The sequence below is a fragment of the Schistocerca gregaria genome, chromosome 4, assembly GCF_023897955.1.
Source record: "Schistocerca gregaria isolate iqSchGreg1 chromosome 4, iqSchGreg1.2, whole genome shotgun sequence".
Classification (NCBI taxonomy): domain Eukaryota; kingdom Metazoa; phylum Arthropoda; class Insecta; order Orthoptera; family Acrididae; genus Schistocerca; species Schistocerca gregaria.
The window spans coordinates 559,657,803-559,801,981 of NC_064923.1; the positions used below are offsets into that span (position 1 = coordinate 559,657,803).

At 42.5% G+C, this 144,179-nt stretch overlaps 1 protein-coding gene and 1 non-coding gene across 2 annotated transcripts; one reads left to right on the forward strand and one right to left on the reverse strand.

The window, feature by feature from the left end:
• Nucleotides 1-19,177: 19,177 nt before the first annotated feature.
• On the reverse strand, nucleotides 19,178-94,836 carry LOC126267813 (glycosyltransferase 25 family member-like). The gene is made up of 4 exons (XM_049973119.1): nucleotides 94,795-94,836; nucleotides 86,744-86,871; nucleotides 27,496-27,699; nucleotides 19,178-19,352 (listed from the first exon to the last, which is right to left on the reverse strand). The coding sequence occupies exons 1-4, from the start codon at nucleotides 94,834-94,836 to the stop codon at nucleotides 19,178-19,180; spliced, it is 549 nt and encodes a 182-aa protein (XP_049829076.1).
• Trnat-ugu (transfer RNA threonine (anticodon UGU)) lies at nucleotides 78,423-78,496 on the forward strand. The gene has a single exon. It is a non-coding gene; the product is annotated as a tRNA-Thr (tRNA).
• Nucleotides 94,837-144,179: the final 49,343 nt, after the last annotated feature.

Below are 144,179 nucleotides of genomic sequence, written 5' to 3' on the forward strand. Positions count from 1 at the left end.
GAAGCGTTGCTGTCCCATGCGGCCATACCACAAACGTATCATCTACATATCTCAAAAAACATTTGGGTTTCAAAACCGCCGTCTGAAGTACTTTGTCCTCGAAATCTTCCATAAAAAGATTTGCTACTATGGGAGACAGAGGACTACCATAGCAACACCATCAGTCTGCTCAAAATACTGGTCAATAAATAAAAAGTAAGTCGAGGTAAGCACATGTTTGAAAAAGGTGTAAGATGTAATCTTCCAGCTTAGCTCCTATGAGTTGTAATGGGTCCATCAGAGGCACCCGTGTGAAAAAAGAAATCACATGGAACTGACTAGTAAGTCAGTAGATTCAAGATACAGTTTCTTCAGTTGCCGTGTAAAATCTTCTGAGTTTCGAATATGGTGTTCACATTTCCCCACAATGGGACTCAGAAGACAAGCCAGATGTATAACTAGGTGGTATATTGGGGCACCTACATTTCTGACGATAGGGTGAAGCTGAACTTTCTCCTTACGTATCTTTGGCAGGCCATAAAGTCGTGGCGGAACTGGTGCTCATTCTCTTAAACTCTTCTTCAGATGGTCAGGAAGTTGGCTGCATTTGAGGAGAGCAGATGTCATCCATTGTACGGCATCCATCGGATCTTTCTGGAGACGACAATACGCTGTATCCTGTAGTAGGTCCATCATCTTGCCAAAATAAGATGTAGCAGGCAGAAGAACAGTGCTGTTACCCTTGTCAGCTGGTAAAATTACTATATCATTGTCTTCTTTTAAGGAACTGAGCGTTTTCTTCAATAGTGACATTCTGCTTGGGTGCAGATATCCTGGTTATTGATCTGCAAGCCTCTTGCCTTATTTCTTCAGCTGCATCATTCGAAAGTCTTAAAACACCTTGTTTTAAGGAATTTTGTGAAAAATCTATTTTTTTCATAATTTTCATGTAGTACTGATGGTTTCTTGTTTGCAACATACATTCTAATAATAGAAGAGCTATATTAGGTCCAAACATGTATTTTCCATATATATACTTATACACCCATGTGACAAGATTGGATTTCATTTCTAACTTCCAGAGCATCCAGAATACTTTCTGCCTGAAAAAATCCCACATGATTTTTACCTTCAACAAATAGGTAGCTATACAAGCATATCAAAGAAGGGCACTTGGTGAGCTACTTTGTAACATTAAGATAAGGAGGCAGTGGGATGGAGAGCTAGATCATAGAAAGGGGTGAGCAGGTAACCGGTTCCCCTCATGTGGGCCTGTTGCTCCTTAACAAGACTGAAGGATAGGTGGGATGCCCTATGTTGTGGTTGGCAGGAGAGCCAACACCGTGTTACTAGAGGAGGCCGAAAGGCACGTGATTTAGCTCACGCGAGCTTGCGTGAGGTCTGGAACAGGACAAGGAAATTAGAATCTAGAAAAACGGATGTAGCTGGTGGAATACTTAACTTTAATCCACTAACAATGAACGTCGGTCTGGACAGTACATGATTCACAATATCAATAGTAACTGAATATGGTGCCTTGCTAGGTCGTAGCAAATGACGTAGCGAAAGGCTATGCTAAACTATCGTCTCGCCAAATGAGAGCGTATTTTGTCAGTGAACCATCACTAGCAAAGTCAGTTGTACAACTGGGGCGAGTGCTAGGAAGTCTCTCTAGACCTGCCATGTGGCGGCGCTCGGTCTGCAATCACTGATAGTGGCGACACGTGGGTCCGACGTACAGTAACGGACCAAGGCTGATTTAAAGACTACCACTTAGCAAGTGTGGTGGCTGGCGGTGACACCACACCCTACTATCCTCCACCTTCATTTTCCCTTCAAGCTCTTCAATTCAGATCTTTCCACCAAAGTGAATGGATGTCAATGTACTGTGGGCCAGTTTTTGTGTTATTGTTTCAACATGAGTGGAAATGTTTGTTTAACATGTCAAGTTGATGTTGATGAAGATGAATTGATATTTGTCAGATAAGAAGGAGATATGGTTAGAGGCAAGTAGAAAAGAAATAATGCTGACCACACTTGTTTGACAGAAAGAGTTGAGAGGTACCTGCTCATATTGCATGTCAAAACATTACAGTAACCCAAACTGATTGATGTTTATGTTCACCGTGGATATAAAGAACCTGCACTATCAACTGTAGCAGGAGGAGTTCATGGTAATAGTTGTACCTTCAATTTTGGAGAACACTGTTTTTTATGTGGCAAGGGACTCAGAAAAATTCAAAGAGTGTCAGAAACGGAGACCAAATGACAAGATATAACAAATTCACAAGGTCATAAAACTTGAAGTCAGACAGAGCACAATGAATGCAGCTATTTCTTGTGGGGATCAAGACATAGTAGGTCATCTGAATGATGAGTGATTGTACTTGGTTCCAGGTGACTCATGGTATCACTTTGCATGTAAGAACAAACTTTACTGGAAGCCTTCATCCGATGGTCAGCAGGGAGCAGGATGTAAACCTCTGGCCAAAATTGACGGGGCAGTGGAAAAAATAGTCTTGTACCTTCAAAAACACTCAGATGAATGCCAGTTTGCTGTTGACAAGTTAATGAATCAGGTGGAAGAGGAAAATCACCCAAATATAAGGACAGTGTTAAGTGTGTCTGTTGAAACAGTGATGATTTGCTATATGTTGAATGAGCTCAAAAGTCACCATTGATTTGTTTCCAGAATGTTGCGCACAAAATCCTCACTGATGCTTTCTATGACAAGAAAAACGAAAACACAGAAAAAGAATGAAACAGAATTGTGAAAGCATCAGCAGAAATAGTTCTGGAATATACCCACTTTGTTGTACATGACTTAGGGGAATAGTCACCTCCTGGCAACAATTTCCTGTCCAAAGCTGAGTCTGCAATACCAAGCACTTTGAAACTCTTCATTGAAACAGTAGTCACAAAACACAATAAAGGCAAGATGGGAAAGTGGAGAAAAAAGACATCTTTCATGATGTACCTACACAATTGCCCCCACACTGAATGTTGAAATGGTATAGAGACTAACAGTGTTTTTGTATGTGCATAACTTATTACATTTGTCGATAGGGGTTGATGCCCCTTATTTGTTGGCTTCTTTTCTATTTAATTGAGTGTATATGTCAGCTTATCCTATTTATGTTAAGAGTTCTACAAGAAATTAATAGATTATACACATAATATGACAGTTCATTACATATTTGAATTTAGCACCCTGACAATAATGTTCAGTATGCTTTAGCTTCATTGCCAGGTTTTGCACCTGTGCACTAGTATGTTTGGCGGCTAAGCACAAGCTGCTAACACTCAACATCCTAGTTGCTACCATTGTACATGTGGGCATTCCTTTCTTGGTGTTAATTTCACACTGAGTGTCACACTTTCACCCAAGTATTACATATTAAAGGATTGCCATGGTGTTTGTCTTCATTCAGTATGTGTGTGCTTGTTGTTCGTAATACAATGCTGTGGCAGATGATCTCCATTCTTATGGCCCAGGTGTCATTATTACCCATTGTACTTGCATTTTCAGTGGAGAGAACCTTGGCCAACAGCATCTGTTGATGAGGTAAGTACTGGTTCGAACAACTATAGTTCACTTATTAATGTATCAGGTATTGTGATAGTGACTGATGATCACAGTAAACTTTGCTATTATTACCCCACAAAAATATTCAAACTTTTTAAATACCCATATTACAGGTAAATTTTCCAATTCTGACACAGAGTAAGATCTTTCTGCTTCTGATAATGTTCGACTAGCAAAACTGATGACATTGGGTATTTCTTTACCTCCTTCATCTTGCATCTGGAACAAGCATATCCCCAGCCCCTGAGATGAGGCATCTGTGCATAGACAAAAATCCTTGTACATGTCTGGTTGGCTAAGAATGTTTGTGTTGACTAATGTCTGCTTAATGTTATAAAAGTTATCTATAACTCCGGTTGGTAATTGCTCATGTGTTGGAGCTGTGAGTATGTTTACATTTTGCATGCTGCAACTGTCACTAGTACCAGATGTAGGACTCATGTGGTTTATTCACTGTAGCCTGTGTATTATTTATGTGCATATTTCGAGATCCGGTAATATTTTCTTCTAAAAGATTGCAGACCCTACCTTCCATTGCTTGTAGGTTAACATTTACCTTGTTCACTATTTCATTTTCTTTTTTCTGAATAGGTTTTCCTACTACATATGTGTATCACAATCAGTTACTAACTTCTCTGCAATGGTATTACTCTTATCTAATGTACCTGCTTCAGCTTGACTAATGATATCACTTAGATTTTCATTGATCTTCTCTCTCTCTCCCTCTTAGCACATGCTGAGTCAACTTCTAATGCTGCTACCATTAAAGTAAGCTCTCCTACAGCTAGAGGTACACCTTCATAGTCTTTGTTTAGTTTGTTAATGATGGTAGTTAACTGTTTTACTGTCGAACACAACTGGTTCTTTGTGGGTGCAATGTATGTGTTCATGTCTTTATCTGTTGCTCTATAGATGATGATGGTCATTAAAAGGATCTATCTTTTGTTTTAAATTCATAATGTTACTGTTTGCTTCAGAAAGTACTTCATGCTTTACTTGTTTCTTCATATCATTCAATTTTTTGTTGATTTCAGTGTGAAAATTTTTGGCTGAGTCATTGAACTTTTGTGAGACTGTGTCTTCCAAACCCTTGAATACTTGCTTTGTTCTTTTTTTTCTTTTGTTTCATTGTATTTAGATCTTGTGTAACAGTGTTTTGTTGCCATTTTAACATGTTGATATTTTGTGTAACGGTGTTCAGATTCTGTGTCAAATTATCAATTTTGGTATTCATATCTTGCTTCATATCACTTAAATTGGTGTTCATATTGTTATTATTTTTATTATTATTATTTGTCCAGTCTTAGAGTGTTGTTCGCCTGTATGTGACCCTTACCTGTCAGGTCTGATTCAAGAGATTGAGAAGGTGCAAAGAAGAGCAGCATGATTCATGACTGGTACATTTAGCCATTGCAAGAGCATTACAAATCTCAAAGAAAGTTTGAAGTGGGACACAACTGCAGATAGATAACACGCCAAATGGAAGGGGCCACTCACTAAATTCCAAAATCTGATCTTCACCGAGGATATAGAGCATACATTATTATCACCAACTTTCATATCACACATTGATCACCATTCAAAGAGAAGGGAAATTAGAGCTCGTACTGAGGTGTTCAGACAGCCGTTTTTCCCTTGCATGATCCGCGAGTGGAATAGGGGAAGAAAATGTGACTTTGGAGCAAATATTGCCCTCCGCTACACACCACTTGGTGGCTAGCAGAGTGTACATGTAGGTGTAGATGTAGATGTAGATCTAATTTTGTGTTTATGTTAGATAATAACTGCTATAGCAGTGTGTCAGTTGCATTGCTGTGATTTCTGTCAGCTGTATTTTTCAAGTCAATGTTTGTGTTGTAAACAAGTAGTGTGTTGTCAAGTTTCATATTTTCACCTCTCTCCAATGTTTCATTAATGAATGGTATATCACTGTGGGAGGTGCATGACATTGTCTCATCAATTATAAACATTGTGTCATCAAAGTTATTCTGCTGTGCAGCATCGCGGTCATCTGCTGCACCTGCAACACTCATCTCTGACCTACTCAAACTTTCTACAGTAGGCATCCATGGCACCTGAACTTCAACTGTTCAACCATGGAATTCTATGCCACCTTCCCTGATTATGTTTTCACTCTTGTTATCAACAATGGACACACATTTTTCTGCCATGTTGTATGAATAAGCAAAAAATTAAAATTTCACAACAAATGGAAAAATTTCATATGCTAATTATTACACTTGACAATTGTAATTTATTCAACATCAAAGCCTGTTTTATGTCTGCTATGACACACAAGCTATTGTGTTGTAATTCTTTATGTTTTACTGCCAACACGTATCACACTGAAAAATACCTGTAAATTTTCCATAATAACATTCAAGGAAGGGAATAATGAGGACAGGTTTCTATCTACATCAAAAGAGGTGCTACCAAGCGTAACCATGCAAGAAACTTGCGTAGCTGCCCTGCCTTTGCTCTGCCAAACAAAACAGCTTACTATCGAAAATTTTACGTAGCCTGGGACCAACTCTTATTTCTTTCCAAAATTTCTTCTCAGTTTTTGCCTTTTTGTTTTACTTGCTCATCATTGTGATTCATGCAAACAGAAAATACAAACAGTTGGTTTCTATGACTAACAACAATATCATAGAAATTTCTTACAATAACAATAGTTAACAAACCCTATTTACAACTGGTGTCCTGAAGTCCTGTCACTTAGGTTGCCAGTTGTATTATAATAAAATAAAATAATTAAAGGAAAGAATGAAAAGAAGAAACGAAGGAAATTGATTCATAATTATCTTTTTACTTGAAATGAAAAGAGAATATTAGTTCAATTGCATTATTATGAAATTTTCTGCATGTACAAAATTGTGTTATTGTTTATTCACTTTATCTTGTGTCATTTCTTTTTATATGTCCATCACTATACATATGTTTATTATATTTCTTGTCTTCTGAAAGTTTCTCCTTCTTTTAATTTTACGAAATATGACTCCTTTTCCTCAACTTCAATCGTAGATGCAGGCAGCTGACTCCAGGGAACACCAGTGCCTCTCAAGATCATATAAAATATGAAGCAATTCTTCTTAACTTGGTTTTACTTCACTTTAATAAAAATATTTAATACTGTTATCAAGTCGTCTCCTATTCAGAAACACGTATGATACAGACAACTTGTACCCTATCATGCTCCAAACAGTACAGTGTAACAAAACTTCTATTTATCAGAGAGTGAAACAAAATCATGTACAAAAAAAGTGAATGATTTTTTATGGTCATTTGTCAGCACTTTGCTGTGCATTCATAATTAATGAAAATTCCAGGATGAATGTAACAATATTATGAGAAGGAAAGTTCCTACTCACCATTTAGTGGAGATGCTGAGTTGCATATAAGCACAACAAAAAGATCTTCACACTTAAAGCTTTCAGCCAGAGGCCTCTGTCAACAATAGACTTAATATGCACACACACACTCACGCAAATGCAACTCACACACATGACTGCAGTCTCAGGCAACTGAAACCACACTGCAAGCAGCAGCACCAGTGCATGATGGTGGTGGTGACTGGGTGGGGGAAAGGAGGAGGCTGGAGTGGGGTGGGGAGGGGGAGGGATAGTATGGTGGGGATAGTGGACAATGAAGTGCTGCAGGTTGGGTGGTGGGCAGGGAAGAGGTAGGGAGGGGCAGGGGGAGAAGTGGAAAAGGAGAGAAATAGAGAGAAATAAATTTAAAAAAGTAAAAAAAATAAAAAGACTGGATGTGGTGGTGGAATGACAGATGTGTAGTTCTGCAATGGGAGCAGGGAAGAGGCTGATGGATGAGGACAGTGACTAATGAAGGTTAAGGCAAACAAACAAACAAATGTGTGTGAAATCTTATGGGACTTAACTGCTAAGGTCATCAGTCCCTAAGCTTACACTCTACTGAACCTAAATTATCCTAAGGGCAAACTCACATACCCATGCCCGAGGGAGGACTCGAACCTCCGCCGGGACCAGCCGCACAGTCCATGACTGCAGTGCCTTAGACCGCTCAGCTAGTCCTGCATGGCAAAGGTTGAGGCGAGGAGGCTTATGGGAACGTATGATGTATCACAGGGAAAGTTCCCACCTGCGCAGTTCAGAAAAGCTGATGTTGGTGAGAAGCATCCATATGGCACAGGCTGTGAAGCAATCATTGAAATGAAGGATATCATGTTTGGCAAAGTGTTCTGCAACAGGGTCTTGTTTCTTGGCCACAATTTGTCAGTAGCCATTCATGCAGACAGACAGCTTGTTGGTTGTCATGTCAACATAGAATGCAGCACAGTGATTGCAGCTTAGCTTGTAGACCACATAACTGGTTTCACAGGCAGCCCTGCCTTTGATGGGATAGGTGATGTTAGTGACCAGACTGGAGTAGGTGGTGGTGGAAGGATGTGTGGGACAGGTCTTGCATCTACATCTACTACAGGAGTATGAGCCATGAGGCAAGGGATTCAGAGCAGGAGTTGTGTAAGGATGGGCGAGTATATTGCGTAGATTCAGTGGATGGCACAATACCACTGTGGGAGGTGTGGGAAGGATAGTGGGCAAGACTTTCTCATTTCAGTTCACAATGAGAGGTAATCAAAACCCTGGCATCCCTGCTATATGCTTCATAACTAATGTCTTTACCAACACTTATAGTTGGTCTTTGATTATATCGTTATCGCTGTTTCATTTTTTAATAAATTTTAACTTTACCATATCCAGGGGTCTTTCACCATGCATGTACCTACACAATGTTTTCGAACGATTATAGCAGGGAGTTGGTTGAAGGATTTGCTGTCAGTCATCTATGCTAGAAACAATGTTGACAAAATGCTAACTGGCCATGCCTTCAGGCGGGCAGTCAGAGCACACATCCTCATCCACATACAATGGCATCGCTGACATAAGACATGGTTAAGCTGAATGACGAGGAGAGAGTTGAAATGGAAAGGCTGTTGGGAGGAGTTCAATCATTGATCTTTGATCAGAAAAATGTGGTACTGTCAGTCGTTAACAAATTTCAAATCACCTACGGATCCCTTCAGCAAAGAGGGCCTACTTCAACATTGTGGGTTATGTATTTCAAGATAGTCACCCCGGTGAAACAGTTCAGAGGGAAAGAATGAATGTGTAACTGGAGTCTACTCCTGGTCACTACTTTAAAAAAAGTGTTGCTCTTCTGTCATGAAGCTGGGCACTTGCTGCATGCGAAAAGTGATCATCTTTATACAAGACAGTATGACCTTCAACCATTATGTGAAAAATTTCGGTGGAGTCCAGCAAAGTTAAGGTGGGGGGGGGGGGGGGTAGAGGCTTCAGTGAAAGTGTTCTTGCCAAGTGGACACAAGGGAATGTCAATCTGCAAAATGTGTCTGCTGTCATAGAAACCTACTGCCAGGTGGCTGCTGTTTCGTCTGAGGAGCACATTCATGCAAGTCAGACCAGAGTGGCTTGAGACAATGTTGACTCTTGCAAACTGAAGGCATGGTTTCACCAGCATCCCCCCCCCCCCCCATTTCCAGAGACAGACATACTCATGTCAGTATGCAGTGGAGTAGTTGGTGGGGAGCAGGTGAATTGTCAGTACTGCAGTATAAATATTCCAGAATTATCTCCAACAAGAATCATGGGAGACAATGTATAATACAGAAAATATTTCTGATAAGTTTCAGAAATTCATGAATATTTTTAAATATTATTTTAATCTTGCTTTTCCATTGAAAGCAAAAACAAAGCAAACCACTAAAAGCAACAAGTGGATTACCAGTGGTATAAGGAAATCTTGTGTTAGAAAATGGTACCTGCACAATATTGCAAGAAGCTATAACACTACTCAGGAGTTTGATAGTTACCTTACAAAATATAAATCTATAACACTACTCAGGAGTTTGATAGTTACCTTACAAAATATAAATCTATCTTAAATAAAATAATAAAGGAAGCAAAGAAACGAGACAATGACAAATACATAGAAGATGCTTCAAACAGAACCAAAGCAATCTGGCAAGTTGCAAAGAAAAGTAGAGTTAATAATACAGTATTAAAGGCGGGCTTGGAAAACATTAATAACCCACAGGAAGTAGCTAATATGTTTAATAACTATTTTATAAATGTAACAGAGAAAGTACTACAACAGACTTCTAATAGAAAACAGCATACAGAAACAGGGAACAAAGTCTCAAGCAGATCAATGTTTCTGTACCCAACAAATGTAGAAGTAGTTCAGGTTACAATAAAAAGTCTCAAAATGAAACACTCTGCAGGTATAAATGATATACCTGATTTCATTATAAAGAAGTGTGGGGACTTGATTTCTGAGCCCTTAACCCACCTATGTAACCTATCTTTTGCTACAGGAACTTTTCCCTCATGTTTGAAAATAGCAAAAGTAAAGCTATTATACAAGAAAGGAAACAAAGATGATGTTTCCAACTACAGACCCCTGGAACTTCTTTCTGTTTTCTCAAAAATATTAGGAAGACTTTTCAAAAAGAGGCTATCAGACATCTTAGAGGTAAATAGCACTCTGTCAGACTCTCAACATGGATTTAGAGCAAACCGCTCAACCGAATCTGCAGTTCACTCCTTTCTATTAGAGGCACTGATTGCTTTAGACAACAAAAAACTTACCATGGGCATATTTTTAGATTTGTCAAAGGCATTTGACGCCATAAATCATGACAAATTGCTACACAAGCTAGAAAATCTTGGCATTATGGGAACAGCTAACAACTGGCTCAGCTCTTACCTTAAAAACAGGGAACAGTATGTGGAAATAGATCAAGAAAGGGACAATGTCATTAGGAAATATAATTCCAAGCTACTGACTGTTAAATATGGAGTGCCACAAGGATCAGTAATGGGTCCTGTTCTGTTCTTACTCTATGTAAATGACCTAAACATAAGCAATGACAGCAGTAAAATATTTCAATTTGCTGATGATACAAGTGTTCTAATTACAGGAAACTCAGAAGAAACTCTTGTAAAAAACATAAAAAGAAACCACTGACAGGCTACCATGTTACTTTGATGACAATGACTTAATAACAAACACAGAAAAACTGTAGCTATGGATATACACTCAGCACAAACAAAAAATCTGATATCACCCAATCTAGAGCTATATGGACAGACAATTGCCAAAACAGCCTGTACCAAATTTCTTGGACTTCATCTACAAGGTAACTTAAAATGGAAAGCACGTATTGAGCAAATGAACAAAAAATTAAGTACTTCTTGTTTTGTGCTGTGTACATTATAAAATTGTACCAGCTACAACACCTTTCAGTGTGTATATTATGCAGTTGTACACCCTCACCTCCGGTATGGGATTATGTTCTGGGGAATTCTGGAGCTGGCCAGTGTGGCCGAGCGGTTCTAGGCACTTCAGTCTGGAACCGCGCGACCGCTACGGTCGCAGGTTCGAATCCTGCCTTGAGCATGGACATGTGTGATGTCCTTAGGTTAGTTAGGTTTAAGTAGTTCTAAGTTCTAGGGGACTGATGACCTCAGATGTTAAGTCCCATAGTGCTCAGAGCCATTTGAACCATTTGAAATTCTGGAGATGGCATCAAAACATTCAAAATTCAAAAAAAAAAAAAAAATTATAAGAATAATGGAAGGGGTCGATAATCGCAAATCATGTAGACCATTGTTTCAAAAAATGATGATCCTGCCACTTCCTTGCATATATATACTTGAAAATATAATGTATTTAAAGCAAAACTTACATACAAAAAGACCACTCATCAGTCAAAATCACACAATACACAAGTATGATATGAGACAAAAAGTATATGTACATCTTCAAAGCACCAACACAAAGTTATTTCAAAACAGCCTTATCCATCCTAGTATCAAACTATACAATGCCTTACCAGATACAATTAAACACATACAAAACATTGGTCACTTCAAATCTAAACTGAAGTTGTACTTGGTTGATCACTGCTTTTACATAGTAAATGAATACCTACAAAACTAAATTTTTGAGTGTTTACCCACTGTAGTCTCATTCAGAAGAACATTTGTATTTTATCTCTCTGTATATAGCGTAACAACATTTATTTAAGTATTCATCGTTAATTGATATATTAATGTGTGTTATTATGTACTATGGTGTATTATATGTAAAACTGTTTAATATTAACAAAAAAATTGAAATATCTATTGCACATTGTGCAGCTGTAGATGAAATGGATCAATAAGTCAATCAATAAATCAATCAGCCCAAGAAATAGGCAACGGATGTTTGATAAAGATGATTGGCCAAAACTTCCACAGCCTTAAGTTCAAATGCACGGATAAAGTTGTCACACTCACCCAGACCACACAAACCTTAAAAGTTGGCTCCCAAATGCTGACTGCTGTGGACCCTACAATGTTGTTTCAATGAACCTACATAGTGAAACACTCTGATGAAGATCTGAAGCACTTTTTCACCCATGAAATGGCACCATATTCATTATCTTTGTTTAATGAAGATGGAATATGAAAGGGAACCAAATCTCTATTGTACAAGGCTTTCAAGCCAGCAGCTGTTCCCATAGGATTACAAAATAAAATTGTTGTTGTGGATGGAGGCTTCCTTTTTCACAAAGTTATGTGGAACAAGCATGAATCTTTTGGTGCATCTGCAAAATGTTTGTCAGCTGGCACTACAGATCTACAGTGACTGTTGTGTTTGGAGGGCACTCAGGACAGGCAAATCAGTGAGGCACTAAAAGCTCATAAAGAGCTCGGCATTCGAACTGAAGACTACAGTAAATAGAAAGTTTGATGAGAGTACACTACTGGCTCTTTCCCAGGAGAAGTCTTTGGAAATGAAATGAATAAGATCCACCTCATTCAAATGTTGAGAAAACATTTGGAAGAATCTTCCATTTGAGTACTGGAAGCAGCAGAGAATGCTGATTTACTGATTGTGAGAACAACTTGTTCTTAGTCACCCAGATTCGATACTGTGCTTGTGCTCAGTGAGTCATCCTGTGTGGGGCTCCCAGCAATGCCACCTACAGCAACATCTACCTACTGAAGCCAGGAAAGAAGGGGCAAGCTGACACATACTATACCATCTCATAGTACCAGTTTGAGAAGAAACACCTCCTTCTCTTGGATGCCTTCCCTGGGTGTGACACGACCTCTGAGGCAATCGGGCGTGGGAAAATCAAACTGTCAATATCATCAACAGTACCCCAGCATTGAGGGCAACAACTATGGTGTTCTACAAGGCATCTGCAACTCAACCAGAGATCAGCGGAGCTGAGGAGAGGATCCTGATAGCAATGTATGACACCGGAACAACGACCACCCACAGCATCAATAAGCTGAGATATCATATGTTTGTGGAGAAGTTAACAAAGGTGAAGTTCATGTTGCCCAACTTCCTCCAACACTCGACACTGCAGACCTCCACAGTTACAGAGCATTCCTCCAGGTTTAGTGATGGATGGGAAACACGCTAGACTCACTTGAATGGCGTTATAAGCAGGACAGCCTCGGACTCACTCCCATTCCTGTAATGAAAGAACATGCTCCCCAAGAGATTCTGAAACTGGTGTTCTGCAGCTGCAGAAAAGGGATGCATCAGTGTACACATTTGCTGCAGATCAGGCCTCAAGTACCTCACTGTGTGCAAGAACTGTGTGGGGACTTTTCCCATATGTGGAACTCAATGTAGAGTTGGAGCCCTCTCACTGGGGATTTTTATAAGTATTTACTTAATATCTCTTTCCCAGCAACTTTTGTATGATATGTTCATGCAAATAAATAAAACACCTAACATATTTAGAAAAGTCTTCAGTCATTAAATACATATTTAGGAAACAAGAAACCAGCTGTACATGTCAAAATCACGAAAAATATAGATTTTAAATTTTAGGAACAGGTTAAAGTAATGAAGAATTTAAATTTTAAAATTTTCACTGAATTCATTAAAACTAATTTAAAAAGCATTCAGATGGCATAATATAGCCACAGAATTAAGCTAAAATTGTTTCTCATAATTGCGGACATAAAAATTTGCGGAAAGACAACAGTGTGAATTTAAGGCTTTCCTCAAATTTTCTTTATGAGTCGAAAAAATTTCAAAATCGGACTAATTTCGAAACATTGGTGCATTTGGAACTAATGGATTGATGCTCTACCACTTTTGGGCAGAGGGGCATTGATAAAAGTCACAGTGTGACACAGCAAGCTGGGATATTTTTACTTTCACTCTTGTTTTGCCATCTGCGTACTTAAATTTTGTGTGTGTGTGTGTGTGTGTGTGTGTGTGTGTGTGTGTGTGTGTGTCTGACTAATTATTTTTTAACATAAGTGAGTATAATCTGCATTTTCATAAAAGAGGAAGGTTGGCTCTCAGTTTTAAATAATATAGCACCAGGTCTAATTTTGTGGTTAGTCTTACGTATGTAATTTATTTTATAATTTATTTTGACTATGACTAGTTAGTATCTTCTCTTATAGAGTGAAATCAGTAATTTTTTTGTAATATAAATTCCATTGTTGACTATTGAACAAATATAAATTCTGTACATTTGGAGGACCAACTAATATTTTTCTTAAACGATCTATTTGGCTCTATTTGAAAACATGTTAGCAAAGGCAGCCCTTCAGTACTTCTCAAGTAATTTCCTATTTTGCCAAAAGTATTGTTTGCGTAACTATATTTGTTAATTTAATTGTTTAAACGAAAAATTTGGTTTAACCCTTGTAGTAGAAGAAACTGTTCAAAAGAAGCAATTTTTCGACATATTCAGTTAATTTAATGAGTTAAGTTTTTAAATGTAATTTCTGTATATTAAACATCAAACAATGTGTAATTTCAGTGCCTATTATTGTGAGGATATATGAGGGGTGTTTAAAAAGTCCATGCAAAGTCCGAGAGATGGCACCACCGGCGCGTATCGGGGTCATGTTTAGTTAGTAGCATGTTTGGAAAGAACACACACCAAGTTTCAGCCATATTGGTCTATTCCTTTGTGTTTGGCATTCGTTTGAATCAAGGTAGTTGAGTGATTGTCAAAAAATGGACGTAAAAGAATTTCATGTGGTGATTTAAACATTACTTTATGAAAGACAAAATGCCTCAGAACACTTAAGAGAAGCTTGATAAACATTACGTTGACTCTGCACCTTCGATTAGAACAGTTTATAAGTGGTTTCAAAATTTTCGGAGTGGCCACATGGGCACAAGTGGTGTTGAACTTTCTGGATACCCTGTGGAGTTTACAACTCCAGAAATCATTGATAATATCCATGATGTGGTGATGGATGACAGAAGAGTTAAGGTACTTGAGGTTGCCAGTGCTGTGGGCATCTCGAATGAATGGGTACATCATATTTTGCATTAATATTTGGACATGAGAAAGCTATCTGCAAGATGGGTTCTGCGATTGCTCATGCTTGACCAAAAACAAAATTGTGTGGAGTGTTGCTAGGATGGTTTGCAGCTGTTCAGGAAGAATCTGCAGGACTTTAAGCATCATTTTACCTCATTTCATCACTGTGGATGAAACACGGGTACATTAGTATACTCCTGAGACCAAACAACAATCTAAACAATGGGTTACCAAGGGAGAATCTGCACCAAAAGAGGCGAAGACCATTACTTCAGCTGGAAAGGTTATGGTGACTGTCTTTTGGGATTCGCAAGGGAGAGTTCTCATCGACTATCTGGAAAAGGGTAAAACTATTACAGGTGCATATTATTCATCATCATTGGACCCTCTGAAACCGAGCAGCAAGATAAACACTGGTGACTGGACTGGAAAAAAAGTCCTTTTCCATCACAACAATGCACCAGCACACACCTCAGCAGTTGTGGTTCACAAAATTAATGAAAATAGGATTCCAACTCGTTTCACATCCCCCCTATTCTCCAGACTTGGTTCCCTCGGACTACTATTTCTTCCCCAATTTGAAGAAATGGGTGGCGGGACAAAGATTTTATTCAAACAAGGAGGTGATTGCAGCAACTAATAGCTATTTTGCAGACTTGGACAATTCCTATTATTCAGAAGGGTTCAACAAATTACAACAGTGTCAGATGAAGTGTATAAGTCTAAAAGGAGACTATTTTGAAAAATAGAAAAGGTTTACCTCAAACACGTGAGTAGTTCTTATTTTGCACAGTCTTTTCAAATGCCCCTCATATAAGGGCCCGATTTTTGGTTCTGAGGCAGTCATTCCATGATCGAATTTAAGTCGAGACCCCCATAATGGTTGGATCAACAACAATACATCAACTTAACTGTGAAATAAGTGTAGCACAATTAGGCTGTGTTGTAAAACAATGACAGTGTCTTTTCCATATGTACCTTTTCATTCTTCAAGAATTATGAAATGTGTGAATAGGCTTTTACTGCTCATAGATGTTCATCTACATCTACATTTATACTCCGCAAGCCACCCAACAGTGTGTTCAACAGAAAACTATTGTAGCAGTACGTGGATGTTTGCCTGCTAACTATTAATGAGGCTTATCGAAAGCTAAACAATAGTGCACTGGCCATATAACTGCATATCATTGATGGGGGTTGGGGGGGGGGGGGGGGGGTGAACAGTGAAAGTAAATAACGGTGAAACACAAACACAAATGTGCACCTGTCGGCTACATCATTTAAAGTAGTCAGTGTTTGTCTTCCACCCCTGATTTTTCAGCCTGTATAGTTATGCAGTACATCGCCACTGCGGTCCATCAACGAGGAAATAAAGCAGGTGAATGTCACAACAGCACATTTAAAAAGGGTAAAAAACAGTGTTAAGCCAATGTTGGAAAAATTTGCTTTTATTTGGATCCCCATAAAAATTGAATTACTACAGCAGTTTTCAATTTTTTTACTTTTAATTGGCACAGCAGTTTGTCTTCTTTATTTTACTATAGAAAAGTTATTTCCAGAATATGGACTGGTGTCAGGTTATAAGCAAAACACTGGAAAAAGTCCAAAAATCTTGATGTCCCACCCCTCCCCCTCCTCCCATCTTTGAGGTCAAAAATTTAGATTTTACATACCCTCACCATCATACAATCCTAGGAAAAAATTTTTTTTGCCACAGTTAATGTAAGCTGAAACCCCCTACATACTGCGCAAAAAAGGAAGATCGGAGCTAAATGACATGCCAGTAAGAAAGTTGTTTGAGATGGATCACAGTCTCAGATTGTGCAAAGCTAGAAAAAGCAAATACTTATAACTGTCCCAGTATTTCTCCTCAATAAATTTAGAGAAACAATGGAAACACTAAAGGCAGATGGCCAGATAGGAATGTAAACTATGCTTTCCAAGTAACAGGAAGAATACACTGCGCTCAACCAAATTTATTCCTCTTAAGCACTAAGGGGCTAAGATTAGACACATTTTTTCAAGAAAATAATCATTGATGTTCATTTACTGAGTCTGAAATTGTAATGAATGAATTGACATATTCACAAAATAGTGGAATCATGCTTAGGAATTTCCTTATCTCTGTTCAGCCATTTCATTATGGTCTCCAACAGTTACTATGAATCCCCTCAAGTGAAAGTCAAAGTCATCGCTTTAACAACGATACTCTTGAGACCTTCCCTATCCTCGTCCAACTGAATTAGTTCCCTATTGCTAAGGACATTCACAGACTTTAAGAAAACAACCAACCACAAGTTGCCTTGAAAAATTTTACTTAATTACTACTTTTAATTAGCTTCCCATTCATCTTTAGGTTATCCACTTAAGGTGATTTATGAATGTTTACTATGAATTTATGACAAACAGTTTGAACAGCCAAAAAAAAAAAAAAATATTAAAACAGAGCATAAATCACTATTATTTGAGTTACAACAAAGGACACATTCAGGGCACTGTAGGGTAGTTCAAAACTTGCAATAGAGTATATAGCCAACAAAAAAAACACTTTTTACTATTAAATAACTTTATTTTTCAAAAAATATTCCATCAAATACAAAACATAAAACATACACATGTAAAATGATGGCACTAAAATTAACAGTGACATTGCCACTTACGCACAATGAACAATGCATAAAATATTTAACAATATATAAAATATTTATGAATGGCAGTTAAAATTACAAAATAAAATAAAAGCTACAAAATATGGCACCATCAAGATTGAAGCGTTATGTTAGGTAACTGTTATAACATTCATTCACTCATGGCTGTATAATTTTCACTAAAGAGATTACTATGACTTCACAGAAATATGCTTCACTGTTTTGACCTAATGGTGTGAGCTGTCATTCTATCAACACCATTTCACTTTACCTCCCTGCTAGACAACTGCAAAATCAATGTAGTCATGCACTAATTCCAACTGAAGTCTACTTCTCTATAAATCTCAAAAATAAGCAAAAGAATATCATAAGAAACACTGTTCTTTGGGGACACCATAACATTAAGCATTATGACAAATCTTTTACAACAAAGACATACAAGAAAACTTTAGCACAAATAAATAACACATCATCATAATCAGGTCCATAAATCAGATATGAAAGAAATGTATGCAAACAAATGTTTGTTAAATGTAGATTGCATAGCCTTAGAAGCAATATAGACAGAGTAATTGTACAGCAGTAGCACAGGGTATACAAAAAATCCAGTTTTATCATCACATTATCACTACCAACTAAACATTCATGGGTAGCAGTAAAAAAAAAATCTGTATAAGAAAATGATATGTCCTACTTAAAAAGCTCAGTCTTGGAGATAATAGTATAAAAATTCTTCTTATTACAGTACCAAGCACTTCCAAAGCTGTAACAGCATTTGGAGTGAAGTCTATGGTGTCATTAAATTTTCACTTATAATACGCAACATCTGTTCACTGAAAGAACTTTAATTTTGTCAGCTTATTAATGACAGACTAACAGTAAGAATTTCAGCCACATTGAGTCACAAAACTTTTGTATTATATCTGGTGGCAATATTATATATTTCACTTTGCACATATGAAGATCAACATGACCTTTCCAAGTTTTTATGAATACCCAGTCTTTACGCATGCCATTTTAATTGTAAAGTTTCTTAATCTGAAAGTCCCCAATGTAACCATTATTAATAATATTAAAACACAGTTCTGTAAACATTACTTTTATAGTTTCAGTCTCCCTCTTTTCTTCTCATGCAGTAATAACGTTAAACTCCCTGCTAAGAGACCGATCATGTTTAATAATTCTGAACTTTATGTTTCACTGAGCTGACCAACTACAATTTTGAAATGTGTTGTATAGAAATGAAATGAAGCAAGGTTTGACAGCAAAAAAATGTGAATTTTTTAATATCTCTTACAGTTCAGTATATTTGATTAGAATTAGTGAAAGGAGAGTGGTGACACAAAAGTTTTTCAACAGATCTAAGCATTAATTTTATGATAAAAAACTGTAACCTGTGATATATATATATATATCTCCCTTTTATAGTAAAATCATTCACTACAGTGTCATGATGACATACAAACCATACATTTTTGTAAACAACCGTGTAGCTGGTCAGTAGTGATGTAATGAAAATTTTATTCCTTACATAAATGTTGAAGTATGACTATATGAAAACTGTAAAATGATAGGATACTATCTTTCTATAATGGAACTTGTTTACAGCTCTTCTCCTGTTACATGATAATGCTTCTCTGGTTCCTTCACTACTGCAGAATCCTCTGTGTCACTAATATAGCCTTCTTCGCCAGTGTAGTGTGTTGGGTAGACAAGCAGAGGCTCAGCTGAAAATGCTATCAGGTTTCGATTTGAAAAGTATTCCTTCCATGTATCACTGAAAAATGGAGAACATCAGTTGTTAAAGTTATGACTCTGGCTTAAATATCATCTATAAAATGAATTTCTTCTTAAGTAAAATGTATAATTCTAGAGATATTTTTAACATGGTAAATCAGAGTAACTGATGTTAAACAATTCAAGAGCCTTTCAGCTATATTATATTATAAAAGAATCTCATATGCCAAATCATACTACATTTTGTCATTAATAAACAAATTTATAGCAGAAAAATCTTAAGATATTCTATGTAAAGAAACATTAAAGCATATTCACACTGTAACTAAATGCGTCAGGGATCCCGTATTACACATGATACTGCTGACTATTCTACAGAGACACAAATGAAAGTGTTACACCAAACTGATGCTTCAAAGAAACATCCTGGTAGTAGGGCTTGACTCTGGGACCTTTGCCTTTCATGGGCATGAGCTCTACTGATTGAGCTGTCCAGCTTGACTCATGACCCACCCTCAAAGCTTTATTTACACCAGTAACTCTTCTTCTACCAACAAAAATTCACAAATCTTATGAGAAAGGATATTGCAGAGAAATGGTTTAGCCACAGTCTAGGGCCATGCAGAGAGAACATTCATTCTGATACCTCAGTATATCGAAGCCTGTGGAATATATTGCTTAAAATCCATCCTCACACAAGCTTGTTTTCTGTATTTTGATAATACAAAAATCCAATTCTATATGATGACTATTTAGTGTGTGTATCATTACTGTAACTTTTTAGGTAGGCACAACAATACAGCACACCCAGAGTGCTGTGTCTCAACTACCCACTCTACTGAATTTAAGCCTGGTGCTCAGTGGTGGGAAGCCAGGTCATTTCTAGTGAGTTCTGTGGGCCAGACACTGACCGCAGTAGCAGTTCATTAAGTCTCACTTACAAACCATTGCACCTGCAGGATTTTTGACACCAGTTATCCTTCTGGAAACTGCTGCTATGTGGAACAGCCAAATCTGTCATCAGAGCCCACAAAGATATGGCTTATTCTGCAGTGTGGGCTTGTGGACACACTAATATTGAGCTGTCACAATGTTGTGCTTTTAAACTCTTGTTTCCGACTAATTCAATGACAGTGACTTTAACTCTGGTTATTCAGATTTGGAGCTTATTTTGATTAAATGTATATTGTCTCTGTTTGCAGACACCAAGATTAAATAGTGAAATTATAATTGTTCTATTAACTTTAAAACATTTATAGTGAATCCAGAACTTGAACTTTCTGTTTTTCAGTTTTGGCAATCTTCCAGTTAATCACTGATTGCCATTCTTGTTAGGACTTGAGCTAGTAAGGAAATTTTGATTTGCATGTAAATCAAACTCCCGAAAGGGGATTTGAGTTTTGGTCCAGTGCATATTATTGCCTCCAAACTGAGAAGTGTACTTTTCATGTGTTTATGAATAATCCAATGAAATTATGTTGGATTGTTTATATGAATATCTGTGCACCATCAGTGACATAAGATATATCACAGAGGAAGTGCACATACAAGTCATTGCCATCATTACAGTTTCAAGAAGGTTGAATCATTGGCACAAGAGACATAGAAGCAACACACCGACAGACTGCACAGACAATGGGCTGTAGTGTAGCAACTGCAAAAGAGTCGTTTACTGCTAACATCACACCACAGAGAATAGACTTGCACGGTGTGGATCAAAAGTTGACTGGGGTATCAAGTGGCATTATGTGGTCCTCAGTAATGAGTCTTGCTTTAACTTCGGGTGGTCAGATTAATGCTGATGTGTCCATAAATGATGTGGTGAAGGTCACAGGAAAGCGCAATTCTTGAGATCAATGTCTCCAACCACTGGGATCATTGTAAATAGTCATTTGTTATGACAACAGGAACAGTCTGGTAATTGCTGAAAGGAATCTGAATGCTTGCCAGTATTTTGCAAGAATGAGAAACCATTTTGTCACACCCGTCATTACCAGGGCACCAAATGGTATATTCCAACAGTGTAATGGAAGATCCCACACTACAATCCACATCGCAGATGCCTTGAGAGATGTACTGACCACTAACCGGTATTCCTATTTCCCTGATTTCCCATCTATAGAGCATTTCTGGGATGCAATGGGAAACACGTGTTTTCTTATGAGCCTCCAACCAGCATTCTTCATGTGTTTCAGGCATTGTAAGAAATTCTGTAAGATGACATTCAGTAGTTGTGTGCTTCCATGCCACAACGAACAGAAGAGAGCACTTATGCCCATGGAGGTTATGCCTCAAAATAATATTCAAAATGGGCATCAATTCTGAATGGAACGAAAGTTAAACCATTTAACATCTATAATGTGGCGAATATCTTTAAACTTTGATAAATATTGATTTGTGTTTCGTGGTGTAACACAGTTTCTGTCAGTTTAGTATAAATTAATCACCCCTAACATACATACATCTACATGTGAGTAGGCTACCCCGTAACATACTTCTGATTCCAGTCGCCTGTCTACTGGTGCCTTGACACTTGATGGGTTGTATCATTACACATTCATTACTAAAATTCTCAATAAAAGTGGGTAGGTGACACCAAGGATTTTGTCGAACTGGGAAGTCTTATTTTTATTCACGCACGAGTCAATGTTACAATCTTCCAGGATCACGCCACTGGAGGACGTGAAACAAGAGGGCAGAGAAGGGATAAGCACCATTTGCTGATTCGGATCACGTTCCAATTTCTTCGAATCGTTTTTAAAGGTCCCTAGTGGTTTCAACTGTGCACGAGAGTAAACATTGCGGTCGCGCTGGATTCCAAAGAGGTCGATCACCTGTAATGGAGATGCAACCCCATTATGTCCTTAGAGAAGGACTGAAAAGTCCGAGGGTATCAGCAGTGCCAAAGGTTGTCAAGAACGTCTTCCCGTTGCTAATCGCACTGCGAAGAATCGTTTTCGATCGCGAAATGTGTGGGAATCAACACTCAAGGGAAAGGGGTGGTCAGATTACCAACCTTTATGCGACCCCCTGAGGCCTTTTCTTGCCAGTTCTGAACGATGGTGGGTCTGCAATGCTTTTCTCGGCCACTCACAAGAAAACCTCGCGATTTCAAAAGCTGGACATCGAGGTTGTGATCTTCATCACAGAGGCTTCAAAAAAAAGGGGTGAAATGTGGGTAAAAGGCGCTGTGCCTGCCTTCCCATCGTGTGACACATTCTCGATAGCACTGGGCAGAATTATCGTGAAATTTGGTGCCAATGTGACATCATTAACCCATATTATGGGGGTTCGAAAAGTGGTCCTTTAATTCTGTTGAATTCTCTCATTCCTATGTGTTTTGGTTTATAGAAAGCCTGGCTTACCATATGACAAACAATTTATAGGAAGCCTTCCAACACAGATAAACATATAGACATCACTTCACAGCATCAACCAGTCGAGAAGCAAGTAATCTAAACACTCTGTCTTGTCATGACTTCCTCATAGCTTGGGATTGGAGCAGGGCATATTACGAGAAATGTTGATGATCAACATACACTATGTGATCAAAAGTATCCGGGCACCGCCAAAACAAACGTTTTTCATGTTAGGTGCATTGTGCTGCCAGCTACTGCCAGCTACTCCATATCAGCGACCTCAGTGGTTATTAGACATTGTGAGGGAACAGAATAGGGCGCTCTGCGGAACTCACGGACTTCGAACGTGGTCAGGTGATTGAGTGTCACTTGTGTCATACGTCTGTACGCGAGATTTCCACACTCCTAAACATCCCTAGGTCCACTGTTTCAGATGTGACATTTTAGTGGAAACATGAAGGGACACGTACAGCACAAAAGCGAACAGAGTGACCTCGTCTGTTGACTGACAAAGACCGACGACAGTTGAAGAGGGTCGTAAAGTGTAATAGGCAGCCATTTATCAAGACCATCACACAGGAATTCCAAACTACATCTGGATCCACTGCAAGTACCATGGCAGTTAGGCGGGAGGTGAGAAAACTTGGAATTCATGGTCGAGCGGCTGCTCATAAGCCACACATCATGGCGGTAAATGCCAAACGATTTCTCGCTTGGTGTAAGGATCGCAAACATTGGACGACAGAACAGTGGAGAAACGTTGTGTGGAGTGACGAATCACGGCACACAATGTGACGATCCGATGGCAGGGTGTGGGTTTGGCGAATGCCTGATGAACGTCATCTGCCAGCGTGTGTACTGCCAACAGTGGTGTTATGGCGTGGTCGTGTTTTACACGGAGGGGGCTTGCACCCCTTGTTGTTTTGCGTGGCACTATCACAGCACAGGCCTACGTTGATGTTTTAAGCACCTTCTTGCTTCCCACTGTTTAAGACCAATCTGGGGATGCCGGTTGCATCTTTCAACACGACCGAGCACCTGTTCATAATGCATGACCTGTGACGGATCTGTAATGGACTGGCTTGTACAGACTGACCTGAACCCTATAGAACACCTTTGGTAATTTTTTGAACGCCGACTGTGTGTCAGCCTTCACCGTCCGACATCGATACTTCTGCTAAGTGTAGTACTCCGCGAAGAATGGGCTGCCATTCCCCAAGACGCCTTCCAGCACCTGACTGAACGTATGCCCGCGAGAGTGAAAGCTCTCATCAAGGCTAAGGGAGGGCCAACACCATTTTGAATTCTTGCATTACCGATAGAGGGCGCCACGGACTTTTAAGTCATTTTCAGCCAGGTGTCCAGACACTTTTGATCACATAGTGTAGACAGAGCCTCCAGAAAAAATTTGTGTTTACAATACAGACAAGAAGATACGGAAACCACCTCCTTATTTTGTATGGTCACATCACGGTAGTATCGTAACTGAAAGCACAAGTAAAAATCCTGTGGAAAATTGATTAAAAAAACTTCATTTTCAGGCGCAAGACTCTTGGCGGCTTACAACTGACGTACTTAATCACAACCAAACTAAAGTGTATATGAAGTGACGTACAGCAGTGCGACGTCACTGATGGTTACTATGTATGTGTTTATAAAATGTCTGTATCTTCAAAACACAATATCCTTCAATATGCATGCATGTCTGATGGAATGTACACTGTCTATGACAATTACAGCCGTGGTAAACATTACGAAATAGTTTCTCAGGAATGCACGTCTGAAGGAAAAGACTATCACTGCTGATTACTGTTGTGGTAAACACAGCTTAATAATTTTAGATTCTGCGATTATGCACTAATGTCAGCTGTTTGCGGCATATAAAAATTTGTGCCGGATCGGGACATGAACCCTAATTTCCCGCTTATCGGGTGCCGTCGCCTTAATTACTTCGTCCATCAAAGCATACCTCTATGACCGATCCAAACTACCACGTGCGACGTGGTAACAACCCTTATGCTCGCAAAATTCCCTCTGCCGGAAACACGAATTGCACGAGCATAAGGGTTGTGACTGGGTGACATATGGAAGTTTGGATCGGTCCTGGGGGCGTGCTCTGATATCCGAAGTAATTAAGGCGACCGCTCGCGATAAGCGGGCAATCCGGGTTCAAGTCCTGGTCCGGCACAAATTTTCTTATGTCACAAACAGCTGGCGCCAATGCATGGTCGCAGAATTCGGAAACTATTTCGTAATGGTAGTGGGAAAGTGTATACAGGATGGTCCACTGATCGTGACTGGGCCAAATATCTCACGAAATAAACGTCAAACGAAAAAAACTGCAAAGAACAAAACTTGTCTGGCTTGAAGCGGGAAACGAGATGGCACTATGGTTGGCGCGCTAGATGGCGCTGCCACAGGTCAAAGGGATATCAACTAGCTTTATTATTTTTTTTTAATAGAAACCCCCTTTTTTATTCCATAGTCGTGTAGTACATTACGAAAAATGAATGTTTTAGTTGGATCACATTTTTCGCTTTGTGACAGATGGCGCTGTAACAGTCACAAACACATGGCTCACAATTTTAGACGAACAGTTGGTAACAGGTAGGTTTTTTAAATTAGAATACAGAACGTAGGTGCGTTTGAACATTTTATTTCGGTTGTTCCAATGTGATACATGTTCTTTTGTGAACGTAACATTTCTGAGAACGCATGCTGTTACAGCGTGTTTACCTGTAAATACCACATTAATGCAATAAATGCTCAAAATGATGTCCGTCAACCTCAACGCAATTGGCAATACGTTTAACGACATTCTTCTCATCAGCGAGTAGTACGCCTTTCGTAATGTTCGCACATGCATTGACAATGTGCTGATGCATGTTGTCAGGTGTTGTAGGTGGATCACGATAGCAAATATCCTTCAACTTTCCCCACAGAAAGAAATCCGGGGACGTCATATCCGGTGAACGTGCGGGCCATGGTATGGTGCTTCGACAACCAATCCACCTGTCATGAAATATGCTATTCAATACCGTTTCAACAGCACGCGAGCTATGTGCCGGACATCCATCATGTTGGAAGTACATAGCCATTCTGCCATGCAGTGAAACAGCTTGCAGTAACATCGGTAGAACATTACGTACGAAATCAGCATACATTGCACCATTTAGATTGCCATCGATAAAATGGGGGTCAATTATCCTTCCTCCCATAATGTCGCACCATATATTAACCCGCCAAGGTCGCTGATGTTCCACTTGTCGCAGCTATCGTGGATTTTCCGTTGCCCAATAGTGCATATTATGCCGGTTTACGTTCCCGCTGTTGGTGAATGACACTTCGTCGCTATATAGAACGGGTGCAAAACATCTGTCATCGTCCCGTAATTTCTCTTGTGCCCAGTGGCAGAACTGTACACGACATTCAAAGTTGTTGCCATGCAATCCCTGGTGCATAGGAATATGGTACGGGTGCAATCGATGTTGATGTAAAATTCTCAACATCGAAGTTTTTGAGATGCCCGATTCTCCGCAATTTGTCTGCTACTGATGTGCGGATTAGCCGCGACAGCAACAAAACATCTACTTGGGCATCATCATTTGTTGCAGGTCGTAGTTGACGTTTCACATGTGGCTGAACACTTCCTGTTTCCTTAAATAACGTAACTATCCGGCGAACGGTCCGGACACTTGGATGATGTCGTCCAGGATACCGAGTAGCATACATAGCACACGCCCGTTGGGCATTTTGATCACAACAGCCATACATCAACACGATATCGACCTTTTCCGTAACTGGTAAACGATCCATTTTAACATGGGTAATGTATCACGAAGCAAATACCGCCCGCACAGGCGGAATGTTACGTGATACCACGTACTTATACGTTTGTGACTATTACTGCGCCATCTATCACAAAGCGAAAAAAGTGGTGCAATTAAAACATTCATATTTGTTACGTACTACACGAATATGTAATAAAAAATGGGGGTTCCTATTTTAAAAAAACGCAGTTGATATCCGTTTGACCTATGGCAGCGCCATCTAGCAGGCCAACCATAGCGTCATCTGGTTTCCCCATTCAAGCTAGACGAGTTTCGTTCTTTGTAGTTTTTTCGTTTAATGCTTATTTCGTGAGATATTTGGGCTGGTCACTATGAATGAACCACCCTGTATAGTCGAAACCGGGGGGGGGGGGGGGGGGGGGGGGGACAATAAAAAGTCGCCTTAAACTGATCACCAATGCCATACAAAGAGTAGCGGAATACCAGAGAAACAGTTGCTAGCCAGAAAACACATTTTAACAACACACAAGGCCTAGGTAAAGAAAGAGATTCTGGAAGTTGAGATCTCTAAGGGTGAGCGTCAATTTAGTAGGAATGACGGCTATCAAGTTTACATGGCTTGCAGACATCAAAGAAGTAACTACCCAGCCATATAGGAACTAGAAGAATATAAACAATAATTAGGAAACCAGTACGATAGCACGGAGACAACAATAATTTGCTACTACACCCTATCTATTTTATTACATCTATCCGATGATGACGATCCACCAGTGAGAGGTTCAGAACATTATTTTACAGCGCCATCTCTTCGGAAAAATGCGAGAAAATATTTTTATAAACGAACGCGACGCAGATTTTCGATACCGTTCCGTCAGCCGGGTATAACAAACGACTCCTGAAGAAGATCTCAGCAGAAAGCTCGGAACATCGACTTTTGGGAGAAGTTTGAAGAGGACTTGGCATCAACGCCCATAAGATCATATTTTTATTTCTCGGTCTATTTAGTACGGAAATGGCAGAAGAAACTCACTTGGGGTGCTTGTCGAACATGACGGGCAGGTACTCGTCCACGGGCATGAGCTTGTCGAGCGGCTTGGCGTCCACCAGCTTCCGGGCGCCCTGCCGGCTCAGCAGGTACCCCAGCGTCCAGTAGGAGTAGCTGGCCTTCACCAGGTTGTCACTGCCCTCCACAAACGGCTCCTCGGCTTCCTGCATCCTCTTGCGTCCCAGGTATCTGCGCACAAAAACAAATCGGCGTCACCGGCACTTAGCAGCAGACCTTCGTGAGAAATGTAGTTGCTAGGTCGCACTAGTATAAGTACGACATTTTCGAATGTGTACTTGCTAAACCCCCGACACAACTACAATTTGTATCCCGTCCTTCACTTCGCCTTCACACTGACACTACATATGTCAATCGGAGAGCAAGATACAAATGTTGAGTACAGCTATATAGCTCAGGTAACGAATGGGATACTATTAGCGCCCAAGGCAACAAAAAAATGTACCCCATACTGACGTACGGGATACAAATTGTACACGTGTCGTCTTCTTGTCTCCGTGCAGTTCAATTGAAGTACAGATTGCAAATATAACGTACCTCTATTTCCACCTTTTTGTTACCAGTGTACATATAGAGGTCAACGGAAGTCTGGTATACATATGTTACATACGTAGTTCCTTCTGTCATCAGTAGTACTGATATGTACGTAAGAAAAGACTATTAGTAATAGTGGAGACGAAATAAACAACACATCTACAATTTGTATCCCTTGATCCATTTAGGGTGTACTGAAGAGAAGGATACATCGTTGAAGTGAAGAACACGACAATAATGCTAGTGAAAGCGAAGAAATCGACTTACGGCAAACTCGTATTCCGTACTGTACTTAGGCAACACACTTCGAATGAGCTTTTAATTTGTATCGGGTGTTTAATTTACGGTTTAGTGAGGCAGGCGATACATAGTTCAAGTGAACAACGGGACAGCAATGTTAGCCAAAACTAAGAAATCGACGTACGCTAAACTTGTATCCCGTACTGCACTTAAGCAATACAGTTCGAAAGAGTTTCGAGATACAACTGACATACACGTAACGTGATGTATTATTTGCTAGTAATATATTTCATTCATTTCTTTCTATTGTATTGTGCGAAGAAATACTAAGGTACAAACACGCTATATCGTTAACGTGAAAATACTACTGGCCGTTATGTATGGGAAGTACAGTTTTCTCCCTCGCATTCCTTTGTTTCTGAATATTCTTCTCAGTTCTTTCATCTTTGTAATACATGCTCTCTGGCCAATTCTGACGTCATTGGACAAAGTCGACGGGTTGTATCCCCTGATAAACCTGACCCCCGGCTTCATTAGACCCGAATTATTTCATTTCGCATTACACAGGGAGCGGTACGACGGGTCACTGCATATGTTTCAACCAGTACACTGAGCGAGCAGTAAAAACCAAGAAGAAATTTGGAAACGGAATTAACATTCAACATTGAACAATAACACTTTAGAAAATGAATTTTAATCATCAGTTGTTTTATTTATTGATTTCAGTTATAGGCTATCATCGTTCAATGTCTGTCAACATCGAATTTGAAAAAAATTTTTTTTTAAAGAATGCAATGTACACGAAAATGACATAACTCACCAAAATTATGGATCAAATTTACATAAGTACACTTACATGGTAAAACAGATCAGTTATAAACATGTCCCGATTTCCTTAGAAGCTGATACGAGATCTTCGAGATTGTCGCAGTGAAACCACCCAAACAACTCCTTGAAATATCAACGCAAACTCTTCACAGATAGCACACTCCACACTTTTTTCTAGTTCACTCACTCTCTCCCCCTCTTCCACTCCCACTACATCGGCGCTATGTCATTCATCCTCCCTCCACATCAGTCCTCCCTCTACTGCCAGTCGATGAATCGCGCGGTGTTTGTGTGGAACGATAGGTTTAGGAAGGGTTGGGGAGGTGAGGGGCGAGGGGAAGGCAGCGTCAGCTGCTTCCTGCAGTGCTGACATCGTTACCCGTAACTATTTGTGCAGTCTACGAGTAGCCTACCGTTGGCAGCGCTTGCAGACAAATGAATATTTAACATACATAGGAAGAGACTGGCTGTGTGAGCATGCGCAGCCAACATGAAAATAAGAGGTTTGTTAATAACACTGAAAGAAGGATTTTACCTGTAATCGTACCAATGACTACCGGTGACAGTTTACGTGCTGAATCTGGAGGGTTATTATTCTCAACAAAAATAAAATCTACAGGAAAACTTCTGAATAATTACTTAACGTAGGTATATAGACTTTGTGACAGTGGTAAACATACTCATTCTATTTTGGATTAAATTTTAAAAGGAACATAAAATTGAACTGCATTTCGTTGGTAGCCCTAGTTTTCAGTCCATGAATACAACAAATAATGTTTAATTTGGCAGATAAAGAATTTTTTGGGCGCAGCAAGATTAAATGTAATATCTTCTTTATATGTGACAGGCTTCTCTGTTTATCTTTTCTTTCTCCCCTTCGACCATGCTCTATTTAACTCAGACGCTGTAAGAGCGTATAACGTTGCGTGCGCGTTACCGCATAGTTCGGCCACCTGTTGGTAACATTATGAAGTATTGCGAAGCTTTATTGTACGAGCGAGGCGAAGCGAGCGCAGCCACGGCTGAGCGGCGAACGGGGCAACTTCGTCAGGCTTCCGTACTTCACGAATGAACTGCTTAATTTGAACGCTTCACGGCAGTGAAATGAATGAAGTAGTTCACGGGAATGAACGAGTTCGACCCATCTCTGTGACAATGGCGGTACAGCGGTACAGAAAAACCTCGAGGAGGGGGGGGGGGTCTAAATATAAGGGCGAGTTTCCAATGATGGCGTCATCCAACAATGTGTGTGTGTGTGTGTGTGTAGCTTTTATTGTCCATTCCGTTCCTTTCTAGTGCTTTCGATAGATGGCGCATATCGCAACAATGCGTTTTTAGGAGATACACGCATCAGCCGGAGATATACGCATCAGTAGTTTCCCATACCTAATCCGTATTACATGTTAGGTATGAGAAACTGCTATTATATTATTAGTAAAAATATGTAATTGCTATGAATTACTATTGTTAATACTTCACAATGAACTGATCACTCTCACTCTTGACTAATCTACACACTTGCACTTGCTACAACTAGTACTGTTTACTTATTCATTCTTCAGTCTTAATATTTCTGCTTCTGAATGAAACTAGCTTCCTATTCGGCGAATAGTCCGTATTTATAACGCTACGTATCGAAAGTTCTCTGTACAAGAAAACAGAATATTCGCGACTTTTCTCGAACAAATGCCACAGAGAATAACGTATCGAAATCACTAGAATGGCCGCGACTTTTCTCGTAGGTATGCGTTAGCTATCTAAGTGCCAGACAGAACCGTATAAAATACGATGACACGGACGCGCGTGCTACATAGGAAAGAGGAAAGTACAACTACTCGATAACTTGATTCAGTCGAGTCGACTGACGAAGCACGCGAGTGGCAATGGCAATGGCAATGAAGTCGGCTCCGCAGGGGGGGGGGGGGGGGGGGGGCGACCCGCGCCCCCCACATGCATCCGCCAGTGCACTGTCACGACCTTGATTTTGTGCCAGCTTAAAAGGAAAATTGGATATGTTTTTAACTGCTCTGTTTTACCTTGTAGTATACATATTTTTGATTAGTTATGTCATCTTCATGTACACTCGATTTCTTAAAAAAATTCTTCAAATTCGATGTCGACATACATCCATCACCGAAACCGGTAGATGATATATAAGTTCAATGAAACAGCTGCCGGTTAAATGCATTTTCTAAAATACTAAACAGCTGTTGGTTTCTTGTCTGATGGAAACATTACAAAATACTTTAAGGTTTGTCTGCTGCATTTGTAATCATGTCAGAGGTGGCAATGGACTCTCAAGATAAACAGATCCGTATGAATAGTGTCTTGAAAAGATGTTATGAGTGAACAGAAGTAAAATAAGGAGAATGTGATGTAGACGAGTTACAGCAGACGATACTGAGGGATTCAAAATAGGAAACGAGATAGTAACAGTAATAGATGAGTTTTTGCTATTTGGGTAGCAAAATAAATAAGTATAGCCGGGGTAGAGTGGATATAAAATACAGCACGGCAATAGCAACTAAAGTATTTCTGAGAAAAAGTATTTCTTAATACCCAATATAAATGTGGTAGAAGACATGTCTGGGATGTAGCTTTATACGGAAGTGAAACAAGGGCAATAGACAGAATTGGCAAGAGTGCAAGGAACTCCAACATACTGAGGTAAGAAGTATCCATTACATTCTTCTCACAGAATAAAAACGGCTGATACAGCTACGTTGCGCCATTGCACAAAAAAACATTCACCTTGGCCGAATATCTTTATGAGCCACAATTTCTTGAGGATGTACAGTGTCCCACGTTTCAGGCTGTGGCAATCAATCTTTCCATATAAATGGAAGGTTGCTTCGTCGCAGAATATCATCTTGGAGGTGAAATGTTCATCCTCAAGTGCTTCCTGCATTGTGATGCAAATCTGAAGGTGCCGAACACAATCTTATTTATTCGTTGCACAAGCTGCTGAGGATACTGTTCGCAAAATTTTCCACAAAGTTTGTTGCGGTACCGTATCCCAAGTTCGAGGTTTGCACAGGCCGTCGATTTTTTTTCGACTGCATGCTGAACTTTTTCTCACTCTCTCGATGGTTTTCATCTAGCACACTTGATCGACCGGTACTTTTCTATTCACAAAGACAACCAGTGTCCCTTAGTTCTTGAAATCAACACAGAATGCTCTGTTTACATAGCAGTTCTTTCCCACGATTCCATCTGAATGCACGCTGCACTACTGTAACACATAAGCATCTCGCATATTCCAACATACAAAACTCTTTTCTTGCTTTGTTAGGATTTTGTGAAGACGCTCGTAACGCCAACTGGTGGGCACAATGCAAACTCGGGGAGTTTACTGTTTTTTTCCTGCAGCAGTCGTACCCGTACATTACATTTCTAGTAGTCCCGTATTATGCCTCTCCTCCCTGTTTCTCGAGAGTAAACACGATGATGCTACCATCCTGGCCAAGTCTTCAGTTCGCTTGGCTAGCTAGTAACTACAGCTATTATTATTATTACTATTATTATTATTATTATTATTATTATTATTATTAGTATTAACTAGCTCTTCCTGGCTACACACTGATGTGGCTCAGTCTGGTTAAACAGAAAAGAAAGAAAAGAGAAAGCACACGTTCTTAACACGTATTGGAATTGTATGTATTGGACATAGGTCCTAATCTCCTTCTCCCCCCCCCCCCCCCCCCCCCCCCACCCTGTGTCTGTCCATCTCCTCCACATCTTCTCTTTCTCCGTCTCCCTCACTCTGTTCATGACCTTCTCTTCTCTCTCTCTCTCTCTCTCTCTCTCTCTCTCTCTCTCTCTCTCCCCTCTCTCTCACACTCACTCACTCTCCATCTCCTCCTCCCTCCCCTTTTACAGTCTATCTCCTCTTTCCTTGTCTCTCTCCACCTACTGTCCCCCCTTTCTCCCCACTCTCTGACAATCACTTCTTCCCCTTTTCTATATCCATCTATTCACCCCCCTCTCTGTCCATCTCTGCTTGTTCTCTCCGCCCTCTCCCCCTTTCTGCTTTCTGTGACCATTTCTTCCCACCCCTCTGTCTACCGACACCCTCTCTCTTACCTTGGGCCTTGTTTATTGTTATTGCAAATTCAAATTATGTAGTAGTATTCAAACCATAAGCTCGTAAGCGGTAAATACAATTTTCCCGTTTGCTAACAACGTCTCACTATTACATTATATATTAAAAATTTATAGTCTTTATGTGTGCAAACGTTTATGAAAGTAACGTTTAAAATTTGAAATAAATCGGTCGAGCAGGTTATGAGGTTTTTGGTAACAATTCCCCTGTATATGTTATACATATATTTAAATATTATACAAATTAAAAATACATGGCGTGTGTCCATCTGAATGTTCATTAGAGTATTGAGTAAAAATATGAAGTAAATGGGTAAAGAAATTTTCGAGGGCTTTGGTAATAACGTTTCCTCTTTATAAAATAAAGATTTATTTATATATTATTATTATTAGTCGCAAAGCTACCAGAGTGGAAGACACTATGTAAAGATGGTTCATTTTCCGTTCTTATTTTTCTTCTGGTTCTTCTGGCAGGTACTAACAAATGTGATTATTACCGAAGCCGACCTCGGAGAAGATCAGTTCGGCTCCAGTAGAAATGTAGTAACACGTGAGGCAATACTAACCATACGACTTATCTTAAACGTAAGTTAAAAAGAGGCACACCTATGTTTACAGATTCTGTAGATTTAGAGAAAGCTTTTGATAATACTGAGTGGGATACATCCTTTGAAATTCTAAAGCTAACACCTATAAAGTACAGGAAACGAACGGTCATTTACAACTTGTACAATAACCAGACTGCAGTTATAAGAGCCGGGACATGAAATGAAAGCAGTATTTCAGGAGGGAAAGAGGTAGGGATGTAGCCTATTCCTGGAGTTATGTAAGCTGTACACCGAGAGAGCAGAAACGAAAGCAAAATGAAATTTGGAGAGTGAATTAAAGTTCGCGGAAAAGAAATTCAAACGCCGAGGTTTTCTGATGACATTGTAACTCTGTCAGAAACAGCTAAGGACGTTGAACATTTGAACAAACAAGGGTAATGAAATGTAATCGAATCAAATCATATGATGCTGAAGGAACTGATTCTTCTGTCGGTTCCTGGTGAAAGAACATTATAATAAATAAAAGCATTATATAGCTTCTGTTCTACAGGATTAATTTAACGAGTGGCTTCCAAGTCCATCATCAGGACTAACTGACTGTTGTCGCCAAAGATGTTACAATGTTTGTAAACAACACTAGAAAAGATGGGTAACATCTAGATCGAGGCACACAGTAAATGACATCTTTGACACTGTAGTGGTTATGCAATTTAAAAGGTAAAAAGCTCAACAATAAATAAATATAAACGGAGGAAAGATGAAAAACATTAGCACTAAATCCGAAAACCGTGCCTCCATAACAGTTGACATTAAAAAAGCAAACCCAATAAAATAAAGTAAAATTAGTACTTGATAAGGCTACTACAAGAGGTATTAAATATGGTAAGTGTTACAGAAACCAATTAAAGGAATGAATTAACAATTGTAACAACGGAATACAAAGGCACTCTCAATAAAATAAATCAATAAATAAAAGAAAATGGAGGGATATGAAGGAACACACAGTGTGGAAAGAAAGAGAAAACTGAGAGATTTGCGTGAAGTTTAGAGGGGAAGTACCAACTGTGTTCGGTCATATAAGATTACATCAGGGGTGTGGGTAAGATGTTTGTTAGTTTCCAGGGCTTCAAACGGACTAAGTTTTTGGCCCTTGTTTGCTAAGTGAAGGACATGGGACTGTGGCTGGTAGTTGTAGCCCTCACTCAGTACATGCTCAGCAAATGCGAAGTCGTAATACTGGAACCTCCAGTGACGTTCATGTTCATCTTTGTTGCTATGCCGGTGCCTGATTGAACAATATAAAACTTACACAGTCAGAACACGTAATTTCACCTCCTCCTCGCCCCGAATACTGCCCCTGACCCTTCCAGCGTCTGCAAGAAGTGATGTACAGTACCATACCTGGAGAGGTATCACAGATTGTGGCAAAACTACTGAAATCCTGCAACTATAGAATTATTTCCTAATATGTGAACAACACCACAACTCAGCGTATTTCAGCAGCACACATACGACCTAATTACTAGCAAACAGCGGGGTATACAAAATTACTTTTTCTGATTGTGGTAAGTTTTATACTGATCAATCAGGCACAGACGTAGCATCTAGGCTTGCTGAGCATTAAAGCAACTGGATGTTGCAGAATATTGACTCTACATTTGCCGACCTTGTACTGAATGAGGGCCACAACCACTAGTCACAGACTTACATCCTTCACTTAGCAAACAAAAGCCAAAAACCCAATATGTTGGAAGCCCTGAAAATCAACTAACATCTAGCCCGCAGTCCTAATCTAATCTCAAAAGACTAAACACAGCATAATACTTCCCCTCTTCTAAACATCACATAATTCTCTCGGTTTTCCATTACTTCCCACACTGTGTTTTCCTTTTTTTTAAAATTGTATCTTGCTTTTAGAGTGAGTCCCGGCACTGAAGAAACACAGCTGCCCACCACACAATGCTGCTTCTCTTCAGGCTGGCGCATTCCTTACCTGCTGGGACGACACTGTTCCTAGCTGGAGACGCCTACTGTCGCTGCCACAAGAGTTCCGTTTGATGAACGATAATCCGATCTGCAGGCACGAATGCTGCATTATGCTCTGAATTCACACGGCTGAACAGGATTCATGTACAGTGGAACATTATTTATCCGGCCCTCGTTAAGCCTGATCGCCGGTGCAACTCGATCGATCACTTAGCCTTTTTTTTTTTTTTGTTTCCTACCGTGGACGAAGACGAAATAGCGGCATCAGTTTACGACGAGAAGTATTATTTTTTTAATCTAGCACATATCCTGGCAAGGTGTCAGTGGGCATGTTAACACTGAGCTGAACAATACTGTATTGCCCATATTTGTTGCGAGTGTAAAATAACATCGCAAAGAAAGAAGGTGGTAGCGTTCACGGGCAAAAATATTTATAGGCCGTGCAAAACAGATCAAAGAAAATTGTTGAAGGACACTGCTGCTGAGCAGACGACCTTGTGTGAATACCCGCAGCTGCCGCTATCCATTTTACTCACAACGCTTGCAGACCTTATTACCTACGGACTCGACTCCACGGCGACGCCTTTGCAGCTGGTTCGTCGCACAGGCCACTACGGAGCTGGGACTTAACGTCACCGATTCCTTTCCCAGAGGAGGCCTACCTTTATGAGGGACGATATATAATGAGTAGACAAAAGTCATGGGATACCGACATGCACATATAGAAATGGCGGTAGTATCGCGTAAACAAGGTATAAAAAGTGCGATGCATTGGTGGAGATGTCTTTTGTAGTCAGGTGATTCAAGTAAAAAGGTGTCCGACATGATTGCGGTAGCACGATGGAAATCAGTAGACTTTTAACGGCGAATGGCAGTTGACGCTAGACGCATGGGACATTCCATTCAGGAAGTCGTAAGAAAATTCAGTATTTCGAGATCCACAGTGTCACGAGTGTGCCGAGAATACTAAATTTCAAGCATTACGTCTCACCACGGACAACGCAGTGGCTGACAGCCTTCACTAAACAGTCGAGAGCAGCAGCGTTTGTGTAAAGCTGTCAGTGCTAACACACAAACAACACTGCGTGAATTAACTGGAGAAATCAACGTGGGACGTACGATGAACGTTTCCCTTAGGAGACTGCCGCTCAATTTGGCGTTAAAAGGCTACGGCAGCAGACGGCCGACGCGAGTGCCTTTGCTGACAGCACGGCATCCTGGTCTCGCGATCTTGTCGGTTGTACCCTAGACGACTGGAAAACCATGGCCCGGTCAGACGAGTCTCGATTTCAGTTAGCGGGAGCTCACCCACGAAGCCATTGATCCAAGTCGTCAACAAGGCACTGATCGATGACGATAATGATGTTTAGTTTGTGGGACGCTCAACTGTGCACTCATCAGCACCTGTACAAAAGTCCCAATGTTTTTACAGTCCATTTTTTTACACAGTCCACTGTCAGGAATGACGATGATGATGATGATGATGATGATGGAATGATGAGGAAAACACAAACACCCAGTTCCCAGGCAGGGAAAATCCCCAACCCGGCTGGGAATCGAACCCGGTACCCTGGGACTCAGAGACAGTAACACTAGCCACTAGACTACGAGCTGTGGACGAACTGAGCGAGCGGGTGGTGGCTCGATAATAGTGTGGGCTGTGTTTACGTGGAACGGGCTGGGTCCTTTGCTCCAAATGAACCGATCATTCATGGACTTCATGTTCCCAAACAACGATGCGCCGTGTCACTGGGCTATTGTTTGCAATTGGTTTGAAGAACATACTGGGCAGTTTGAGTGAATGATTTGGTCACACAGATTACCCGACATGAATCCCATCGAGCATTTATTGGACATAAACGAGAGGTACAGGGTGTTTCAAAAATGACCGGTATATTTGAAACGGCAATAAAAACTAAACGAGCAGCGATAGAAATACACCGTTTGTTGCAATATGCTTGGGACAACAGTACATTTTCAGGCGGACAAACTTTAGAAATTACAGTAGTTACAATTTTCAACAACAGATGGCGCTGCAAGTGATGTGAAAGATACAGAAGACAACGCAGTCTGTGGGTGCGCCATTCTGTATGTCGTCTTTCTGCTGTAAGCGTGTGCTGTTCACAACGTGCAAGTGTGCTGTGGACAACATGGTTTATTCCTTAGAACAGAGGATTTTTCTGGTGTTGGAATTCCACCGCCTAGAACACAGTGTTGTTGCAACAAGACGAAGTTTTCAACGGAGGTTTAATGTAACCAAAGGACCGAAAAGCGATACAATAAAGGATCTGTTTGAAAAATTTCAACGGACTGGGAACGTGACAGATGAACGTGCTGGAAAGGTAGGGCGACCGCGTACGGCAACCACAGAGGGCAACGCGCAGCTAGTGCAGCAGGTGATCCAACAGCGGCCTCGGGTTTTCGTTCGCCGTGTTGCAGCTGCGGTCCAAATGACGCCAACGTCCACGTATCGTTTCATGCGCTAGAGTTTACACCTCTATCCATACAAAATTCAAACGCGGCAACCCCTCAGCGCCGCTACCATTGCTGCACGAGAGACATTCGCTAGCGATATAATAGTGCACAGGATTGATGACAGCGATATGCATGTGGGCAGCATTTGGTTTACTGACCAAGCTTATTTTTACCTGGACGGCTTCGTCAATAAACAGAACTAACGCATATGGGGAACCGAAAAGCCCCATGTTGCAGTCCCATCGTCCCTGCATCCTCAAAAAGTACTGGTCTGGGCCGCCATTTCTTCCAAAGGAATCATTGGCCCATTTTTCAGATCCGAAACGATTACTGCATCACGCTATCTGGACATTCTTCGTGAATTTGTGGCAGTACAAACTGCCTTAGACGACACTGCGAACACCTCGTGGTTTATGCAAGATGGTGCCCGGCCACATCGCACGGCCGACGTCTTTAATTTCCTGAATGAATATTTCGATGATCGTGCGATTGCTTTGGGCTATCCGAAACATACAGAAGGCGGCGTGGGTTGGCCTCCCTATTCGCCAGACATGAACCCCTGTGACTTCTTTCTGTGTGGACACTTGAAAGACCAGGTGTACCGCCAGAATCCAGAAACAATTGAACAGCTGAAGTACGTTGTCAAAGGTTTCGGGTAATTTCATTCAGAGACTACGCCATATTATTGCTACGCATGGTGGATATGTGGAAAATATCGTACTATAGTTTCCCAGACTGCAGCGCCATCTGTTGTTGACAATTGTAACTACTGTAATTTCGAAAGTTTGTCTGCCTGAAAATGTACTGTTGTCCCAAGCATATTGTAAGAAACGGTGTATTTCTATCGCTGCTCGTTTAGTTTTGTATTGCCGTTTCAAATATACCGGTCATTTTTGAAACACCCTGTAAGTTCGTGCATAACATCCTGCACCGGAAACACTTTCACGGTTATGGACGGCTATAGAGGCAGCCTGGCTCAGTATTTCTGCAGGGGACTTCCAACGACTGCTGCACTACGCCAGGCAAAAAGGGGTCCAACACGACATTAGGATGCATCCCATGACTTTCGTGACCTCAGTGTAGCCAAGCTTTACGAAAAAGTCTAGTGTACTTCAGAGAACGCCAATTATTTGGTGGCGGTGTATCTTTAGCACTAATTCAGGCTCGATATGTAGGCGGGTATTATTGGTGTTCGCCTCGTGTAACTAGTCATCCATTCACAACGCCTCATAGGCGAGGCATATCTGCATTTTCTGCGGGTGATGTTACTAAATGAGAACAAGCTGCAGGAAACGATCCCTGATAGAATAAGCAACAAAACCGTTCATATTATGGACATATTGTCGGAAACGCTATCTAACAGAGGTGCAGTCACTTTTAAGTGGTGAGAGCAGATCTTGTTACAGTGATTGAACGCACACATGATAATAACCCAGGGAAGTGGAATGTTCTGTCAGCACTACTGTTTTAGCTCTACACTCAAGAAAGCAGTCAGAGCGCCATAATACAGTAGCCAGTGACCCTTCGTACACCAAACGCATGTCTTCCGGCATGGGAGACAGATTCACTCGCAGAAAATGCAGATATGCGTCGCCTATGAGGTGAGATGAAATAGGTGAAACGTAAGGCTAGCCTTGGAATTTCAACCAAACACAGTATGTATGTTACTTATTATGTTACAAAAGGCAGAAATAGCGAAAGTTTTTTAACATTAAAAGAAGTATAATGGATGGCCTTTACTAAGTTTTTTGTGCAGATTTCAAATGTTTTACAGAATTTTTCCATCACCCACTGTTGGTGAGTAATCATATTAGTAACATTTCTGGTAATTATACATTTGAGTAAATGTGAAACCTAACCTACAATACATTTTACCTACCTAAAACGTAAGTGAAGTAGATTTTAGAGTATAGTTTTCTTGAGGAACATCTCGCTTCAGTGTCCAACATACACTAGCGTCCAAAAATTAAGAATAATCACGAAAACACGAATATGAAAAGGGAAATGGAGTGCAATCACCCAACATCACCGTAAACATTCACCTACGAACTCCTCTTGTTCGCTCTGCATTAGTTGACCACAATATTACTGCGCCTGGGAATTACATAGCTTTACTCGTCTTATCGTCAGTCAGCGCATGATCGGGCTGTTGTATACACTGATCAGCCAGAACATTATGACCACCGACCTGCTACCGACCAAAAGCTGTCCAGGTGACACTTGCGTCATGATGCATGTAGTGTCAGTGGGCGTGCTGTCTGTGTGTAGAATGGGGGAGGCGTGCGATCTGTCTGAGTTTGACGGAGGACAGATCGTGATGGCCCGGAAAGGCATTTCGGAAACAGCACGACTTGTCAGGTAGTCGAGGAGTGCTGCGGTGTCTTCAACATGTGGCGAAACCAAGGTGAAATCTCTTCCAGACGTGGTGGGTTTGGTATAGTAAGGGGTCAGTGAAGTGAAATGGAAATAAGACAGAATTTCTGGTCAGATGAGTATAGTGTAGAATCACTAGCAGCAGAAAATGGTATAACGGGAGTAGGATTCGTTATGAATACGAAGGTAGGGCATAAAGTGTGTTACTGTGAACCAGTTCAGTGATAGGTTTGTTCTTATCAGAATTGGCAGCGAACCATTACCGACAACGATAGTTCAGGTATAGTTGCCGATGTCGAAAGCGGAAGATGAAGAGATAGAGAAAGTATATGAGGATATTGAAAAGGTAAAACAGTACTTAAAGGGAGGTGAAAATCTAGTAGTCAGGGGGGACTGGAATGCAATATGTACAAGAGCCAAGAGAGAATAATAAGAATGGACGACCAGGAACAAAGTGCTCGGGTTAAAAAGTGCGTAAGACAGGGAGGTAATCATTCGGCCCTACTGTTCAATCTGAATATCGAAGAAGCGATGATGAAAATGAAAGAAAATTTCAGGAGTGGCATTAAATTTCGAGATGAAAGGATATTAATGGTACGATTCGCTGATGACACTCTATCCTGCAAGTGAAGAAGAATTAAATGATCTGCTGAATGGAATGAACAGCCTAATAAGTACAGAATATATACTAGGAGTAAATCGAAGAAAGACGGAAGTAATGATAAGTAGGAGAAACGAGAACAGCGAGAAACTTAACAGAATTGATAGTCACGAAGCAGATGAGGTTAAGGAATCCAACTACCTAGGCAGGAAAATAACTAATGACAGATGGAGCGGAGGAGGACATCTAAAGCAGACTAGCACTGGCGAAAAGAGCATTCCTGGCCAAGAAAAGTATACTATTATCATACTTGTGCCTCAATTTGAGGAAGAAATTTCTGAGAAGGTACTTTTGGAGCACAGCATAGTATGGCAGTGAAATGTGGACTGTGGGAAACAGGAATAGAAGAGAATCGAGGCATTTGAGATGTGGTGCTACAGGACGAATGTTTAAAATTAGGTGGACCGATAAGATAAGGAATGAGGAGGTTCCGCGCAGAATCGGAGAGAAAAGGAATATGTGGAAAACACTGACAAGGAGGACAGGATGATAGGATATCTGTGAAGACATAAGGGCCATGGTAGGCGAAGGAGCTGTAGAGGGGAAAAACTGCAGAGGAAGACAGAATTTAGAATACATAAATCAAATAATTTATGACGTAGGTTGCAAGTGCTACTGTGAGATGAAGAGGTTGGTGCAGGAAAGGAATTCGTGGCAGGCTGCATCAATCCAGTCAGAAGACTGATTTGAAAAAAAAAAAAAAAAAAAAAAAAAAAAAAAAAAAAAAAAAAAAAAAAAAAACTGATGACTTTAGTTGCAGATGTGGTGCCATATCCCTCCAGTGACCTACCAAGGTCTCACTGCCTCTATGCCAAGACGAGTCGCCTTTGTTATCCGTACGGGAGGTGGATACATCGGCTATTAGGTAAGTAGTCATAACCTTCTGGCTGATCAGTGTATGCACAGCTGTACTGAAACCATTGACATCGCGATGTGTTTTCCTTCGCCATCAATATACTTGTTTACTATAAGGTCACCATGTGTTTCCCATGACAAACAAGTGCAATAATATAGTGGAGTATAGGAAAGAAGCACTCCGTGCCGTGGATAGCGGCGTAACCGAAAGGTCGCAAAAATGCGTAAGAGCACGCATCTTTCAGTCTTTTTTGTTCGTTCATAGCAAGCAGAGCGTAATGTCTTGGTGAATTTAACCAAGACGCTATCTAGACCCTGTTGTGCAGGTCACCTTAAGCAAACCAGACACAGACCGAATGCTCTGTATCCTTTGATGTTCCACAGAGCGCCATTTTGACGCTCTGGTGACTATTTCGGCACACAAGATATGTTCGTCGTAGGCCTGTACAAGATCGAAAAAAATAACTACCCCACAGCAGGACTAAGAGTTGGCCGTAAGTGCCCGATCAAGTCTGAGTACACGTGCAAGACATTTGGCTGCAGCGCTCACTCCAGCACAGACACTGTCCAGTCTATTGTGGAATCGGCAACATCAAAACAGGACCATGAATGAATGGGAAATGCGCTCTTCACTGATGAATCCCACTTCAGTTTGCAAAATGTTTCTCGTCGCACATTACTTTTGGGAGAACATGGTTGCCGATAACACCCGAGAAACATTGGGGAACCAGACCAGTTTGATGGCCTCATGGTATGGGGAGGAATCATATTGAATGGCCGTACAGAGGTGCACATCTTCGTTGGTGGTCGGAGGAATACTGTAACCACTCAGAGGTATAGAGGTGCGGTACTGCTACCACATGTTCGTTTCTTCACAGGTGGAGTTGGTCCAGACTCCCTCTTTATGGACGATAACGCCCGTGTGCATAGAGCTGCTCTGGTGGACATTTTTCTTGAAAATGAACATATTCGTTGCATGGACTGGCCAGTGAGGTCTTCGGACCTGAATCCTATGAAACATACCTGGGATGCATTAGGGAGGCAAATTGGATCCTTTCAGCCTCTACCAAGCATACTTCCAGGCCTCCGCACTGCTCTTGTTGAGAAAGTGATCGACTGCCAAGAGAGCTCCTGAACCATCTGGTAGAGAGCATGCCACGTCACTGTGCAATATGGTTGGGTATTACAGGTAATAATAGCCCCTGTGAACAGCTTCTTTTGTGGTGGAAGAGATTTCCGATTTGTGTCAGTTTCTTGCAAATGTTTATCTTAGCTGTCAGAACTTTTCTAACATTTCAATTCGGGCACTGAAGTATGCCAAATGTCCGGTGGTTAAGCAACAGCTTGTTCATCCAATGCTCCCGACGTCCTGATACAGCAATATGTTCCTTTGATTATGCTTAACTTCTGGACACTAGTGTATTTGTAGTCTATTTTCTCTGTTGGCATTTCACCATTTCAGCAATGTCCTCGTGCAAACGCTCGCCATGTTCGTCGCTGACAGTAGCCGAGGTTCTCAAGGACGAAATCGAGATAGCAGTCGAAAACGTGTATTGTTAACGATACACTGCATCCCACGACGTTGTAGTTCTCAATAAACTCAATGACTAGTTCTCTGTAATGTTCAGACCTGTAGCTTCGTAGAAAGTTTATAAAAATGTTTTTGAAAGGGTATCATGAGGCTGACTGTTGCATACTTAACAGGCTTTCAAACTGTGACTTCTTTGCATGTCACCTAATTTGAGGGCCAATAAGTATTCCCTCTTTTAGTTTTGCTTCACTGATCGTTGGAAACTTGGTTTTTATGAAGAGAAATACACCACTGATTTCACAAAATTCTCGACCTGACCTGGTATGATATGTTATGGAGGCCATACAATTTTGTCAGCACTTCGAAGTGGTTGAAGAACGACATTTGCCAGTCCTGGACTTAACGACTATCTTTCGAAAGCTCTTATTAATATAATGATTGATTCTATCTCTGATCTCTTCTATCCCACATACACAATAAGCAGCAAAATTTTGTACGGCCAAGTTGTAATGCAAGTAAAACAGATAACACTTTAAAGTCTGCACATATCTGCCATGGACAGTCATCGCATCGCGTACTGTATATCAAGAGATGCACGTTCGTGTAACTTGCCTTCATACCAAGTGCGAGAGCTACCGAATGGATGGAAACTTTTACAGTACCCTTCAACAAAATCTGGGCTCTCTGTTGTTTTAATTCACTTATATCATCAACACTTTATTTCTTCGATCATATTTTTGTCGCCTGGTGGAGCTGATATGGAAAGCCCTGGTGCATGAGGCAGTGGCTGAATTGCTGATTGTAAATTGTATGTTTGAATTATTTCCAGATATATTTGTCATGCAGAAGTTGCCATCTTTACATGAGCTTTAGATCCCCGCCACATCATAGTAACTGCAAAAAGCATAAGATGTGACCCTTTTAGCCAGCCATTTAATGACGCTACTTTTGGCACAACAGATTTCTGGAGCCTAAAACCTATTCTGGTCTATTCTGTTGTCAAAATAACACTAGTATGTTCTTCTAATTAGAGGAGTTAAATTTCGCTTCTGCTCTTTTAAAGCGAATCCGCCGTAACAAAAAATATTTTTATCGTTACACATTTGCAAGACGAAACACAGTTCTTAGTAGCACACACTATTAGCTGACGCTAGACATGTCAGAACACAGCTGACGAAGACACTGAATTAGATTCTCCCATTAAATAAAGCTTATGCTCCTCTGACAACTAAGCACGATACTTTCTACCTATAACAGATCATCTTGCTTATATGTTGTTGGACTAAGCCTTGGCCTGGCCGGGAAAGCCTTTAAAGTCAGGAAATGTTCATTTTTGAACATTTTTGTCACTCTTGAAGTCACAGATAACAATCGCTAAAAGCAAATAAGACAACTGGCCTAATAGCTCTTTTACATTTTGTTGATCACTTCTAATCACCTTGCGCTAATAAATACGAAAACAGTTTTTTTTAGTATTACAAAAAACTGTTGGATGACGGTACATTTCTTATTTCATTTGTGGATTTGGCAGATGCACATACTTAAGGATCAGCTGCAATTTAACATTATAATTGTTGATGAGTGTAATCGGAAGCGAATGACATTAATGCCGAATATACTGTATAGTTTTCGGTCTCGCTAGCAGTTACAGTGCTGCTGATATTTAAGCCTGAGGGGATGAAAATAGCAGCAGCAAGACTTAAAATGAAAGGTATAACTCTGAAACCTTCGGTGCAATGATACTGTCAAGAGCGAGGTAGCGCAGCGGCAAGACAATGGGCTCGTATTTGTGAGGACAGTTGTTCAAGTCCCTATAAGTTATATAGATTTAGGTTTCCCGTGACTTACGTAAATCGCTTAAAGCAGATACCGGGATGGCTTTTTCGTAAACGCCATGTACGATCTTTTCAAATCCCTCTCCAAATCTAGCTTCTACTCCACCTCACTGACGACTTCGTCGTCTATGAAATCTTATTTGTTCTTCCTTCTTTTGCCTGGAGCTATGTCAACCAAACTAGGTACATATTGTGTATTGCTTACTGCAAAGAAAAAAAATACTAAGGGGTAAGACATGTCTAGCAACACAAGAAGTAGGGGGTGCGAAGGGGGTGATCTGCAAAAATTACAGAAAGAGACAGAAATCAGTGACAAGCAGATTGCATTCGTGGTTTCTGGATTGACTGGTGAAAAATTCAATAACATGTGACAAGTGGGGTGGTGGGGAAGGGACGAGGGATGGCATGTACAGCGTAACTGTGGAATGCATGGAGCAATTTCAACTGAAAATGATGCACGTGTCACTTATTACGCGGAAAGATTGAGTGAAGTAAGTAACCAGGAAATGCCACGCGACTAGTAATGAAACAAAAAATCATTAAGCAAGCTACACGGTATTACTCAAGAAAATATGAGATAAGGAAGTTTGAATTTAATGACTCATCGACGAGCTCGGATGAGACAAGGATGACGGAAGGAAATGTTCTCTTTTTTAAAGGAGACTTTCCGACTCACAAGAAAAAGTGACTTAGAAGGAGTTTGAATGTCACACTACTACTACTACTACTACTACTACTACTACTACTGCTGCTGCTGCTACTATTACTACTAAACAGGAGGCCGGAACCTAAACCAACCTGTCAGCTGACTCGGTGCTGTGAGTGAAAGAGCGCTGGAAGAATAGAGAAATATCGCTATGATTTGTTGGCCCTGATGGATATCTGAAGAATGCTCTTTCTTTCTAGTCAACATACTAAATCGTACGTGCAGTTCGAGAGTTAGTTGTCGCAATTTTGCACTGATGTTCTGTGAAGACGAAATATGTGATATCAAAGGGCACAACTGGGTAGTCGTGACAGGGCAACACGTATGTTATCTGAGAGGCTGCACTCTGCACCTAAGTGCGCGCAAACAGAGGCCACATGCCACACGGTCGGTCGGCTCTGGAAAGTGAGGGTACGGCGATACGTTGCAGACACTGCCGGAAGTTACCTCTAATGTGAATTCTCGTGTGCTGTCAGCAAATCTGAACAGCAGGCGGTGGACTGAATCATTTGCTGCAGTGGACTTTTAAAGTTGCAAACTAAAATGCCTTTCGTTCTTTGCTTTATCCCCGTGTCATGTTAAAGAAATCATTATAATTGCAGATTAACATTCTCCGCGTTGCTGAAGTTATAAAGGTTCATATACAGGGTGGGTAAGGTAAGGTAATGTACAACATGTACGGTATCGCATTTGCAGTTATATAAGTCTAAGTATTTGGAAATCAGGCAGTAATGGAGAAGGGAGTGATGCAAGGTTACAGCCTACTCCCATGTAACTAAATCTACATCGAGTAAGAAGTAAAGGAAACCAGTAAGAAGTAAAGGAAACCACGGAGACATCTGAAAAAAGAAAATTAAATTTCAGCAAGAAGAGGTAAACTTTTGAACGGTTTGCGACAACATTTTACAGCTTCCGCAGAAAGTCAAAGGTCTTTGAATTTAATTGAATTCAATGGATAACATCTAGCAAGAGGTTACAACATACACATCAACAAGTGTAATGGAATATAGTCTATTTATATCAGGAGATCCTGAGGGAATTAGATCAGGAAATGAAACACTAAAAGTCGTAAGCTAGTTTTTCTATTCGGGCCACCATAATTTATGGTGGCCGAAGTAGAGGGGATACAAAATGTAACGGGTGTCCGCAAAGTAAGGACAACTTTGAATTTTGCACATATTTGTGGTTTTTTCATGTTTGTTACCTGTGACCCTTCCCTTTAGCGGCACGATAGCTTTTGTGTGACGCGAATTTTTGTTTGATGTTTATTTTCGTAGCAAGCGATAAAAAGATATTACAAAAACAGTGAAAATGCCACGGCAACCGTTCGTGAATTGCGTGTGACACTCCGACGTAATGCTGCTCCAACCGAATCATCAGTTCGGTAGTTGATCCGGAAGTTTGAGGCCGCGGGTTCTGTTTCAAACGATAAGAAAACAGGACGACCACGTTCTGTTCCAACACAAGAAAACATTGCTGTCAGGCGTGACAATGTGACCGGAAGCCCCAGAAAATCGGTTCGCCGGCGAGCTCAACAATTGAATTTATCGCCAAGTTCACTCAATGAAATCCTTTCAAAATATCTGAAAATGAATGCGTACAGGATTCAACTTTCACAAGAGTTGAAGTCTGAAGATCATGGTAAAAGACATCGATTTGCTCAATGGCTCTTGGCTCGACAAGCGGGGACCGAGAATTCCACAAAAAGAATAATTTTCTCAGATGAGGCGCACTTCCACCTAGTGGGTACGACTATAAACAGAACTGCAGAATTTGGAGTAATGAAAATACGTGAGTGACTGAGGAAGGTGAGATGCATCCACAACGCATGGCTGTGTGGTGTGGGTTCTGGCCAGGAGGAGTGATCGGTCCGTACTTTTTTTAAAAATGATGCAGGAGCTGCGTCACTGCGAACGGCAACCGTTACCGGAACGTGCTTTCTGGTTGGTTTTTCCTCTTATCGATGAAAATTTTTTGGTTTCAACAACATGGAGCGACATGACACACACACACTGTGAAATGATTGCTCTACTGAATGAAAAGTTTCCTCAAAAAATTCTTTCTTTGCGTGGCAACCAGGAGTGGCCTGCCAGATCACGCGATCTTGCGCATTTGCAACTCTTTTAAGGGGACTTGTGAAATGAAAAGTGTAAGTGAACAAACAACAAACAATACACCATTTGATGGATGAAACTAAAAGGGTTATTAACGGCATAACACCAGATGTATGTGAACACGTTGTCGAGAACTTCAATTAACGCATTTCTCGTTGCCGCGTGCCATTCGGTGGTCACACGGAAGATTTTTCAGACATAAATATTTTTCACACATGAACAGGAGAAGGTAGTTATTGCGTTTCTAAAAGGCGTTACATTTTCAATAAATTTTGTATGTTCTATAGCACTTTAATATTCTTCGTCGTTCCCGGACATCCGCTAGAATGTCAATGGCAAGAAAAGTGTTTCTGAAAAGTGTTTGAGTGTTAGAAAGTCTTTTTTGAAGGCGTTTGCATGGAGTGTAGCGTTGTACTAAAGTGAAATGTGGACGATAAACAGTGCAAACAGAAGAGAACAGACAGCTTTGAAATGTGATGCTACCGAAAAATTCAGAAAATTACATGGGGACATAAGATAACTAATGAAGAGACACTGAAAGAAATCAGTGATAATAGAAATTTATAGAATAAAATCACTAAGAGATGGCATACTTTGATTGGACTTGGCCCGAGGCATCAAATTATACACTCCTGGAAATGGAAAAAAGAACACATTGACACCGGTGTGTCAGACCCACCATACTTGCTCCGGACACTGCGAGAGGGCTGTACAAGCAATGATCACACGCACGGCACAGCGGACACACCAGGAACCGCGGTGTTGGCCGTCGAATGGCGCTAGCTGCGCAGCATTTGTGCACCGCCGCCGTCAGTGTCAGCTAGTTTGCCGTGGCATACGGAGCTCCATCGCAGTCTTTAACACTGGTAGCATGCCGCGACAGCGTGGACGTGAACCGTATGTGCAGTTGACGGACTTTGAGCGAGGGCGTATAGTGGGCATGCGGGAGGCCGGGTGGACGTACCGCCGAATTGCTCAACACGTAGGGCGTGAGGTCTCCACAGTACATCGATGTTGTCGCCAGTGGTCGGCGGAAGGTGCACGTGCCCGTCGACCTGGGACCGGACCGCAGCGACGCACGGATGCACGCCAAGACCGTAGGATCCTACGCAGTGCCGTAGGGGACCGCACCGCCACTTCCCAGCAAATTAGGGACACTGCTGCTCCTGGGGTATCGGCGAGGACCATTCGCAACCGTCTCCATGAAGCTGGGCTACGGTCCCGCACACCGTTAGGCCGTCTTCCGCTCACGCCCCAACATCGTGCAGCCCGCCTCCAGTGGTGTCGCGACAGGCGTGAATGGAGGGACGAATGGAGACGTGTCGTCTTCAGCGATGAGAGTCGCTTCTGCCTTGGTGCCAATGATGGTCGTATGCGTGTTTGGCGCCGTGCAGGTGAGCGCCACAATCAGGACTGCATACGACCGAGGCACACAGGGCCAACACCCGGCATCATGGTGTGGGGAGCGATCTCCTACGCTGGCCGTACACCTCTGGTGATCGTCGAGGGGACACTGAATAGTGCACGGTACATCCAAACCGTCACCGAACCCATCGTTCTACCATTCCTAGACCGGCAAGGGAACTTGCTGTTCCAACAGGACAATGCACGTCCGCATGTATCCCGTGCCACCCAACGTGCTCTAGAAGGTGTAAGTCAACTACCCTGGCCAGCAAGATCTCCGGATCTGTCCCCCATTGAGCATGTTTGGGACTGGATGAAGCGTCGTCTCACGCGGTCTGCACGTCCAGCACGAACGCTGGTCCAACTGAGGCGCCAGGTGGAAATGGCATGGCAAGCCGTTCCACAGGACTACATCCAGCATCTCTACGATCGTCTCCATGGGAGAATAGCAGCCTGCATTGCTGCGAAAGTTGGATATACACTGTACTAGTGCCGACATTGTGCATGCTCTGTTGCCTGTGTCTATGTGCCTGTGGTTCTGTCAGTGTGATCATGTGATGTATCTGACCCCAGGAATGTGTCAATAAAGTTTCCCCTTCCTGGGACAATGAATTCACGGTGTTCTTATTTCAATTTCCAGGAGTGTAGTTAAATTGAGAATTTAGGTAGTGGAGGGGATAAAATTACAAACTGGTATCACGGCTTGAAAACAGTACGCAGGTTCTGCTGTTTGTGTGATGCGGTAGCTCTGCAGAGATGGAAAGTCCACACAGGACAGAGTAGCATGGAGAATTGCACCAAACTAGTCTTTGGACTGTAGACTGAGCAAAACAAATACAATTTTCTTAGCTGTAAAGGATTGAACTTTCGCTAGTTAAGAAAGCCCCCATGAAAAACGAATGATCGTAGGACAATGAAACTTCGTGGAAACATTAATAAGTACATGTGGAAGAGAAATAATAAGTAAACCGTTGAAGGAAACCCATTTTAATTTCCACACGAGAAAATAACATTTGTTACCCGTGTACCATGTGCACGTTCCAGGTTACGAACATTGCTCAATGTGACGACCAACCCCATCCACGACAGACTGGAACCGCACTAGAGACTGTTCTACTGCTGCTCGAAACGCTTAGGTGGGATGTTGGCTACCTCCCTCGCTATTCTCATCTTCAGCCCCCAAATGTGCACGCTGCGTTCAGCAGTTTTAGCCATGGCACCAATAACTTCAAAAATTTGTGGCGCAATCGACCGTCGGCTCTATCAAGAGCAACCCCCATATCGCCAGTTAATTCAAACTTCTCTGTATTCCTTTAATGCGTCGATACTCGGGGAGAGCAGCGACACTATTGCTGTTGTTTTCACAATACAGGTTTACGGGTGAAGCCCTGCTAAACTTGTGCAGACCCATGCAAACTGTCTGCGACTGTGCTGACACCTAATCGCAATTCATGACACGCACTACAAACAACGCAAATCCTGCAGTGCACAGTCCGAACACCCGTGGGGTAATTCCGGGATTGATGCATCCAACCACCCTACCACAACAAAGGTCAAAATTTAATAATGATTTTGGTGTTGCTCACGCTGCTAAATACTGCATTTTCGGGCAACAACAAAGTTATTAGGTGGCAGGTGTCATTAGAGCACAGTTAATAAAGTCATTTCATGTAATAATGAATAAACTAGGCACTCATCTTTCCGTGTTTCCCACGCTGGTCTCGTTATAAAATCATGGCTCAATCATCGAAAATCTAGGTGGTGGTGATTCCAAGATCGGATGCAAAGGGGCCTAGGTTTTATTCTGCTATATTCAAAAGTTTTGGAGATGCGCTTCAGAAATCATTCTTGAAGATTAAACCTTTCAAGGTGAGAACAATGGTGATGTAAAGAAATAATCAGCACTCCTAATTTAAGTTACACTTCCTTTTTATTGCTTTTGTTGCAATATCACGTAACACACAAAACATCACTTCACAATACAAAACATACTTGAAAACATCTTCCTCACCGATAAAGTTCACATTTTATAAGCTGACTACAATACGCGTCTTTCCAACATGACGTCCAACACTTGACTTTCTCAAGGTCCAACACTCTACCCAACTAACTAATAATCGCTTACGCGCCCAAAAAATCAGAGTTACAAGTACGTCAAAGACATAGTGACAAAAGAAAGATTGCACATACGAATAATATCATTGAAATATAAACACATCGATGTATCAAAGTACCTCTACATTAATGAAATTAAATCTGAATGTTGTCTCAGAAATATGTTAACTACTTTACAGTAACACAGTAGAATATTTGCTGATATCGAGAGGTTCAGGTTGAGCTGCCGTAATGGTTAAGTAATTCAAGTACCATTACATGCACCACTGGGCGAGATGGACCAGCTTGTTAGTTTCTAGCTAATCCGCTTGATGGCGCCACCGACAGTCTTGTACCACTGCAGTGGATGAAGTAAGAGCACCTAGTGTTTTTAACTTGGCTTTTTCAAAGTTTTACTTCGATAAACTGCGTAATAGTTTTCTCTCCATCTTCAACAGACATTTTCAACACCATCATGATGCTGCGCAGCCTCACCAGCTTCCAGTATTCGTTCAGTCACGTATGTTACGACCCTAGTTATAGGTTAGAAGCGTCTTCCAGTAACAGGGCCGCCTTGATGGCCCGTCCTCGGGAGAGGTGGAGCACTAGACTGGCAAAAGCCAAACTGTCCAGTGCCGTTGCGCAAAATTGTGATTTTAAGCATCCTCATTAAGTACTATAATTTCAATAATATCAACTACAAAGAACGTAGTTAATATTATACCTTTAATGTTCTTTGTCTTTTTAATAGTTTCTATTTAAAATTTGTCTTTGTTCTTAGTTGAATAATATTAAATAAACTTTTATTTTTTTGAAATTAAACAGATAATATAACTGTTGATTTAACTATTAAGTTTGCTGCAAACTAGTATTATAATATACAGTCACCCTCCTGAAATTTCATTTAATTGCCTAATTCAAACCTAGGTTCACACCAAATTTTTTGTTCTCATTTGCGCAGTAAAAGGCTGACACGTTATGAAGGAGAGGCTGATTCCGTAACAGATGCTGGAGCGAAGAAACTCTGCATAAGGCCTGCAATGTTGCGAATAACTGCGCAATGGGTGTCAATGCAGCTGCCAGACAATACGAGGCACCGTCAACCACATTAAAATGAAGGTTAAAATACGGCAACGTGTCGTAAGTCCTTCTTGCACCACCACCTGTTCTCGGAGAAGATGCTAAGAAAAAATGTGCGCCACATAGTAATAAAATTTCAGTATAGCTGTTTTTCTCCTAATAGAGAGACAGAGTTATGGCTTTGAAATTAGCTAGAAGCCTCAAAATCCCCCATAAATTTTAATAAGGAAAAGCAGGGAGCGAGGTATAACAGGCTTTAAAGTTTCTTGGCACGGAATCACAAGTTATCAGTTAGAAAAGCGAAGGGACTGTCGATAAAATAGAGTTGCAGGGATGGAGAAGGAAATAGTAGAAAACTATTTCACCATGTTGGGGAGAAACCTCCGGGACAATGATTCAGTCAGGAAACCTGCTCACACTTTCAATATACAAGAGAGTGGTTTACAGCGGAATAATAAACCTGGGCAAGTAATCGCGACGAGAGGTTCAAAAAATGTGAGCACTATTGGTGAAAAAGGAGAAACAATTGCAGTTGTTGCTTGTTTAAGTGTTGAAGAGAAGGACGAGGGGGGGGGGGGGAGGGGAGTGGCGGGTGCATTCCTCTCTACTGTATTTACAAGAAGAAGAATACGAAGCAAGAGCTTACAGATGGAATGCACCTGGATCACAAGTTGTGATGAATGAGAAGTCGTCCTATGTGGCTTCTGGCGTATTTTATGTTTAGCTGAGAAATTATTTTGTTCCGAGGAAACCACCTGGAAAAGTGCTCCTTATTTTGGACGGGCATGCCTCCCCTTGCTCAATGGTGGGCATGTTAGGATGTGCAGACTAAGAACATTATATTGTTAATACGACAAGTTCGGATAGCCAAACGGTAAGTCGACCACTCGCCATAAGGGGGAACTCCGTGTAGTAGTTGCGGTGACACAAATTTTCATTGGCGTCATTCCATCATACAGCTCATGGTCGTCCATATTTGCTACTGTGAAAAAGTTTCTTATCTTAAATTGTTCAGTCTGCCAAGTCATACGACCCACTCTAAGCTGCCTCTTGACCGCTGTTTCTTGAAAACGTTTTACTACTCCGGTTGTCACAGTTTCATCTACAGTAGCCCAGGCAAACAAATAACGCGGCTGCGATTCGGAAAACTGTTGGGATCTGCTTGGCCGAATGCAGCAACTGTAGCGAAAGGCATGTCTGGATTTACGGCACCTCGGATCAAATCTTTCAATACGGCAGCTATTCCGGTGCGTGCTTACTTCACCACCGACGAATCAGCACAACCAATACTGGCAGAAATATCTCTTATCATCAGTGGAGAACCCAACAGTACTCCTTGAAAGACTTCTCAAGACATGCAAGACATGCCAGAGGATCTATGGGACCCAAAGGTAGTTCAGTTACCAACGAAAGTCCTAAATAAAGTCCCTCTGATCGTGGAGGTGTAAAAAAATCACGTCACGAGGTACTGCTACAAGTGTTGCTAGAATCTTAAATTCCAGGAAAACGTTAAACAGCAAACTGACAAAGCCAACAGAATTAAGAGAAAAAACAAGGAGTCGAATACGCAAAAAATGGAGAAGCCGAAAGCACGACCAGCGAAGAAGAACAGTAGGAGCCACACCTCTTGCTCAGGAGACTCTTATCCCAACTTGGATGACGGTGGAGAGTGTGACGAGAAAGCTTGTGCTCAAATGTGTTATAAGCAACCTTTGATAGCATGAAAGCTGCACAAAATTCGATAACACTTTTGACATATGTGATAAATTTGAGAAGCCAAGAAAGAAATGAGAAATTTTCAATTTTGCTGAGTTTCATAATTTCCAAATGTTACCTGTTTGAACAGTGAAGGGCACAGGAAAAACGCTTTTTTCTTTGTTTTGAATATCTCCTACGATTTATTTTATGTTATAATCAATAAAACATTGCATAAATTCACAGAGTGTTTTGAGTTTGTTACTTAGTGATCGCCGGTCCATTTCATAGGGATGTTCCGGCTTAGAGGAACCAGTAAACAACTCTTTTTTGACCTTGGCTTCCCAGTTGACCATTTTTAGGAAGTTTTTCTTTGGGATTGCTAATATATTTGCAATTAGAGAACTGCGTGTCTTTATAATTATTATAAAATGGCTGGGTTGTCCCAAAATCGCATTACAAATAAGGTGCTCCATCATTCCCTGAATTACCCTACATATTAGTACCTATGTATGTTCCGCATCCCCTCCTAAACCACTGGATCGATTGCAACCAAACGTGGTTCGCATTTTACTTATTTTCTTGAAAGAACCACTGTCGGCGTAAGAACTACCTACCTCTCAAATGGGTGGGGCTGAAGGTGAAAAATGAAGCATACTTCACGACACGCAAATAGCCAGACTATATTCAAATGTATTCATCCAGACAAACTAAAACCTTTTCGATACTTTATCTCGTTCACACACGCCAAAAAATGACCACAGGACAAAAGTTTATCGCTTGCTACATTTTCGCCGGCCGGGGTGGCCGAGCGGTTCTAGGCGCTGCAGTCTGGAACCGCGCGACCACTACGGTCGCAGGTTCGAATCTTGCTTCGGGCATGGATGTGTGTGATGTCCTTAGGTTAGTTAGGTTTAAGTATTTCTAAGTTCTAGGGGACTGATGACCTCAGAAGTTAAGTCCCATAGTGCTCAGAGCCATTTGAACCATTTTACTACATTTTCGATATTATGCAATAGAACTGCCGCATCAGACATGACTTTTTAATTTATTCCTTCTTTATTAATAACTCGATTTTCCACTCATAGTATTCACAAGACCACTGAATGCACCTGCAAATGCACACATCAAAAACCGTCTTGCGTCACTCCGGTTCCCAAAAGTCCTGAAGATAGACCTTGGCTGTGGATATTGTATCACAGACACAGTCACTTTGACGGTTTCGAGATGGTACTAAACCTGCCCAGAGATGTGAACAACCATGCACGAGCAGCGCCTATTGCATGGAAGGGATCCGACAGACGATCAGTACCAGTAATTCCACCAGGAAGCAGGTATACGGCTCTTGGTGTCTGTAGTTCAGCCATGCCTAGACGGTGAATGCCGCGGTTTGATCGCATCCGCATTGTTACTTTGTGCCAGGAAGGGCTCTCAACAAGGGAAGTGTTCAGGCGTCTCTGAGTGAATCAAAGCGATGGTGTTCGAACATAGAGAAGGTACAAAGAGACAGTAACCGTCGATGACATGCCTCGCTCAGGTCGCCTAAGGGCTACTACTGCAATGAATAATCGCTCGTCGGATTATGGCTCGCAGAAACTCTGACAGCAACGCCACCATGTTGAGTAATGCTTTTCTTGCGGCCACAGGACGTCGCGTTACTACTCAAACTGTACCCAATAGGCTGCTTGATACGCAACTTTACTCCCGACGTCCATGGCGAGGTCCATCTTTGCAACCACGACACCATGCAGCGCGGCACAGATGGGCCCAACAACATGCCTCAGGATTGGCATCACGTGGCATATGCCTTCAACCAGACAATCGTCGGGGACTTGTTTGGAGGCAACCCGGTCAGGCTGAACGCCTTAGGCACACTGTCCACCGAGTGCAGCAAGGTGGAGGTTCCCTGCTGTTTTGGGGTGACATTAAGTGGGGCCGACGCACGCCGCTGGTGGTCATGGAAGGCGCCGTAACGGCTCTACGATACGTGAATGTCATCCTCCGGCCGATAGTGCAACCATATCGGCAGCATATTGGCGAGGTATTCGTCTTCATGGACGACAATTCGCGCCCCCATCGTGCACATCTTGAGAATGACTTCCTTCAGCATAACGACATTCCTCGACTAGAGTGGCCAGCATGTTCTCCACACATGAACCCTACTGAAAAGGGCTGTTTATGGACGACGTGACCCACCAACCACTCTGAGGGATCTACTCCGAATCGCCGTTGAGGAGTGGGACAATCTGAACTAACAGTGCCTTGATGAACTTGTGGATAGTATGCCACGACGAATACAGGTATACACCAATGCAAGAGGACATGCTACTGAATTTCAGAGGTGTCGGTTTGTACAGCAATCTTGACCACCAACTCTGAAGGTCTCGCTGTATGGTGGTAAAACATGCAATGTGTGGTTTTCATGAGCAATAAAAAGGGCGGAAATGATGTTTATGTTGATTCCTATTTCAATTTTCTGTACAGGTTCCGGAACTCTCAGAACCGAGGTGATGCAAAACCTTTTTTTTATGTTTGTACATAATATTATAAGACGTATAGTTGGGTAGATATGACTTCATAAACACAGAGATGCGTGAAAAAATGCTTGACGTTTCAATTTATTTGTTGTTTCCTATTACTTCATTTCGCAGTACATTTACTACTACTTCTATTCGTAGCACATTCAGCAGACGGTCCACATACACCACTGGATGTACTTGCAAAATTGTATTATTGTTCGAAACGTAGTTCAGGAGATTCGACGTCATAAACATTGAGCAGCGTGGAAACAAAACTGCAGACGCAAATGCGATACAGATACAGATGAAATACGTGTACAAATATGTGTGCGAAATATGTTAAATGTGGTAACAAGCTGCTTCTAAAAGCCTGCAACGATGCCAATCAAATTTGGTAGAGGTTTTACGTAATGTCTGGAAAAAAATACTCTGAGGATAAGAACTGGAAATCTCCTAATGGGTGGGTGTGATAGCGTGGAGAGAGAAGGGAGGAGGAACAGATGGACAGAGTGAGGGGGAAGGAGAAGACGGACACAGATAAGGAGGGGGGGTGGGTGGAGAAATGGGCAGAGAAAGGGAAGAGGAGGAGGAGATGGAAGAGCAGGAGATTGGCAGAGAGAGGGAAGAGGAGGAGATGGAGAAGTTGGAATGAGAGAGGGGGAGAAGGAGATTGGCAGGGAAATGGGGAGGAAGAAATGTGCAGACAAAGGGAAAAGGATATGGGCAGAGAGAGGAGGATGAGAGGAAAAGATGAAAGAAAGAGGTGGAGATTGACAGACCGAGGGGGTGGACAGTGAGAGGAGGAGATGGGCAGAGAGGGGGGGGGGGGGGAGAGGAGCAGATGGACAGAGGGAAACAAGTAGTTGGGCAGAGACGGATAGGAGGTGGATATGGACAGAGAGAGGAGAAAGAGGAGATGGATTAACAGAATTGGAATAAATACATAGATGGATACTCAGCTAGTCATTCTTATAAAGTTGAGTACCAGTAAGGTAAATAGTTCTCCGTCTACACCGACTCAAGTGGCGAAAGTTTAATTATAACCACCGTATACATAATACGCAAAAACACTTCGTTACATCAGTCATCTACTTGCTTGCAGGCACTGTACTAAACAAGTTTCACAAAACTCGTTTCCTTGCAACTACAGCAATCTGTAACATATATTTTGTTAAGTTTGTGGCCGTGGAGGTCTAGCGAGTAGAGTACGACACTCCGGCCCTGAAGAACTCAGGTTCTTTCAAGACTGGAGCAGCAACTTTTCCTCGTTCCACTTCGTCAGAGCAAACACATGTCCACTCAGCCTGCTATCAGAAGCTTATCTGAGATCCCCTCTGGGAGCAAAATCGGCCGGCGAGATGGGCCGGCAACCTTGCTCCTTCTAGTGCCGTGGCTCGCAGTAATTTATCTAGTTTCCTAATGCGTCAGGTATTTAAAATCACATCAGCCTACGATAGAAATTTCCTTTACCAAGACGATAGATTTTGCTGTCGATCGTCAAGGCCGATTACTATATCCCATAGGCAAGAGGAAATGTATAGGCAGTCGTTGTAGATCGCATTCTGATTGGTCACTGCGTCCTTCAGGCATTCATTCCCATCATCTGGCAACACACAGGACTTTACACTGCTCTCTCTTAGTCCCTTTCGTCACATTTCGCTTTATAACATGGACTCAAACTCGTGCTAACTCACGGGAAACCTAAATCTATGACCAAGGCGGCGAATTATTGAAAACGAAGACAGCAAAAATGCTTGTAGATTAATATAAACATATGTTTGAAGCATTTTCAGCAATGTTCGGTCATATTGTTGGCAGCCAATATATAATTTGAAGGAATCTCTTGGTCGCAAAAATGGCGTTATCACCAGATCAATGTATATCCATTGTCAATTACTACTGAGCCGGCTACATTGTTCGTGTACTCGTCACTGAATTTCTATCGTGTATGGCAGCCCCAATTCGTTTTCTTGTTTCCTAAGTTCACAGCAACAAATGATACATAATATTTTAGCAACTTTGAGATCAGTTCTTCCAGCATCACACATTTAAATCTTTTTCCAATGTGCAGTTAATGTCATCCAACTTCAATAAATTAACGACAAAAAGTAAACTAGATACACACATTTTTGGTTAACAACATGAAAGAAACTATAGGAAAACATCAATTAAATGTTTACAGATGACAGTTGTTGCCAGGAGTGTTGACACAATTAACGAGATGGCAGTTTCTCACATGAACAACGAGGTTGCGAATGCTTCATTACTTTGTATTGCAGAAGAAATATTATTCTTATTTAGTTCAATATTAAAGTTTAGGTTTATTTTCACGTAACACAAATGTAAGTGCAAAAAGAGGCACTCAGTACTTGAAAAGTCAACAGGAACAGAATCTAGTTTCGTGAAATATGAACCATATGAACCAATGCAAATAAAACCTCATCTGAACGGTACCAACTGAAGCGCAACTGCACGACGGGATTATATGATTCATTATCCAGGGCAAGGATCACTTTATATTAGACTGGTAAGTTATTAGGAGGTACAGAACGGCATCAAGGATGTGGGCAGGGCTGTCATGACATAGTTCGTGAATTTCTTAGTGCAATTCTTGTTCAAAAAGAGAAGAAATACACTGTCTACAGTTTAGTATTAATTTCCACTTGGACTCGCACAATAATACGTTTTTATGTTCTACACATAACAAGATTATACAAGAAATAAGAATTCCTGTGACACGGAGGAAAAGAACTAAAATTTTACGGTGCATTTATAACTACGTCCTGCCAGGGGACACCGCTGATGTAAGGCACCGGCAGTGTCGGGACTGAGAGTTTACGTGCTCCGACGAAGTCAAGGACTGTGCGGGTGGTAGCATAACTACCTGTGAGGTCACCCAAACCGGAGTGGTCTTGACAGAGGGACCAGACGAAGTGTGACGCACAACTTATGGCGGAAGGGTTCATCACTGAACGCCTCTCATATATATATATATATATATATATATATATATATATATATATATATATATATATATATATATAAATCTTGCCTTTGTCTTTACCTAGTATAGAGCGCTTCATATATTTACTTCGTTTTCTTACGTTGTGCTTATTACTCTCGTGTTTTTTGTCCCCTCTCTGTTTATATAACATATTTCATTAATTAGATAATCCTGTTAATTGAATGGTACGGTATCATACACAAGGCGCATAATTTTCACATGTGTGTCTGCAATAATCTTCATTATGGCCCGTTGTATTCTTTTAAGCTGTAGGCAATCCATTAGTTATATTTCTGTTTTTCCCATGTTTTACTGCAGATCTGAAGATGGTGATTGTTGACCGAAATCGGTAGTCTGAGAACGTAACACGTTTGTGGTCACATACGGAAATAATGAAGTTTATTCTAGTAAAAGGAAAATTCAGAATTATAATTAAAATAACAGCACATGCACCAACATAGCGAGCAGAAGAAGGAATAAAAGAACAGTTGTATGAAGACCTTGAAAGCACATGCAGCGGATTATGAAACTATGACCTATTGCTAGTTTTGGCAGACTTTAATGCAGAAGTTCAGCGAATCGAATGTGGAAGGATATCGGGAATATATGTATAACATGAAGAAAGTAATGAGAATGGAAATATATGCCACTTTGTTGCTTGAAATTATTTACTCGTCAAGGATACGTGTTTCCCACATAAGAGAATACATCTTGCAACATGAAATCAAGTGTAAGTGGAGTAGTTAACCAAATAGATCATGTGTTAGTAAAACCGCGACATGTCACATCAGTCATAAATGAATCGAACTGCATACTCCGATTCAGACCACTATGAATGATCCCGAAATTGTAAAAGTACACCAAATAAAAATTAATGATATCCTGACAGCTGGCAAGGAAACAATGGTTAATCAAGACAGATGGATAGGATGCAAAGCAGAAGAAACAACTGGGATAAAAAAAGGAAAGAAACAAATAGTTTGATGATGAATGCAGACTAGCAATAGAGCATAAGAAATGCAACAAGACTGAGAATGCTACAGAGAGAGACAATACGAAATGTGGATATGTGTAAAGAATTGACGTCTAATGCTCACAGAACATGTGAGAACAAGAAAAAGGAATGGCTGAAAGCAAAATTTTAAGAAATAGAAGAACTGAAGGAACAAAATGAAACAAGAAAATTTTATCATGCCGTAGGAATGCTGAGATAAAAATTTTAACCAACAGAAAATGCATGTAAAAATACAAATGGTAAGACGAACAAGAAATATTGCCGAGATGGGCAAACTATTTTGAAGATGTGCTCAATACCAAATAAGATGAAGTATCAAGATATCCACAAGAAGAGGAGAAAATAGAGGCAAGAGAAGAAGAAAGGGAAGAAGCAAAAAGACCAACAATGCAGGACGTGGAGTCAGTGATACATAAATTGAAAAATAGCCATGCACCTGGTAGAGATAGGGTAGTGTAATAACAAATAACATATGGGAAAATAAAGCTTACCCGAGGCCTGTAAAACTGGAATAATATGCCCTACATATAAGAAAGGGGAAAAGTTAGCTTGTGAAAATTATGGAGGCCTAACTTTACTAAATACAGCCTACAACCTATTTTCTGGGGTGCTGAATGAAAGGATGAAGAAGTGCGCGGAAAATATGCTCGGAAAATACCAATATGGTTTCCGGTAAAATAAATGCACTTCTGACCAGTGGTTTGTTATTAGAGAAATAATGGAAAATTTTATGCATATGTCATAGATCACCACTTCCTGTATGTTGACTTTAAACAAGCTTTTGATGGTGTTAACAGGCCAGCATTGCATACTGTACTAAAAGAATTGGGCATCTGTGACAAGTTAAGATTAGTTGAACTAACAACGAAGAAACCCAAGGCAAAATTAAAGTGAACAACAAAGTGACCAAGAGCTTTAACTTTTCAGATGGAGTGAAACGGGGTGATTATCTATATTCAATCCGCCAGGATAGCTCAGTGGTCAGCGCGACGTATTGCCGTCCTACGGGCACGGGTTCGATTCCCGGATAGGTCAGGGATTTTTCTCCGCTCAGGGACAGGGTGTTGTGTTGTCTTCATCATCATTTCATCCCCACCCAGCGTGCAGGACGCCCAATGTAGCGTCGTATGTAATAAGACCTGCACCACGGCGGGCCGGACCTGCCCCGCAAGAAACCTCCCGGCCAATAACGCCAAACCCTCTTTTCCATTTCGATCTGTCTGCAATCCTGTACGAGGTAGCATAGTCGGATACAAAAAACAGACAAGAGAGCAACAATAATGATGATAAAATCCAGTGAGAAGCGTGCATATGCGGATGATGTTGGAATTATGGCAAGAGATGTAAACACCCCTAAAAAAAAAAAATTACGAGACAATGAAAGCAAAAGGAGCAAAATTGGAATTAATAATAAACGAAAACAAGACATGATAATGTTATTTCCAAGGCAACAAGAACACCACATGAACTGAAGGTCTCTAATAATATTTTTAAAACTGTCAGCTGCTTGCATCACATAGATGTCCTGTTAACCAGGAACAATAATATGAAAAAATATATGAGAGAAAGGATATAAACAGAGGCTATTACGCAAACTTATAGGTATTAAAAATTCTCTAATTACAAGTTCAACTAAGAGGGTACTGTTCCCTTGTGCAACCAGTTGTTATACATGAGTTACACATATGAACAATCTGAGGGAATTTGAGAGGGGAAACCCTGCGAAAAATTTAAGAGCCCTAGAGAGAGGTAGAGGGGTGGAGAGTTAAGTAAAAACATAAAATACAAGAGCTTATACAAGGTACAGAAATACTGAAATTTGTTAAATCTCAAAGAACAACGTGATTAGGACATGTGAAGAGGACGTCGGATGACAAGATGCCTAAACGAATAACGAAAGGCAGATTGTATTCTACCAGAAGGAAGGACCGCCAAAAGAGCTAAACGGCTGGACAATGTGTTGGGTGACCTCACCAAGATGGAGATCCGAGGATGGAAGAAGAAAGTAAAGATCCCGTACAGAGGAAAATAGCTGAGGAGGCCAAGGCCCGTCAAGAGCTGTTGTGCCATACTGACCACTGAAAAAGTGGGTTAGTGGGTACTTTTACATCTACATCTACATTTATACTCCGCAAGCCACCCAACGGTGTGTGGCAGAAGGCACATTACGTGCCACTGTCATTACCTCCTTTTTCTGTTCCAGTCGCGTATGGTTCGCGGGAAGAACGACTGTCTGAAAGCCTCCGTGCGCGCTCGAATCTCTCTAATTTTACATTCGTGATCTCTTCGGGAGGTATAAGTAGGGGGAAGCAATATATTCGATACCTCATCCAGAAGCGCACGCTCTCGAAACCTGGCGAGCAAGCTACACCGCGATGCAGAGCGCCTCTCTTGCAGAGTCTGCCATTTGAGTTTGCTAAACATCTCCGTAACGCTATCACGCTTACCAAATAACCCTGTGACGAAACGCGCCGCTCTTCTTTGGATCTTCTCTATCTCCTCCGTCAACCCGATCTGGTACGGCTCCCACACTGATGAGCAATACTCAAGTATAGGTCGAACGAGTGTTTTGTAAGCCTCCTCCTTTGTTGATGGACTACATTTTCCATTTTCTAAGGACTCTCCCAATGTATCTCAACCTGGTACCTGCCTTACCAACAATTAACTTTATATGATCATTCCGCTTCAAATCGATCCGCACGCATACTCCCAGATATTTTACAGAAGTTACTGCTACCAGTGTTTGTTCCGCTATCATATAATCATACAATAAAGGATCCTTCTTTCTATGTATTCGCAATACATTACATTTATCTATGTTAAGGGTCAGTTGCCACTCCCTGCACCAACTGCCTATCCACTGCAGATCTTCCTGCATTTCGCTACAATTTTCTAATGCTGCAACTTCTCTGTATACTGCAACATCATCCGCGAAAAGCCGCATGGAACTTCCGACACTATCTACTAGGTCATTTACATATATTGTGAAAAGCAATGGTCCCATAACACTCCCCTGTGGCACGCCAGAGGCTAATTTAACTTATGTAGACGTCTCTCCATTGAGAATAACATGCTGTGTTCTGTTTGCTAAAAACTCTTCAATCCAGCCACACAGCTGGTCTGATATTCCGTAGGCTCTTACCTTCTTTATCAGGCGACAGTGCGGAACTGTATCGAACGCCTTCCGGAAGTCAAGGAAAATAGTATCTACCTGTGAGCCTGTATCTAATATATTCTGGGTCTCATGAACAAATGAAGCGAGTTGGGTCTCACACGATCGCTGTTTCCGCAATCCATGTTGATTCCTACAGAGTAGATTCTGGGTTTCCAAAAACGACGTGATAATCGAGCAAAAAACATATTCTAAAATTCTACAACAGATCGACGTCAGAGATATAGGTCTATAGTTTTGCGCATCTGCTCGACGACCCTTCTTGAAGACTGGGACTACCTGTGCTCTTTTCCAATCATTTGGAACCTTCCGTTCCTCTAGAGACTTGCGGGACACAGCTGTTAGAAGGGGGGCAAGTTCTTTCGCGTACTCTGTGTAGAATCGAATTGGTATCCCGTTAGGTCCAGTGGACTTTCCTCTGTTGAGTGATTCCAGTTGCTTTTCTATTCCTTGGTCACTTATTTCGATGTCAACCATTTTTTCGTTTGTGCGAGGATTTAGAGAAGGAACTGCAGTGCGGCCTTCCTCTGTGAAACAGCTTTGCAAAAAGGTGTTTAGTATTTCAGCTTTACGCGTGTCATCCTCGTCATCCCGGAGTGTCTGGATATGCCGTTTCGAGTCACTTACTGATTTCCCGTAAGACCAGAACTTCCTAGGATTTTCTGTCAAGTCGGTACATAGAATTTTACTTTAGAATTCACTGTACGCTTCACGCATAGCCCTCCTTACGCTAACTTTGACATCGCATAGGTTCTGTTTGTCTGAGAGGTTTTGGCTGCGTTTAAACTTGGAGTGAAGCTCTCTTTGCTTTCGCAGTAGTTTCCTAACTTTATTGTTGAACCACGGTGGGTTTTTCCCGTCCCTCACAGTTTTTCTCGGCACGTACCTGACTAAAATGCATTTTACAATTGCCTTAAACTTTTTCCATAAACACTCAACATTGTCAGTGTCGGAGCAGAAATTTACGTATTAATCTGTTAGGTAGTCTGAAATCTGCCTTCTATTACTCTTGCTAAACCTATAAACCTTCCTCCCTTTTTTTTATATTCCTATTAATTTCCATATTCAGGGATGCTGCAACGGCCTTATGATCACTGATTCCCTGTTTTGCACTTACAGAATCGAAAAGTTCGGGCCTGTTTGTTATCAGTAGGTCCAAGATGTTATCTCCACGAGTCGGTTCTCTGTTTAATTGCTCGAGATAGTTTTCGGATAGTACACTCAGTATAATGTCACTCGATGCTCTGTCCCTACCACCCGTCCTAAACATCTGAGTGTCCCAGTCTGTATCTGGTAAATTGAAATTTCCACCTAAGACTATAACATGCTGAGAAAATTTATGTGAAATGTATTCCAAATTTTCTCTTAGTTGTTCTGCCACTAATGCTGCTGAGTCGGGCGGTCGGTAAAAGGAGCCAATTATTAACCTAGGTCGGTTGTTGAGTGTAACATCTACCCATAATATTTCACAGGAACTACCCACTTCTACTTCACTACAGGATAAACTACTGCTAACAGCGACAAACACGCCACCACCGGTTGCATGCAATCTATCCTTTCTAAACACCGTCTATGCCTTTGTAAAAATTTCGGCAGAATTTATCTCTTGGCTTCAGCCAGCTTTCCGTACCTATAACCATTTCAACTTCTGTGTTTCATAACAGCGCTTGAAGTTCCGGTACTTTACCAATGCAGCTTCCACAGTTTACAATTACAATACCGAATGCTGCTTGGTTCCCGCATGTCCTGACTTTGCCCCGCACCCTTTGAAGCTGTTGCCCTTTCTGTACTTGCCCGAGGCCATCTAACTTAGAAATCCGCCCAGTCCACGCCACACAGCCCCTGCTACCCGTGTAGCCGCTTGCTGCGTGTAGTGGACTCCTGACCCATCCAGCGGAACCCGAAACCCCACCACCCTATGGCGCAAGTCGAGGAATCTTGCCGCCCACTCGGTCGCAGAAGCGTCTCAGCCACTGATTCAGACTCTCCACTCGGCTCTATACCAAAGGTCCGCAGTCAGTCCTGTCGACGATGCTGCAGATGGTGAGCTCTGCTTTCATCCCGCTAGCGAGACTGGCAGTCTCCACCAAATCATACAGCTTACGGAAGCCAGAGAGGATTTCCACCGATCCATAGCGACACACATCATTGGTGCCGACATGAGCGACCACCTGCAGATGGGTGCACCCTGTACCCTTCATGGCAACCGGAAGGACCCTTTCCACATCTGGAATGACTCCCCCCCCCCGGTATGCACACGGAGTGCACATTGGTTTTCTTCCCCTCTCTTGCTGGCATATCCCTAAGGGGCCCCATTACGCGCCTGACGTTGGAGCTCCCAACTACCAGTAAGCCCACCCTCTGCGACTGCCCGGATCTTGCAGACTGAGGGGCAACCTCTGGAACAGGACAAGCAGCCATCTCCGGCCGAGGATCAGTATCAGCCGGAGACAGAGCCTGAAACTGGTTCGTCAGACAAACTGGAGAGGCCTTCCGTTCAGCCCTGCCACACCTCGGAGACGACCTCCCATTCTGCCACAGGTGAGGGATCAGCCTCATTGTGGGCAGTATCCCGGGCAGCCACAGTCGTAATCCGATCGGGGGATGCGTGGGACGAGCTGGCCGTCCACGACAAACCCCCATCCGGACCCACACAGTGATGCCAATTGGCAACAGCCTCAATCTGTGTGACCGACCAACACTGCCTGAAGGAGGGAGCGAAGGGATGCCAACTCAGCCTGCATCTGAACACAGCAGTTGCGACACCAGTACGAAACTTTGGTAACAAATTTTCAGCGTATCTATTGTAGCTGACTGATTTCTACCTACTACTCTTCTATAACAATAAGCACAAATGTTGTTTAGGATATCATTGTGCTTTATTAATTCTTCGTCCGAGATCGAAACCGCTACAAGCATTGAGTTGTGAGAGAAATCCTACTCTTTACATGGAATGTGATCATAGCTTGGCTTTTGCACATACCTGAAGTCTATCAGAAATGTCACTCGACTTACGGAACAAAACAAAATCTTATGACCATGCAAAGTTTTGTAATCCGATGCTTTTCTGGCAGTCGATAAACCATGCAACTTCATCATAAAGTTTAACATGTTATTTCGTGAATATAGATTGCAAACGCGAGTGAAAATTTGCACCACGGCTGGGATTCGAACCTGGGTCTCCTGCTTACTAGGCAGGTACTTTGGCCACTAAGTTACCTTGGCACAGCAGTTCACACAACTACACGGATTACTCTGGGACGCCGCACACAAATTCTCACTGACGCCCCAATCTACTTTAAATTCCCCCTTACAAACGAACATAACATCAAATCTGTAGGAAACCAGCTAAGTCTCTGAAATAGCATCATTTCATTTGTACAAGTACGTGCACCTGGGTTTCAGGCTGGATCTTCCATTTACTTCCGATGCTGATGTGCTGCTCCGGAATATGGAGAGCCTCGGCAGTACTGTTCTTGTGTAAGAGGTAATTTAATGTAGATGGGGAGGCAGTGAGAATTTGGATCGGGAAGGTAGGCGTTATTGGGTAATTCGTTCAGTTGTGTGAAGTGCTGTGCCAACTCACCTGCCTAGTAAGCAGGAGACCTGGGTTCAATTCCCGGCCTTGGTAAGAGTTTCCACTCGCTACTTCAGTCTATATACATAAAATAATATCTGTACGAGACCAGTAAAGTCTCTGAACTTATGTCTTTTCCATTTTATTTGTGCATTTTCCCTAGCGTTTATCACGTCCATTACACGGTCCTCATTTTCAGGAGTTGGCAAATTTAGTTTGTACTATATTGCTTGAGGATTTAATTGTTATTATTTAACTTTCTGGACAGACTAATTCATTGACTGCACAGTCATCAAACAACTTACGGGAGTAAAGTCGTGTGCACCATCTGTCGTGGACACTTTGTCCTGTGTGTCAGTGTATTTTAACCGTTTGTGTATCGTATTCCCTGCAGTGGATGTCAGAACCATACCAGAGTTTGCCTAAACGAGAATGAGAAACCCCCCTAAAAGCCACATTCTGGCTGATCGGTGGTTAATCCGCCATGCGGGTTCGATCCGGTCTGGCCCATCGCCATGTCTCGCAAGCTAGCACGTCCGCCATACAAACAGGTGCCATAACATGTTTATTGCAACCGGAAATAATATTATATCTCTATCAGTTTTGACTGTATAATCGTTATTAACAGTCTTTCTGATGAATTTTAGTTTGGGCCACAAATGGTAGGTGCCTCACACCGCTCATGACTCTTAATATAGGAGGCCTATTCGGAAAGTAAGGTCCAATCGGTCCCGAAATGAAAACCACTGACATAATCAAAAATTTCTAATTACGACAGTTAACTACATTTTCCAGCTACTTCCATACACAGTAGACGGCCCGACTTAAGACATTTGTCGTAGCGCTGTACCAGCTTTCCAATACTCTCGTCATAGAAGGCAGCCACCTGTGCTTTCCGTCAATTCTCTACGCTAATCTGCAGCTCGTTGTCTGTTCCATAATGTTGTCTTCATACTCAGAGGTTCATGCGAGTAGAGATGAAACTCAAGGGGAGCCTATTACGTGCTGTATTAGGGTGATCAACACATTTCATCGGGAAAGCTGCGGAAGCATCTTCATTGCCGCCGCAGAATGCGGCCACGAATTGTCACGACGAAGGAAACGCATGAGATTTACATCACGTGGGCTGCATGATATCCCTCACACGTGGCGGGAGACACTATTTATCTAGGCATCTTTACGTACTCACTGTTAAAACTGAAAAGAGTGACGTGATGCGATCGACGAACGTACTAAATGCACTGCCCAACGCACCTGCGCAGAGCTTCACCGGATTCTCACTTTGGTTTCCATTTCGCGCCCGATAGGTCCAAATGGCCCTGAGCACTGTGGGACTTAACATCTGCGGTCATCAGTCCCCTAGAACTTAGAACTACTTACACCTAACTAACCTAAGGACATCACACACATCCATGCCCGAGGCAGGATTCGAACCTGCGACCGCAGCGCCCGATAGGTCCAAATGGCCCTGAGCACTGTGGGACTTAACATCTGCGGTCATCAGTCCCCTAGAACTTAGAACTACTTACACCTAACTAACCTAAGGACATCACACATATCCATGCCCGAGGCAGGATTCGAACCTGCGACCGCAGCGGTCGCGCGGTTCCAGACTGCAGCGCCCAGAACCGCTTGGCCACACTGGCCGGCGTGCCTGATAGGACCTTAGTTTCCGAACAGCTCTCGTATTACGACACAGCCGTTGACTAAGGTCTCACAATGGTTTTGCAGCTGACACACGTAGTGTCACAATATCATTTTTCGCGATTTTGACAACAATAAACTTTACAACTTTGCTCTCAGTTGTTCTCACTATACGTGTTAATATAAGACTGTGTGTAATGGTAAGCTCTTACAGTTACCTTCCTACAATAGAATGTGTTGTTTATCACTAGCAAAAAATGAAATAAATAAAAGAAAATAATTAAACTGGAAATATGCTACACAGTATTAAAGACAAACAATCATAATGCAAAGAAGAGAACAGTTTACATAACAGAAGCACTGTTTCTTAATGATTATGTGCAACCAATATATATGCTGCACATCTGGTTCACTGTGAGTACTCTAAAACTGTTTGTGACAGACTTTCATTTACCAGTTTAAGAATGTTCTACTAATAAAAAAAAGTATTCCCACAACACACAAATTCTGACGCAATTGTTGATATGTTTTAGTAACGTTAAAAGCATGACTTGATGCCGGAGTTAACAATGCGCCGCGACAATCATATCTAGATTCGTACTTTTGTACTTTGTAGCTGTCAGGTCTTTGTCTGATGGTGAACCTGGCACAAGAGAAGCATGATATAGGGGATTTAAGATCGGTGGCCATTCGATGCTTCTAAAAAGGAGTTCGCTACGTCCCAGCAACGAATCTTCTCTCGCCCCTATCAACAACAAGAACTCAACATTGTTCTCTATGCACATTCCTCACATTCTTCGGCACTAAACAATTAATGCGCAACATTCATGTGTCAGAAGGACACCAATACCCACAGAGAAAGAATAAAAACTTTTCCTACCGATTACACAACTCGGAATCTACAAAACAACACTATCATATGAATTTACTCCATACCTTTAACATTGTGTTAGTGACTGAAAAGCTGCAGCTCTTTCCATAATGGACTGAGTTACCTCATTCATTGAATGGATATAAATTGTAAAATGTTCGCGTAGTTAATTTAAACTAGCGTCATTTAGTTTCAAAATAGAAATCAATCTTTACTTACAAGTAAGTAAATCTCTATTATTTTTAGAATCATCGACATCTTCGGTATTGGGAGAACGAGAACAGAGCTGCTGAACAACGAACTTAAATTGCCACCCTCTAACAGAGCAAAGCATCCGAAACGCGTCGTAATTAATAAATTGTAATGTATCAAATAAATTCTGCGACAGTCGAGACTTAGTTGTGTTTATCGATAATACTTCGCTTTAGAGGATGATTATTTGACTTCAGTTTTTGTAACTTTAAATAAAAATAAGAAATAATAAAACTGCCTCTCATGTACTAATGAGATTTAAAATAACGTTAGGTTGATCGTAGGAGCAGCAAATCTAGATAATATATTCCAACAACAGGCGGATAATTTTAACAAATAAAGTTTATTGCTCTTAATATCATACAAAATTTCGTAGCCTGATAATAAAATCTAATAAAATCAACTTTAGCTCGAGCCCCATTTATAGTGGTTGGCAAGCGTACTATATAAATGAAAGGTGGAAAACGCATGCGGCCACCACATCTAAAATTAATCGAAGTCAAACTCTACACTGCCACAAATAAACGGTAGTCTAATCGACACACAATGCAGTAACCTTAAGAGCTTATCAGTGACGAAAATATACTCCCACTGGCGAACTAAGTTAAGAATCAGTCAGTGCAAATAACCCAAAGTCCAAATCGGCTTCACTTCCACATCACATCTACATGGTTCCTCTGGAATTCACACTTAAGTGCCTGGCAGAGGGTTCATCGAACGATTTTCATACGATTTCTCTACCATTCCACTCTCGAATGCCGCGTGGGAAAAAACAACACCTAAATCTTTCCGTTCGGACTCTGATTTCTCTTATTTTATTATGATGATCATTTCTCCCTACGTAGGTGGGTGTCAACAAAATACTTACGCATTCGGGAGAGAAAGTTGGTGATTGAAATTTCGTAAATAGATCACGCCGCAAAGAAAACCGTCTTTGTTTCAGTGAGTGCCACCCCAACTCGCGTATCTTCTCAGTAACACCCTCACCACTATTGCTCGATAATACGAAACGAGCTGCCCTTCTTTGCACTTTTTCGATGTCCTCCGTCAATTCTATCTGGTAAGGATCCCATGCCGCGCAGCAATATTCCAGCAGAGAACGGACAAGTGTAATGAAGGCTGTCTCTTTAGTGGGTTTATCGCATCTTCTAAGTGTTCTGCTAACAAAGCACAGTCTTTGTCTCGCCTTCCCCATAATATTATCTATGTCGTCTTTCCAATTTAAGTTGCTCGTAATTGTAATTCCTACGTATTTAGTCGAATTGACTGCCCTCACATTTGTGCGATTTATCGTAGATCCAAAATGCATCGAATTTCTTTTAGTACCCCTGTGGATGACCTCGTACTTTTCTTTGTTTAGTGCTAATTGCCATTTTTCGCACCATACAGAAATTCTCTCTAGATCATTTTGTAATTGGAATTGATCGTCTGATGATTTTACTAGACGGCAAATTACAGCGTCATCTGCAAACAATCTAAGGGGGCTGCTCAGATTATTACCTAGATCATTTATATAAATCTGGAATAGCAGATGGCCTATGACACCCACTACCTTGCGGAACGCCAGGTATCACTTCTGTTCTACTCGATGATTTACCATCTATCACTTCGAACTGTGACCTCTCTGAAAGGAAATCACGAATCCAGTCAAACAACTGAGACGATACTCCATATGAACGCAATTTGATTAATAGTCACTTGTGAGGAACGGTATCAAAAGCCTTCTGGAAATCTAGGAATATGGAATCGAACAAAAATCCAAGTGCTCCTAAACAACTGGGAGAAATCAAATAGAGCCCTCAGCACAGTAGACCATTTCTATGACCCCACTGAATTGATGCGAAATATATCAGTGTCGAGACTGACAACGTGAAAATACACTAGTGGAAATGGAAAAAAGAACACATTGACACCGGTGTGTCAGACCCACCATACTTGCTCCGGACACTGCGAGAGGGCTGTACAAGCAATGATCACACGCACGGCACAGCGGACACACCAGGAACCGCGATGTTGGCCGTCGAATGGCGCTAGTTGCGCAGCATTTGTGCACCGCCGCCGTCAGTGTCAGCCAGTTTGCCGTGGCATACGGAGCTCCATCGCAGTCTTTAACACCGGTAGCATGCCGCGACAGCGTGGACGTGAACCGTATGTGCAGTTGACGGACTTTGAGCGAGGGCGTATAGTGGGCATGCGGGAGGCCGGGTGAACGTACCGCCGAATTGCTCAACACGTAGGGCGTGAGGTCTCCACAGCACATCGATGTTGTCGCCAGTGGTCGGCGGAAGGTGCACGTGCCCGTCGACCTGGGACCGGACCGCAGCGACGCACGGATGCACGCCAAGACCGTAGGATCGTACGCAGTGCCGTAGGGGACCGCACCGCCACTTCCCAGCAAATTAGGGACACTGTTGCTCCTGGGGTATCGGCGAGGACCATTCGCAACAGTCTCCATGAAGCTGGGCTACGGTCCCGCACACCGTTAGGCCGTCTTCCGCTCACGCCCCAACATCGTGCAGCCCGCCTCCAGTGGTGTCGCGACAGGCGTGAATGGAGGGACGAATGGAGACTTGTCGTCTTCAGCGATGAGAGTCGCTTCTGCCTTGGTGCCAATGATGGTAGTATGCGTGTTTGGCGCCGTGCAGGTGAGCGCCACAATCAGGACTGCATACGACCGAGGCACACAGGGCCAACACCAGGCATCATGGTGTGGGAAGCGATCTCCTACACTGGCCGTACACCTCTGGTGATCGTCGAGGGGACACTGAATAGTGCACGGTACATCCAAACCGTCACCGAACCCATCGTTCTACCATTCCTAGACCGGCAAGGGAACTTGCTGTTCCAACAGGACAATGCACGTCCGCATGTATCCCGTGCCACCCAACGTGCTCTAGAAGGTGTAAGTCAACTACCCTGGCCAGCAAGATCTCCGGATCTGTCCCCCATTGAGAATGTTTGGGACTGGATGAAGCGTCGTCTCACGCGGTCTGCACGTCCAGCACGAACGCTGGTCCAACTGAGGCGCCAGGTGGAAATGGCATGGCAAGCCGTTCCACAGGACTACATCCAGCATCTCTACGATCGTCTCCATGGGAGAATAGCAGCCTGCATTGCTGCGAAAGTTGGATATACACTGTACTAGTGCCGACATTGTGCATGCTCTGTTGCCTGTGTCTATGTGCCTGTGGTTCTGTCAGTGTGATCATGTGATGTATCTGACCCCAGGAATGTGTCAATAAAGTTTCCCCTTCCTGGGACAATGAATTCACGGTGTTCTTATTTCAATTTCCAGGAGTGTATCTATCACCCCACAAAATATGCGTCCTCGTCATCAATTTGACTAGCACAGGAATTCGAAAGAGCAACGTGCCACAGCCCTTTCAAGCCCTCAGCATATTCATCTCCAGAAAATCCTAGCTTCTGTGTGCTTAACGACTTCATGCTCTCACCATATACAAGAGTAATAACAAATCTGAATATGCCATCAGATAGACTCTAAAAATTTAACCATAACCGGTATCTCATGTTTAGTTCTACGTGCAGTAGTTTTCCCACCATTAAATTTTAAGGAAAGCTGAATTTTAGCAGCAGTAATCAAAACACTTCATGGGCCCTGTGCCTTCAGTAATTACAATATTGACATATCTGTGGTGCCTATATCTTACGGGATTTCGCCTGCTCTTTCCACTGCTCCAATCGGAATTAATGCAGCTCTAATCAGTTACGAATTACGGCAGAACAATGTACATTAGTAAATAATTAATTAAAAATAACAATAATGTAAATCTTACAAACTAAATGTTGTAGCTGGTGCGTAATCACGTTTTTCAACACATAGTGCTTTGCCTTTAGTGAAGCTGCCTTATTTAAAATGATATGCTGATTTCAATCAAAAGTTTAATAAAAAGTCCTTCACAAGTTAATTAATTACATTATGAAACACGTCAATGAGTCAGTCGTTGCGCGTTTATGAGCACTACAAATTACTGCTTGGTCACTCTTGTGTAATAAAAATCGTAAAAGTTATTAATTATTTACTGCTTAGCGCTTTATCTTCCCACACACATTATCTTCAGAGCATATATGCAAACCAACAGAATCATCATTACTTCTCCTCTTTTACATGACGTATTGTGCTTTTCTATATCTGCAACAGTTTGCACTACGCGTGTGCACATGTGAATTACGTAAATGTACTCTCTGTGTTCGTTAGTGGGTGGATCTGACGTCACGTCCCGAGAGTTCAAATTCTGACAGAAGCCACGTGCTGAACTAGCCACGGTACTTTGGCAGCCGGAGCACACTGCAGCACACAAGCCAAACCCTATATCCGACCAGCATCATATACCAGTAAACAGATGTGACACATCGTGTCACAGTATTCAGTTTAAAAACAACGCAAATATACAAAGCGCACGAACAGCCCGATCATATGCTCCTTTGTGGACTTAAGGTTTATGATTTAGTTGATCGGAAATCCGTTTTTATCATCCTTAAACAATGAGGACTAGGCACGAAAGGGCAGGAAAGCCGTGAGTTTCATCACACACACACACACACACACACACACACACACACACACACACACACACACACAAAATCTCCAAAGTAAAATTCATGGGTAAGTTGTGAGAACCATTGCTGATCAAAACCGGTGTTCGGTAGGATGACAGTCTGTCTCCTATCCTCTCCAATGTTTTGGTCAAAGTCATCCGAAGGTGGAGAAAAAGAACTTTACTGGAAACCAATACGACTTGGAAGATCTAAAAATCAGATCTATATTTCTTGCCTAGATCTGATAATTATCTGGCAATACTGGTAGACAAAGAGACTATAGCAGTCAAACAGATAGAAACTCTATAAAGCTTATTCCATTCCTTTATGAGCTGATTGGTACAGAAACCGGTTTTCACAGTTATTTAAAGAGACAGTCTCGGCTGCAGCGCTATTTTTACTACGAATAACGGGTTTCCGCCGGTTAAGGCTATCTCACATTTTCAAAGGCTACCAAAGCATTACACTAGCCGGTGATATGTAATACTTTGATAGGCTTTCAAAATACGAGGAAACCTTGGCGAAACGCGTTATCTGAAACACAAATATCTATGCGCCTTTCCAGAAACAAAGTACAGAGATTCCACAAAAATATGAAAACATTGCGAGAAATCACACTTGGACATAAATGCTAGCCAGGCCTACTGGTTGCGCTGTTGTATTTGACCATGAAGGGCACCTGTGCAATGTCCTCGTCCTACATACGTTGCAAGTGTGAGTCGTAGTCAGAACGTACTGTCTCCTTGTCAGTGCATTACATCTGAGCTAAGTGAGTCCAACGTGGGCAAGCTGTTTGTGCTTTTGTGGTGGGTGCTTCCGCAACCAACACAGCCAAAGTGTTTGGTCTTGTTACCTTCCATTAGAGTGGGTGCACTCACAGACTATTATGTGACTTACAAATTATAGAGGGCAGCAATCAATAGTCCTTTTTTATATTTTATTACGCAAATCCAGATTTCGGCTAGTAGCTAGCCATTCTCAATGTATTATTTTCTATTCTCAATGCATGTAAGTCCCTGTTCTTCGGGCGTCAGTCACAATTCTTTGAAGTGTTTGGAGTTTTGAGAGGCATCAAATCAAAGACTTATACCGCTTACAACGAAAGCGGAAAAACATTGTAAGCTAAGTCACAACACGGACGAAAGTATGTGCTGAGTGATCAGGATGGACGGGCGTTGAAGAGGACTGTGACGAAAAACAAGAGGACGGCAGCTACAAAAGTTACTGCAGAACTGAATGTCGCACTCGCGAACCCTGTCAGCACCAAAACAACACGAAAGGAGCTTCATAATCTGGGAATTGCAAGGCGAACTGGAATTCCAAAGCCACTCGTCACTGACCCAAATGCACTTTACAAGAAAGCGTGGTGCCAGAGCTATAAAACCTGGACATGGACAAAATGAAGAAAGTCATTTGGTCGGATGAGTCTCGCTCCATACTGGCCCAGTTTACACCCCAAGAGTGAAAGATAGGGAGGGTTTGGTGATGATTTGGGCAGCCATATAGTAGGATTCCGTAAGGGCCATGGTTACCCAGCAGTGTCCCATTACTACCAAGGTTTATGTGAGCATTTTGGCTGATCAGGTCCAGCTCTTGGAATAGTGTTTGTTCCCCAATACTGATGCTGTGTTCCAAGACAACAGGGGCCCTTCTTACACAGCTTTCATCGTTCGGGACTTGTTTTGTGAGCATGAGGATAAACTGTTGAATCTCCCCTCGCCACCACTGCCATAGGAATATTACTGAGCCTTTGAGGTCGACTTTAGAGAGAAAGATGTGTGGTCGCAATCGTCTTCCAACACCGTTACCTGAACTTTTCACTATTTTTCAGGAATAATAGAATAAGACTCCTTGGAAAGCGTGCAAGGCCTGTATTTATCAATTCCAAGACGTCTAGAAGTTGTTTTGAATGGCAAGGAGTTTCCTAAGCCGTATTAGGCATGATAATGTATTGTGTTTTAGTTTTTGCATATTTCTGTCCATCATCTCAACATTCTGCTCAAAAAGTGATAACAAAAACAGAAAAATCGTGAGAGTGCAATACTTTAGAAGTGTTGAACCTAGAGCGGGATAGAAAATTACACAGAAAATTCTGAGGTGAAATCTTTGGAGAGCTTACGGTAATGTCTACAAAACCTACAGCAAAAAATTATGATCAAACACAGGAAAATCAGGCACTGTAATAAAGTTAACGAACCTAAGTCTTTTGCCTAGCGAAACGCCGACACTAGATAGAAATGGTGATTTGGGAGGTATCCTAAAAGGAGACCGCAAAATCCTATGAAAAATACTTGCCCCAAAAGAATAACAGATGGATACACGCACAATTCCGAAGAAACAGCCGAAAAAATATCCAATCTCGCGGTAGACGTAGCAAAAAGACGATTGAAATTTTATGTAGATGTCCACAGACTCCCAACAACAAGAGTCAATCACAAAATTGCAAATATACCCGGGACTGATGACCTCAGATGTTAAGTCCCGTAGTGCTCAGAGCCATTTTTGAGCCACCAGTCACTTACAACTACTTAAACCTAACTAACCTAAGGACATCGCTCATATCCATGGCCGAGGCAGGATTCGAACCTGCGGCCGTAGCGGTCGCGCGGCTCCAGACTGTAGCGGTCGCGCGGTTCCAGGCTGTAGCGCCTAGAACCGCTCGGTTCCGTCCGGCCCTGGATCCAGCAGATCATATAGAATTTAGAAAACGCCCTTGTAATCCATTAGATATTTTGAACAGAAATTCATACAGACAAAAAATTATCTAATGAGTATTGCCAGAGAACGAGTTCACCACCAGACAAGGGACAAAATGGACTGAAGAAAGTTGATCCACGGAGAAAAATGAGAGCTGCTTGAAACATAATAGCTTTGAGTTGCAAGATGCCACTGGTGTTATGGAAATATATGCATGTATATACTAAGATGGTATCTGTTCTTTCGGACATGTCCGAATTACAATGTTTCATTGTAATTTCATTCTAACGAGCTGCGTGGTCACTTGTGGTATATATATAGTTAAGGCTCACCGGCCACTTGACCATCTTCTTCTTCTGTACGGATGCACAAAAAATTGCCCGAATTCTTACGGGAATCGGCAACGCGCCGCGAGTAATGAGTATAATGGGCGGGGGCACTACGAATGTAGTGCAGGACAATACGTTGAGAATGTGGGTGTGGCGGGAGGCGTGCCAGAGTCCCTGCAGTCACACTATCCTCTGTGTCCTCGGTGGCTCAGATGGATAGAGCGTCTGCCATGTAAGCAGGAGATCCCGGGTTCGAGTCCCGGCCGGGGCACATATTTTCATCTGTCCCAGTTGACGTATGCCAACGCCTATAAGCAGCTAAGGGTTGTTTTTTCATTGTAATTTCATACACGTATGTATTACATCGTCCAGTACATGAATGTGAGCACTAGCTCTCAGTGAACGATTGTTGCACGTTAGGATCGATGCTAACGGATGTCCGCAGCAAGTGCCTGGTTCATGCAGCCGTATGGCTGCCGTTCATCGGCGACGAAGACCGGAATTTGCAAGCCAGTACCGCAACTTGGCGTCCGCTGAGTGATGATAGGTGGCCTTTTCAGATGAATCACGTTTTGTGCTTCACTGGATAGATGGCTGTTGGCGTGTATGGCGTGAAACGTCTGAAAGCAAACAACGTGCTACAATCGTCGGAAGGATCCAGGCCAGAGGACGGAGCATTACTGAGAAACGTTTTCGTGGCATTCCCTGTATGATTTCGTCATTCTAGAAGGCACAATAGATCAACAAAAATATGCATCTATCCTTGGGGATCATCTCCGTCCCTACATGCAGTTTGTTTTTTCCTCGGCATGATGGCTTCTATCAGCAGGACAATACAACATGTCACACAGCTGGCAGTGAACGTGCGTAGTTAGAAGAGCACTATGTTGAGTTTACCGTACTCCCCGAATTTAAGTCCAATTGAAGTCGGTGGGAGTACCTCGATCGGGCTGCTAGCGCCTTGGGTCCTCAACCTAGAAATCTAGCGCAGCTCGCCACGGCACTAGGGTCGGCATCCTTGGTACCTTTCAGAACCTCATTGACTCTCCTCCTCAATGTCTCGCAGTGGTCCGTGCTGTAAAAGGTGGCTATTCAGGTTTTTGACAGCCGGTGATGTGACTGGACAGTGTAATTTAGTGGTCCCCCACCGATACGCAGATTGCCCGACTGCGGTTCACATGTACGATAATGACGTATGCACAGGGAAACGAGACAGGTAGGTGCCCCTGATAAATGAATAATTGATGTGGGTCTTGAATCAAATTACTACTCGTGGGTGTAGCCCTGTAGGGGATGGTATGGTCACCTACTGGAAATGAAGTGAGATTCATTGAAATCATGATTTATTCACAAAGTATGACAATATGTAAAACAACACAAGACATGAAATTACGAATCTAATGTCTCACAAACTGGAGATGAGTGCAAGACGGAAACTGAATCCCTGAAAATTAGTCTCTTATGGCGCTGGATCGGAAAGGATACCTCAGGGAGGCATGGAAGAATCTTGGCAATAAACTCGTGAGTTACCTAACTGAAAAGCAAATGCAGTATCGCATTGGTCATGAGATTGGTCAATTCTGGAAAGTGAAAGGAGCAAGATTGCATGAAAAGCAAATAGCCAAGCCACGACCATGGTATCAACTCATTATGCGTCCTCGATCTAACGACCTAGTTAACAGAAGCAAACAAACGCGCCTGTTTCCACGTCACTGCTGCTGACTCGCACCATTACTGCGTGACCTTAGACTCAATGTGTGAAGTTGGATGGTAAGCTAGCACGGGAGCACGTGGTGGGCTGCAGAAAGCCATCGCGCATTTCTCGAATGCCAGACGTGGAAACCGTACCATTGTTCAAGCCCGAATCTGTAACCCAAATGACGAACCTTGCATGCATATGGTAGAATTGCAAAGTCAATACTTCAATGACCAATCTTGAGTCTAGAATCGTAAATTAATCCAGAATTCTGAATGAGTCCAGAATCGTGAACCGTGAGTGGGGATAACACTTTCGGGCTGCCCCATCTTCGTTCATGACACAGAAAAATTACGTGGACTGTCTCAGACTCTGCCAATGAAGTCTATGCCTCTAACATTTCTCTCGGTTACGCAGAATTTTTATCAAAGCTCTAGCCAATGGTATCACTTTTGTTAGGCCAAGCAAGAAGTGGGAAACCGCTGCTTCAGAAGGCTGTGAGTTCCAATGAATGGCACAACCCTATTTCTAATGTTTGCAAAGGCCGACCCAACAGAACGCGGCTTGATTTGTGTGTCCAGAACTCCATGTGGAGTGTCCTTACATAGTGGCGCCAGCAAAGCTCGGAAGGCCACGGAGGTGTCCCTTAATGACGGTGCTAAGCATTTCTCACGTTATGAGACGATCTTAAAACGTTGGGTAGGCGGTTGGCGCTCGTGTTCGCAGTCCGAGGTCCGGTAGTCTCCGCCTACCTCGCATGTGACCTCTTTTGATAAATGTCACAGCTTCGTGGAAGAGCTTTTGACTGTAGCAGGACTCATCCGATAGGCTCTCCCAGTTCGCCGAAGTGTTTATCCTCTCAAACGGCGCTTGCCGACCGCCCTCCTGAGCAGACGCGACGACACGATGGTTGGCCACTGCCACCCAATAGCCCAGTCCCGTCCCGTTTCAAGTCTCACTCCTAGCCCTAACTGTCCCATTCTAACGGAACCGACCTGTCCACGGCTCGGCTGCTACGATCAGTAACTAAATACAGACTCACTACAGAAATAAACATTACCAGGTCGGGGTGACATCCGAAATCATCATTCCTGCCTTTTATAAGAATCAAATCCATATTACGCATACATTGCTTTATCAACAGGAAGCCTGCATATCACATTACGCAGTTAATTCGGGTGGTTAATAAATAAAATGCCAGGCTACCTACAGCCGGACGCGTTTCAGTATGATCCCATTATAAAAATGGATGTAAGTGTGTGTGTGTGTGTGTGTGTGTGTGTGTGTGTGTGTGTGTTTTGCCTATCTCCTGCTAAACCACTGGACCGATTTCAACCAAATTTTGTACACGTATCTCTTACTATCGCAACCACTGCTGTGGGGATAAAAACTACGTACCATCATTGTTCAGAAGATGATGTTGTTGTGGTCTTCAGTCCTGCGACTGGTTTGATGCAGCTCTCCATGCTACTCTATCCCGTGCAAGCTTCTTCATGTCCCAGTACCTACCGCGACCAACAACCTTCTGAATAAGCTTAATGTATTCATCTCTTGGTCTCCCTCTACGATTTTTACCCTCCACGGTGCCCTCCAATACTAAACTGGTGATTCCTTGATACCTCAGAACATGTCCTACCAACCGATTCCTTCTTCTAGTCAAGTTGTGCCACAAAGTCCTCTTCTCCCAATTCTATTCAATGCCTCCTCATTAGCTACGTGATCTACCCATCTAACCTTCAGCACTCTTCTGTAGCACCACATTTCGAAAGCTTCTATTCTCTTCTTGTCCAAACATGGCTACACTCCCTACAAATTCTTTCAGAAACGTCTTCCAGACACTTAAATGTAAACTCGATGTTAACAAATTTCTCTTCTTCAGAAACGCTTTCCTTTCCGTTGCCAGTCTACATTTTATATCCTCTCTACTCCGAACATCATCAGTTATTTTGCTCCCCAAATAGCAAAACTCCTTAATTACTTCAAGTGTCTCATTTCCTAATCTACTTCCCTCAGCATCACCCAACTTAATTCGACTACATTCCATTATGCTCGTTTTGCTTTTATTGATGTTCATCTTATATCCTCCTTTGAAGACACTGTCCATTCCGTTCAACTGCTCTTCCAAGTCCTTTGCTGTCTCTGACAGAATTACAAAGTCATCAGCGGACCTCAAAGTTTTTATTTCTTCTCCATGGATTTTAATACCTACTACGAATTTTTCTTTTTTTTTTCATTCACTGCTTGCTCAATATACAGATTGAATAACATCGGGGAGAGGCTACAACTCTGCCTCACTCCCTTCCCAACCACTGTTTCCCTTTCACGTCCCTCGACTCTCATAACTGCCATCTGGTTTCTGCACAAATTGTAAATAGCCTTTCGCTCCCTGTATTTTACCCCTGCCACCTTCAGAATAATTTCAAAGAGAGTATTCTAGTCAACATTGTCAAAATCTTTCTCTAACGTAGGTTTGCCTTTCCTTAATCTTTCTTCTAAGATAAGTCGTAGGGTCAGTATTGCCTCACGTGTTCCATTATTCATACGGATTTCAAACTGATCTTAACCGAGGTCGGTTTCTACTTGTTTTTCCATTCGTCTGAAAAGAATTCGTGTTAGTATTTTGCAGCTGTGACTTATTAAACTGATATTACAACAAAAACACAGTTCATTTTTTGTTTCCGTTTCTAACAGAAAATTGGCAAAATGGCTACCCAGCAATGTCGGGTTTGTAAGCTAGTACTAATAATAAATATTAAAGTTTAGTGACTGGTTACAAAACTATTTGTACGAGCAGGAATAATAATAATAATAATAATAATAATAATAATAATAATAATGTCAGAAACTAGACTCAGCAACTCCCTTCAAGCAAACACTCACGGACACAAAATATAAACAAAAATGCATGGTAGAAATGCCAAAGCCCACATTAATTAAGGGCAGTATTCGTAAAGCAGATGGACTTTCACCAGTCCTGTTCAGTATCGTCCTGGATAAAGTAATTAGGGAAGAACAAAATTTCAGGGTGTCTACTCATCTTGAACGGACTACAGTCCTCAGAGAACGCGCTGGAAAAGTTGATTTGCATGCCTCTTCTAGAAAATCTGAGTTCATTCACCTTAAATTTAGCTTTCAGAAATGAAACACGATATACGGACAAATAAACAGGGCCAGACACTTCAAGCACCTCTGTGAGATCATAGCACCAACAAAGATAGGAAAGAAGCACAGAGTTGGATTACAGAAACAAAAGAGACTATGCGTGAGTATGCATACCATCTACAACAAGAAGTGCAGTTCCGCAGATACAAAGATTGGACAGCACAACATGGTTATCAAACCAAGTGGTTTGAAGGAAGAAAAATAGTTCACGAAGAGAGAACGAAGATGATCCAGAAAAGAAATCTGAAATCACTGTGACATTTGGTCCATATGCAAATAATCCTCCTCATGAACCATGGACCTTGCCGTTGGTGGGGAGGCTTGCGTGCCTCAGCGATACAGATGGCCGTACCGTAGGTGCAACCACAACGGAAGGGTATCTGTTGAGAGGCCAGACAAACGAGTGGTTCCTGAGGAGGGGAAGCAGCCTTTTCAGTAGTTGCAGGGGCCTTGTAACACTAACCAAAACGCCTACTACAGTAGTACAAGTTTATATGCCAACTAGCTCTGCAGATGAAGAAGAAATTGATGAAATGACTGGCGAGATAACAGAAATTATACAGATAGTGAAGGGAGAGGAAAATTTAATAGTCATGGGTGACTGGAATTCGAGTGTACGAAAAGGGTGAGAAGGAAACGTAGTAGGTGAATATGGATTGGGGCTAAGAAATGAAAGAGGAAGCCGTCTAGTAAAATTTTGCGCAGAGCATAACTTAATCATAGATAACACTTGGTTCAAGAATCATAAAAGAAGGTTGTATACATAGAAGAAGCCTGGAGGTACTGACAGGTTTCAGATAGATTATATAATGGTAGGACAGAGATTTAAGAACCAGGTTTTAAAGTGTAAGACATTACCAGGGGCGGATGCGGACTCTGACCACAATCTATTGGTTATGAACTGTAGATTAAAATTGAAGAAACTGCAAAAAGGTGGGAATATAAGGAGATGGGACCTGCATAAACTGAAAGAACCAGAGGTTGTACAGAGTTTCAGGGAGAGCATAAGGGAACAATTGACAGGAATGGGGGAAAGAAATACAGTAGAAGAAGAACGGGTAGCTTTGAGGAATGAAATAGTGAAGGCAGCAGTGGATCATGTAGGTAAAATGACGAGGGCTAGTAGAAACCCTTGGGTAACAGAAGAAATATTGAGAAGAAATATTGAATTTAATTGATGAAAGGAGAAAATATAAAAATGCAGTAAATGAAGCAGGCAAAAAGGAATACAAACGTCTCAAAAATGAGATTGAAAGGAAGTGCAAAATGGCTAAGCAGGGATGGCTAGAGGACAAATGTAAGGCTGTAGAGGCTTATCTCACTAGGGGTAAGATAGATACTGCCTACAGGAAAATTAAAGAGACCTTTGGAGAAAACAGAACCGCTTGTATGAATATCAAGAGCTCAGATGGAAACCCAGTTCTAACCAAAGAAGGGAAAGCAGAAAATTGGAAAGAGTATATAGAGGGTCTATACAAGGGCGATGTACTTGAGGACAATAATACAGAAATGGAAGAGAATGTAGATGAAGATGAAATGGGAGATACGATACTGCGTGAAGAGTTTGACAGAGCACTGAAAGACCTGAGCGGAAACAAGGCCCCGGGAGTAGACAACATTCCATTAGAACTACAGACGGCCTTGGGAGAGCCAGTTCTAACAAAACTCTACCATCTGGTGAGCAAGATGTATGAGACAGACGAAATACCCTCAGAAGAATATAATAATTCCAATACCAAAGAAATCAGGTGTTGACAGATGTCAAAATTACCGAACTATCAGTTTAATAAGTCACAGCTGCAAAATACTAACACGAATTCTTTTCAGACGAATGGAAAAACAAGTAGAAACCGACCTCGGTTAAGATCAGTTTGAAATCCGTATGAATAATGGAACACGTGAGGCAATACTGACCCTACGACTTATCTTAGAAGAAAGATTAAGGAAAGGCAAACCTACGTTAGAGAAAGATTTTGACAATGTTGACTAGAATACTCTCTTTGAAATTATTCTGAAGGTGGCAGGGGTAAAATACAGGGAGCGAAAGGCTATTTACAATGTGTACAGAAACCAGATGGCAGTTATGAGAGTCGAGGGACGTGAAAGGGAAACAGTGGTTGGGAATGGAGTGAGGCAGGGTTGTAGCTTCTCCCCGATGTTATTCAATCTGTATATTGAGCAAGCAGTGAATGAAACACAAGAAAAATTCGGAGTAGGTATTAAAATCCATGGAGAAGAAATAAAAACTTTGAGTTTCGCTGATGACTTTGTAATTCTGTCTGAGACAGCAAAGGACTTGGAAGAGCAGTTGAACGGAATGGACAGTGTCTTGAAAGGTGGATATAAGATGAACATCAATAAAAGCAAAACGAGCATAATGGAATGTAGTCGAATTAAGTCGGGTGATGCTGAGGGAAGTAGATTAGGAAATGAGACACTTAAAGTAATTAAGCAGTTTTGCTATTTGGGGAGCAAAATAACTGATGATGTTCGGAGTAGAGAGGATATAAAATGTAGACTGGCAATGGCAAGGAAAGCGTTTCTGAAGAAGAGAAATTTGTTAACATCGAGTTTATATTTAAGTGTCAGGAAGTCGTTTCTGAAAGAATTTGTATGGAGTGTAGCCATGTTTGGACCAGAAGAGAATAGAAGCTTTCGAAATGTGGAGCTACAGAAGAGTGCTGAAGATTAGATGGGTAGATCACATAGCTAATGAGGAGGCACTGAATAGAATTGGGAGAAGAGGAATTTGTGGCACAACTTGACGAGAAGAAGGGACCGGTTGGTAGGACATGTACTGAGGCATCAAGGGATCACAAATTTAGCATTTGAGGGCAGAGTGGAGGGTAAAAATAGTAGAGTGAGACCACGAGATGAATACACTAAGCAGATTCAGAAGGATGTAGGTTGCAGTAGGTACTGGGAGATGAAGAAACTTGCTCAGGATTGGGTTGCATGGAGAGCTGCATCAAACCAGTCTCAGGACTGAAGACCATGCATATAATAATAATAATAATAATAATAATAATAATAATAATAATAATAATAATAATAATAATACTGTGACGAGAAGGGAGAAGGAGCAGTAACTAAACGGAGGAATGATGGAAGGAAGACAGAAAGGAAAAAGAAAGAACTAGGAATGGCAAAAATTAGACGAAAAATGGTGCGTCTCAAAACCAACATTACTTCCGCTGATAATATTGAAAATGGGCTAAATTTGCAGGTATTTACTTTAATTCTTCGACAAGGTTTACGTCACAATTGCATCTGACGCCTATCATCGATCAAGAAACGCAGTTACAATTGCTGCTATTGTTAAAAGCAAAGTATTATCACCAGATTAGAGAAATTCGTAGCCACACGACGTAAACAGGTATGGTTCAAATGGCTCTGAGCACTATGGGACTTAACATCTATTGTCATCAGTCCCCTAGAACTTAGAACTACTTAAACCTAACTAACCTAAGGACACCACACAACACCCAGCCATCACGAGGCAGAGAAAATCCCTGACCCCGCCGGGAATCGAACCCGGGAACCCGGGCGTGGGAAGCGAGAACGCTACCGCACGAGCACGAGATGCGGGCTAAACAGGTATTACTTAGCGTTAAGAATGCAGCGAAGAGTGAAATCATCTATCTGCGACTAGCTACTCACATGAGGTCCCATTCGATGTCTTCTTCCTCCAAATCCCGCATGATGTTCGCCACTCGATGACGGAAATACGATTCGAAGCGAATGTCATCCTCTAGCACCATGACTTTCTCGTAACCACCTTCCAACACCTGAGAACATAAAAACCACAAACATAGTCACAACGGATACAAAATTTTATTTTTTTGTTTGGTACAATATTTTCCTAGAAAAGAACTGTAAATACTTCCAATCCTACACTTCCAGCCTGCAGGTTTACGCCAGTAATTTGCCAAATGCTGGACCATGCAATTTCCCCTCCATCCTCCTCCACATTAAAAAAAATGGTAACCCCTTTATCCCGCTGAAAACATCCTAGCGTTCTATAGCGATCAGTAATATAAAAATTTACATATTTCAGTGGACCACAAACAAACTTCACATGCAACAAGACTTTACTGCGCCATAAATGACGCACGGCCGCAATACAGTATGTAATACATACAGTAAGTTTTAGGAGGAAATATAAAACGTTAAGAAGGAATAAACCATAAAAGGTAATTGACACAGTATGTTTTAGGAGGAAATACAAAACATTAAGAAGGTATGAACTACCTGAAGCAGTTTGTTTAAAATGGAATTTCACAGGTCATACAGGCAAAAACGAATGAACTGCATGCTCGCGTTTAAAAACTTCTGATTTTAATGCAAGTCTGTTTCTACTTGGAACAGACAATAAGAGGTTACCGATTCCGGCTTCTAAGCCATCCAGTATTTATACAGGGTGTACAGAAATAGTGAAAAGCTTCTAAGGGTGGTTCAGTGTAGGTTGTGTTGAGAAATAATCGTTAAGAAAAAAAATCGATACAATGCTATGTTTACGATTTGCTTAGCATTGAAGTTGGCCAATCAGGTCATTGCGCGAGAAAATTCAAGCGGCCAGTCAGTTGCTCTCATAGTGTAGATGACGGTGCGTGAGGACTGCTCAGCCTTTGGTTTGAGCTCGATTCTTAGTACCGTCCCACGTCTCTCTCTTGTCCGGTTGTAGGAAACCAAACGAAGCACATGTTTGACCTTACCATCTCTGGCGGGACGCTTGTACTGGAGAGCGCAACGGTCTGTTTAGCCAAATTCAAAGCCAATTAATTCGGAAGCGGCGCAACGTATCGACTTTTTTCTTAACATTTACTTCCCAGCACAACCTACACTGAAATGCCCACCTAAACTTTTCAGACTGTTTCCGACTACCTTGTATAAATACTCAGCAGTAAATAAAAAGTTTTAGATCCCGGAGAGTGTACAGTAATTGGGAAAAAACACGTTAGTTAAATAATCCAACAGCAATGGACGTCGAAGCGAGGATAGTGACAACACAAACTTAAGCACTGTCATCTTTCAGTTCTGCCAGGTCCTGAAGAGGAAATAGATAACGGGCTTGCAAGGATAGCAGTTGGGCATTTGGTAATGGAACACTTCTTCACTTCTCCCTTGTCACCGCGAAAAGCTGTCAAGTAGCAGCTCTCACATCAAAGAACGCTGGCTATGGCCAGCGCTTTCATTGCACACTGTATACCAAATAACGTGTGCTGAATGGTATAATTGTACTCTCGCAATCAGATGGAAAGCATACATCCCTACATCCTGCAGGTCACTTGTTACTGCTATAATTCGCCCCACTTCCTTCGGTGTGAGCTATAACTTAAGTTTCAAGCTCCTACGAGGGTGTTACGGGACTCTGAGAGTCTACAGAACACAATCTGGCAACCCGATGACGTAGAAATCCCATGGTACTATCCCTTCCTCTGGCCGGATTTTGCTACACACGCTTTTTATCGTCTATTCTGCCTGATAACTAGAACCCTTTTTATCGTCTATTCTACCTGATTCTCAGCATGTCTTTCTATCTAACTAGTAGCGTACTTCTGCAACATCGCATATTAAATGACTCCATTCTTCTCTGGTGGATTTTCCATGATTTTCGAGTTTAGATCCTCGGTAGTACTGTCCTTGAAACCTAAATTTCAAATTTCAGTTTTTCGTCATCACGATACTACATTAATAATACATGCACGCAAGTTTTACACATTTATAATTGTTATCCTCATGAAGGCCAGCCACTCTCTTTCTCTCCTTCTGTGTCTACCTTGCTTACAGAGCCGTCCATATATGTTTTCTTGGAAATTTATTTTCTCATTTCTTTAATGTACATGCCCAGTTCTTTGGCAACGGTTAGGCTTCACTGTCAGTCTGCTGTTTATTGTGGCTTCACAGGTTTTCCTGGGGTATTTTTAAATGCTGTCCATTTTGTGCCGTATAGCAAATACGTTCCGGTATATGTTTCTTTCTGCTCACTCCATGGAGTCCTTTGATATCAACATATCAACCACTTCTGCACAAGATACCTCCCAACGTGTAACAGTTTTATATTTTCTCACTGGGCGTACCTATATTTTAGTATTGTTCTCATTATACAAAGCGGATATGAGCTAAAAGTGACGTACATTTCAAGTTAGGGCGATATGGTCGCTAAACTGTATGAGTACTGCCCTCAGACAGGCAGAACAGGTCCCGGCGTAAAGATAAACATTTTTAAGTCGTCGTGAATGTTTAAACGTAGTCTTCGCTTTCAGTACAAAGTCGGGTAAGTTCCGCTAGTTTCCATCCTTGAGAATGCCGCAGTCTACTCGACCAGAACGTCAATTGCGTAACTGTGTTCCATTTGAGTAGACGTCTCCTGTTTACAGCACACATCCGCAGAGTTTCGAAGGCTGGAGAACGGTTATAAAGAATTACTTCTTCAGTGTATCTGTCCAGTTTCAACAGCAATAGTCCGGCCTCGTTGGCAGTGAATTGGAACTGATGATTAACATGCGAAAAACTGACAGTAGAAGAATAAAAATGTAGAAAACATAGACAATAAACTGCCAAAAATTAGGGATGTCATGTTTTCTGACAGTTTGAAGTTTCGCTGTCATCCATTAGCAGCCTCATTGCTGAAGTAAACCGCAAAATAGGCGAAGGGAACAGAGCAGTAAGATACCTCTCTATGGTAGTGAAGACGGGACATTTCGAGAGTTTTCTGACATTTAGAGCGAGGACGAACCATGTGAATAACGATACAAAATGATAAATTAGTGGAGTCAGCAGTACGAAGAAGAAAAGAAGGAAAGAAGATTAGCGTTTATCATCCCGTCGACGAAGAGGGGAAGGAAATAGGTCGTGCCTCTTTAAAACTAACTAGCCCACCGTCAACTCCACGGAAACCCGGACGACGATCTGATACCTAGTCGTCCTACTGAATGAGGATCCAGTCTCGTACCCGGCTAACCGCGTCGCTAATTCGCTTGAGAACCAAAGCTGTTATTGCGGCTACGACATCTAGGAAGAATACGTGGTCAAAGGCAATGCGTATATAGACTTTTTCAAGGATGAAGGAACAGAAGACGGCCTTCTATAAGATGGAAGGAAAACGGGGCATTAGTGGTGGTGACCAGGAAGGAGAACGGCTGATGAGATAATGGAGAGACAGAAGCAGCGATAACCTTATACGAAACTCGAGAATGAGAAATTGGGCTATGATCTGGTATGAGAACCTTAAACTGAAAAAAAAGAAAAAAAACCGGAGTTTAGCGCATGGCGACAATGCAGTTATTAAAGTCAGTCACATGATACATGACATGGGAGGAAACCTGCTGTGTTCGGAAAACCACAAAAAGTCAAGAAGTGGATGGTCATCAATTAATTTTAGCCATATTTTTAGTATTTCATGATAAGAATTCCAACTGCTGTTTTCCATGCCTCATTGTGCAATATAGATGTTATACACGACACTTAAATTTTCATGTTAATTTTCAGCATTTACACAGTATAATATATATTTGAACAGAAAGACGTAAAATACTAAAAGAATGTTATGTTCATAAACGTATTTCACGCTGTTTATCGTCCACAACCGGTTTTTTTTTCTAACAGAACATCAGGTGATCAGTTTGTCTTGTCCGTTGAAACGAAAGGGCTCTACGTTTTGCCTAGTAATGCAGACAATCTTAATAATTTTGTACCTTCCCCTTTAGAAAGAAACCGATTGTAGAGTAATAAACCAATCCGGAAAAAAATGTTTATAAAGGAACCTTTACTATGCCTCCGGTAACTATAAACAGTCATGTTTTTGCTCTCGTGCTCTGTAAGGGAGGAAGGAGGGACGGAAGCAAAAGGGTTTAGCTTTCTGTCGACGACGTTGTCGTTAAAGACGGGGCGCAAGCTTCCATTGAGTAAAGATGAGGAAGGAAATCGGCCGTGACCTGGGTGGCTAGAAAGGAATTTGAAACACCGCCCCGCCAAAAAACCAGTCCAGTGTGTTACCGCTGCACCACCTCGCTTCGTCTCGCGCTCTGTGACCGTCTCGAAATAATTCTAATCTCAGTCCATCATTTAGGAGTTCTTTGCTGTTTCTGTAATATGATCGACAGACTACATGAAACCATGGGTTGTATGGGGATTGACATAGTTCCCATCGCAAAATTCTATGAAGGCTGTCTTTGGTCCTTGATTTCATGCAGGTTACTCCGTATTAGTTTCAATACTTTAGCACACGGGTAGTGCAAACATATAATTAAGTTTATCTACCACTAAAAAGTTAATTAGAATACGATAAATGAGCGAATTATGTATTGAAACTTTATGGCAGAGTAAAACTGTGTGCCGGGCCGAGACTCGAACTCGGGACCTTTCGAGTCTCGGTCCGGCACACACTTTTAATCTGCCAGAAAGTTTCATATCAGCGCACACTCCGCTGCAGAGTGAAAATCTCATTCTGCACTTATGTATTATTTAAAAAAATAACAAAGAAAAACAGTAACAATAAACTGCACAAACCACTTTTCGCAGGCCGGCCAGAGTGGCCGAGCGGTTCTAGGCGCTACAGTCTGGAACCGCGCCACCGCTACGGTCGCAGGTTCGAATCCTGCCTCGGGCATGGATGTGTGTGGTGTCCTTAGGTTAGTTAGGTTTAAGTAGTTCTAAGTTATAGGGGACTGATGACCAAATAAGTTAAGTCCCATAATTCTCAGAGCCATTAGAACCATTTGAACTTTTCGCAGGAAAAGAAGTCGCTTGTATTAAGAAAATCTGATACAAAAATAACTGAACTAACTTTCATTTACCAGCGACTGTATAGCAAAGAAGTCGACATTAAGTACATACACCTATGTTTAAGTACGTAACGTGTAATATTTAACAAATGGTGAAAGCAACTGCAATATCAGAAATGTTCAACTGCTATAATCCGTACCTCCACATATTTCTTTACGCTTCTGTTGCTTGCTTCTTTTGCCTAAAAGAGAAATGAAGCCTCGACATTGTTCATAGTGGCTCACGATCTGCGATTTGTTAATTATGGTGATTTACAGATCACAGATATGTGGAGATGTCTAAACGACACCTAAGTGTTTGGACACCTTCACAGACGCATTAGACTGAATTTGCGGTTATTTTATGCAGGTGATAAAGATGTCGGCTACGCCTCGCATTGAAATTATCATGCTCACTAGTTGGATTACACATACCAAGTTCAATCTTTGTCAGACGGCTACAAAGGGATCGTAAATTATTAGAAACAAATAACTCCGAAAACTATTCCATTATCCTAACTACTGCATCACCACAGCAGGCGAGGAACACTCATGGACGGCAAACACTGCAAAGTTGTGCAGCGAACTCTCTCTCGTCTCTACACTCTACCAACAACGCGGAGTAATGCCCATCACGTGTCAAACTGACAGTTGTGCAGCCACTTGTTTGGCGAATCTTCACAACTCTGGTGTAGTTCGTGACTGCACGAGTAATGCGTGGTACACACGGCTGTAGATAACCATCAGTCCTTGAGTCAAAGGCGGTGACATTTATTTGCTTGCCTCAAAAACTGCTTAAGCTGACGAGAATAGAGAAGGACCTAAACTAACTCCATTGACTTTTCTCTGTCTCATTTTTAGCCTAAATTTTACAGACAAGCGGAGCACAATATTCTGTACGCATGGTACTGTGATAGTATCTTCAAATATTATGCCTATTATCTTGACTTCCTTCTCGTCTGGAATTTTACATAACGCCGAGCACCATTTGTGTTTAACAAGGAACGTGTCGCACCTTGTAAGGGTAGTCCAACCTTCAATTATGAGGTAAACAGTTTCTTTTTTCCATGGGCCTGTGGAGGCGTACTACAGAAAAAATGGACCGCTTTCACTGCTTTCTAGGAATTAAAAGTTTAAATACAAATTTTCTAATGAACTCTGAACTGCCTAATCAATGTATTTTCTTCCCGGTTGTTGGTTTAAAATAATTTTAAGAAGAGCCTTGATTCAACGACACATCTTTCAAAGGCAAACTATTGTGGAAAAACTTCCGTAACACGTACCCAGTAGATGGACTATAAGAAAAAAAAATCAATTTTTAGTATTGTTCACTTAAGTTATTAACTTTCACACACTTACTGAATTACATTGATAGCCCAATACAACTGACATAAAAACGAGTGAATGAGTGTTAACGTGTGTATGGTGGGAGCTATTTAATGTTGTTGCTTCTTTGGCACATCGAAAACACGAAAACAGAGAATATGCAGTTCCAGTTTAGGAACAAAACGTAATTGTTTCCAAGAAACCAAACTGTGACAGCTTCGTTAGTTGGTTGAGGGGCGTGGTGAGGGGGGGGGGGGGAGGGGGGGAGGGAAGATTATAGAAGTTAACAACGAGGTCACCAATCCCGTAATCAGAAGATAGCCCATGTGGAAATAGTGTCGTCAGTCAGAAATATGATCTAATTATGATTGAATGCATGAGTGATAAAATCGAGACATTGATAGCAAGATTTATACCATAGATAAGAAATAATCGGATGAAAGGTACGGGTAGACTGAGGTGACCAAAGTCATGGGAAAGTCGTGGGATATATACAGACGGTGGTAGTTCAAAATGGTTCAAACGGCTCTGAGCACTATGGGACTCAACTGCTGTGCTCATCAGTCCCCTAGAACTTAGAACTACTTAAACCTAACTAACCTAAGGGCATCACACACATCCATGTCCGAGGCAGGATTCGAACCTGCGACCGTAGCAGTCGCACACGGAGGTAGTACCGCGTAAACAAGGCATAAAAAGGCAATGCATTGTCGGAGCTGTCATTTGTACTCAGGTGATTCATGTGAAAAGTTTTCCGACGTTACTATACCGCACGACGGAAATTAACAGACTTTGAACGCAGAATGATAGTTGGAGCTAGACTCATGGGACATTCCATTTCGGAAATCGTTAGAGAATTCAATATTCCGAGATCCACAGTGTCAAAAGTGTGCCGATAATACCAAATTACACGCATAGTCTCTCACCACAGACAACGGAATAGCCAACGGCCTTCACTTAACGACCGACAGCGAATAGTTTGGCCACATAGATCGCCCGACATTTATGGGACACAATCGACGCCCGACGTTTCTGAGACACAATCGAGAGGTAAATTAGTGCACAAAATCCTGTACCGGCAACACTTTAGCATTTATGGACAGCTATAGACGCAGCACGGCTCAGTATTTGCAGAGGACTTCCAGTGATCTGTTGAGTCCATGCTTCGTCGGGTTGCTGCATAATGCCGGGCAAGACAGACATCAGGAGGTATCCCATGACTTTTGTCACCTCAGTGTATATGGTTTGGGGCGGCCAGCAAGCCCGACAGCAATGTGGGGCCATTTCTCAGGAATCGTTATCAAATAATCAAAAACACGTTAAAAGGAATGTAACGGTTCGGGGCTCGGCAGGAACCTGTTATATTGACAGCTTGCTCAATAGTGACCTCGTTGTTTGGGTAATAATCAGCCTTCAGGAAGTTTCGACAGCGATAAAATATGCAGTAGTAGAGGCCTTCCGCATAAACAGGCGCCCCATTTCGCTGTATATGTAATCCGGTCCATTTGAGTACGTCATCGGCACAACCAGGCTAAAGATCGGCGCTCGCCCTATGCCAGTCTCCGCCGCGGGATCGTCGACATTCTTCTGATGCAGCTATCATCAAAGCAGTGGGCTTACGAGTAAATGACCACTACCAGTGGGCCTACATTCCGCCGTCATTTGCACATGGACCTATCACTACCTCGTGGTCCGAGATACGAACTGAGATTCTCCCTCCTTGAGCCATTGGACTACACTAATGCCAGCCGCCACTCTGCAGCCACAAGTTCAGGATGTGACACTGAGCAACATCACAGACTACCATGGACACAGAACGTAGATTTTGACCACCCACAGCCAGGAAACTGATGCATTGCCACCTGACTCAGGTTACGAGGCAGTAGAGCCGTTTGTACGAGAAGCAGTGTCACTCAAGAGTCCACGCTAGCCTGTCACAGCCCGAGATTCAACATCCACTGCCTGACACCTGATACACATGGGTAAGCATTTTCTATGCCTGTTTACTAGGCAGTCAATACATTTTTTGTCAACCACTGGGTGCCTATATCTTCAGCGCTTCTTCTCCACTTCCACCACAAAAGCACTCGCCCACAACCATGCACATCATAACACATGATGACATGGCGGAGGGCCAGAAAGAGTGTACGTTCCACCAGGAGGTAAGCTTATGTCTATAAAGTGCCGCAACCAAAGGGTTGTGGTGGACCATTGCAGAAAATAAAGCTATGGCTTAATCTGGTACTAGTGATGTGGAGGGGATATAGAACGATGGTTTACTTCTGAGAAGAATGGAAGAAGGGATGATGTATCATCTCTGAATGAAGTGGTCTCATCTGCACCCTCAAAACTACACCCAGAATCACCAAAGTGAACGTTGGGTATGTGATCACTTCTCTAAACAAACGATTGGGCAGTTCTTCCTTGGGATACCAAGAGAAATGAGCCGGTAGTAGAGCTAAGGTCAGAGAGAAAATTGTGACTAGCAGGTATCACAGTGTCCCAAGAAAAATAGTGATAAAGCCTGAGGACTGCTCATCGTGTCATTAAAAATTTAAAAGCGGTCGATGGAGGGTCTGATTAATAAAAAGTAGGGCTCTACTAATTGCTATCAGCTCCACCATACAAAAACATTACATATTCCCGACAATGAATGTTATTTATGATTATCGGAAGATGTAAAAGCGTATCTTGTCCTGAATGAGATTTTCACTCTGCAGCGGAGTGTGCGCTGATATGAAACTTCCTGGCAGATTAAAACTGTAAGCCCGACCGAGACTCGAACTCGGGACCTTAGCCTTTCGCGGGCAAGTGTTCTACCATCTGAGATACCGAAGCACGACTCACGCCAGGTACGCACAGCTTTACTTCTGCCAGTACCTCGTCTCCTACCTTCCAAACTTTACAGAAGCTCTCCTGCTCAGATGGTAGAGCACTTGCCCGCGAAAGGCAAAGGTCCCGTGTTCGAGTCTCGGTCGGGCACACAGTTTTAATCTGCCAGGAAGTTTCGTACCCTGTCCTGTTTATGGCTTTAGGGTCAGTATCGCTAGAAAGTGATCGCTGTCACAAAGACCACTGTAGCGAAGCCACAAGATTGAAGGAAGCAATTGTAAGGTCTACAGGGGAAAAGTTCGTCGGTGTCACTAAAATCGGTAGGGGTACCGTCACTGAGGAGAGACAGATCTATATGTGAAGCAAGTTGGTCAACCAGAAAGCCACTACCAGACGACTTGGTACTCGCTTACAGGAAGGAAGGGCAAACTGAACTCTCCAAATAGGAAAAACGGAGCTAGAGTTTTCAGCTTAAGGTGACCATCTCAAGGTACGTAAATGGGAAAATAAATATTGCAAATGGTGATTGTTGGGGTCGCTAGCACTCAAACTGCTATTTACTTTCAATGTGATACGGTGGGGAATCCACACGGCTGACGACATCAGTAAAAACCAATGTACAGACAAGCTCCAGGCGCCAGATGCTCTCTTGGGACTACGATGGTTCCGACAGAAAGCACAGTAACCTCTACAGGTTGGAGAATTATCGTAAATGAAAGGAATTCCTTTCAGAGAAGCACAAATGCGGAGTACAAGGACATTTTGTTGTTGTAGATCAGGCGGGTGTCAGTAATATTTATTGTAGTTTCATTGAATCATAATATTCAGGGCGTCCTTTTTATGTGTGAAGGTCACAAGGGCACCGATCACGACATAGGATCACTGACTGTCAGTGACGAGAATGGATCATCATCTACAAAGTTCTGAGCTCGATGGCGTGGAGAATCTGGCACCTCCGAGATCACCGGATCAGATTTTTCCCACGACTTCTTTTTCTCTTTAACAACTTCAGAGGCTATGGACTCTTGCCAGGAATTCTCCGTTGTTAGGGTAGAAACTTAATAGGAATGGGCAGCTGTGGACCTACAGTCACAGTCTCCTTCAACCAATGGCTTATAACAGGTTGCTGGTCGGTAGATTTCTAAGGAGAGGCTTTCATAAATAGAGCCCTGTCGCTTGTAGGTGCCAATGGAGAAAGCTGCTTCTCTGGTCAGGTGTGGGAATTTGAGGTCCCTGAAGATGGTGCTGTAGGAACCACAACACAAGAGAGCCTAAATTTTACATAGGGTAATTTACTTTCGTGACAACCAGATGTCACTATTATAGAACGGTAAGACTAAGTACTCGAGATACGGCCGACGACTTGGGGACAGAAGTGTCAAAATGTGATTCAATTAGGATGAGGTACAGGTAGCTCTTCGTTTTCTAGGTTTCAAAATATGAGAAACATGTGGAAATCTCAGGTTCCTGTGTCTTGTGTTCCTTCATTAAAGTAGCACATTTTGGGGTTGGTGAGTATGAAGCGACCGACCACAGACTTCACAAACTGAGTTATTCATAGAACAGGAAGACATATTTCTGAAGCATCGGCGTTTACAGCACCTTACCAGAGGTGAGAAATACGGCTCCATGTCACTATGGTAGATCAAGATTTTTACTTTCTCAGCAAACAGATCCCCCTTAAAAGAGAGGATCAATGGTGTGGTGTTAGGCATGTTCTTTGGTGCCTCCACGTACACGACATATGAAGTGGATCCCTCGCTTTTCCATGTTTGTACAGAATTCCTCATCCGTCTGCAGCATTCTGTCACAGTGAGAAATTAAAGTCTGTACCATAATTATGTTTTCATAGGCTACCACAGTAATGGGTGAGTCACCAAGTTTCTTGCAAAAGACTAGCTCTCGAGACAGGGTAAGATTCACTGTTTTACACTGCTGGCCATTAAAGTTGCTACACCACGAAGATTACGTGCTACAGACGCGAAATTTAACCGACAGGAAGAAGATGCTGTGATATGCAAATGATTAGCTTTTCAGAGCATTCACATAAGGTTGGCGCCGGTGGCGACACCTACAACGTGCTGACGTGAGGAAAGTTTCCAACAGATTTCTCATACACAAACAGCAATTGACCGGCATTGCCGGATGAAACGTTGTTGTGATGCCTCGTGTAAGGAGGAGAAAAGCGTACCGTCACGTTTCCGACTTTGATAAAGGTCGCATTGTAGCCTATCGCGATTGCGGTTTATCGTATCGTGACATTTCTGCTCGCGTTGGTCGAGATCCAATGACTGTTAGCAGAATATGGAATAGGTGGGTTCAGGAGGGTAATACGGAACGCCGTGCTGGATCCCAACGGCCTCGTATCACTAGCAGTCGAGTTGACACGTATCTTACTCTCATTGCTGTAACGGATCGTGCAGCCACGTCTCGATCCCTGATTCAACAGATGGAGACGTTTGCAAGGCAACAACTATCTGCACGAACAGTTCGACGACGTTCGCAGCAGCATGGGCTATCAGCTCGGAGACCATTACTGTGGTTACCCTTGACGCTGCATCACAGACAGGAGAGCCTACGATGGTGTACTTAACGGCGAACCTGGGTGCACGAATGGCAAAACGTCATTTTTTCGGATGAATCCAGGTTCTGTTTACAGCATCATGATGGTCGCATCTGTGTTTGGCGACATCGCAGTGAACGCACATTGGAAGCGTGGATTCGTTCTCGCCATACTGGCGTATCGCCCGGCGTGTTAGTATGGGGTGCCATTGGTTACACGTCTCGGTCACTTCTTGTTAGCATTGACGGCACTTTGAACAGTGGACGTTAAATTTCAGATGTTTTACGACCCGTGGCTCTACCCTTCATTCGATCCTTGCGAAAACCTACATTTCAGCAGGATAATGCACGACCGCGTGTTGCAGGTCCTGTACAAGCCTTTCTGGATACAGCAAATGTTCGACTGCTGCCCTGGCCAACACATTCTCGAGTACTGTCACGAACTGAAAACGTCTGGTCAATGGTGTCCGAGCAACTGGCTCGTCACAATACGCCAGTCACTACTCTTGATGAACTGTGGTATCGTGTTGAAGCTGCATGGGTAGCTGTAGCTGTACACGCCATCCAAGCTCTGTTTGACTCAATGCCCAGGCATATCAAGACCGTTATTACGGCCAGAGGTGATTGTTCTGGGTACTGATTCCTCAAATTGCGTGAAAATGTAATCACATGTCAGTTATATGACTCTGAGCACTATGGGACTTAACATCTACGGTCATCAGTCCCCTAGAACTTAGAATTACTTAAACCTAACTAACCTAAGGACATCACACAACACCCAGCCATCACGAGGCAGAGAAAATCCCTAACCCCGCCGGGAATCGAACTCGGGAAACCGGGCGTGGGAAGCGAGAACGCTACCGAACGACAACGAGATGCGGCCTGTCAGTTATAGTATAATATATTTGTCCAATGAATACCCGTTTATCATCTACATTTCTTCTTGCTGTAGCAATTTTAATGACCAGTAGTGTAATTAAGACAGATCCAGTACATAATTTACTGGAGGAAGAGATTTCTCTAAATACATTTTTCATATTATTTACAAAGAGCATCAGCTTACTAGATGGTTTTGATGTGAACCAGTAACACAGATGGGTTTTTGAGAATCTCTTATATTATGTGATGTATTTTACCAGTTGATGTATTTTACCAGCTGTTCAGAAATACTGTGTAACACGTTTCTATTGCGTCGGGATTTTTATACACGACGACGATGGAAAATCAAGTGCGCTCCCAAGATTTTATTTTATTATTTTAAATTTCATTTTATTCTTTGTAAATTTAATTTTTTGGGCATATATACTCTCATGTATATTTTAGCAGTGCACCACAACGTGGTTTAATTATTTTTCAGATTTTTTTTAACATTTTAAGCTTCGTGTAATTGTATGGGTATACAAAAATACGATTTTTGTCCATAATTGTATTGCATTTCACATTATAGAGGTTGGTAAAAAGACATACCCTGTATTTGCTTGTGGGTGTCTCGTCGTGTATTTTTTCTCAATTCACTGTGTGCAGTATTGGCTGTTTATTTGAGCATTTAATAGTCGAGTATTTTTGTGTATTCTGTGTTGTTTCATTAGTTGCAATCTATACGTATGCAGAGTAATAAGTAAAACTGCTGTTGCCATGTTTGTATGAGCACCCAAGTCACTGTAAGTCTTTTCGGGCAGTTAAAGGCATATATGTAATGCTCCTCTAATAGAAATAAGTTTTCTCATTTCGTCCCCTGTACGTATGACGACGTCATTAGACAGAAAGCTGTATCTTGTCAACAAATATAAAACAATCTTACGATACTAAGGTTACAATTACTGTCTGTGAAATGTAGTATCTATGACAAGAACAAATAAAACACGACTTGTAAATGTATTTTGGCGCCAAATGCCTCGGTTCATATGTAAGTAGTGTGTAATGACATACGGTTCTTTTGTTGTTTGTGTTAAATATTTTAACGCTGATAACAGTTCATGTAATTTAGATGATTTCACGATGTACGGAGCTTCGTGCTGTTTTAATCTTGCTGTATTCTTTTCGTCAAAACATTAAATTCTGAGGAGGCATGTATACATGTCGGAGGATTTCAAAGTTTTACATATTCTGAAACAAAATGTAAGTGATATTTTGTTTTTGCCATTATTGCAACACGCTATTTGCATATATGGCATGTTCGTGCACTTCTGTATGTACTCTGTGTGCTTTATTTTACGTAGTGCCATTAGAAAACGGTCTTAAGGTCGAAACTGCAGTTGTGAAATAAATAATTTCTAGAGTCAACGGCGAAAATGATGTCCTTTAAAAATTTCTACATGATTGTGAACGCCAATCATGAAAAGTTAATCCGAGGAGAGTTTCTACAGTTTTTTTGATTTTGTTTTCCTCCCACTGCGAGGTCAAGGTGGGCAAGTTCTTGGGGTCGCAACGATTTGAGATGAAGGATTCATGTCTGTCTGAGGAGACTGCCGGCGCCTCACGGCCACCGGCTGATAATTTTGTTCTTCCCGCTGTGCAAAGTATCAGCCATGGGTCGGAAGAGGGCTCTGTCCACAGGTGCCAGCGATCCAGAGTAAAGCAGAAATGGCTGATGAACACTGTCCGGAGTCGCGGACACCCCCAAACCGACAGCCATCTGCTTCCTAGCTTGCGATGGGAAGTAATAGGTAGGACACCAAAACAGCACTTCCTTCATTGTCAGGTGGCTAACAGCATGCCATACCATAGTGGTATTGGGCGACCTTCTTCGCACTGCCTGCACTTCTGTTAAGGAATCTGAAAAAGTGTTCAAAGCCGGATGCAGAGACCAAACATTAGTTAAACGAAAAGTGGTGTAAAATGAATTAAACAAGTGGGGAAAAATATGCTCGATGTTCTACGAACAAACTAAGGTGTCAACAGGGAATATGTACGACATACTAAGTGTGAGAAAAGCTATAGTCAGGGAGTACGAGGATGATCATGTGTAGTGCGTAACAGGAAAGGTCAGGTATAGTGAAAAGTGCAAGTGTGACATACTATAAACGGAAATCCTGTACTGTGTGTGCCTAGTGCTTACAAAAAAAGAAATGGACATATGAAAAGAACAGAAAAGCGAAAGCGAAGACAACAAGGTGCTTGTGCTGGCCACTGTCGCAATAGCTGTAGATAAATTACAGTAGTTTAAGTAAAAACGATGCACATTAAGCTTCTTGATTTGTCTTGTGCACCCAGATGTGTTTCGCCTTAGTTACAAGGCATCTTCAGTGGGTGTCCTGAGATATTAAACGATATTTTTGTTTGCACCTACAGGTTATCGTTTGCTCTAATAGATTATTGATTTAAAACAATTCGTTCAGGTTTCGATAATAAAATAGAAGAATACTTACAAAGTAGCATCTAATTCATTATTTTTAAGCGAAACAGTTTTCTCTCAGGTGGTAAACAGGTTAAAAGTTTACTCTTTTCCTTTTGGTCATTGTTTCTCATGTACGGCAATTTGACTGCCATTTGTTTCTGTAAGTGTTGCCAACTTTCTCAGGCTTAACTTTCAATTGTTTTTTCCTAACATACAGTCACAGAAAAACAGTTGAAAGCTAAACCTGAGGAAGTTGCAAACAGCTGCAGAAACAAAAGATACTATACTCACAAAAGGCAATGAAATTGCTATATTTTGAAAACAGTGACCAAAAGGAAAAGTGCATACTTTCAACCAGTTTACCATCCAAGAGCAAGGTGTTTGACTTAAAAATAATGAATTAAATGCTGATCTGTAAGTAATCTTCTAGTTAATTACAAAAACATCAACGAACTGTTTTAAATCTTTAACCTGTAAGTGCAAACGATAACCTGAATGTGCGTGTCATGTTTCAGGATACCCACTGAAGATACCTTGTAACTAAAGCGAAACGCGTCTCGGTGCGCAAGATAAAGAAAAAACTTATTGTGCAGACGTTTTTCTTTTGACCTACTGTAACTGAAAACAAAGACGACGCCAACTATAAATAGGAAAAGAAATGTTTGGTTAAAAAAATAAACATTCAGTTCTAAAAGTTAATGCTTTATATGCCTAGCAACATAAGATAAAGTGACGAAGAGCAACACGTAAATTAGAACCAGGACAGCAATGGCGAAAGGACATTTCTTAAGAAAAAGATAATTTTCTGCAGCAATAGAGCGTCCTCGGGTATGGAGTTGATACGTGAACAGTGAGTAATAAAGACAGAGTTAGGCAGAGGGCTTTTGAGATGTTGCCGCGACGGAGGATGGGGAAAGAAAAAGTTGAACAAGCAGAGTGCAAAATGAAGAGGTAGTTAGAAGAATGGGAGAGCAAATTACTCAGATTAATATAAAGGTAGAAAACAAACTAGTAAGATTGTAAAAACAATCTTAGAAAGGTATGTGGAAGGGATATCAGATATCGGATGCTATACTAGGACAGCACACACAGAGGCATTAAGCAGGAAGTGATGGACTGCTATAAATGGACAGGCAAAAGACCTGCTGAAGATGACGATCCCGAAATTCGCCTTATGCGATTTATGGAAATCACGGGAAACCTAAATCTTCATAGCCGGACGGTGATTTGAACCACAGCCCCGTCGAATAAACGTCCACTTCTTAACAGTGCACCATCCCCCAGTCTCGCTCATTTACAATAAAATAGTTATTTTTTGAGATTATGCTTATGCGTCTTCTGGATTTCGTTAATTTCTGCATCCTTCAGGAACATACTGTGAGATTAATTCGGCGTGACATCAGTTAGAAGGAAAATTATATTAATTTTGTGCATACAATTTAATCCACATTTTCTCTCTCCCTCTGTCCCTCTCACTCTCCCCTTCGCCCCCCCCCTCTCTCTCTCTCTCTCTTTCTCTCTTTCTACGCAGAACTAACTCGAGGCCTGTCAGAGAGACAGGAGGAATATTTTGTGCAGAGACAAGATTTCCGCTAAATCTGTACCACGTAATTACAGAGCGCACAGCGTGGCAGACTGTTCAAACAAAGCGTGTGGGCTTAGTGCACGGGCGCCAAAGTTTGACAACAACCCTGTTCCCTCACATCCCACGCAAGCGTAAACATGAATGAAACAAGCAGCCTAGTAGCGTACGAATTCTATCCGTAGCAGTCTAATGCGAAAACACGAAGAGCCCAACACGCATTGGAAGGAAGAAACGCCTTCGTGAAGTTCGCACGGGAAGACAAACGCAACCGGAAAATTGCTTTCAGGATGATTTGTGGAATTGCTTACATAAACTCATTCTGTATTGTACAGATAGTTGACAACGTATCTAAGATAAAAGAGTAGAAATGTTAAAGAATTCATACACTCCTGGAAATTGAAATAAGAACACCGTGAATTCATTGTCCCAGGAAGGGGAAACTTTATTGACACATTCCTGGGGTCAGATACATCACATGATCACACTGACAGAACCACAGGCACATAGACACAGGCAACAGAGCAGGCACAATGTCGGCACTAGTACAGTGTATATCCACCTTTCGCAGCAATGCAGGCTGCTATTCTCCCATGGAGACGATCGTAGAGATGCCGGATGTGGTCCTGTGGAACGGCTTGCCATGCCATTTCCACCTGGCGCCTCAGTTGGACCAGCGTTCGTGCTGTCGTGCAGACCGCGTGAGACGACGCTTCATCCAGTCCCAAACATGCTCAATGCGGGACAGATCCGGAGATCTTGCTGGCCAGGGTAGTTGGCTTCCACCTCTTAGAGCACGTTGGGTGGCACGGGATACATGGGGACGTGCATTGTCCTGTTGGAACAACAAGTTCCCTTGCCGGTCTAGGAATGGTAGAATGATGGGTTCGATGACGGTTTGGATGTACCGTGCACTATTCAGTGTCCCCTCGACGATCACCAGAGGTGTACGGCCAGTGTAGGAGATCGCTCCCCACACCATGATGCCGGGTGTTGGCCCTGTGTGCCTCGGTCGTATGCAGTCCTGATTGTGGCGCTCACCTGCACGGCGCCAAACACGCATACGACCATCATTGGCACCAAGGCAGAAGCGACTCTCATCGCTGAAGACGACACGTCTCCATTCGTCCCTCCATTCACGCCTGTCGCGACACCACTGGAGGCGGGCTGCACGATGTTGGGGCGTGAGCGGAAGACGGGGCAAACGGTGTGCGGGACCGTAGCCCAGCTTCATGGAGACGGTTGCGAATGGTCCTCGCCCATACACCAGGAGCAACAGTGTCCCTAATTTGCTAGGAAGTGGCGGTGCGGTCCCCTACGGCACTGCGTAGGATCCTACGGTCTTGGCGTGCATCCGTGCGTCGCTGCGGTCCGGTCCCAGGTCGACGGGCACGTGCACCTTCCGCCGACCACTGGCGACAACGTCGATGTACTGTGGAGACCTCACGCCCCACGTGTTGAGCAATTCGGCGGTACGTCCACCCGGCCTCCCGCATGCCCACTATACGCCCTCGCTCAAAGTCCGTCAACTGCACATACGGTTCACGTGCACGCTGTCGCGGCATGCTACCAGTGTTAAAGACTGCGATGGAGCTCCGTATGCCACGGCAAACTGGCTGACACTGACGGCGGCGGTGCACAAATGCTGCGCAGCTAGCGCCATTCGACGGCCAACACCGCGGTTCCTGGTGTGTCCGCTGTGCCGTGCGTGTGATCATTGCTTGTACAGCCCTCTCGCAGTGTCCGGAGCAAGTATGGTGGGTCTGACAAACCGGTGTCAATGTGTTCTTTTTTCCATTTCCAGGAGTGTAGATAACCTCTCTCTCTCTCTCTCTCTCTCTCTCTCTTCCTCCCCCTCTCGTGTGTGTGTGTGTGTGTGTGTTCATTACGGTGTGGAAACCCCTGTAATGCAGTTAGAGATTCTGAATGCCATAGCGCTAAATCAATGAGGACCGACAAGTTCCTTCCATGCGGATAGTACGCGGGTCTACAAACATGGAAAGTGATTTCAGCTATAGTGTGACAAACAAGTAGCCGAGGAAGCTGTGGCACACATCATTCCTCCATTCCTCGTAGATGGATCACAAAGTCCTTGACACATGTTTCCAGGAAACGTGCCATGAACTACGGCATTTGGTGTTTGCTGAAGGAAGGCAGTAACATGGGCAATAAAAGTTTACTGGTCTTGCCAATGCTACTCAATTTGCGATTCGAATCCTACCCACTGATGTCATGTATCCAACGGCTGCGCAAACCGTTACACTTGAATCACGTGAAGTCACTCATCAGTGTAGGTTCCAGATAGTGGCCATCAAATTAGCGTCAGACGAGTATGTGGCGGGCCTCGCCCGGAAATATTGCGTTTCACCACCCGACTCGTCAAAGACGCCGTTCGCATCCGTGCAGTCTGAGGAATTTATCGATTAGGAACAACAGAAGTCGTCACTTGGTTCGAAGGCTCCTCTTTCACAGAGCTTGGCGTGAAAATTACCTTTAGGGTTATACAAGGCTACCAGATTTACGTTACGACATCTCTCTGCATTCTAAGCCACTTATTGTTCATAGATTAAATTCTAAACAATTCGTTCTACTGTTCCGAAGACAGATCTACGTAACACTTTATGCTGTATGATGCCATTGGCAGAACGTACATAACTGGCTACGCTACAAAATCCGGCAACGGAGTAAAAGGAGTTGACTGTCAACAAAGGCTTAAGGTACACCTTAAACCAAATAGCAGAAATTTTTATTTTAGCTGGCGTGCTAAATAAAATTTGTATTCCAGAACAGTGAGAACATTTCTGGACCAAAGTGAGTGTCTTTTTATGAAGACGGTTCTTATTTGTGGTACTGATTCTGTGAACTGAGCTGTTAGTTTGAGTTACATAACTAAGAACATACATGGTCTATGAATAAATATACTGAGAGGAGATAGTATACTCAGCTCTCTGAATAAGTATCTGCAAGACATTCTTGAAGTTACGCCTGGCTTGACTCTGACAAGGTGTAATACGAGCTATTTCTGGTTGGGTGGTAACCACCCATCAAATCTGGGTATATTCTTACGTTTGGGGTGTTACAACACAACACAGGGGACGTACTAAAATGAGCGAGACGAACTGCATCAAGCGAGGAAACCAATAAGATTTATTACAGTTTTATGTTAGTCAAGTTGGCACCATTAAGGACAAATTAAATCAGCTTTCTGAAAAAAAAAACAACGATAAACGTATTCTATTTTGTCTACTTCAAAAAGTCAGCTTTTCTCTAAAAGTGTCCTGCAGAAAAATCAGGCTTAATCACAAAATTTTTGTTGTATGAAGGTGTTACTTGGCAATGTTGAAGCACCAGCGGATAGACGCGTCACTGAATTTACAATTTTCATTTTCTAGGGCAAGTGTCTCCCGTATTCATTGCACCGAAAGATGGGTTGAATTTACAAAATCATGTAACTGAATTTAATCGCGAATATAGACTGTAAAAATCGTGACAGTTGCTGATTTGTGTAATATCTTTGATAGAAACTGGGCATTAAAAATTATCACTGATAATGAGATTAATTATCGCAAAAGCGTTTGAAAACAATTTTCAAAAACAGTTAGCTCGGCATAAAGACATCTATGTTCATATTTGCTCTGAGCTCATAGGACTGCTTTTGATGGAATGTTATGACTTCAAGACCGTGTTGTAACTTGAGATTAAACGTGGATTCACCACTATGAACCAGAGTAGAAGCGTGAAAGTCTTGAATGAAACCGTCCTAAAACTCCCACTAGGAAAGAAAACGAAATCTCAGGTGTCATCCGGTAAAGTGATATATGCTGACACTCTCAAAGGTCAATTTTTTGTCACTATTTAGAAGAGAAATACACTGTGTGTGATGAGTACAACAGGAGCGTACTTTGTATTAAATCATTCGATAGGACAAACCCCTGAATACTTTCTTAAATACGTATTTAGGTTCTGCCTTATGAAACCAACAGCTCCCACATTCGTCCAGAAAACACGAGGTACGAGGAACATTTGAGTTCGGAGGTGTTGCCACACCCGCTTCACAGTCCCTACCTCGCATCATCCTACTTGCATCAGTTCAACCGGCTCGAAGATCGAATAATGTATACATCAGTACCTCAGACACAAAAGTCAAGAATCTTTAAAATGTTGAAAATGTGATACGATGTATTCCTATATGTTTTCGGAAACTACACCGAAAAATACTGAAAGTTTCATAGGCTCTTTTTCCAAAAGCCATTTGTCACGTTAGTTCTCAACATCCTTGTATTACGCTTACAGTTTTTATTGTACATGTATGTGGAGTATCGACACACTTTATTAACAAGCATCTTCAGTGGCCTGACATATTGCGACATTTAAATTATTTGCAGGTTTATGCACAGACTTTGAGATCGTTCAGAATTGTTGAGGCTTTCGTGGCGACTTGCTGACTTAATGCCAGTTTCCTTTTGGTTCGGAATCTTCGGCCGACGTCTGATTAATAATTTTTCTGAAATTTGGCCAGTGTTAATGGTTGGCATTGCAAAGAAAAACCCACCGCTATTGGTGGCAGACTGGAATCGATACCATGGTCGCAGATTATAAAAAGTGTACGTAAAGTCTCTATACATTTTTATGGAAGAAAAAATAGCCATCTGAGCTAGGAGAAGGAATGAAAGAGAAAATTACGGCAGAATATGGTCTTGGTAGTAGGAATAGAAAAGGACAAAGACTAATTGAGTTCTGCAGTAAATTTCATGTAGTAACAGCGAATACACACTTAAATCAAAACAGGAGTATATACACTTGGAAAGGAACGGAGACAAGAAGATTCCAGACGGATTACATCAAGGTCAGACAGAGATCCCCAAATCAGATATTTAATTGTAAAACGTACTCAGATAGCAGATATAAACACAGGCCATTTAGTAATGATGAAGAGTAGAATGAAGTTTAAGAGAATCGCCGAGAAGAACCAATATGAAAGAAGAGAGACACTAAAGTACAGAGGAATGATGAGATGCGTTTGAATTTATATAAGGCTGTAAATACTACGATACTGAATACCACAACACGTAGTTCAGTTGAAGAGGAATCAACTTCTCTAAAATGGCTGCATACAGAAATATAGGTGCCAGGGAGGTAACTGCGAAGAAATATTGGGTAACAGAATAAACATTTAAGTTGTTCCATAAAATTTCTGGGGGACTACCGTAAGTCAGTAACGTACTGTCATGATATTTTGGCGCAGTTCTCTGTCCATCTTCACATGTATACTGGCAACAGTACATCGAGTTTCTCCATTTAAACCCCAAGGTGCGAGGATGATATACCCAGCTATTGCTGCACGTGTTTTGCTTGAGTGCTTGCATTTCTGCTGCATGTCTTTGCGCAGCTGAGAGCGACCTCCGTGATGAAAACTCGCATATCGATATCTAGATAGATCGTCCTCACGGGACAAAATTTCAGAAAAGGGCCGACTGCGCAGAGAACGAAGTTTCACTATCACAGGATCACATCCAGAATCCAACTGTAAACCGCTTTGCTGTCTCGGACAGCAGTATTTCTACTAATTAGTTGATAATACAGTTCCTGAAATTTGCTGTACGGGCCAAAATTTTTATTGCATTGTGTTTCGTCGAACGACCCATAGGAAGACAACCCCCATGTACTAAAAACATTTCCACGATCTCTTCCATCGCATTGCCACATACTCGCGGAACTACAGCGAGAAAGAAAGAAGCAGGTACAGCTCTAAGCCTGGATGTATAGTTTACAGGGTGGTTATAATAATCTTTCGCTAATTGACAGGGCCCCCATGAAAAACAAGTGATCGTAGAACAATGAAACCTTGTGGAAACATTTGTCAACTGACCACTGAAAGAAACATATCTTAATCTTCACTTGAGAGGACAATATTTGTTAATTAAGTACCATATATACTTCACAAACATTGCTCAATGTGACGAACATCTGCAGCCACGAGAGGCTGGAACCGCACTAAGATACTATTTCACAATTATTTACAACACTTTTCGAACGGTGGACCACGGAAGAGTTATCTGTCGTGACACAGTTCGTGCACGGCTTAAAGATCGCACAATGCGTCCAGCGTTCTCAGGCTTGGCAACAGTAACTTCTTCGACAATTTGTAGCGCTATTGGCCGTTGGCCTCTTCTAGGAGCAATTCGCAAATCGCAGTTAATTCCAACTTCCGAATCGTGTTCTTCAATTCCCGTGCGGAAAAAGCGCCTCTAGGTATACCTTTAATGCGTCGATACTCGCGAAGAGCAGTGACCAGCAGTTCTATCGCTGTTTGGATACAATAGCTTTATGAGTGGAGCCCTGCTCACCTAGTCCAGAGATCCATGTTGACTGTTTTGCATCCACAGCTAACAGTTGCAGCTGGTGTAGTTGATCTTTCAAAAAACGTCCTATAAGAGCAAACCAGTTGCGCCTTTACCAGCGGTCACTTGCACTTTAGGTACATGGGGTACGCATTGTTCAGTTTAAAAAGAATAACGCGATGTAGTCGTAGGATCCAGCCGCATACGTCTGCTTTCATGTCTGTCAGCTGCAAATAATAAGCTGTAGCTGTGATCCTGCTTTCAAACAGTCTACACATTGGTGGCAAGAATTGCGAATTAATATAATACATAGAAATACAAAATAAAAGGAAAAACAGTAATTTACGACTAGCGTTCTGTTCTAACGAATGTAATTGATATAGACGACAGAGAATTGCGCTGAATAACGTTTACTGAAGAAAGGACATCTCAAATAAGACGGAACTAGTTCTATTACATTCAGTTAAAATACAGTCGGAAAATACAATTTGTAGATCCAGTTATGTTGAGAGCATTAGGAGAATAGTAGCAAAATTCCCAAATTGAATCGAAGGTACACGATAAGTAAGCCCATTTCGTAATCACAATACCCGAAGTAGCCACAAGCTCAAAACAGTTCAGAGTCCAACATGATGATTCACAATTTAACACATGCTACACAAAGAATACCAATGCATACTCTGTTTATTCTTAATTCCATAACACAAGAGGAAAAGTTACAAGTCCCGTTCTGGAGCACATTCAAACCTCCCGAAACATAAAGATCTTTGTGAAATTAAGCTATGGTAGCGGCAATTCACCACCCAGAATCTACGACCCACTCCTGCAGAAAATATAGGTTACCACAGGCAGGTCTGTCTTCTTCCAGAACGAACATCCGAGTAGCCACAATATGTAACCCGAAAGTGTCCTCATAAGTTAAAAGTCTCATAGCGGCTCTTCACTGCTAAGAATCTATCACCTACACGTCCGAATCCCCACATTACCACAGGCAGGTCTGTCTTCCTCCAGCATAAACGTTAATGTGTCCAGAATCGCTACCTTGAGGCTCTCTTCACTCACAATGTGCCACTCCCCAATTGACTCCCGTACTGCCCCGCTATTCTCTGTATTTCCACTGGCTGAAAGCCGTACGCATGAAAGATACATCGTTCTTACGCTCTACAGATATGAACTGACTCAACATGAATACTTTCTGGACTACACTAATATACTAAAATTTTTAAACAAAGAAACGTTATACACTTTCAGTCAAACTCAGAAAACTCACAATAAATATTTATAAAGTTTTTTCCATAAATAAACAATACAGTAGTCTTACGCAACTACGTTCCCGATAAATGACCACAGATTGTCGCTAAATATGGTTTCAGGAGAGTCTTTTGGTTCTCTTTTCAGTTGTGGTGTCCGCTAACACATGCGATTAATTAATAACTTTTAAATTAGCTTCGCTTTTTAATAACGCTTGCAATTAGCATTTAAAGAAGTCTACTGGCAAAATAAAGAACTTTCCATTAAATGAGTACTCAAGTATGACAAAATACGGGGTATTCGTGGTGTGTTCATTTGCTGTCTAACTGTGGAGAAAAGGATGTCCTGAGACACATTGCCGGCCAGTGTGGCCGAGCGGTTCTAGGCGCTTCAGTCTTGAACAGCGCGACTGCTAGGGTCGCAGGTTCGAATCCTGCCTCGGACATGGTGTGTGTGATGTCCTTAGGTTAGTCAGTTTTAACTAGTTCTAAGTCCTAGGGGACTGATGACCTCAGTAGTTAAGTTCCATAGTGGTCAGAGCCACTTTTTTAAACACATTTGCGTAATAAAAAAGATATAAGAGACACCCTAAGTCAATAAATGAAGTAGATGCAAATGAGTGCGTTTCTGCGACGATAGCTACCGCGCAATACAATGTTAATTCAGACGTTCATTGTGAAAATGTTTATTCACTGTGAAACATTAACTTCCATATATTTAAAGGTATTGGAATACTGTTGTGTCATTAGATGTGCCTAATTTTTTTGAGATCGTGAATGAGTTGGTTCAAATAGCTCTGAGCACTATGGGACTTAACATCTGAGGTCATCAGTCCCCTACACTTAGCATTACTTAAACCTAACTAACCTAAGGAGATCTCACACATCAATGTTCGAGGCAGGATTCGAACCTGCTACCATATCAGCAGCGTGATTCCGGACTGAAGGGGCTAGGACCGTTCGATCACAGCGGCCGGTGTAAATGACTTCAGATTTGCTTTAGTTCTTGACTGTCAACTATACTAGATTCTCATAGAGGTGTAAGAAACCATATTTCAGTTTCCCTGACACTCCGCCAGTTTTGGTGCCTCTCTTGCACAAAGCCCTTCCAAATTTCTAGCAATCGGGCGACGCTGCTCGCCTTTGTACCTGGACTCGGTCGTACTGGTTGCCTAGCCGCACCTGCCGAGGCGCGCCCTGAGACTGTGTACAACGATTTCATCTTACATCGTACCAATACTGTGGACCACCGATTAGCTTGCCTACATCGTCGTAACGTTACAGTTTGCATCTCTATTGCTCACGGTTGCTTGTGGACCGTATCAATACCGCCGCTTAACAGCGAATCAAGACACTAAAACTACGTACTAACAACGTAAACCCTTCAGTGCACAGTCTAAACATCGTGCCCGTACATCTGGGTACCCATACGGTAAATAGTGTTCCGTTCACACTGGCTGAAGTAGTGAAAGTGTAATTATAACCATCCAGTACGTAAGCCTACACATTAGACTCGCTTTTGCTCTGTTCCTGATCTCTAGCAAGCAGGCGACCAGAGTGCATACAGCCGTAACAGTGCAGCGGACGGGGTGGCCTGGAGTGCGCCGCGCTGCGGGCCCACATCAAACAACGGCGTGGGCGGCGTGGGCGGCGCGCTGCGACCGCACTCTGCCACCGGCTGCTCCTCACCCGTCTGCTCCACATCCCCACAATTTATTGCTCCTTGCAGCGACGACCTGTTCGCGTTCGAGTTAGCGTTATTGCAGTTCAATACAAAGTAAGAGGAACACGCGGGTAGTACGATAAGCGTTCAAGAAGTAACGCAGTACACATTTTTCTCTGAAAGCATGCTGGTTTCTTTCAAGATGTCAGTACACCGTATTATTCGCCAGACTTTAGACTACAAATCCCTATTTCTCGACATAATCTCCGTTCACTGCGACGGCCTTACGCCACTTCTTATCCTCCATCTCCTCACCCAGAATGAATTCTCAAAACTCAAGACGTTGTTGGTATCGCCGTCAGGAAGGGGCAGTAACAACTCAATTCTGCGCGGATTCAAACACAAATGTGTCTATAAAACACGCTAGACACACGACTAAGGAACGGCTCCCTCTCGCCTAGTAAGACGAGTAGTGTTCTTTGGACTACGTGCAAACGTTGAATGCGCTCTGCATCTTGAACGAACACACGGGAGCGACCTGCAGAGTTCCCGTTGTACACGAGTAAGCAGCCAGTCTACTGCATTTTTTGGTGCCATCGTCGAATGCTCTCAGCTGTAGGAGCTGCAGTGCCATATACTCGACGAAAATCGCGTTGCACGGTGCTTGACGGAATTTTAGCTCCTCAAACGGAGAAAGCAAAACGCCCTCTGCGGTTGCGTAATCGTCATCTCGTCTCGGTGCACTTTGGGTTATGAACGAGTGAGCGAGCTGGCTGCGCCAGAACATGAAACGGCAATTCACACCTGACGCCAGCGTAAACTGTTAATTTCGATGCGTACATGAAAATGCACTCTAAATTTAATTGGTATTGCGAAATCTTTTTCAAACATCCTGTATATGATCGGGACAGTGTGACCATTAAAACGTCTTACTGTGCAAGTCCGAAGTTACAGGAGAGGCGAAGGCCCAACACTTGGCTGTTATAGTGAACAACATATGTCAGACGAAAGTTCATTCGGAGTTATGACGAAACAAAACTTATACGGGATTATTTTTAGTGTCCCATTTACTCACATGAGATAGTACTAGTCAAAACTAAGTACAAAGTCTATAAAGAAGCAAACACATCTTGAGATACTGTTCCTTTTGTCCTATTACATCCACAGTTCTATTGATTCTTTAGAAGGTACGCAATGTCTGTCTACAACAATAAAGCTTTCCACCAGCTCGGGTGATGTACCGCACAGAAATGGCATTGAACAAAATATGTTAATTTGCCTGGTAAACTGTACAGTCCTTTGACACTGTCATCAGTAAAACGATATTGCTATGCCTGTGTTATTCCGCTGTCCGAACACGACTCACGGCCAGTCCCAAACTGTCATACGTCGTCAAGTGTCTGCATCCTGTACCCGTACATCCATTACGTATACTCCCGTACAGGGAAGACATTTTACTTGAAAGTCACTTGTATGGTGTCGGCTGATAAATATGATATTGCAGTGCCTGTTTTATTTCACAATGTCCGAAGAAACATTACATCGTAATTCGGAATAACACAGGCCGACACCATACGAGCGACTTTCAAGTAAAATATCTCCCTTGTACGGCAGTATGTATAATGGATGTACGGGTACAGGTTATAGACACAGGGTTGACGACATCTGAAAGTTTGGGACTGGTCATGAGTCTTGCTCGGATAGACAAATGGTAGGGCGACCGCTCGCGATAAGCGGCAAATCGTTCTACTAGTTTTCTCCATAGGTGCTTACAACAGTAAATCTACTGCGGGGCCAAAGGGATACAAGGGCCCTGCAGTGCGCGTCACAGCACGTGACAACAGGGTACCATTGTCAGCGACCGTCTCTGGCGGAGGGCGAATTACTATTTCAGACAAGTTTAATACTTGTAATTACCTGACATCGTCGGAACGACAGCAGTCTCTATATCACTGTAAAAAAAGCTTCCAAAATCGAAGTTTTATTGCCCATATCACAGTTAATATATATCATGATTACTAGTTTCGGTAAAGTTATATTGCTATCTTGAGATGATCGGAGGCTCGAATTTTAAAGCCCTGGCAATGTAGCACATGTAGTGGCTTTATAATTCAAGTATCCGATGATCTGAAGATGGCAATATAACTTTTCCGATTCTAGTAATCATAATATGTATCAACTGCGATGTGGGTACTAAAGCTTCTGTTTTGGATGCTTTATTACTTTGAGTTTAATAATTCTTAACTGCCTATTTAAATGCTTACACGCTCTCGATAGTATACGACGAAGTTGAGACCTTTAGTTGATACCTTTTCATTGACGTACTGATTTCTCGTGAGCCCTGAACGGAGCCGAGCGTTCGTGATGAATTGAATATTGGCAGTTAGTCACATATGTCCGCTACCAGCTCGACAATATTGCGGTGCGGAGTTGCCTACCCGTCGCTCAGAAGTGTCTCTCCTCCGGCGATTGTGTGTCCGTAAAAGACGGCATGTCAATACACCGTGCTGTATACAAACAGTACGCTTAACAACGTTTGTTCCAGACTCCACTGGGGGACACCAGCTACGCTTCCGAGCAGCACACACACCAGGCAACCAGTGGCGCTGCAGTCAAAGAACAAACATCGTCCGTACTTCACGTGCACGGAAACGTACTTTCGGCTGCTGGGTACACAGCTTCCAGCAGTACGAGTTCCAGTATATGACAGTTTAATCACCGACACAAGCAGGACGCTTCACTCTGCTTCGCACCGTCGTCGTGCCTACGCTGCTCCACGCTGCGCTCTTCAGACGCCGCTCTGCAGCCATACGGGATTACGATTCCTCCGGATCTATTATCACGCCAGTAAAATGTGCGTTTGCAATTTCAGTGGTTCAACAACTATATTTCAGTAGTGACAAGGCATTGCGAATCTCTGCAATTAATGTTCTGCACTGCAACTTCTTGATCGTAGTATAACACATTAAGCAACCCCGTATAAAAAGCAAAAGACAGAAAATGGTGGGCAAGGCGACCAGTGTAACGTCAGAAGTTCGTTGCGGGGCTAGATCAACAGCCGACTACATTGACCGTTTGCAAGTCGTGCATTCCCAGGCGCCAAGCCAAAACAATCAACACTTTGCCGAAGTCGCATGTGCAACGGATTTTCCTATTAGGCGCCCCGTGTCAAAGATAGAAGAATTACAGCGCCTTTTGAATGAACAGAACGGCCCAGTAACTACAAGCTATCGATTGAGAGTAAGCTGAAGAATGGCGAAAGTAATGTGGAATAGTACAACTGAGGTCACGACAAACTTTATCAAAGTAGGTGGCCACGAAGTAGACAAAGTGAATAAATTAAGGTATCCAGGGAGCAAAATAACACGATGGACGAAGGAAAGTGAACATACACTTCCACAAACAAAGAAGGCAATTCTTACCAAGAGTAGTCTGCTGGTATTAAACATAGGCCTTAATTTGAGTAATACATTTCTGATAATGTACTGTTGGAGCACAGCAGTGTGTTGTTGTGATCATGGATTGTGAGAAAACGGGAAAAGAAGAGAACCAAAGCGTTTGAGGTAGTGTGGTATAGAAGGAACTTAGTTCATTGGGAAAAGAGCGAGGAGTGACCACTAGTTTCTAGGTGCAACCTGCAGTGGAACTGACGGTGCAAATAGAACTCGATTATACTACATCAGAGGAAGAATGTAGTTAATGCTACCGAAGCAGTGAACAAAAATCTTCGGCAGAGGGGTTTAAACTATTTGAAACTATCCAGCGAAATACCAGGAAGACCACGTGAAGTAGAATATCAATCACTTCCACGTAAGTTGAAAGAACATTACTAGGGATCTGGGTGACCTCAGACCTTCGGAACCGCAGGAAAATGTGCTTAGGATATAAGTGACTCAACACATAACCCGTGGTGAGAGTCATTCGCGTCCAAAACTACGCGTCTTACCATGAGAGAGAGTTGATTTATCGGCTGTTCAAGGTGTAAGACAGTAACTGGCAACGCAGAAAAAAAATGTCGATGAACACAAAAATTTAAATGTCGTCACTTATTGCTATATGCGTACTGCTATATGCCCCTGGGCTTAAAATAATTGCTCTGTCTGAACAATAAACTTTTTCTACTGCCCAGATAGTGCCGAATAGCTGTTCAAAGTACTGGTAAGGGATTTCAGTGAAATGCTCAAAGCGATGTGGAACAGAATAATAATATGCACGTCTGACTAAAGCTGCTTTTGCATATTAAACAACTTTTGCATCCGAGCAGTCCATCAAAACGCCACATTAATTACATTTTCACAAGATTGTATTGGTATGTCAGTGTCATAAACTGATTTCTCCAAGCATATTGCAAGATAGATTCGTACTTCAGTGCGGAAAGTTGATTGCATAGCACAGAGTGAAGTGTGATGAAATGAATTTTGTCTAACTTTGCTTCTGGTTTTTCAGAGTAAACGATCCTTCTTATGTAGAGCTTATATTGCCGAAAGAAGTACAAATCAAGAGGTTGACAATACTTTTTTGCCTTCGGTCCTATTACAGAGATTTTTTTTTTCTTCGCCTTATCGAAGTTCGTCTCTTCGACCTTCAATACATGATGACTGAAATATCTCTTGCGCTAAGACGTTGAGTTGTGCATGCGAACACCTCGTAGAACTGTTTTTCGGAAGAGCTATTTACTTTCTTAGCCCATTTTCGTATTTTTTTGATCGTTCGAGATCGCCCACTTCCCTTGTTAACTGATATTGTTGTCCAACATAGATTTACCGAGGGACCCGCATATCCGCTATTACAATCCCGACAGCCGACGGGAACCTGCCAGTGTTGTACATTGCAGTTGACTCTTTCAACAATCAATTTTCGCGTTCAGAGATACTGACCATACACCATTGACTGGATAGCGCATGGAAAGCTCCTGTGCTTATAGGACCTGCGTGCAGGCGAGTCTCATCCGTCGACCGCCCGTCATCCAATCGCAATGAACTGCTATTATATCGCGTTTCTGCCATCCTCCCACTCGGCTGTTGCTCTGATGGCAAGCACAAACTCTAGTTACATAACAGTCATGTGATGTAACCAATCATTTTATTAGGAACAGTGACACCTAATTCTCTCTCCAACAAAACAGCTATCACCAGTAAATTTTATTTTGTGCGTTTTCAAGTAGCATGTGATGTGATGCAGACCGCAGCCTTGATGAGTGTACCAATGAGGTTTCTTTAGCAGCTCTGTAGCATTCTCAAACCGGCGAAAGAGATGTTCGACAACTCGTTCAGCTCTTTTTTCAATTTTCGTGCTAATGTTTCCAGAACGACCAGGAACATTGGAAAAGAAACATGTGCGTTTTGTAAATTGGTTCCTTGAAATATAAGACTTTTAAAACCATATCCCATATTCTTACGTGAGACAGTACTTGCTTAAACTAGAATAATCGTAACAAAATGCGTGTGTCGAAAACGGCTAGAGCTCAGATCAGCGTGGGCTGTCTCGTCATTGATATGAGTGAGTCATTTCTTATTGGTTGTGTCTGTCTTTACTTACGAGAGGTGCTCCCGAGCTGCCTCTCTTCGATTTCCTCTTACTTATGGAATTTAAAGGACAGTGCAACATCAATCTGCTAAAGAAATATGACACAGTTTGCAAAAAAGGCCTCAAGGAACCTGGATCAGATTTTCGAGCGCTTTACAGGTAGCGTACAAAACATTTTCATTAAGAAACAAGAGTAGCCGGTCACAGAATGCTAGCGCGCGAGTCTAAAATTCGCAGAGTCCCTAGTGCGATTCCGCAAATAGCAACTATTTTTTAGTTTTATTTCCATTATAGATTTATAGCCAAATATAAATGTTAACTACCAATTAGTGAATCATATTTTTTTAATAAAAGTAACATCTTAGTAATTGCTAATTGGATGAAATAACTTAAAATTTCACAGATACAAACGAAAAGCCTTGTTGTTAAATGAATAAATTTTATACATCAATAAACAGCGTTCAGTCCCTAGTAATAAAAGAAGTATTTTATTTTCTATCTGATGTTCCGCATTTTTGTGTAAAATTTTGACGTTCGATTTTTGTTTTTGTGATTTGACTTTGTTTTGTTTAGTAATTAAAAATAATAAAATACTTTCATTTAGATATTATGAATTAATTTTCATCTGGTACTGAAAATAGAATTTAAATAAAAGTTACATAAAATGTTACAAGCAAGATTCGAACCAGCTACCTAGCAATTACAAGTATTATACGTTACACACTTTTTAAAAAATAACTTTACTAACAAAAATCACTGACATTAGAATCCTTATATATCTACACAATTCTTGCCTCACACACGCATGTATTAGAAATACAATATAGAGCACGTCAATAAATATTACGTAAATATTCTCATCACATGACAAGAAGTGGGACTGAATTTAATGTCATTAAGAACTTCCTAATACAGATCAAACCACTATACATCACTGAAAGAATATTTGTTTTTAAAAATGTTGTTAAATGAAACTTTTCGTTAAGACAATTAGTAAAAAATGACAAATTCTACTTTAAAGTTATCGTCCATTGAAGTGTACGGTGCTCTTGTTGAGAGGTACGCCCAAACGTCCTGTTAGCTCTTTTCTTTTTTCGCCACTCAGTTACCAACGACTTTGTTCCAGTGGTTCACTTGACTTATACTTAACAACTCTGAGACTTAATCAGACTTTCGAAACAATTTTTTTGAGTCTCTCTCTCTCTCTCTTCAGACAACTCTGTCAGTACTGCTTTAGAATACTGATGTTCAGAACACTGGCCTTCGAGACCTGTAACAGTGGGAAACTGATTACAGAACGCGAGTTCGAAGGCTTTCATGCTCTCTAAAGCGGGGTATACGGTGATCTGCAGTAGGTGCGATGGCAGAATACAGTACCTGTTCAGGCATAAGTGTTTCGGAGCACACCGTTCACTTTGTGGAACATGGGGGTCCTGATACAGACGACCCCTACGTGTCCTCAAGTTGACCCATCTAGATCGTCAATTACAACTGCAGTGGGCACGGAAACATGTGTCCCTGATCGGATGAATCACGTTTCTTGTAATACAAGGTCCATCGACGTGTCCGCATACGGCGTCATCCAGGGGAACGGCTTCTCGGAACGTACACCACATCACGGACGCGAGCCGATTGGGGTAATAATGTTTGTCTAACAGAACAAAGTCGATGGCATCTTACAGCAGTATAAAGATCCGTGTCACAAGGTCAGAATCGAGAAACAGTGGAGGAGCATGATGGTAAACTCAGGTTGATATGTCGGCTATAAAATTCGCCTGATTTAAAATCGATGGAACACACAAGAGACGCTGTCGAACGCCACATCTTCTCCCATAAACCACAGGCTTGTAATTCATTGAAGTAGCGTGACCTGTGCGAAGGTATCTGATGCCACATACCTCCTGTAACGTACAAAGGACTTATCGAATCTGTGATTCGGAGAATCGCCGATGAATTGCGTTACAAAGACGGAACAACATGACGTCATAATCAGTGTATATACTATAAATATATTTGTTACTTTACTGTTACTCTCACGTAGTCGTTATATCATTTGGTCATCATTTACTTGCGTTAGTGAAAATGCATCTGGAGACTGGTTATGTGTAATCGAATCTGCTCCATGATCCAATGACTCACACGGTATTCTCAGGTCTTTGCATGTATCTGAATGTTTGGCAATGCTGTTCCGTACTGACACGGTTCTTGGCGATCTCGACGTCGCAGCAGCCCCCGTGACAGCGACTACTGCGTACTGCATGTCGGCGAAGTCCTTACCTTCTGACATCCATTTCATCTGCACACTGAAAAGGCGCTTTAAGATGAGTCTGCAGGCCGATAATCAATTGTGACAGTTGCGAAATCGGTAGTATTATTTGCAATAATTCAAAATTACAATCGATGTCTGATCAAAAGCTGTATTACCACTTGGACAGTCCACCGTGGATAAATAAAAAAATCCCTGTTGAAAGAAAAGTCGAAGCCAACTGCTTGTGATTTTTAATTAAAGGATTCACATCGTATCGAAGAGTTGGTTCACAGTTTTGCGGACCAAGCGCCTAAACAATTTTGATGCGTACGTTCCATACGACCTACGAATTCGGAATCGGTTTATGAATGTGAACGCAACTGCACCTTCGCACTCGCTCCCGATTCACAACATATATTCTGCCTTTAAATACTTAAGTAATTTGTACCACAACCTCAAAGCACTCGCATTCGAAACTCAACACGTTCACCATCCAACAAAACTACACGTCTTACGTCGCACTTTGCGGCGTTCTGCCTGTCTCACTATAATGAAAGCCAGCTGTTGGCTGTTCCCTTTACCTTCCTGAACTGGCTTCCACACCTGTTTCCAACTGGTATTGTTCTATTAATTTTCTTACACAGACATGTTTGTCTAAGGCAAATTAAACATTCAAATCTGCCTTCTTGCTGTCTCTATGAATCAGCAGACCCCGCCCCCTTCCCCCAAACATTTCCTAATTAGGAATTCCTACAAACGGCACAGCACAGCTTGGCTTAAGGGCCACAACATTGGGCAACACTTATCCATCTGAAATAAAACTTTTTTTCCCCTCTAAATGTAGCACACTAGTTATAAGAGAATAGTTACATATTTACCACAATCACTCAGTGTCATGTAATATTTTGTATGGACACCTTTTATTAACCTGATACGTTCCACATCATTACAAAGTGTCGTATTCATGATCTATGGAACAAGTACGAATCTAATCTAATCTAATCTCAGTCCGTATGTTTTAAGGCAAGAAACGCGAGTAATAATCATGCGTACTACAGCAGAAACCTAACTGGGCAAAATAAAGACAGATATTAACTATATAATTTTTGTGACTAGATAATATGTCTTCCATTAACAACAGTTGAGTCTGTATGATAAATCTATAATACAACATTTTACTTTATCCCCACAACTTCCTGATCTCAAAGAAATAGTAAACAGCTTAGAAGTTCATACTCTGACTGACTTTTGTTTTAAAAAAGGCACATACTGGTGTCGCAGCACAGTTTTTTACTCTCTTGTTTTCTAACCTTCCTCCTCAACGGATGGACTAAAAGGAGGTGACGCGTACTAATACATTGATTGAGTTAAATTATAATGTTATGGTTATTTAATTTAATCACTTCTAATTATTTAATTTACTCCTTGTCCTCATCTGATATTTTTAATGTCTTTCAGCAAATATTAATTGTCGGTCGATTCATACGATGATGCAATGGAACGGCCACCACTGTCGCAGCCTTTAAAGAATATTACACGTTCCAAAAATGAACCTTCCAGTAGCTAGAATATGAATTACTATGTCATTTTATTACAAGGTCAATTCTGACGCAAAATTTTTTATTCATCTTTCCCTGGTCACGTATCATCATGTTAAAGGTGGGCCGGCAACACAGGCTTCGCCGATTTTAATTCCTCCTCTCCCAGTTGAAACCGCACACTCTCTCTCTTTCATCTTATTCCTTACAACCAACAATTAAAAAAACTAATATTCAGAGAATGGACGATTACAAATGGCGAGAGGGTGACTGAACATATCATCTATCACTCTCTTTTTGATGTTGGATGTTCATCGTATTACTGGGGACTTTTCACAAAAAAACAAGAAAAACTAATTAGAAGGAAAGAAAATTAATAATTGAAATCGAAAGACATATCCATGCATAAAGTCTTTTACAGGAAACATTATTTGGAACTGTTATGACTTCCTTCGCACGGTTTGTGGTTCCTTAGTCGATACAAGAGCTTGTGTCAAATGCCGTTCAAGACAGAGAATTCAAACACTAATTTATTCTACGCCTGATATCAAACAGCAAAATAATACACAACTGTGATGCTGTATTTGCAGCATTAGTTGTTAACAGCAGATTTGAATGTAGATATATTTACAGATACAAAAGATAAATCTGTCACTCTTCAGAAGACGTCGGGCCCCGGCCACTATGAAAGTCTGTAAACGGTATTCAAGTGACAAATACACGAAAAGAAGCCAGTTCATGAATGCTCGGAGTTTAGTACACCCGCCGCTGGAGCCCCGGAGAGGGGCTGTTTGCATCTCATTGGCACACGCGTGATCGTTCGTGGCATTGCCGTCGTGGCCGGCCGCATGTGGTCTCGCGGTTCTAGGCGCTTCAGTCCGGAACTACTCGGCTGCTACGGTCGCGGGTTCGAATCCTGTCTCGAGCATGGATGTGTGTGATGTCCTTAGGTTAATTAGGTTTAAGTAGTTTTAAGTTCTAGGGGACTGATGACCTCAGATGTTAAGTCCCATAGTACTGAGAGCCATTTGAATCGTTGCCGTCGTGCCGCGGTGGCGGCTATAGGAAACGTGGCGGTGTAACTGGCGGCGTTCGTACTTGAATGTGTGACCGATCGCAAGAGCACCCGATGCAGCAGGAATGTCGATGTATCACTATTTGAGGTAACGACTACTTGCAGATCATAATTTCCTGCATGTTATATTTCCGCGATCACGCACCATAGTGTTAAAGGTAGGCCGACAACGCTGGCTTCGCCGATTTTAATTTCTCCTCTAATAGTTATAACTACACTTTCTCCCTTTCGTTTATCTTACAACCAGCATTTATAAAATTACCATTCACAGAAAGGGCGTTTATAAAGTTCAAATACTTTGAAGATAACAGCATCTTGTCAGGTGCTTCCTTCCGTGACAGGCTGCAGTCTGAATTCCAGTGGCAAGTCGCGAACACACTCTTTTGTAAGCTTTCAGAGTGTGGTTCGTGTCAGCGGACAACGGCGGCGCAGCGGAGCCGGCTGACAGCGAAAGGACGGGCGCGGCCGTCCAGACGGCAGATGAGTCTTCTCCCGGGACAAAGCAGTCCGTCTGGCCCCGCTGCCGGCTGCTCTTCACTGCTCTTCTTTGCTCTGCTCTCCCTACTGGACACCACTGAGGTGCGAGCCAGAGAGGCACTGGCACGTCATGCGGGGCTGCACGACATCCAGGGGCAGCAGTGTTCGCTGCTGCAGAGCGCCGTCTCCAATAAGTGCCCTGGTCGCGTTATCAACGATGAGTTTGTCCTCGTCAGTGATAAAACTTTGACCATTGAGAGAAGTTCACACATACCAATGGTAAAGAAGCTCACATTATTCGCGCCCCTCGGTCGTGAAAGCGGGATGAATGATGTGCAGATACTGCCCACGTGACATTCAGGGTATCTACTAAAGATTTCCGTATTGCTGCAACTACATTTATACACGACGCTTTCTCATATCTCCTATCTCCTACGTTATCCCGGCCCAACGGAGTTGACTGTCACTACACTACTGGCTGGCCATTAAAATTGCTACACCAAGAAGAAACGCAGATGATAAACGGGTATTCATTGGACAAATATATTATACGAGAACTGACATGTGATTACATTTACAAGCAATTTGGGTGCATACATCCTGAGAAATCAGTACCCAGGACAATCACCTCTGGCCATGATACCGGCCTAGATCTGCCTGGGCATTGAGTCAAACAGAGCTTGGATGGCGTGTACAGGTACAGCTGCCCATGCAGCTTCAACACGATACCACAGTTCATCAGGAGTAGTGACTGGCGTATCGTGATGTTTTCAGTTCGTGAGAGTACTCGAGAATGTGCTGGTCAGGGCAGCAATCGAACATTATCTATATCCAGAAATCCCCGTACAGGACCTGCAACATGCGGTCGTGCATTATCCTGCTGAAATGTAGTTTCGTAGGGATCGAATGAAGGGTAGGGTCACGGGTCGTAACACATCTGAAATGTAACGTCCACTGTTCAAAATGCCGTCAGTGCGAACAAGAGGTGACCGAGACGTGTAAACAATGGCACCCCATACCACAAAGCCGGGTGATACGCCAGTATGATGATGACGAATACACGCTTCCAAGGTGCGTTCACCGCGATGTCGCCGAACACGGATGCGACCATCATGATGCTGTAAACAGAACACGAATTCATCCGGAAAAATGACGTTTTGCCATTCGTGCACCAAGGTTCGTCGTTGAGTACACCATCGTACGTGCTCCTGTCTGTGATGCAGTGTGTAAGTAGGCTGCTTAGGTTTTTTATTGGTAACGCCGCCGCCACATAGCGCTCTGTATGAAAATCACTGGCTGTGCCGTGTGCAGTCTGTGGCTGGTTTTCATTGTTGTCTGCCATTGTAGTGTTGGGCAGCGGCAGCTGGATGGTAACAGCGCGTAGCGTTGCGCAGTTGGAGGTGAGCCGCCAGCAGTGGTGGACGTGGGGAGAGAGATGGCGGAGTTTTGAAATTTGTAAGAATTGGTGTCACGAACTGATATATATTTTATGACTATTAAGGTAAATACATTGTTTGTTCTGTATTAAAATCTTTCATTTGCTAACTATGCCTATCAGTAGTTAGTGCCTTCAGTAGTTTGAATCTTTTATTTAGCTGGCAGTAGTGGCGCTCGCTGTATTGCAGTAGCTTGAGTAATGAAGATTTTTGTGAGGTAAGTGATTTGTGAAACGTATAGGTTAATGTTAGTCAGGGCCATTCTTTCGTAGGGATTTTTGGAAGTCAGATTGCGTTGCGCTAAAAATATTGTGTTTCAGCTTAACCACAGTCCTGTATAAACTTTTCTAAGGGGACGTTACAAGTGTCAAGGGTAACCGCAGCCATGGTCTCAGAGCTGATAGTCCATGCTGCTGAAAACGTCGTCTAATTGTTCGTGCAGATGGTTGTTGCCTTGCAAACAACCCCATCTGTTGACTCAGGGATTGAGACGTGGTTGCACGATCCGTTACAGCCATGCGGAATAGATGCCTGTCATGTCGACTGCTAGTGATACGAGGTCGTTGGGATCCAGCACGGCGTTCCGTATTACCCTCCTGAACTCACCGATTCAATATTCTGCTAACAGTCATTGGATCTCGACCAACGCGAGCAGCAATGTCGCGATACGATAAACCGCAATCGCGATAGGCTACAATCCGACCTTTATCAAAGTCGCAAACGTGATGGTACGCATTTCTCCTCCTTACACGAGGCATCACAACAACGTTTCACCAGGCAACGCCGGTCATCCGCTGTTTGTGCATGAGAAATCGGTTGGAAACTTTCCTCATATCAGCACGTTGTAGAAGTCGCCACCGGTGCCAACCTTGTGTGAATGCTCTGGAAAGTTGATCATTTGCATATCACAGCATCGTCTTCCTGTCGGTTAAATTTCGCGTCTGTAGCACGCCATCTTCGTGGTGAAGCAATTTTAATGGCCAGTAGTGTGTTTCATGCTCTGAATATCGATCATGAAACATCTCTCTATGACAGGTAGGTGTACTGGCGTCTACTCCAGAGCATAAATACATCGTTCGTCACTTTAGGAGTCCAATAAAGAAAGCTTGCAGTTATGAAGTCACACAGCGAAGTACTTAGTACTAACTTGTTGTAATATGGATACAAAGCCTTTACATAATTTTAAACGAAGTTCACTGCTTGGCATTATCAAGGCGTTGCAGGCACACTACCTGCAAAACAAAACCGTTTACGCAATCACAAATATATAGTCAAAGATGGTGAATGTTGCATTTTCTATGTGGTTCAAACAGGTAGGTGTTTCTACAGGAGATTACATGTACATAAGCGAGAATTCTTAAATGTCTCTTAGTGATTATCTGCGTAATTATAATCATAACTGCAACAGCAGTGAGGAATCTTTCAATACATTGCACAACTTGGTGAAGGGTAGGTTAATGGGCGCTCTGGAAGAATTTGTGATTTACAGTGTCTCCAAATCAATAGAAAAATATTCTCAATGAACCAACGGACCTCAGATAAACGGAATTCATACACTGGTTTAGACATTAGACATTTGCTCTAATGTACTATAAGTACTCTTACGTCTATGTAAAGCCCCACTGTTGTGAACATGGTCTACTCAGTATTACACTAAATAAAATGGAGTATCACCAACAACATTTACACTTCTACACACATCATCACCTTTATACCACACATAAATCGCCTTTGGCTCGTCAACCTTACGATGAGTGCGGGTCCTACCAACATCAAGATACGATAACTAAAAGTAAGATGTACCAATTCCCCATTATACACTTCACTAATCTGAAAAGTAAGTAATAATAAAATATTATATTATATAATATTTTATTGTATTTTACAGTGTCTTTGCAGGTGCTTGAAAAAGCACAAAACTGAAACGGCAACAGCCCAATAAAACAGTTGCAGCTAAAAGCTAAATGATGACATTAAAATAATAAGTAATTAGCAGTGTCAGTCTACTTACTTATCGTTCTCTTTGTTCGTGGTTGTGGATTTAGAACACTTTAAAACTACTACACTACTGCTTATTTCAATATCGTGTCTCAAATTCAATGAACTCTAAAAATGGAACAGCTGAAGTGGCGGGTACAAACTGGGCAGACCATACTATTCATAGAAACTATCTCTAGAAACACGTCTTGATATTTTTTAACACGTTGTAATGAAACTTTTGGCATTAAGTAATGGCCTGGAGCATTCAATCTGCTTTTTCTGTATACGTTCGATTTCCTGCGTTTATCCGAATTTATACACACAGCACACAAATCTGTCCAGTATTCGGAGAGTTTATTTCGCAATATAAACTCCAACTCTACTTTTCTCCTCATACTACGGTATATTTCAGTTGAAGATCGTCGGATTTTTGAATGGGAGACAACTTAAGAACATACCAGGCATGACAAAATGAGACTGCGTGTCTACTGTCGGCGACGTGCCTGCAATTGAGTGGCACAAATAATTAATAATCAATGACGATAGGATCCTCTGCAACAACAGACAATGTCTATAGTTATTCATTTTCAAACAATATAGCACGCTTAACTATGTCCTCCTCATTCACACTGAAATAATTCACACATCAAAGTCCGTTTACTCTAGAGAAGCCGTAGTTCGTTCAAGCTGGTTCAGACGAGTCTGTTTACAAATACCGTAAGATCGGTTATAACTTATTAGACGTGCCGGCACCCAAACTAACGGAGGGTATCCATGTCCGGAGGCAACGGGGAGGCCCTGCCGAGCTCTTAGGGAAAGGAAAAAAGTACCCTAGTCTGGTGTTTCATTTTCAAGAAAAATATTGAAAAGTTGGCGATTCCCAGATTTTTAACAGTGTCGGGCTTGAATTACCTCTATTTACAAGTCACCATTCCTCTTTCCAAACATCAAAAATACTCCATATCACTAGGAATAGGCGGCCTTGACACTAAGAATTGGCATTTACTTGCCTAAATTGCTTAAGCTGATATTTGATCCCGTAAAATTATTTTTGCTCAACGCGAAGCATTATCCAATATACGAGGGCGTGCTGAAAAGTAATACCTGCGATTTTTTCATGTGAGAACTGCTAAAGTTTTTTTTAAATACAACAAACGTTATTAACATTCTACATTGGAGTATACAGGGATCGGAATTCAGTATATGGAGCCGCAAACTCGGACTATAACAGTGGATCTGACTAAGGATTGAGATTATCCATAAAGATGATGGTTTTCGGTTATGTCGATTTTTTCACGCGAGTTTAACTCGACTGCTACAATCGCTAAAAACAACCGGTTTCTGAAATAATCAATTTTCGTTTTTCTTTAAACTCTTCTCGAAAATCATGCCTTAAACTGGGATCGTAACACAATTTGGCTTTACGAATAGTCAGTGCTAAAGGGGGAAAACAGAAGTTGATGAACTCTATTTTTCGTGTCAATTTTCCCGTTTTCAAGGGTTACAACTAGACAGACGTATATTTGTAGACAAATATAGTAAGTCAGCTACTTCTATTTTTGTTGTGAATTATGGATGAATGGTTGTTAAGTCTTTAATTTGTTACTGTTACCATAACTTCTTCTTCTTTTATTGTTTCGTAGAAATGGCAGACAAACCTTTAATCTTTTAAAGCAAATGAAGCATTGCAGTTCAATGCTACATCACTTCGTAAAAATATTTCCAGACTAGGGTTATTGCCACTCTGCAACACAAGGGCTCTCTGGCTATGAAAACGAGAAACTACCGCATAGACATGTTGGGAGCAAGTCTTGCACATTCAGCCATGGCGCACGGAAACAGCGACATTATTGCCACAACAATGCTGCACCAGTTCTTACGACAGTGTTTGTTGATCCTTCCAGTCGGAATTATTATTAAAATAACAATGATCGCTTTTCCCATTTTCTATAAAACGTAGTATTTAAATGTAATGCAAATTTTACGAATGAGAACTACTCCTTTTTTTTAAAAAGTTCATTTACAGATGGAAAAATTTCACCACTTGTACCATCTCCGATTTTCTGTTTTTCACTCGATTATTAATGAAAACAAAAAATACTTGTTACAACCGAGACCAAAATGTGCTAAGAATATCTGTTTCTCAGAACTAAAATACCGGTGTCAGTTTTAACCAGTCGTTTTTTCCCATCCCTAGCTCCAACTCGGCTGTGTATCAGGTCAAACTGAGTTTGGATGACAGTGACGGGTATGTCATACTTCGATGTTTCAGCTCTTTATCGGAGTTCTATGACTGTAGTGACTGGCGAGTTGTGAGTTACGAGTCTCTAGGCATCACGTGATCAGATGTTTTCAGTGGGTGAGAGCTATAGAGGAACTGTTGGCTAGGGCAACAGTTTAACACACTCTGCATCGAGGTAGATCAGGAAAGCACGAGCAACATTCAATATTGCATTATCTTCTTGAAAAATGTCATGGAGATCTCACAGACAGCGAACCTACACTCCTGGAAATGGAAAAAAGAACACATTTGACACCGGTGTGTCAGACCCACCATACTTGCTCCGGACACTGCGAGAGGGCTGTACAAGCAATGATCACACGCACGGCACAGCGGACACACCAGGAACCGCGGTGTTGGCCGACGAATGGCGCTAGCTGCGCAGCATTTCTGCACCGCCACCGTCAGTGTCAGCCAGTTTGCCGTGGCATACGGAGCTCCATCGCAGTCTTTAACACTGGTAGCATGCCACGACAGCGTGGAAGTGAACCGTATGTGCAGTTGACGGACTTTGAGCGAGGGTGTATAGTGGGCATGCGGGAGGCCGGGTGGACGTACCGCCGAATTGCTCAACACGTGGGGCGTTAGGTCTCCACAGTACATCGATGTTGTCGCCAGTGGTCGGCGGAAGGTGCACGTGCCCGTCGACCTGGGACCGGACCGCAGCGACGCACGGATGCACGCCAGACCGTAGGATCCTACGCAGTGCCGTAGGGGATCGCACCGCCACTTCCCAGCAAATTACGGACACTGTTGCTCCTGGGGTATCGGTGAGGACCATTCGCAACCGTCTCCATGAAGCTGGGCTACGGTCCCACACACCGTTAGGCCGTCTTCCGCTCACGCCCCAACATCGTGCAGCCCGCCTCCAGTGGTGTCGCGACAGGCGTGAATGGAGGGACGAATGGAGACGTGTCGTCTTCAGCGATGAGAGTCGCTTCTGCCTTGGTGCCAATGATGGTCGTATGCGTGTTTGGCGCCGTGCAGGTGAGCGCCACAATCAGGACTGCATACGACCGAGGCACACAGGGCCAACACCCGGCATCATGGTGTGGGGAGCGATCTCCTACACTGGCCGTACACCTCTGGTGATCGTCGAGGGGACACTAAATAGTGCACGGTACATCCAAACCATCGTTCTACCATTCCTAGACCGGAAAGGGAACTTGCTGTTCCAACAGGACAATGCACGTCCGCATGTATCCCGTGCCACCCAACGTGCTCTAGAAGGTGTAAGTCAACTACCCTGGCCAGCAAGATCTCCGGATGTGTCCCCCATTGAGCATGTTTGGGACTGGATGAAGCGTCGTCTCACGCGGTCTGCACGTCCAGCACGAACGCTGGTCCAACTGAGGCGCCAGGTGGAAATGGCATGGCAAGCCGTCCACAGGACTACATCCAGCATCTCTACGATCGTCTCCATGGGAGAATAGCAGTCTGCATTGCTGCGAAAGGTGGATATACACTGTACTAGTGCCGACATTGTGCATGCTCTGTTGCCTGTGTCTATGTGCCTGTGGTTCTGTCAGTGTTCTTATTCACGGTGTTCTTATTTCAATTTCCAGGAGTGTATTTGAACTAGAGTTGATCGTGTTGCGAATCCAATTCGTGTTGTAAACCTAATGGCGCACCGTTCCCTCACATCTGGCACTGGTCTTGTATGACGATGACGGAAGCAGTCCAGCGGCGCTAGTTCTTCCAGACCGAATACGAACATGTTGCAGATAGGACCAAGTCTCATCTGGAGACACACTGCGTCCAGTACTGACGATGGGCGCACCACTATAGGTGGGCCTTTCTCTGTTGCCGCTTGAAAGGAAGCTTCAACAATTGTCACCTTTGTGACAGTCCGTGGTGCTACTAACGTCGTCGCTGTCTCTGTGGATATTTGTCTCGCCGAAAACAAGCACATTTCCTGGCTCAAATAACGTGGCAGTTAATTCCTACATGTTCGCACAATGGAGATCTGTCCTCTCGGGCGCTAGCAGCGCCGTGATGCTAAGATCCTGCATGGCGTAGATTATGGGCTTCCTGAATCCATTGGATGCATACTTACGTGGCTAATGGAAATCCGACCATCGTGAACAGCACCGTCGTGGAAAAATAAACCAAAGTCTCCGTAAGGCGCTGTCCTGTCCTGTCGCTGTCCGGGACATTCTAGTAGAAGATTCTCTTTCTTACAGGAGGCGTAACACAATCGTCTACAAACAACCAATATTAAACTGCGATTTCTGAATGAAAAGGCCGGCTCATAATCTTTTCTTTACACCTGAAGTGACAGAAGTCATGGGATACCGATGTGCACAAATGCTAATGACGGTAGTATTGCATACACAAGGCATAAAAGGGCACTGCACATTTGTACTGAGAGGGTTCATGTAGAAAGGGTTTCGAGGTGATTATGGCCGGAATTAACAGACTTTGAACGCAGAATGGTAGTTGGGGCTAGGCGCATGGGACATTTTGTTTCAGATATCGTTATCGAATTCAAAATTCCGGGATCCACAGCGTCAAGAATGTGACGAGAATACCAAATTTCAGGCAATACCTGTCACCACGGACAACGCAACGGCCGAATGCCTCCGATTAACGACCGAGAGCAGCGGATTCTGCGTAGAGTTGTCCGTGCTAACAAACAAAGAACACTGCGAGAAATTACTACAAAAATCTGTGCGGGACGTACGGCGAGCGTATCGGTTAGGATTGTGCCGCGAAATTTGACGTTAATGGACTCTGGCAGCAGAAGACGCAAGCGAGTGCCTTTGGTAGCAACACGACATGGCCTCTAGCGCCTCTCCTTGGCTCGTGATCATATCGGTTGGGTCCTAGAGAACTGGAAAACCATGACCTGGTCAGATGAGTCCCGATTTCAAACACTACGAACTGATGTTAAGGTTCGAGCGTGGCCCCACGAAGTCATGGACCCAAGTTGTCAACAAGGCAGTGTGCAAGCTGTTGGTGACTCCATAATATTGTGGACTGTGTTTACATGGAATCGACTGGGTCCTCTGATCCAACTGAACTTTTTGGAGACCATTTGCAGCCATTCATGGGCTTCATGTCCCCAAACAACGATGGACTTTTTATGTATGACAATGCGCCATGTCACCAAGCTAAAATTGTTCGCGAGTGGTTTGAAGAACATTCTGGACAATTCGAGCGATTAATTTGGCCACCCAGATCGCCTGACACGAATGCCATCAAACATTTCCAGACATAATGAAGAGGTCAGTTCGTGTACAATTTCTCCACCGGCAACATTTTCGCAATTATGTACGGGTATAGAGGAAGTATGACTCTATACTTCAGCAGGAAACTTCCAACGACTTGTTCAGTCCATGCAACATTGACTTGGCGCACCAAGCCGGGCAAAAGCAGATCGACACGATATTACGAGGTATCCTCTAATTTTTGTCACCTCAGGGTATATATAGAACGAAGATGGTGTTTCTCCTACGCACATTGCGTTGTTGCGCTTAAATACTAATCATTTGCAAATCTACGCTTGTAAAAGAGAATTACCAGCATAATATGCCAGTGAATCATCTTACGAGACATACAAGACATTTGTTGCAATTAGTGCACGTCGATCGTAACCCGTGTTGCCTTCGCCTCCGGACAGGTGACATCACAGCAAAGCAGTGTGTTTGTGTGTGTGTGTGTGTGTGTGTGTGTGTGTGTGCGTTGATGCACAGGCCTTAAGACGCTCCCTTTGCGGCTCCTGTAGCCTTTGTATTACAAGGGGCTCTTCCCTAACACAAACCTTGGCCATGGAACGGGAGAACAGCTACTTTGTGAAGCGGCAACGTCGACGCAGTACAGGCAATCGCTTTATAGGCCGCCCTCTCCTGGAGCTTCTACCACGTATTAACTAGGAAAATTATGGATTTTTTCTGAATGCATATACATCAGAACACCTGCGACCTCTGTAGGTGACGAAAAGTAGTGATTGGTATACGCAGAACACATTTGTATAAACATTATGTAATTCTCATAGCACGTGCTCTGCGTCAATATAAGCATTAAAGGTGGATCGACATGATAATCGGATGCTTTTATAGACAACTTGCCTCAGTGCTTTTGCTGTTCTTGTCTCGATTCTGGTGTGGAGTGACACTAGATTTATAGTCTTTTCGCCTGTGTTCCATAATGGAACTAAATAAAAATCTGTCTCATCCATCTTTTCATTTTTCTCCTTCGGAGCAGCTACACTGCCTCAAAGTGTCGTGTTACATAAAACTTGAAAGACGACTTTATTTTCTGAAACCTACTACGTGACGAGAGCCTTTCTTCAGTTAACTGCCCATTCATTTTCTCCTTAGATGCACGTTATTTCACAAGACAAAATCTCATTTCGTGCTATACAATTCATTAATAATAAAACAATAACATAATTTCCACCGTTTTTATAACTTCTCGCGGATTATTCGTGGCTGGCGTCCCATGGATATACCACATCTTTGGGCTACACGTTGCGAGAGTTGGCGCCGCCTCCCCCCCCCCCCCCCCATTTTCATCAACTGGTGCCAAGTTCGTCATTCTACACAACCGATATGATGCGCCCATGAAACTACCGACATTTCCATGCAAGAGCATACAGCTCCTACATAATGGTTTGTTCCTGTCTTAATTCTAACATAAAACGGTGACTTAACATTACGGTCACTTTTCTTCATCTATCAGGGCACATGTGTTACCAATAATTTCCCACGAAATGACGTGTCACACCTCAATCTGCAGCAGCAGAGTGCATCAGAGAAAACTTGTAGTATATCATGAGTAAGTTTCACGATCACGCTGCTAATACCCAACTTTCTGAATTACGAGGAGCGTTCAATAAGTAATGCAACAGGTTTCCTCTCTCGGTCAATTTCGGTTGAAAAAATGTGGAACAACGTGGAATATTCTCGCTTCAGACCTTAGAGTTTCAAGAAGTTCCGAGAGGGGCGGCGCTTACGTAACGGAGATGCGTTCCAACAACAGAACTGTCACCGAGGTTGGTGTTTTTTTTTGTTTTTTTTTTTTTGAGAAAAACTAGAGCATCTTAGATATTCACTGGCGCTTGCAGAATCTCTCTAGCAGTGAATAAAAGTACGGTGAGTCGTTGGGCAAAGGGTCTATCATCATCGCAACAAGGTCGAGCAAACCCGCGTTCCAGCCGACCGCACTTTTCTGTGACTCCTGCCGTGTTGCAACGTGCAGACACTCTCATTCGAGGTGATCGACGGATCACTGTCGAACACGTTGCTGCTAAACTGAACGCCTCTGTTGGTAAAGCTGATACTTGATGGGAACTCTCAAAACTTCATTTAATGTTCTTTCTCATCAGCCCTAGAGGCCAGATCTCGCTCCTTCCAACTTCCATCTCTTTGGCCCAATGAAGGATGCGCTCTGCGGGAAGCAGTATATCGATGATGGGGAGGTTATTGATGCAGCGAGACGTTGGATCCGACGTCGACCAGTAGAGTGTTACCATGCGAGCATACAGGCCTTCTCAGGAAGGTGGCGCAACTCGTTTAACGGAGATTATGTGGAAAACTAGGGTTTTGTAGCCAAAAGAGTGGGGAATAAAACCAACCTGCTTTCAGAAAAAGATATGTTGCATGACTTACTGAACGTCAATTGTAGTTAAACAGAGGAAGGCAACAGTGATTACAAGGCTGTAAATGCAACAACTCCAGGTGTTACAAGGAATCTCACTAAAGGTTGGAAAAATACGTTTCTTCAGCAAGAGCGACAACCTGATATACATTACAGAGCATCTGAGTAGTCATCATCAAATACTCATCTTTGAGGATGAAGATGTGGAGCACATTGTGACACCATAAGAATCCGCCTCACGTAGTGAAGGGCTATTGCGAGTGTTTTAACGGTTTGCGCCTTGCTCTGGCTAACCAGTCGAGCGTGGCACGCAAGGTCGCTGAGCGCCGGACGCGGGTGGGCTGATTGGCTGGTTGGTTTATTCTGGGAAGGGAACCAAACAGCGATGTCATAAGTCCCATCGAATTAGGGAAGGATGGGAAACGAAGTCGACCGTGCCCTTTCACAGGAAACATTCCGGCATTCACCTAGAGCGATTTAGGGAAATTACAGAAAACCTAGATCATGATGGTGGGACGCGAGTTTGAACCATCATCTTCCCGAATGCGAATCCAGTGTTCTAACTACTGCGCCATCTCGCTCGGTTCGGACGCGGGTTTTCCCCATGGTCGTAGCATGTGCAATTGGCTGAAATGTTGGAGGTGACACAATGGCACCTAAGATGTACGAAATGAAATACGAAAATTATATTTCCAATGAAATTATGTTAGAAACTCTACAGGCATCATATACAAAAGCGAAGACGCACAAAAAAAGAAAACAAAAATGGCCGTTATGACATGAGCTCATTGAAATTTGAAATGCATGACTGCAGGAAGACTACTCAGGCAGTCGATGCTGATTAAGAACGTCTCACTGGTGCAAGAACGAACGTGGCTGATGGCTCGAACGATGACCAGCAATTCTTCAATAAATTCACAGCAGCTGTGTGTCAGGGAGCATAGTTCACTGCATCTTGCATGTGTGAATGCAAAATCGACTCGTCTGTCAAGTGTACAGCCTTAGCAGTTATACCACTTCCAGACCTGGAAATGAGCCGAGGTTGGCCACGAACAGGCGGCGAAAAACCGCGGGGTCAACAAAGTCTTTCGGTCCTAAGGACAGACAGTTGAGGATGAAGTACACAACAATGAAATACATAACATTTCTCCCACACAACAGCTCCATGGCAAGAGATACCACATGAGAAATGCAATCGCACCATCAATCCTCGGCCTCTGTTTCTATGGATCGATCTCCCTATCAGAAAAAAGGATATGGTAGTTCGGATGCTGAAGAGGTAGCGAACATAGGAGTATATCGCACAGTCGAGAAGCAGTTGTTGGCACATGATCCTTAGTGGTCCGTCCACTAAAGATCATTTGCCAACAACTGCTTTCTCGACTGTGCGATATAACAGTCCGTTCGGTGGAGGGACAACAGCTTCTGCGAGTAAGCTATTCACAGGACTGGTCCATAGGGCACCAGTCTGAAGTCGGACCTCACAGTGGTGTATTGCGCAGAGCATCCGCAAAGCTGAAGGCAATGCTGAGCCATACACCAGAAACCCAAAATCATGACCGAACAGGATCTGATCTTTGTGAAGCCCCAAAGTGAAAAACAGTCTGTGTCTCAGTTGGTGTTGTTGGGGCAGTGAATAATATCAAGGTGTCACCAGGCATCGAGGACCAGTCCCAGAAAGTGATGAAGACTCCAACAAGTAGGGTGGTTGGTCGCTGAAGTTCTGGTTGTGGATCGACAGTGACAGAAGTGCGTGACGCATATTACGGTGGGTGAAAACTGTAAGCCACGGGTGAAAGCCCAGTACTGCACATTGTACAGGGCACCCTGCAGTCGGTGTTCAGCAAAACCCACAGTGGAGGAGCAATACAAAATGTAAAAATCGTCAGCGTACAGGGATGGTGACACTTTAGATCCCACAGCTGCAGCTGGACCACTGATAACCAATAGCATACAGAGCCCTGCAGGGCCCATTCTCTTGTAAAGGCGGAGGAAGATACTGTGGGAAGCGTCTGCTTCAATCTAGAAAGTATGGTGTAAAAAAAAAAAGACCAGAAAAAATATGGAAGTGGGCTCCAGAGACCTATTCCAGTAGGGTAATAAGAACTTGATGACACCAGGTGTCATCATAAACCGTTTACAAGTCGAAGAAGATAGGGATGGAGCCAAAAGACCACGAAATTCAGGATACCAATACAGCCGCTAGTCCACCGTACATTTTAGCAACTTGCAGAAAATATTATTAAGTCTAATTCGGTGATAGCCCAGTTTCAGTACCGAGATGAGCAAGCGTTTTCGCCATTTAGATGGGCATTCACCCTTACTCTAGATACGACTGAAAACGGCAAGGATATGACGTTTGTAATCCACTGTCAGGAGTTTGAGAATTTGGCTATAGATATGGTCTGGCATTGCAGCCATATCATTAGAAGGGCTAGGGCACTGTGGATTTCTCATTCACTGAACGAAGCATTATATGGCTCCAGGTAAGGCGTATTGAGAGACTCAACCTTGGTCTAGGGTAGCATCGTTGATTAGTAATCAAAACGTCATTGGTCCATGGTTAGAAACCCGCCACTGGTTAAATTTTGATTTATAATCAGCACTGGCGGCCGGAAACTTCTGGCATAACAAGCTGCCCTCATTCTGCCAACGGCCTGGTCAAAGAGAGCGGACAAACGAACAGGACATTCTCTTCTCCTTGGCGTGGGCATCTGGCCCTAAAGGTCGAAGAAATAACAATGATCAACGCCAAGAGAATGCAGAAGACAATAGTAGCCACTGAATTAAATATACATAATTTGTATATACAAGACATGTGGCCTGCAACTGGTAAAGAATCATGATGTTCTCTCCATTGGCAAAAGATATCGGAATAGTCTCCCATTTGGATCTCCTGGAGGGGACTGCCAAGGGGGAGGTGACCATGAGAAGAAGATTGAATAACCAACGAAAGGATAATGTTCTTCGAGTCGGGGGGGGGGGGGGGGTGAAATTTAGGATGCTTGAACGTGGTAGGGAAGCTAGAAAACCTGGAAAAAATGCAGAAGCTGTCTAGATATACTAAGGGTCAGTGAAGTGAAATGGAAAGAAGACAGGACTTTCTGATCAGATGAGTATAGGGTAATATCAACAGCAGCACAATCGTATAACGGGAGTAGGATTCGTTATGGAGAGGTAGGTAGAGCAGAGAGTGTGTTACTATAAACAATTAAGCGATTGGGCTGTTCTTATCACAATCGACAGCAAACCAACACTGACAACAATAGTTCAGGTATACACGCCGACCTCGCAAGGTGATGAATAGATAGAGAAAATAAATGAGGATATTCATCGGGTAATACAGTACGTAAAGGTAGTTGAAAATCTAGTAGTCATGGGGGACTGAAATGCAGTTTTAGGGGAAAGAGTAGAAGATATGGTTCCAGGAGAATATGGGCTTGGGGCAAGGAACGAGAGAGGAGAAAGACTAATTGAGTTTCTTAATAAATTTCAGCAAGTGATAGCGAATACACTGTTCAAGAATCATAAGAGGACGAGGTATACGTAGTAAAGGCCGTGTGACACGGGAAGTTTTCAGTTAGATTATATCATGGTCAGGCAGAGATTTCGAAACCAGATACTGGATTCTCAAGCGTATCCAGGACCAGATATAGACTCAGATCGCTATATAGTAGTGATAAAGAGTAGGCTGAGGTTTAAGAGATTATTCAGGAAGGATCAATTCTCAAAGAAGTGGGATACGGAAGGACTATGGAATGACGAGATACGTTTGACGTTCTCTAAGGTTACAGATACAGCAATAGGAAGAGCTCAGAAGGCAGTACAGTTGAAGAAGAATGGACATTTCTAAAAATGGCAATTACAGAAGTTGGAAATGAAAACATAAGTACAAAGAAGGTAAGAATCCATGGGAAAGAGAAGAAATGCTTCAGTTGAACGATGCAAGAAAGAAGTACAAAAATTGTCAGCGAAGTTTAGGAGTACAGAAATACAAGTCGCTGAAGAATGAGAGAAAAGGAAGTGCACGTAAGCTAAGACGAAATGGCTGCATGAAAAATAGAAAACTAAATGATTGCCGGAAGCAGTGGCCTCAGCATAACGGAAAGTCTGAACAACCTTCGGTGAAATTAAAAGCAAGGGTTGTAACATTAAGAGTGCAACGGGAATTCCATTGTTAAATGCAGAGAAGAGATTTTATAGATGGAAAGAATACACTGAAGGCGTCTGTGAGTGGGGAGAGTTGTCTGATATCAGTTTGGCTTGAGGAAAGGTAAAGGCACCAGAGAGGTAATTTTGAGCTGCGGTTGATAATGAAAGCAAAACTGAAGAAAAATCAAGACACATTCATGGAATTTGTCTACCTGGGAAAAGCGTTGGATAATGTCAAATGGTGCAGGATGTTCGAAATTGTGAGAAAAATAAGGGTAAGCTATAGGGAGAGACGGGTAATATACAATGTGTACAACAGCGAAGAAGGAATAATATGAGTGGACGACCAAGAACTAAGTGACTAAAAGGGGTGTAAGACATGGATGTAGTCTTCTGCCCCTACTGTTCAGTCTGTAAGTGGAAGAAGCGATGACGGAAATAAAAGAAAGGTTCAGCAGTGAAATTAAAATTCAAGGTGAAAGGATATACATGACACGATTCCCTGGTGACAGTACTATCCTGAGTAAAAGTGAAGAGGAATTATATTATCTGCCGAATGGAGTGAGCACACTAATGATTATAGAATACGGAGAGAGAGTAAATCGAAGAAAGACGAAAGTAATGAGAAGTAGCAGAAGTGAGAACAGTGAGAAAATTAAAATCAGAATAAACGACCACAAAGCAGATGAAGTTAAGGAACTCTATTACCTAGACAGCAAAATAACCAATGACGAACAAAGCAAGGTTGTCATCAAAAACAGACTAGCTAAAAGGGCATACCTGGCCAAGAGACATCTACTAGTATGAAACATAGGCGTTAAATTGAGAAAGAAATTTCTGAGACCGTACGTTTAGAGCACAGCATTGTATCGTAGTGAAATATGGGCTGAGAAAAAACCGGAACAGAAGAGGATCGAAGCATTTGAGATGTGGTGCAACAGACAAGTGTTGAAAATTAGGTGGACTGATAAGGTAAGGAATGAGGAGGTTCTGCCCAGAATCGCAGAGGCAAGGAATAGGTGGAAAACACTGACAACGAGAAGGGACAGAATGATAGGACATCTGTTAACACATCAGGAAATGACTTCCATGGTACTAGAGAGAGCTGTAGAGGGCAAAAACTGTAGAGGAAGAAAGAGGCTGGGCTACATCTAGCAAATAATTGAGGACGCAGGTTGCAGGTGCTACTCTGAGATGAAGGGGTTGACACAGAAGAGGAATTCGTGGAGGGCCACATCATGTCACTCAGAAGACTGATAACTCAAAGGAAAAAATGCATAGTGAAAGTTAAGAGAATTCGCTCCACCCGCAGGCTGATAATTCTCAGAGACCCCCCCCCCCCCCCCAACCCCGCCACCACCCCTCCATGAACCATGGATGTTGTCGCTGGTGGGGAGGCTTGCGAGCCTCAGAGATACAGATAGTCGTATCGTAGGTGCAACCACAACGGAGGGGTATCTGCTGAGAGGCCAGACAAATGAGTGGTTCCTGAAGAGGGGCGGCAGCCTTTGCAGTAGTTTCAGGGGCAACAGTCTGGATGATCGACTGATCCGGCCTTGTGCCATCAGCCAAAACGTTCTTGCAGTGCTGGTACAGCGAACTGCTGAAAGCAAGGGGAAATTAAACTCCTAATTTTTCCCGAGGGCATGTAGCTCTACTTTATGGTTAAATGTTGGTGGCATCCGCTTGGGTAAAATATTCCGGAAGTAAAATATTCTCCCATTCCGTTCTCCAGGTGGGGACTACTCAGGAGGATGTCGTTATCAGGAGAAACAAAACTGGCGTTCTACGGATGTCGGCTCCCTTAACCCGGCAGGTAGGTTAGAAAATTTAAAAAGGGAAACGGATAAGTTAATGATATATATAGTGGGAATTGCGGAAGTTCGGTGGCAGGAGGAACAGGACTTCTGGTCAGGTGAGTACAGGGTTATAAATACAAAATGAAAAAGGGTAATGCAGGAGTAGCTTTAATAATGAGTAAAAAAAATAGGGATGAGAATAAGCTACTATGAACAGCATAGTGAACGCATTATTGTAGCCAAGACAGACACGAAACCCACACCCACCAAAGTAATAAAAGTTTATGTGCCAACTAAGTCTGCTGATGAGGAGGAGGCTGAGGAAATGTATGATGAGATAAAATAAATTATTCAGATAGTTAAGGGAGACGAAAATTTAATAGTCATGGGGGGACTGGAATTCGGTAGAAGGAAGAGAAGGAAAAGCAGTAGTGGAATATGGACTGGGGATGGGAATGAAAGAGGAAGCCGCCCGGTAGAATTTTGTACAGAGCATAATTTAATCATAGCTAACGCTTGGTTTAAGAACCATGAGAGAAGTTTGAATACGTGGAAGCAGATTGTAGCGCAGTCGTTAGGCATTTGTACAGGTTAGTTGATACATTCTTTGCGTGTTCCGCTTGCGTTATCTAGGCACGGACTCGTGTTTCGGTAACTGTTGTTAAACATCGATTAGAATGGACAGGGACTGCGATTGCTGTGTTCGGATGAGGGCTGACTTGGCATCCCTTCGCTCACAGCTGCAAACGGCGCTGACTTCGGTCGCGCAGCTTGAGGCTGTTGCCAATGGGCACCACTGTGGGGAGCCGGATTCGGGTATCACGGGGATGTCAACCTCGTCCCGTCTGTCCCCTGATCGGTCTGCCGCTGTGGTTGCCCCGGTTGCTGCCCGCAGTGGGGCTGAGCCCTCGCCTGTGGTTGATTGGGAGGTCGTTCCAAGGCGTGGCAGGCAGCGAAAAGCGTCCCCGGAGGCTGATCAGAAAGCCTCCCCGGCGCGTCTGACAAACAGGTTTCAGGCACTGTCTCTGGATGAGCCAGATGCAGCTGCCTGCCCTGTTTCAGAGGATCATTCTCAGCCTTCAAGGTCCGGGCAATCGCAGAGGGTGGGCTTACTGGTAGTTGGGAGCTCCAATGTTAGGCGCGTAATGGGGCTCCTTAGGGATACGGCGGCTAAGGAGGGGAAGAAATCCAGTGTGCACTCCGTGTGCATTCCGGGAGGAGTCATTCCTGATGTGGAAAGGGTCCTTCCGGATGCCATGAAGAGCACAGGGTGCAGCCAGCTGCAGGTGGTGGCACATGTCGGCACTAATGACGTGTGTCGCTTTGGATCTGAGGAAATTCTCTCTGGATTCCAGCGGCTATCTGATTTGGTGAAGGCTGCCGGTCTTGCTTACGAGATGAAGGCAGAGCTCACCATCTGCAGCATCGTTGACAGAACCGACTGCGGACCTTTGGTGCAGAGCCGGGTGGAGGGTCTGAATCAGAGGCTCAGACGGTTTTGCGACCGTATTGGCTGCAGATTCCTTGACTTGCGCCATAGGGTGGTGGGGTTTCGGGTTCCGCTGAATAGGTCAGGAGTTCACTACACTCAGCTGGCGGCTACACGGGTAGCGGAGGCTGTGTGGCGTGGACTGGGCGGTTTTTTAGGTTAGAAGGCCTCGGGAAAGTGCGGGATGGGCTGCAATGTCAAAGGGTGCTTGGCAATTACAGGACGTGCTTGGATCAAGGAACAGTTGGAATTATAGTTGTAAATTGTTGTAGTTGCGCTGGAAAAGTCCCTGAGCTTCAAGCGCTAATAGAAAGCACAGAAGCTGATATCGTTATAGGTACAGAAAGCTGGCTAAAGCCTGAAATAAGTTCTGCAGAAATTTTTACGAAGTCTCAGACGGTGTTCAGAAAAGATAGATTAGGCAGAATTGGTGGTGGAGTGTTTGTGTCTGTCAGTAGTGGTTTATCTTGTAGTGAAGTCGAAGTAGATACTCTGTGGGAAATGGTGTGGGTGGAGGTTATACTTAACAGCCGAATTAAGTTAATAATTGGCTCCTTCTACCGACCCCCAGACTCCGATGATACAGTTGCGGAACAGTTCAGAGAAAGTTTGAGTCTCGTAACAAATAAATACCCCACTCATACGGTTATAGTTGGTGGGGACTTCAACCTACCCTCGGTATGTTGGCAAAAATACTTGTTCAAAACCGGTGATAGGCACAAAACGTCTTCCGAGATTGTCCTAAATGCATTCTCCGAAAATTATTTCGAGCAGTTAGTCCAAGAACCCACGCGAATTGTAAATGGTTGCGGAAACACACTTGACCTCTTGGCCACAAACAATTCAGAGCTGATAGAGAGCATCATGACTGATACAGGGATTAGTGATCACAAGGTCATTGTAGCTAGGCTCAATACCATTTCTTCCAAACCCATCAGAAACAAACGCAAAATAATTTTATTTAAAAAAGCGGATAAAGTGCCACTAGAAGCCTTCCTAAAAGACAATTTCCATTCCTTCCGAACTGACTATGCGAATGTAGACGAGATGTGGCTCAAATTCAAAGATATAGTAGCAGCAGCAATTGAGAGATTCATACCTCATAAATTGGTAAGAGATGGAACGGATCCCCCGTGGTACACAAAAAAGGTCCGAACGCTGTTGCAGAGGCAACGGAAAAAGCATGCGAAGTTCAGAAGAACGCGAAATCCCGAAGATGGGCTAAAATTTACAGACGCGCGAAATTTGGCACGTACTTCGATGCGAGATGCCTTTAATAGGTTCCACAACGAAACATTGTCTCGAAATTTGGTAGAAAATCCGAAGAAATTCTGGTCGTATGTAAAATACACAAGCGGCAAGACGCAGTCAATACCTTCGCTGCGCAGTGTCGATGGTACTGTTATCGACGACTGTGCCGCTAAAGCGGATTTATTGAACGCAGTTTTCCGAAATTCCTTCACCAGGGAAGACGAATGGAATATTCCAGAATTTGAAACACGAACATCTGCTAGCATGAGTTTCTTAGAAGTAGATACCTTAGGGGTTGCGAAGCAACTCAAATCGCTTAATACGGGCAAGTCTTCAGGTCCAGATTGTATACCGATTAGGTTCCTTTCAGATTACGCTGATACTATAGCTCCCTACTTAGCACTCATATACAACCGCTCGCTCACCGATAGATCTGTACCTACAGATTGGAAAATTGCGCAGGTCGCACCAGTGTTTAAGAAGGGTAGTAGGAGTAATCCATTTAACTACAGACCTATATCATTGACGTCGGTTTGCAGTAGGGTTTTGGAGCATATACTGTATTCAAACATTATGAACCACCTC

Bases quoted from the DNA above. Each gene is read 5' to 3' on its own strand.
- LOC126267813 (XM_049973119.1), bottom strand. From the start codon at position 94,836: ATGACGGCGGAATGTAGGCCCACTGGTAGTGGTCATTTACTC. The intron at 27,700-86,743 runs GTGAGTAGCTAG...TTTTGTGCGCAG, and splicing joins GACATCGAATGGGACCTCAT to ATACCTGGGACGCAAGAGGA. The intron at 19,353-27,495 runs GTGAGTTTCTTC...TCCATTTTTCAG, and splicing joins ATGTTCGACAAGCACCCCAA to TGATACATGGAAGGAATACT.